We start from the raw sequence: 119,692 nt of genomic DNA, 5'->3' as shown, positions 1-119,692 counted from the left end.
CAGAGGCTTCACCTCCACCTCGTCACTAACAAACACAAAAAAATTTATGTTTAAATGGAATAAGCCGACAGTAATGAGAGAGGAAATATATTGCTCATCTTCGCGTTAGTAGATAGACAACCGAGGATTTAACACACACATTATTGTGGGATTAAAAACAGAGGGTTTAATCCAAAATCAATACTCTGACCCAGAGGTCTGTGGTATCTCAGCCCTTTAATACTTTGATAGCAATTATGAGAAATCATGTATTTTACTAGCTGTTTTCCAATGATTGAGAAATAAGTGAATATGCTTCAAGGGCTTGTCAATATCTGACTTATAGCCCCTTGTAGTTTACAGGGTAATCATATTATAAGCATATTCATAAGAGGTTAAATTATGCTCTTTATGTCTTAACATATTGTCAAATTACAGTGCACATGCTTATGTAAAACTAAGCACTCACACAGTTAAATGTAAAAGGATTTTGCAAATCATCATTTCCATATGTTCTTGCCCTGTAGGGCAGTAAGAGTGGAGTGAAAATGTGTTTGAACTATTGCCTGGATTATCTAAACGACGTGGCCCTTGAAGATAACTGAATCTGCCAATTTTCTGACTTTCTGAGTGAACAAGAATCGCCTCAAGACAATTTGCCAGTATGCAATGGATTATGGGGTAATAGTTGTGGAAGGCAAAAAAAAAGCCTATAGTGTGACACGCCTTGTTGGCAACGTTTATTCTACAAATGTGGGCTTTAAAAGAGTAGGACAATCCTATTGGTTTTTGGCAAATTATCTGTCAGAAGTGGTCACACACCCACCACCTCAGTTGTCCACATCTCAGAGGAAGTGGATTGGCCTAGAAAAGCTTCCCCGAGACTTACAGTAAGGAGAAATGTCAACAGGAGACGGAATCACAGCTGTTACCAGGTGGACACACAGAGGCAGGCTTATGTATGTAGGTCAATACAGATCGTGGATCAATGAAGAGTGACTGAACCTGTCCTCTTAGGTGAGCGCATCTGACACACCTGCTTCCTTGCTGGACACAGAGATGGCACTGTGTTTTTATCACAGAAACATGATCTCTGATCCATGATAGGTTTTTTTCCTTAATGGTACAAAAGGATAAACAGAAAGCCGCGTTGGCTGGCTTAATATTAATGGTAATAGTAAGATTTAAAATGCACTATTGTGATGTAATATAAGTCAAACTAAAGGGTTAAAAGAGGAAAGAAGAGCAGATGAATTAAAAATGCAATTTTTACCTGATGAAATTCAGTCAACAATTCTGCTGTCTAGATACTACTAGGACTAACAACATTCAGAAAAACATCAGGTTTCTTGCTGCTTTAATTGCTTAAGTCTGTAATTTCAGATACCATCATGAAATTATGCTGGCTACCAGTGGCTGCCTGAATTTAATGTATACGATGTTCGGAGGGGTGTCTCAGGAACTAAAAAGAAAGCCTCTCAAGACGGACAGGTGGGGGGGGCTATTGAATACAGCCATCTTGTTAGCATTACAAGAGAATAGCCTGACACAGAAAGTTGGATGCCTATGAAATAGGCAGTATGATCTGATCTGAATTTGACTGACCCATAGTGCCAATGGAAACCACTAATTAAAGATTATACTTTCATACTAGAACATAAGACATACTTCAGAATTAACATGTTTGCTTCTCCTCACCTGGACCATTGTATTAACTTTACTAATGTGCTTCCTATTATAATATTGACCCCGCCCTAGTGATATATACATGAAATTGGTGTTGCTTCAATCAGAACCAGAATTATGAGTTCTTGGAACAACTAAGGAATAACCTTGAAGTATTCTTGGAAATTAATTCAGAGGTGGTATTGCTTTATAAGCGGCGAATCCTCTTTCTCCCCTTAGAATCGGCTGAATACCCTGAGGTACCACTTACTGTCTTAGAAAGTGAAGAGGCTTTGAATTCAATGCAAAGAGCAAATTTGCTAAGCATTGATGGTCAGCCTCCAGAGTTCAGAGTTCCTAGAGTTTTCAGAGTTCTTAGAGTTGTCGGATGTTATCAGACCACTTCTCTTAAATTCTTTTAATTATACTCGAGAGACTGGAACCTTTTATCGCGACCCAAATGCATCACTTATAACAGTGTTGCTTAAAAAGCCTAGCCTCCTCTGAGATGTGGCAGTTACAGACCGATATCGCTCATCATGACAGAATAGAAGCTCTTTGCTAAAGTTTTAGTTAGATGACTGGAGCCATATGTTGGCAAGCTAATTCATCATGACCAACCAGGAGGGAAACTTGCATCAGACAATATCAGATGGCTTTTCACATCATACATGCATCTGAATCAGACACTCGCCTTGGAGCTGTGTTCATCTTGGATACACAAAAGGCCTTTGATAGAGTAGGTTCAGAATACCTGTGGTTGGTCTTGGATGAATTTGGATTTGGTTGAAACTCCATATCAATGCTTAAAACACTTTACACTTTAGTCCTCATGCAGTGTCCCGCATCAAGACGGCCCACTGTCTCTTTTGCTCTTTGCATTGTCACTGGAGCTGTTGACCCAGACAGTAAGACTAAATCTACACATCTCACTTATCACTCTATGTAGTAGTAGTGTAAGATACACAACACTAAATTTCCCTTTACGCAGACGACGTATTTCTCTACTTTACTAATATATCCAAGTATTTACCTCAAATATGACAAATTCAGTCATCTTCCTGGGTTTTCTTTGTCCCTGTACCTGCAACTGCAATCAGCAATCTGTGCCCATGGATTCACCTTCATCCTCTTATCCACTGAGCACTGCAGTTAACCCTCTACTGTATTTGTGGCAACCATTTAAAATGATGTAATTTCTAAAAATGCCAAAAGTCTGGGGGAGTCCTGAAGTTGTGACCTCAAGTTATAACCTTGAGGGACAGGGCATCAAACTTGTCCAAATCTAGGTCAACATATTTTGTCAAAAAACCCAGCACATCAGCTCACTCACTCTGTTTGTGCAGAATTTTTCTACTATATCTTATAGCAACTTCAAAATGACACTCACAGATAGTCCAAATATAACTAAGTGCAGCCAGGATTGGCACATGCTTTCATGCAATCTCTAGTTTAAGGAGGGTAAAAGTCTTGAAAATATATTGGAATTCCCATTTCCTAAACAGCACACCTTATTATTATTCAACGGTGAGCCCTAAGGAAAATCATACTTAACAGGTCTAGCTGCCATAAAACACTTGTGGTTTTCCCCTTAGCTTGAATGGTTGAATCACTTTAGGGATATTGCTATCATAGAGAGTTATCAAGATCATAAGCTATAATGCATAAAGCACAGGCATCGACTGTAGAGGCTTGGGATATCCTCATTGGTTCTCCTTCAAACCCACATTTTCTTGAACAGATATGATGTGATACTTTGATAGAATGTAAGAAGACCGACTCATACATTTCACTTTGTTATGTTTCTTTTTTAAATTTTTTGCAAGGCTATGGTGACATATATATCTTGTGCTAAATGCTGCTTTTATGTGCAAGAATACTTATTTACTGGCTGCTCATATACAATTATGATTCATTGCCCATTTATATGGTTTTGAAGGATGACATTTGGTTGAAGGACGACATCATATAGTGTGTGGTGAAGCCCTCAAAGAAAGGCCTCAAATGTCAACATTTAGAATGTGGAGCTATAATCTGACTCCAAACACATGAAAATATTGAATGTCACAGCAGACAATACCCCCCCCCCCACACACACACACACACACACTAGCATGTGAATCTGTCACACATTGTTCATACATGTTAAGGCATGCCACTCTGACCTGCTGATTGCATTTTCACACGGCCGGGTACTGGGGATGGCTGCATGAATATTCCCCCTGTTCCCACCCGCAAGCGTGATGGGATTATTAAAGCCTGCAAATGCACATACTCTCTTGTAACAATCTAAATCCCCCAGGCAGAAATGTTAACAATAGCCACTGTATGCATCCATTTAAGAAACAGGAAAAGTTTGATGAATAAGCCACAAAATTAAGAGATCATACTTTTATTCACCTCAGGTCTGCAGATGTTAATGCAGCAGCATAACATACAGCATTACCAACAGTATTACTGGAGCATGAAGCCTTTAATAAGCTTTACTCAAACATATATGTGACCAGCAGTTGCCGTAAGGTTGCAGAAATGTGCTTGTGACCAGAGCATTGCTGACGTAAAACCCTGCAATGACCCCTAACTCTACACTGGAGCTATTTACTGTAGTGACCTACAATAGAAGAGTGGGATTGCACTGGGACTCTGGGAGTGTCCATACACTGTAAAGTTGCTCTCTTTCTATCTTGCTCCTCTTTCTATCCTGTCATGATGACATCTTGCAGACACAGTGATGTAAAACAGCAGTTTAACAGACTAGATGTGTGTTATTTAAATCTCCAAGCATGAGTGCAGAACTATTATAAGCACACTTATTTTAAAGTGCACCACTGAACATCCGCTATGCAGTCGTATTTACTGAAGTTAAAGATTTGAATAATCCCCTCTTGTGACCTTCCAGCAATAGCAAGATTTATATTTCTACATTTGGCTAATTCTAGCACGACAGTATATAAAGTCTCTACTATTAAAAGTTTTTAGCTGAATTATGGCTGAGGCTTAGAAAAGTGACAAATCTGGAGTTTAGAGATGAGAAATAGGCAACAGTCCAGTCCTTACCATGTGGATTTTAGCAGTTCAAATTAATGAAAACAGTGCGACCTAAATACCTCCCTCTATTCAGGCCTGGGATGATGGCAAAGAATAGCTGCACAGAGCTGAGAGTAAAAATCTTAATGAAAAGTGATGGAATTGATCTTATGTCATCTTAAATGTGTAAGAATTTTTCCCAACATGCCTGTGAGTGCACCTACATGAACTGCATGCTCTCTGGCCTTAAATATTTGCAGTACATGTGGTGTTTGTATTATCTGTGTACACTGAAACTCTGATATGAATGAAATACCTACAGAGAGTTTGGCCACTGCAGCAGCGTTGCGACTGATTCTGTACATACTGCATGTAGATCAAGGGTGTGACTGGAGCGAGGCACACAGCACACAAGTCCATTATGACTCATGGAGGAGTTTTTGTAAGACAAAACAGGGTGTAATGTGTAGAATATATGACTTTGAACAGCTCCCCTGGCAGTAGCTATTTTAAAATGCAGCCTTAATTAGACTTAGGATAAAAAAAGCATCTGTTCAGCTTGATTTATAATCTCTAAAAAGTAGCCTATTATTGCCATGTTAGTTGAGCTCTTTATCTTGCTAAAATGTACCATGTTGAGCAGGCACAACAGCCCACAAAGTGTTTTTGCAATGCACCGCTGTCAGCATCTTTCCCCCTGAAGGCTGTGCACTAATAAAGAGAACAAGCAGGCAGGGTTTCTCCTCTGTTCTGATGCTCTGCCAGACGACTACACAGGAAGACAGCGAGAACTCAAGTGGCTGTAAAATACTATCATGGTGATACAATGGCGTGGCTGTGTTTGGCTTTCTCAGATTGGCAGCTAGAAACATGTGAATCTGAGAGATAGATGCAGGATTAATTGGGATGTTTTCATCTCTCTGAGGTTAATTGCAATGTGACTGGCTTTGTGAATGAAGAGGCCAGCCAACACTGTGCCTCCTCCTCCTCCTCCTCCTCCTCCTCCTCCAGGAGCAGCAGTGCCAAATTGGATGACCAGGTGCCAGTAGGAAAAAAAAAAAACGAGATTAGATATCAGATCAGCCAAGCACAGAAACAGACTCAACTATCTCTGATTTCCAACCCACAGATTTCCCTCATAGCTCCATCTCCCGCTTTGTGTCACACTGAACACAGGAAGAATCAAGGTTGGGTGCCAATCCGTCACCTCGCTCGCCGTGCGCCCTCCCTCCTCCTCCTCCTCCTCCTCCTTCCTCTGTGTAATACAAACCTCGTGATCGCCCATTCAGCGGTGCCTGCGTCTGCTGCTTTGGGGGAAAAATTATAAGCCGACGCGCCTAAGGGCAGGCAAGCCAAAAGTATCTGGGAGACAGACAGGTGTCGCGGAAGTAAAAGCTCGCAGAGGCGCATCCCCCCGCGTCTTTTTGTCATTATCTGGGATAACGAGAAAGAGACAGTAACTGGCGGTCATCCGGCACCCTCTGATCCCGTGTAAGTGATTCTCTACATCAACTCACTGCGAATAGGTGGATGTTAGTCTGTTGTGATGAAACACGAGCCTCGGTGTCAGGTGTTTGTGTGGTTTAGAGACACGGCGCATGCATGCATACCTTGATATGAAAATGCACGGTTCTGCGAAATATCCTTGATCACCACCTCAGCGCCGTGTGCTGCAAGCTGCCAGACTCACAATGAGCACAAAGCTGACAGTTGTCACCGCAGGATTTTACGCACACGTTATCACACAGGACTGAAATGAGTAGGTGATGGGTTTAAAAGAGGAAAGTGCGGCATTTTTGCGGGGTGTGTGGTGGATGTGATCAGGTGAATTTGTCTCACTGCTCGGCACAGTCCAGACCACTGAGGAGGAAAACTAAGGACAGGTGCATGAGGTGCAGAATATGACTCATCTTTTTGCACAGAGACACTCACACGTTTTGGTTTAATTAGCAGTCATTAAAAATAAAGTCATGCTATGTCTCAGAGCTATGGTTGCAGGAAAAAAAAAAACCCAAAGGAATGCAAGCTGACAATCCTTACTTGGCAGCCTCCTCTGAGTGCAGGTAGGTTTATTTCTGTTGACTGTCACCTGTTGACAACAACCTCAGGTCATTTCAGGAAGGTTTTTAGGGAGACACCAGCAATCCATTCACCCACATCCTGAGTGAAAGGAGAAACAGGGCCAGAGTTACAACCCATTCTTAGAGTTTGTGCCACAGTGATCCTCAACACTTTGTCACATGCACAATGACTCAGAGGAAGATTTAATTAGCATCTGTTTTAATTCAACACTCCAGGTCAAAATGTGCCTGTGTGTGTGTGTGTGTGTGTTTGCAGATCAGCTGTAGCGTTCTCACCTTGCCAGCCTCCTCTCTTGCTCTGCATAGAGTGGTAATTGGCCAGGTAGTGATGGAGGTGACACAGCAGGTAGATGTCAAACAGTGACAAATGATCAAGGGCTGTTCCTCATCCAGAGCCACTAGCGCAGATTTCAATGTTCCCACTGCCAAATGTGTCGGTACAGTTGTGCAAGTGAGAGTCAAAATATATGTCATAGTAAGCACATTAAAAAGCACACTGATGGGGTTTCTTTTGGCATTATCTAAGCTTTATTTAAGATGGCAATACTTTTATCCACATTATTGGCCTGAAAAAAGCAATAGTGGTTTTGGGGATTGGCGCATGGACAATTTGACTTGTCACAGTGTTAATTATATTGACGATGGTTTTGTTCTGTTAAAGCGTCCCAGTAAGCTGTGACAGTGAGCCAGCTTGTGCAATATCAGGAACCTGAAACCGAAGCAGCTAAATGGAATTCAGCTGTCATTGATTTTTATTAGTGACACCTGTGCTTTTCCCTCTGTGACATTTTAAAATATCTTCTGTTAAAAAAAGGATTATTGCCCAAACATCAGCAGTAGAAATGATAAAATATGTAATTGCAATTTTGAGTCACTTATATTACATTTTATAGTAAGGTCCTATATTCTTTTCAAGCTTCCTTGTGACATAATCTTAATTGCCTTTTCTCTCTGGGTGGTTTAATGCACTTCCCATGTGTTAAAAAAGGTGCATAACATCCATTCCACATCCACAGTATATCGTAAAGGTCACTGATGGAATACACTTTACTTTTTTCAAGCTGTTTTCTTCTGTAGTTTCCCCCCAATTCATTGCAACCATAGACACTTTGCCTCAGTAGTCGTGTGGAGGATTTTACCATATAAAAAGTGATGTCAGTGCACATCATCTATTGCACTTAATGCTGATATTTTACGAAGGCAATATCGGCCAACGCTGTGCATACTATGCAGATATTTTGAAGCATTTTCATCAACAGCCCTAATTAATTTGCAGATACTTAAGGCGTCTGTAGCCTCTTACACCACCTGCTCCCTTAAGGATGTTAAGTATGAAGGAGTTTGCTCGGTTGATTGGTGATCTCATAAATTCATGACTGCTGACAGGCCTGTTCACACTATGTGCTGTGCTCCTTGCTTTACAGCTGGTGGAGCAGGTGGATGAACAGAATTTTAAAGCTGACATGCAGTATGTGCTGAAACTAAAAGCAGATCTCCAGTCCTGTAGGCCACTGTTCTTGCTGCCTCTCTTCTCTCTCCTCTTGATGTCACCATGACAGATATTGGTCATATCCTGGGTTGCAAAAACACCTTGAACACCTATGTTTCTGCTGTCATGTCGATTTAGAGAGACAAACGACCAGAGGGACAAAGACAGGCCGTCACACAGAAAACAGGGCTTTGGTTTTAAAGGAGCGAGCTATTCCCACATTTTCAGCCTCCAGCACATGCTCCCCACCACACAAACTCTAATACTTTGAATAGCTGTAAATGCAGATCTGCAAAGTGAGTTCACTGTATTCACCTTCAGTCCAAATAGTCATTTCAGTGAAGTCGTTCTCAATCTCCTTCCCTCTGGCTGTGACGAAACGCTGATCCAATGGAGAATGTCTAAAACAAGCAGTTCATTTAGCGCTTGGCTGCACCTGCCCTTTTAGTGCTCCAACAGGGCCTTGTCCTCAGCTTGCCCATCCTCTGCTGACTCTCCGAGGTGATAGACGGCAGCAGAGCCAAGTCCTCTGCAGCGCCACGCAGGATGTGGTGGTTTCATTCTGTGTATTTGGGATGATTTAGTGTAAGTGTGTGCATACTTCCACTAAAGTTGATTGATGAGCATGGTACGTCCTGTGGGGGGAAAGGCAGGTTCCTGTTCATTTTCCTGAGAGATACATCAGTATGACCTATTTTCCCTCCTAAGTCATTCTCTGTCTCTCTTTCTCAGCACTGAGAGTGCCAGTCTGAATGTGTTGCACTTGTAAGCTGACAGTGTTACAGTGGTTCACTTCTATTGTAGTGCCAGTCAAAATGTGACAGTAGTGACCAAAGTTGTATTTTTATATTTTAAACAATTGTTGGGTGTGTTTGAGCTCAGGAAGCTACTTGTCAACAGACTGACTGCTCAAAGCTTACAACTGATAAAATAATGAGCAGTAAAAGAGCATTTTTCAGGAATCACTTATCATCTCATCAAGATTCCCAAAGAAAATTAAGATAATTTAAATAACACAATGCCCTGCATGCAGCTCTGATAATAAGATAATCTTAAACACTAGATCCTTGTAGAAAATAATGTATGAAGGTAAATGTTTGTATTGATTATAGCACTATGGGTTCTCAATACTGTGCTTTGCAAAAGACTTTACATGACATGTTTGTGTTGAGTTTACAGATGTAAAAACAATGTGTGCTAATTTGGATATGTCCATAGTAGTTCTCAACATTCTGTGCAAAGTGCACGTGTGCTGTTGCCTCAGCCTTGCATTCCTAAGAATTACGTCTATATTGGGCAATTCCACACACAAGACTTACGACCAATGTCAACAGTCAGTCCCAATGCAGGAAATAGTGTCCCCTATATATAAGGACGGTTGCAAAGTGATGGGATGGAGATTTATGTGGCAGGTGGCGTGTAGTGCATCTGTTTTGTTGTCTTATATAAACCATACCTTAGTCCTTGACAAACCAATCCTTCATCTTATGCCAGCGCTACGATCTTTCCCCAAACAACTATACTGTAGTTGTCGTGTGCAGATATTGCAGAAAGTGGGAATTAATCTTCTAATCTGTTGCTGACATTCTTGTCTGGTGAAACATGCACACCATCCAGGAAAACTGTACTGATCAGAGACTGTGGTCAACACTTTGTCTGGCCAAAACAACGTCACTGCTTCTGCGGCTGAGGTTAGGGCTGTTTGGGAATCATGCTCTTTGCAATGTAATTTCATCAAACTGTTGGTAGAAAAGACAGCCTGAAACAGTGAGAGGTAACAATGTACAGCTCACTTTTACACCATTTTACCAAGATGGCGTTTATGTTCCCACAACGTCTCTTCGCCGAGACGACTGAACAAAACCTCTGAGGCATTGAACCACTGAGACGGTCTCCAATCAGTGTCACTTAAGGAGGGTTTCTCTTTTGCAGTAGTGCACACTCTTTTCCACTGTGTACAGACTGATAGCTCATCTGTGTGTATTGTCGAGGGTGTGTTAGTGCCGCTGCAGTGTGGTGACACTGCTCTATAGAGGAAGCATGGATGTGACATATAATGTGAACATGTTTGTGTACATTGTGTGTGTCTCTTTGGAAATTGTCACAAGTGAAAATGGATTGGCTGTGTGTACAATTGCTGCCCCCAAGTATGTGCGTCACTAAAGCTTCAGAGGCAGACATTCACAGACATAAATGATGCTCCATCCCTGTCCTTGACACCACTCACTATAAAAAGAAGGCCTGAATAATTGCCATCGCTTGTGGCTCTACACTATTGGCTGTACAGTAATGGTGTATTAATGTCCTCTATACATTAGGACACTAACAGGTACTAAAGACAAATATGTTAGACCAGCCTGTGCAGAGCTAAGTGTTGTGCTCAGTGTTTATGCTAAGCTAAGCTAACAGCTGCTGGTTATTGCTTCGTATTTACTGTTTAGACGTCAGAGTGCTAGAAGGTTAACGTTGTCACCATGCTGTAGCATTAGGTTAGTTTTTAGTCAGGCAGGACAAATGTGAGCCAGGATCTATTTAGTTATTCTCTTAAGAGTTTCAGTGTAATTTAACATATTTGAGGTGATCGTCAGTACCAACAAGCTTCAAACTATCTCAGCAGCACCATCAGGATGGCGATGGAAGAGGGCTTTAGGTGCATCTTACTGTAAAGTAAATGGGTGTTTTTATGGCACTTGGAGCATGAGAGCGTGCTAGCAGCACAGGCTCAGGTAATAAGGTCCACTCCCTGTGTTATGAGGGATCTGTCAGAATGAGCAGACACAAGTGGCTGAGTGTGTATTTTAACATTTTGTGTCTGAAATGTGAACTTGTCAGAATGGCTGGGGCTGCGGCGGCTGAATGAGGAGCGTTTGTGAATGGCTTTGTGACAGTCTGTATTTACACTGAGAGATAGCAGATGTCTGAGAGACTAAGGCCTTTTTTTTTTTTTTCCACTGTAGCTGAGAATGTGACACAAGCTTTTTCTCACACTTAATGTGTGTGACTCTTTGTTTTTGCCCTTAAGGATTATATATTCCAACTGATACATATGACTCATGAGAACATCTGATGAAGATGTTGGTGAGGAAGGTATAAAATGATAACTTAAAAAACAATATTCCTCTTTGACCGAAGCGTTTCATCAAAAAGACAACCTTTTGAATGAATTGAGCCTCACAGTCACAAATGTTGTGTACAATATTGTTTTGTGCATTTAAAATCACAAGCTCAGTTTTGTTCTCTGCTTTTGAATTTTGACCAAGTTCGACAGCATTCTGTCTTGAGGAAGGTCCTGAGCTGAACTGCAAGAGTGAGTTATTTGCTGAGCGAGACGGGAGACGCTCTGTCGATGAAGCTATTGGCCCAATAATAGAACGGACATAATTGTCTGGCCCTCTGAGTCATCATTGCTCCTCTCCGCTGGCAGTGCTCTCCCATCTTGTTTAGACGCTGCAGTTAATGGAGCTTCTCCTTCTGTCTCTGCTACTCTTGTCTTCCTGTCACCCCCCACCCCCCCATGGGCCGCCCCCTCGATGTCGCCCCTCCGTCATCCTTTCTTCACTTCTTTGCTTATGTCTGTCTCACCCTACAAGTAAGAGATGTCTGAGGGGTTTTTAAGTAAGTTCAGCTGAGAACTTAGTCTAGCACACAAGATCTCACTAAAATGCTCTCTAGGTGAATATCTTATCACACAGAGAAAATAGATACAAATGAATGTTGACCTGTTAAGTAAAGGTACTGTGGTGCTGATTTATTTATTGTCGTGCTCTTGAATTGCATACCCACAAATGCACAGTTTAATGTCTTAACAAATATCTAGTTAGCTCAAATTCAAGTTTGCTGAACAGTAACCACAATCATTGTTTGCATTACAATAATCCGATATTGCCTAATTATTTTGTTTTTGTTTATATATATATATAATATGCCTGTATTTAATACAATCCTCAGTAAATCTGTGTGTATTTGGGAAATGGCCACAGTGTACCATACAAATATTATCAGGATGTTTCCAGTATTTTTGGGTTGGTTGGTTTGTTTAGTTTTGTTTCTTTGGTTTTTAGTTTTATTTCTTCCTTCCAGGGGCTTGTTAAGTTTCTACTTTGTGACGACCTGAAATATTAAAAGGAACATTTTTCCAGGCACTAAAATCTGGTTTGAAAACAAAACCTCATCCAATTTTCAGATGTTCAGAGATCAGAGTCCATTTTGCAGGCAGTCTGCTGGCGCCTCAGTATATTTTGCTCAAAAGCCATAAAAGCAAACATTGTGGCATTATTTGAATGGTGAGACTGAGACTTTTGGTGGATCTCTCTGTTGGATATGCGTTCTAACAGGTTTGCTGTTGTGAAAATGGGACTTGCATGAATATTTCTGTTGATGAAACATAAGACACATTGATGTTGAGTGTGCAAAATTTCTTTCAGTTCTGATGCCTTAAGCATCAAAAATATTAATGCTCAGTTTAGATGGACTGAATTGATTCCACAAATGCACAAACACTTTTTTAATTTCTCCACCTCTCTTTCCTCCTCCAGGGTTGTCCCAGCCTCGGCCCCCAGAGCAGCGGTGCCCGTGCCTCTCCTCCTCTTGGACCAGCAGCGGCGGCTCAGCGTGGCGAGGCCAGGAGCGATGGGTCGGAAGCTGGACCTGTCGGGCCTGACGGACGACGAGGCGGAGCATGTCTTGAAAGTCGTCCAGCGGGACATGAAGCTGCGAAAGAAGGAGGAGGAGAGGCTGAGGTGAGTCGGGATTCCCCTGCCAGCGCTTTTTCTAGAGTTTTTACACATTCGAGGGGACATTTACAGGGTGATTTAAGAGGAGAGATAAGGAGAGGTGACACTAGCCTGTGAGCAAGAATTACCAGATATGGTGGTATACAGCTGGCTCAGCTGCCAAAGACACTTACCATTTACTGGAAACATCTTGGGTCCAGTCTCCTTTGTACATGCTCATACATGCTCCTACTTTACAGTAATTTCACTACTTACTTAATCTAACAAAGCAAAAAAAGCCAATGTGTCTGAGATGCACTGCCATGTTAATTGATAATTTTAATTTATGTTAATTGCCATGTTTTCCAAAAGCCACCCTAGAATGCAATTGTTCAATTATAGCTTAGCAACGGTAACTAGGCAAGGCAGCTTTTCCATCATTTCCAGCAGTGCTATGAAGGCACAGCCAGAGGCTGTAAGGAGGAAGATGCTCGTCTTGTATTTTCTGCTGGTGGGCTGTCAGATCTGTGAGGGTCAGTCGGTCTGGGCCTCAAGGCTCTGCTCCAGTGTCACAGCCTCTTACTTAACATGCGACAAGTGTTGGCCCATTCCTCCTCCTCACCTCCCGTCCTTCACTCCCTCCCTCCCCTCCCTGACAGCCCGTAGTCAGAGGGGATTCAGTTCGGCTGTGACAGGCATCCATGGTGGGTTTGGCCATCAAATGTGGGTTGTATCAGTGTAGCTACCTTGTGTTGTTACAGCAGGACTACAGGGTAAAGCTTTAGTGTTAAAGCCCCAGTGTATCTAATGTCACAACAAAATCCAAAGTATGTTTTAAGTGCTGTGGTACCCTATAATTCTCTAAACACAAATATGCTCTTTGACTACCTACCAGGCCCCGGCATCAGCTATTTCGTTTTGTAGATTTCATATCTTTTTTTCAGATTTGAACAGTGACCCTCGTGGTTTTGTGCTCTTGAGTGAATACCACAAGTGATTAGGCTGCTTTACTTGGAGCACTAAACAACTTAGCTGTACTCTGAGGAGCACGGCATAGTTGCTTGACAAACCAGGAATCAGGCGTTGGTCTGTGCTGCTTGAAACTCAACTTATTTTTTCCAGAATCAGTTTCAAAGCAAAGATGGTGTATTCCCAAATTACTAGGCTGTAAAATGTTCTCCCGCCAAGCTGTCATGAATGATCAAAAAGAATTTGTGCCTCACAGGCTGGTATTTGTGGTGTTTACTGCAAAAAGATTAATGTTGATGAAGTGGCACGGCAGACATGTACTAGGCAACAGTTCTTCATAAAAGCAATCAGGCTCTGTGTTTGCAGCCTCATTCATTCGTTTTTACTTGTTAGATGTTTTTAGAGCAAAGTTTCCAAAGTGGATATTAGATGCAAACTGTCAAATTACCTTGTTTCAGCAGCTGAAACTGCTGATGTGTTACACCACATATGTCAAACTCAAGACATCCGGCCCACATGAAATTATCTCGCGGGTATATACAAGTATATACAATTATATAAGGCCCGCGAGATAATTTCATGTGACTATTAAGAACGGCCCGTCGGTAAACAGCACCCCACCTCCAATACTACAAATCCCACAATGCACTGAACAGCTGCTGCGCTAGTCAGCACCCGTGCAGCAGCCCATTTTGCCCGCGATTTAGACCGTGTTTTAAATTTTGGCCCTTTCTTTGATTGAGTTTGACACCCCTGTGTTACATGATCACATCTTACATACAGATTTCTTTCCTTTTGGCTTTTTTCTTAATTTGTGTTGTTTTATTTATTCCTATTAGAGTAAGATGTTTGTTTCTTCAGGAAGTACGCCCTTAAAACTCCCTCAGCATTAGCATTTTGTCACGCATCTCTGCTGTCTTTTGGAGCTTTATTCACAGTGATTGAAAAAGGCAGATCGTTTAAAGGTTCTCTATATGATATTTCAGCATTTCAGACCAATACAAATGTGTGTTTACTCCTTCCTTTGCCACTGCTGTGGGTTGGCGGCTGGGTTTTGTGGTTGTTCTTGTTTGTTCTGTACATGACTGCTGACTGACAACCTAGCTTAGCTTTTGTGCTACTTTGTTGGCTCAGTAGATTAGCTGAGTCTGTCACTGAGCAGCAGCTCTGACTAGTTTTTCAGCTTGGTTTCACTGTGCTACAGGCTCATTCACTGAACGCTTCACGAACTCGCATGTACTAACACGCACACGCGTCCGTCATGACGACCATCACAAAGGACAGAGAAGCTGGGATTTATGTTATGGGTCCCAGGTAGTGGACCGGGGTAACAAAATGGTTTATTCAGTGACCGGTTGGCCTGGAAAACAAGTGAATAGGGTTAGATAATAAGGCACGGACCGCTCGTATCTGTTCTGGATTCAATTCTCTATTTATCACAAAACAATCATAAAACAATTTACATTACATTAACTTAGAACCGAGTGGGGGAAGTAACTTGTATCAGGTAGTCGGGGCCAACATAAACTCGTATATTATGTTTCAATTCACATATCCGTTGATGCGTCCACAGACGCGTCCATTGTTCCGCTTTCCCGCCTTTGGCTAAGCTAACAGCTAACAGCTAACAGCGTCTGCAATTCCTCAGGGAAACAACTTATCGCCACAACCCCACATCCCGTCACAACGTTACATCGTCTTTACGAATAATGTCCACCCTTGCTGAACAACTGTATTTATGGTTTTCCCACAGTTTACTTACCTGGAAAACAAGTGAATAGGGTTAGATAATAAGACACGGACCGCTCGTATCTGTTCTGGATTCAATTCTGACGTCACAGGCGGAAACATCCCCTGCCGTCAAAACCCGGCAACAACACACAGCACACAGTTCCGCTCACCCTTTCTCTAATTACCTCCTTAATTAATTAAAAGACACACAAAACAACGCAAAGATTGTGGCATCTTTGAGTGTACCACATTTACAACATGCAGAGTGAATGTGATCTCACTGTCTGCTCTGGTTTCCATTACTCCACTGTGTCTTTACATAGCAAATAGATGTTCAATGCTATAGTAATGTTCTGGATGTCATATCGTTAACCTTTAACTAAGTATAAGTTTATAATAACAGATTTTCTTCAATATGTTACTTAAGGAAAAGTCAATTTAATAGCACCACAAGTATTTTCACCAAGCTCTACTTAATTACTCAAAATAAATACTCATTATACAGATTGACCCGTTTCAGAATGTCATATTATTATATATATTATGTACTGTTATATTAAAAGCTGCACTTGGTAGGGTTAAGGTTAGGGCTAACCCAAGAATTCCAGCTTCTCAGGTGTAAATGTTTTCTTAGTTAGACCTAAAAAGCCATTTCAAGGCATTACCTTGGATTTAATTGTTTAACAGGAAAAAAAGATATTTCAGCAACAGCCCTGTTTTCCACCACTGTTTATTAAGAAAAATAATACTTCAAATAATTTGTCAGTATTCATGCCATCCAGAATTAGACCAGAATCAGTAGATTATGTTTTGTTTATTTAATCTCTTCTTGTTGTAAAGAAGTGTACATCTGTTCCATCTCTAATTGTATAACCTCATTTAATTTCACTGTGTTCCTAGGGATCAGTGGACTTGTAAGCTCACTTGAATTTACAGGTGTAACAAGTGCTGCTCACTACATCATTTCGTCTAAAGAACAAGGACATGTCCTTGTCCCGTCATGTGGTCAGTCCCAGACTCCTGTGGCCTTACCTGTTGTTGAGTTGTTGTCTTGTGAGTGGCATTTTACAGTTTTTTCTCCGATATCTGTGCGCTTTTATTTATTACAATGCTGCTAAGAGAAAATAGCATTTCATACCTCAGTGTTGCCACAACCTGTCAGATTACAGAGAGAGAGGGAAAACCCATTTGCCTTTCATATTAAATGTAAAACAGTTTACACTATATGAACAGGAGTATGCAAGCTCACTTACAGCAGATGGTGGTTGAGTGTTTCAGCAGATAGCCTTCTCCCTGTGGGTTTTTCTCTTCCACGCATGGCTGACATTTGTTTTTCTTCGTTGAATTAAATCACTCCTGCAGAGTTGTAAATTACCCTGTTGAAGGATTCATGGGATGGTTTATAAGTCTGAGCTGGCACTTTAAATGCTCCATTTTAATCCCCCCCATACTGAAGAATAAGAAATGTTGAAACACTTAGCTGATATTACCTTCTGTCTCATAAATACTGAACTGTAATAAATATGTAAATAAATGATGTACACAGCTATAAGCCCAGTTTTCTATAAGACCACTGTTTTTTAGTTCACTAAAAGTTTTAATGTGCAGCTAGTTTATGAATTCTCTGCACTTTCATGGTTTTATTACTGCATTTTATTATTATGTTGTATAATATTATATTATATTATGAAGCTGTACAAGAAATAAACACAAAACAAGAACTTTTGATCTAAATCACTCTGTGAGAACATGACTGGATTAAGAAAATGCTGGTTTGCAGGCTTATGCTGATGACACACTACTATCACAAGTAGTCTGACTAATGTAAATGATTGCTTTGCTTTATTTATTATATTTGTACTACTTTAAAAGAATTCAGAGACATTGCTGCAGGTCTACAATTTATTATACTAAAATTCAATAGATTTGATTCTTGTCTGAATTTTCTCTCATGCATGGTGTTCGGTGACTTCAGGTGCAGTAAATTTCACTATAGGGTCACTCACATAATGGCACATAACTCACAAATATACACACAATGCATTTTGGCAAAAAACTAAACTAAAACTAAAAAAAAATGTGGTAACTATTTATCAGACAAATGATATAGTGACACCCCTGAGTAATTGCTGTTCATATTCACAATTGAGGCATCTCATTTCTGCTGCTATTTGATGTCCCCAGAGCTTGGCTTCATATGAAGGAAGACACCTGTGCTGTTCTTCCTTCTAAACCTGGAATAGTAACCTTTTTTACCTTGAGTTCATTGACTTTTACAGACTGAAGTGTGTGCTGTCTTCTTTCTCTGAATCGTTTCTCTTTTATCGTTTTCTTTTGTATATTTTTATATTTCCTGCTATTGGCTTTAACTGCGAAACATTGCATAACTTTACTTTTGCAGATGAATCTTTTGTAATTTCCACATGCACCCTGGTTGCTCTGCTGCTAGAGAGTGAGAGTGTGATTCTACCAATTAGAGAGGGTGAGTAGCTCGACCTCTGGCCTCCACTGTCTCAGTGGCTATCCAGCTGGAGAGGCTCATTATGGAGCAGCAGGAAACTCTGGGGAACACAGACGTGGGCCTACTTACCAAACACCACAAGCACTCCCAGGGGAGTCAGACTGGGAAATGATTATAGATAGAAACAGCTATCCACCACTGCCTTTAGGTGAGTGGTTAGAAGATGGCTTGAGTTTCAGTTATGGATAACGCTTACGTGTAATGTGCTCTCATTGTTAGGAAGGATCCACTTGATGCATGTCTTCTAAGTCCTTGTATGGATAGGCCAGTTCCTATACCTGTGCTCACTCCAAAACCCATTTCAGCTGCTGCTGTGAGAAGTGTATCCTTCCCGTAAAAAGGCTCTGCATTGCTTTGGCTTCTCTGTGAGTGTTGAATAAGGCAAAAATCATTTGGAACTGAAGGATGAGTCTCAATTATTTGTGAAGTTGTGGGCTAGTGCGCTTCACAGCCATTCTCTCCATAGTAATCTTTCTCTTTCTTTGTGCTCAATAACGCAGTCCCTTAACAGAGGGCGATATTTTGCATGAGCAGTTTTAAGTAGTCACTAAATAAGTGACTGATGAAGATGTGCGAGACTAAGCACTACAAGAAAATGGGAGTTGCCAGTTTACCGCCGGATCAGTTTGTTTGCAGTACAGATCATTAGTTCATTGGTCGAAGCAGCGAGAGCACAGCCAACTCTTGTGTTCAGCAGGATGGAATTATTGTTTTTGTCAATGGAGTCTGGTAGCTTTGAAGTGTGTGAAGAGATAGAGAACTGACATCAGTTCCCCATCGGAAGGACTGTCAGACAGCAATGTGAAGTGGTAAAAATATTCTAAATATAGTGTACAATGGAACTGATAATGCTGATAATATTTTTTTAGGTGGGCTCTTTTTAAGGTGGCTAAAATACCTTTTTCTGCTGCCCCTGTGCTGGTACTCCCCCGTTTTTCCAACCTGGGGGTGTGCCAACCTCAATTTATGGTAAGTAATATACTAACTATGGATATGTACCTCATACAACCACATTTCAAATAATCTGAACTATCCCTTTAATGATTGACGTTGTAGCCTTAATCAAACTCTCTTTACCAATGGGTTCAATATGTGTCATGCATCCAAAGGCTTTAGCTTTTTCTTTCATTTTTCTTTATGTTGTCTGTTGTTTTCTTTTTGCTCCGGTGAATGTGACAGACAGGGAGCAGGAGTCATACTGGGAGGTTGAAATCTTTTTGAAAGAAGGTGGCAGAGGATGTCACTCTGTCAGGGATGGAACTGACCTCTATTTCCTCCTGTATTTGTCCTCGTGGCTCTCTGTCTAGACACGACACACAATACAAACGCACATCCACACTCAGCTGTCCATAAAGAGCCAAGGCAGCTTCAAAAAGTGTATGATTTTTTAGCTGAAAGATTAAAGCCAGTCAGGTTCTGTTAGGCCCAAAATGGCTTGGTATTCATGACGATCGATAAATTGGTGTAATTGGATTGCAGAGCACAAGCAGTCAGAGGATATTGCCCTTCGTTGCAGGACAGTCCCTTTGGGCTGCAGTGCCATCTCCTCTATTAAAGCAGTGCTAAATGGGGACAGATCAACCTCCTGACATCGACTTTGATGCCTGAGGTCACGTCCTTTCACAGCGTCGGCTCAGATTTCAGTTTCTGCCCACATTTATTAAACACTCCTTCTCAAAATACACCAAGTAGACAGCTGTAGAATACTGAATAGACCATGCATTAACTTGTGTATTAGCTTGATGATGTTTTTCTTTAATGAAGCAGATTTCCCAGACTAGTGAACTGTTGACCTGAACTTGCCTCTGTTAAGAGAAAATCCTGAAATCGTGTAACTAGTCCAGCATGGCTTTGTGGGTTGTTGAATAGCCCCATTGTGTTAAATGGACGTATTATTCCTTTCTTCTCAGTGTCTAAGGTGTTTATTCTGTGCCATAATCCAGTGTTGGGTCCTATGTTAACATGTGACGTTCTTTCACATGAAGCAACACAAAGCTGCAAGGATGTAATGTGTAACTGCACATACACTGAAGGCTCTTAACAATAAAACAGCTTTATGTGGTTAATCTCCTCACCGCCCTCAATCTTTAGCATTAATGTATTTTTATGTAGCAGCCAGAAAAGCGGGTCTGGATGGAGTTAATTTCAGTCTGCCTCGTGTTGTCTTGGCTGGGGTTCTTTTTTGGTGCGGATTAGCTGTGTTACGTTATTGGTGTGGGTTATTTGTCTGAGTCATGTTGATGTGGATTGTTTTTGATGTGGAAGTGTGTGTACGTACTGATCTTGTCAGCACTGAGCGTGTATGTGTGTGTGTATGTTTGAGCACACTAGGCAGAAAGGACAAATCCCTCTGACCTTTTTTTTCTGTAGCCACATTGGCAGGTGTATTACCGTTATACTTTGGTGAGTCATCACATTTCACGCTCTGCCCAGGTAACATTTTTGATTGCTAGAGCACCCATTTATGCTCACAATGAGGGGTTTCAACCGTTTACAGCTGCTGGGCTTAATTCACATTATTTTTCTTTTTGTTTTGTTTTTTTAGACTTGTGTTTCATAAAAAGAGGGAAAAAAAACTTGAAGATAGTGTTTTACCTGAAAACCTTCCTTTACTCTTATGTGCATCACTATAGTAGTTTCAAAATGTAATCATAGCTGATCATGTTTGCTTGTTTTGGCCTGACTTATTCTGCAGTAGGCGCTTTGATAATGTCATCTTCTCTCATGAGACAGGGATAAGTGTTCTGGTGGACAGGAAGGCTAGGGGATTTATAAAGGTCAAAGTAAATAACCTGCAATAGGAAATATTTATTTCAAGTTGTTAACATGTTTTTAATAGAATATTGAATTGACGTTTCAAATGACAGAACCAGCCTCTCTTCTCCCCTTGCTGTTTTACAAAGAAGGTTTCAAACCATGTGGAAACAAACATGTAAGTTTCCTTGCTGACTTCTGATCAGCCTTGTTGTGCTTTAATTTGCTTTCATGTGTTCAGGGCCGTCGAGGTGATCTGTACGGATACCGCAGACTCTGTGATTTCTAATTAGTCTTTAATATGGCCCTGAGTAGACGATATTTAATATAATTAAACTTAATCAGCAGACAGAAATATAGCCCCCCCCCGACCACGGCAATTATACATGGGCATGCTTATGCATGCTGTGTTCAATCTCAGGTCCATTTATCTGAGGTGCAGCTGCTGTTTCATAATACTGTCCTTAAAGAGTCTGTAAAAATTAAAAAATAAAAATAAAAAATACACTTTTAAACATCTTTTATGCACGTTATGTATGTTCTTAATTAAAAGCATACTAATGTAATTAAAAGCACTAAAGTACTAAGTAGTTCTAAAAGTCTAACTATGCCTCATTAAATCTTTATTTCAGTAATGCAGAATTGTTTGTGGAAGCAAATTGAATTTCCATTTTATATATATATCAAATCCAACATATCAACATAAACTAGGCTGCATAATGTGTGTAACTGCATCATTCAAATCTAACAAATCTGGATAGCGCTCTTTTTTGTGGTGTCTTGGTTCACAGTCCTTAGCAGGAGTCTGTGCAGCCAAACCAGGCTCACCTCTCTCCATGTCTGTGTGTAAGATCTGTCAAGCAGGACCGTCGTACTTGTGCATTAAAAGGAGTTTGAAATTCCTCAAGAAAAGTGTGCATCTCTGAGGACATCAGCTGGTGTGTGCCTGTGCGTTAGCGGACTCTCCTGAGCAATAGTGCCCTAAACAGACGGTGGTTTACGCCGTCTGATGGAGGAAGATTCTGATTTCCCCCGAGTGTGACAAATCAGCAGGTGTGCAGCGCTGCCGTCCTCTGGAGCTGCTGAGCCCACTGGATCGGCTGATGAGATAGTGAAAAATAATCCACCCCGGCTACTCGTGGCACAGTCGCTTTCATAGTTCATACACCGCCTTCCAGCTGACTGAGTAGATGGGTTTCTCCTCAATAACCTTGCCTGCATGAATGTGTATATCTGTGTGTGTGTGTGTGTGAGCGTCTGCATGTGGCATTTTAGCCTTAGCTCACTGGGGGTCAAATGGAGGTGAACGGACCACTGTTCAGCGTTGTCTCCCTCCAGATAAACGTATATACATTTCCACCCAGATAGGAGTTATCTGTGGAGAGACTAAGACAGATTCAGAGCAGTCACCTGTGCTGCTGGTTTTGTATTTGTCCTGGTCGACCGTGATTACTCCTGCTGCTGGCCAAATGTCAAGTGCTGTTTTGAGTCGGAGGAAAATAGTTGGTTGCAACCGAAAGATGGTGTTATCTCACTCCCTGTCTCCCGAACCTATCTTCTATCGTCTCCCTTTGTGATTTTCTCACCTATTCTAACTCAACATCTGTTCTTTCCTCCCCATGTTCCATTCAGTGCTCCTGTCCTTCTAAATCCCTCTGTCTGTTTCTCTCTTCCTACCTCTGTAGCTCCTAATTAGCAGCAGCCATGTTGTGCTGAGATGGAGGGCACTGTTGGATGAGCTGCTCTCTGTCCAGAGCGAGTGAGTGATGCTTGGCCAGACAGCAGGGAGACTTTCCTTTGTTCGAATAATGGCCACACTTTTCCCAACCAGGCTCTTCATTATAGCCAGGCCAGGAGACACAGGACTCATTTACCCCTCAAAAAGCCAGTCATTCATCCTGTGAGCCTTATCTCCTGTCGGAGACTGAAGTGAATGAACTCTCGCCAGTGCTAATTACGAGGGTTCGCGCCGTTTGCAGGGCCGTTAGGCAGCAAGGAGTGCTCGGACACAGTGGGCCACCCACAGCTTCAGAGAGTCTTTGTGGAGGCTGAGACTGAGAGAAAGTGAAGGTTCCTTTGTGACATTGCAGTGTGTCTGAGAGGTGAAGGGGGAGACGGACAGTACACTCTGTACAAGGTGCAATCTGTATCATTACAGAAAATGAATCCTCTTCTTCTGCTTGTGTAATTGGTGCACTGTGGTGTTCTTAACCCCTCTATGTATTCAGGTAATGCTCTGTCCCCTTTCAGTATCATGAGTTTTTAGAGCTTCAATCAGCAGATTAATTTCATGTATTCTTCTCATCTTTTTTGTTCTTTTTTCTTCAGATATTGAGTAAAAAATGTCAATGAAAGCAATAATCCCATATGACGAATTAAATATATACACTACCTAATCAAAGTTAGTGCAGTTAGTTAGTGCGAGGATTTTTGAGCTGAAATGAATAACTTTTTTAAGCAGAAATTTCCAAACATTCCCTGCTTCTGTCTTCTCAACTGTGAGTATTTACTGCTTGTCTTTGTCATATATCATTGTAATCTGAACATCTTTATGTTTTGGACTGTTTGTCATACAGAACGATGTAAAGACGTCACGTTGGACTATTTTTTCCAACAATTTTTATAGACATTTTATAGAAGTGATTAATTCATGAAAATAAATGTTGCGCCCCCACAGGATTTATTTGTGAATGCATTTTATTTAATCTCAAGCTGCCTCTGTGAATATTAATGGATGCAAAGGAAGAACAATCAATTTGACCTTTTCAGCTAAATTAGCTTTGAAATATTTGCTTGTAAGTCTGTTGCAGATTTTAACAGATTAAGCGGCATTGTCCTTGCTAACAGGGCTGAGCATGCCTCAGTATGTGGACCAATTAGCCAGAAAATGCTTCATTCCCTGTGACTGCTTTAGAACTAAGCGACACATCAGCTGAGGGTTGTTGGCACATCGCATCACCGATGACGGAGCAGCAGAACGGTACATCATCTATTCTGCACACATGCAGGGTCGCACAAATACACACAAAATTAAATTAGCGCTGAGCTCCATCCACCCAGTTAGATGGGGATCTCCCTCTGCTCTGATATCTTTGACCCCAAACCTCAAGGGCTCTAATTTATGAGATGGACCTAATCAGGTAAAAACTCCATATGTGTATGAAAGAGAGACTCACTTGGAGGTTTGACTGTGGAGCTGATGGGGAGATGGATGGGAGTCGAGGGTGCGGCAGTGGGTTGTTTTGCCTCATGTTAAATACCTCTCTGGTCTATTTTGGACGGCCATTGATTCTCATTTTCTCCTCCACTGGACCTAGTATATTTGTGTGTATGCGTGTGTGTGTGTGTGTGTGTGTGTGTGTGTGTGTGTGTGTGTGTGTGTGTGTGTGTGTGTGTGTGTGTGTGTGTGTGTGTGTGTGTGTGTGTGTGTGTGTGTGTGTGTGTGTGTGTGTGTGTTTTGGGGGTTGGATCCCACTGTCTCTGTTTGAGGAAATGGGCAGAGCCTGATCAATATCTCCCTCAGGACTGTTTCTGTATTCCATCACTCAAAATAACACCGTGGACGACATACACTTTGACACTGTTTGGTCTCTGTTCTCTGCATCTCTTTGAATGTTTGACACCCCCCAGACCTTTTTCTGTCTGTTAACTCAGTATCTCTCCCTTGCACTTTCTCTCTTCCTCCTCCCATAAAAAAGAAAAATGCATCATCTCTTTGTTTCAGTCAGTATTGCCATGGCAGCACTGTATGTTAGTGTACAGTATACAGGTGGAGCTGACGGCTGTACATAGCTGATGTCTTATGTTAAAACCCAATACTAAGCAGCAACATAAAACACTCCCAATTAAAGCAAAGCCACTTTGTTTTCTACTCTTTTCTCACACTCATAAGGATCATGGACTATACTTAAATCACCCCTTAAAACAATTTGATGGCTTCATCCTGCTTTTATGTACACTTAAAGATTTTGATCCTGCCCACTTTAAATGCTGGTGCAGCTTCTCTTTATGGTTTCTTTTCCACAAAATGTAATTTCATGCCTCTTGTTATTCTGGTTTTATTATTCCTCTTTTCTTTTGCTTGTACTTATTTTTAGCTCCTTGTGTTTTACTGTTCCTTATGTTCCATCCTGTAAAGCACTTCATAAAAACTGCTTTCACGCAAGTGCCTTAAAATATTGTTCTTGAGATGATACTGCTATTGTTGGTGATAATTATTAGTCTAAATCATTTATATTTATTAACTGCAAAATAATGATCTTCCTTATAAATGTAATAGAAACCATCAAATTGCATCAGCCCCTATTAAGCACGTCTTCCCTCCAAAGAGCAAACTGTCTGTCGTCTCTGTTTGAGGGGGAATTATGGGTAATAACAGTGGCTTCTCAAAGTGTGATGTTTGATATTTTGACAAAATTTAGAAAACCTAATGAGTCTCTTGGTATTTGTTGATTCTTCAATAGTGTGTGTGTGTGTGTGTGTGTGTGTGTGTGTGTGTGTGTCTGTTCATGGTTGTGGGAGTGTAGATTAACTCGAGTTTGCTCTGAGCCTGGCTGAAACAGTCCCTGTGAAAACTAAACAACTCTCCCTACACTTCTCATGACCTTCGACCACAATCGGAGTAAATACAGAGAGGGACGTACCAGATCATTGCTACCAGTTTATCCAAATTAAAGATGTCTAAAGTAAAGTGTTAGTGTTAGGAACTTCACTAACCACTGTCTTGCCCTTTAATCAAAATAAAACCCCTTAAACATCAAGAAATGTTATCTCAAATATGCAGAAATCTCTGCATCTCTGGAGTTGTTCCGTAGTCCAAAACAATCAGTCGATACCTTTAATGACATTCAGTAAACTATAGATTCACCAGTGACGAACACCACACAGCATGCTCTTGGAATTAAACTGGCCAGACATGCATGCATGCTTTTTGCACGACTTGTAATCAGAACAGCCCAATAATGACAGCATAAAGTCGTCCAAAGAATCTCCATCACCACTATTAGACTTTGCTGCGGTCTGAGGTGAAAGGATCAGGCGCCGACCTTTATGGCAAAATGTGATAGGTTAAGACACCTGTCAGTCAATATCTGTCTTATTGATGGATATGTATTTTAATCATGCATTAGATATGTATTTATTGAATTTCATTCCATCTTTTCGAATAAATTTGGTGATTTAAATCTCATAAAATCAGTATGCATGCTTTACATCATCACTGTGATCCCTTTATGTTTGTTTGAGTACTATTCTTGAAATGAGACTGACTCACCCTCCATTGTTTCATCATTTGGGGGGTGCCACTTACCACCATTGTGGCCATCTTTTCATGTAAGGTGTGTTTCTCATTGGGACCACCTTTGGTAGAGCGACTGCTTTCAGGAGACACAGCGTGTGCTGCGGTTTGTTCGCCCTCCTCTGTTTAATGAATGCAGGACTGTGTGTTCCGAGTGTTCTGATTAAACTGTTGCTTTGGTAGTAAACCACTAAACTAAACACTCCACACTGATCCTCCTTCAATGGTGGATTTTTGGAGTCAACTGGGTTTTCAGTTGGGTTTCAGTTTTTTTTTCTTGATGCATGTGTATTGTACACTATTCCAGGTGTGGCACTTACATGTAGGTGGCAGTAACGTGCCAGGAAACACAGCAGTGTGCTAGGAAAGACAATGAAGAAGTGGTGGCTATGAAGTAAACATGGTTAATGATGCACAGTTAAAAACTGGCTGAGCAAATGTTTTATGAGGAAGGATTTTTAGACTTCAAGGATAAACACCATGCATTGTTTCTTCATGGCATACAGGAAAATGCAAATAATGTGACACTAAAAATCAGGATATCTTGACCAGCACAGAATTAATTTCTTTTTTTAATCCGTCTCTTGCAAGTACACCAACTTTACAGAAATCCAAAACAAAATCGCTGCAGTGCTCTTTAAGAGAAAACAGACATCTATTTGCTCCTATCTCTGCCTAAAATTCTAATGTCATGTATACACATGTAGCAATCCTGTCTGTTTGTCTGAAACTGTCACTGGAAGACAGGAGATAAACATGAAGTGTGTCTGTGTGTGGCAGGTGGATAAGAGGTAGAGAGAGAGAGAGAGAGAGAAAGAGGGGGAGAGGTAGAGAGAGGACGGACAGGAGAGAGGAGGGAAGACAAACTGTTCAAGGATGTTTTTCATCTGTCCTTGATGAGATACAGGAGATGCAGATGCTGCGAGCTCTGCCCCATTAGCCGAGGCTGCTGCTGGTTTGTTACAGCAGCTGCTCTGTGTTTTTGTGTGAAGGGAGAGGAAGAGCTCCTGATCGAATGTTTGCTTTATATGTGCGTCTGTGTTGGCACATGTGTGAATGTGTGTGGAGCGTCTTTGAAGGGCTCAGGTAGATATAAGGATTTATCTTTTGATCAGTTTTAAAATGAAGATGTATACTATGTATGCGCAGACTGGAGGCCTTTTCTTAAAGCACACTGCATCTGATGTAGCTGCTGCCGTTTTATCATACGTCGCTGCATATTGCTGGTGATTGATTGTGTTTGGGGGAGTCACACCTCCTGCAGTATAATTGATTGAGATTGTATTTTAGGGATGCAGCTCTAGTGACCTGAAACCCAGCTGAGAGACAAAGTGTCTGCTACCTTCCTCTGCAGTCATAAAACATCCCAATGCGTGTTCTCCTCTCAAGCAACACCTCCATTGTTTTTTTGTGGTAGAAATATCACAATCACAAGCCGTCATTCTAAAACTCAAACTGTGGCTGGGCTCCTTTTGTGATGACTCTGCTGCAGGTACACTGCGGCTCACTTTTACGTTTTGTCACCTGATCACTGTGTTATTTTTCCTCCCGCCGCTCTATGAGCAGCTTTCTCTCTCTCTCTTTCTGCCTCTTCCTCTCTCCATTCTTCTCTTTGATGATGGTGGTTTTGGCAGGCCTGTTAATACCTTCCCCTGACATATACTCCATTTCTTACAGGCTCAGTACCTTCTACTGAAGCCAGTCCAATATCCACGCTCTCCCCTCTGTAGTTTATGAAGGCCCTAGTAATGTGCAGCCATCGTAAACACTTAATTTTTGGGGTTGTACAGTATATCACGGCGTAGGTGGATTAAGCCTGGGCGCACTGCTCATCTGCTTGGTACACATTTCAGTTCAGCGCTGGACACCTGCCAGCTCTACATCTGCAATTACAGTCGTGGTCAAGTGAAGGAAAGCAGCGGCACAGTCGAGGACATCTGGAGACATGTGGAATACATATCCAGACTGCTCTTTGTCATTTAGGGAAACCCAACAGTCATCTTTAATTGCAATTAAATACATAGAAAGCCTGGGTTACATCCTGCTCACTATTTTTAGCAGGATTAGCCACTTTTTTTAAGATTAAGTAGAGAAGACAGATTGATAATCCAATTAAATATAAACATGTGATGGTTCTGTAATAGAACAGCACCACCTGTGTTTCTCATTCTGTGACTGTTTTGCAGGGTGCACAGGAGTCAAACTGACCCTGTCGATTGCCGGCGTTTTATTGGAGGCTGATTGTGCTTTATGACTGTGTTCTTCTGTATTGAGGGTTTTGCACAGCTGTGCTGCTCGGTTGCCAGGTTGTGAGATGCTAACCCAAATATGTTAATGGAGCTCTGCCACTGCTCTTCGAGGGGTTGCCAGGCGCGACCGCAAGCAGGATTGTGAAAATGAAATAGCAAAGAGTATGTTCTGTAAGTGGGCTTGTGCGCTTAAAAAAACATGTAATGGCATACTGTGCAGTCTACAAGTATTTAGATAATTTAGTTTTATCTCTGTACTGCAGGAATGGAAACAATGGCTCTGAGTGTGAAGTGCTGACTCTCTGTTAAGGGTGTTTACATCCAATGAACCATAAAGAAATAGTACATATACATCCTCAGGGTACAAAGCACGTGAGTCCTACTTTTCACCCAATATAGACGTCAGCATCCCCAAACACCCTTAAAGCTGAAAGTCAGCACTTTAAACTCATTGTTTCTTTTAAAATCCAGTGCGCTGGAGAACAGCCAAAACAATGAAACACACTGAAACACTGTCCAAATACTTACAGACTGTACTGCAGTGTGCTGCTCAGTCAAAGGTGGCCTGTTTATGTTCAATACAACTTTCACCCTCATCTTTTAAGTTTCCCTGTGTTAAGGAAAATTCTTCTAAACCATTAAAATGCACTCCCAGTCTCCAAACCGTCTCATCTGTGTGCAGTCTTGGAAAATTGACCTTCTCTGGTGGGCCCATAGGGAGCACTGTTGTCCATGTTGTCAGGACTGGGCTGGACCGTCTGCACACATGGCTGCACTTTGTGCGTCCCGCCGGCTGACCACAGGCCTTAGACCGGACTGAGTGACACACAACACTTCAGCCAGTCTCCTTTTTAAACCACAACCTCGAATCAGACATTTTTTTCTTTACCATATTCAGCCCTAATGCAGTCTAAGTCTGTCCTGCTTTGTTGCTAAGAAAGAAATTTGCTGTCAAAACTATATTCAAATGTTCAGCTTTAAAAAAAAAAAAAAAAAAAAAGTTATTATGCAGTATTTGTTTTTAGACCAATAGTTTTTGCTGATTGAGAATTCTGCATTTTCTTTGTGGCTTTTTTTCATCTCCTTGAGATGAGAAATCAGGGTTCAATTGAGGCCTTTATCATTTCCAAATAAGAGAACTGTCTATAGGTTATAGTATGTATAATCCATTAATTTTACTACTTAGTAGGTTGTGCATTGCTTTTAGTGCCCTCCTCTGGAGTCAGGTGTCATTGCACAGTTGAGTGTCCTTTGCTCTGTGTTTCTCATTTTGGCTTCATTAGCTTCATGTTTATTCATGTCTAAGGTTATTTTGTAATTATACTATTAAATTGGTAGGATGGTTATTATACTATCATTATCTGAAAATGAGAGATGTCTTATCGATGTCATATAGTTGGGAATTTCAACTGAGATGTCACCCTAAAAAAACTAAATATAACTCTGTGTTATAATGCTTGATAGCACTCATGTAAGGACATTTAAAGAGTCAAAGCAGAAGCTCCTGGTGGATATTGCCCCTGTGAAAACTAATCATTCCTCCCTACTTTAATTTCCGGAGGCATCCAGAGGATAGACAGATGCATACCCACACAGACAAACACACACACACACACACACACACACACACACACACACACACACACACACATCAAATAGGCTCAGATTTTCTTGTGGTTATTATGCGCAGCTTTTGATCCCACAAATTTGTATCTGCGCTTGTGTGTTTAATGCTTGTTGAAAGCAGACTACTGGCAGATTTGTAAATCAGAGAAGAGCTACATTTACTTGTTGGAAATATTGACTCAGAAATACTCATACAAGGCTAACACTAACACTTTAAAGCATTTCAGGCCTAATTCTGTGTGAAGACAAACTCGGGCAGACATCCAGTCGAACTTGACCACGTCTTAATGTGCGGCAAGCCGTCACGGTGCCGTCAGGCTGTTTGGATCGCACAAACACAGATAAGCAGTGAATCGTATCTTTGAGCAGCACTGGATGATCGTAATAATTAGCAGGCCGAAAGGAGACACTCATATAACATAGCTCCAGACGACAGCGTAGCTCGAAATAGCCAGTCATCGCCTGAGTACTTGAGCAGGCACAGCACACCGCAAGAAGAGTTGACAGGGGAAGAGAGCGGGAGGATGTGGGTGAGGAGGAGGGCAATAATTAGCTGAGCTTGTCATTCTAGTGATTAAACACTGATTTAGAAGCGTGCTCAGTGGGTGCGTGGAGTTAAATTGGCTGTAGTGCTGTTAGTGTGATGTGACATGCGAGGCCCGGGTCAGTGCACTGCAATGCAGCAGCACAGGAGAGCGGCTCCTTATCGGCTCCCTCCATGTAGGTCTCACTGGTGTTTGCTTATGGGCCAGAAATAACATGAACACACCAGATGTGTTTGCTCCTTTTGGTACCTGCTAGTTTGTGCACTGTTTTTATGAGGAGCAGTACTACCTTTATGATGAATTATTTTCATTAATGCTGCTGAAGGAGCTTGTTTTTCTGTGTTATCTTCAAAACTGAAGATGAATTTGCTGCACTGCCCTAATAAGTGTTAGACTTGAGACCTGTGGGCTAAATGCTCCAATAAGTAATGTGCCTTGATGGTTTCTGTTGACAGTAAGTAATATTGGCCCCATCAGCAGATACCTACCCTTGTCGGATATTAAAAACATAATGTTCATATTAATAACTACAGGCATATTATTTTACCTCCTTTGTTCTTTTCTCTCTACACTGTGTCCCTGAATTAATGTACAACTTTAAAACAAAAACCTTTATTCCTACGAAGCACAGCCGCATTGATGAATATTACATGAGAGCAATAAATCAACTGTTCCCCTTATTTTCTCTCACTTCGTGTTTAATTTCCCCCTAATTGTGAGAAAATTCTCTGTTTGTATTTCACACATTGTTTTCCCCAGACAAACTACAGTATTTGTGTTTAGTTTAGATTAATGTTGAAGCAAATATTACTTTGTTAAACTCAGACTTCCAGTGCATGCACAAACAAATACAGCAAAATGACCTTCTTCATGCTTCTCTTCTCTGTTATCTGTTAGGCTCATTATTGTGGGTGGCTCAGTATCACTAATTGAGGATTTGGCTATTTTACGAGAAACGCAGTGCATCCCGCCAGCCTGACCATTCACAATAAACACTACTTATGATTAATGACTGAAAACAAAAATGATATCCACAACAATGAATAGCAGACACAAGTGGGAGGCATTAGATTTAACACCATAGAGAAGGAGATGTTATCAGTTTGACCAGATTTAGTTACCAGTTAGATGTGAATAAACCTGTTAAAAGGTGCACTAATTGGTATATTTCTATTAAGACTCTAATGACTACATTTAATATGAAAGAGGTCGCTCGTAATGACAAATCGACAAAGAATAGCATCTAAATCTGCAGTTTCACTGAGCTCTGTGTAGCATTTTAGCATCTTTCAACTCATGATTTTTGTTTTACAGGCAGCTAGCAACTGTTTTGGTTCACTGTCCCTGCCCTAATCAGCGCTGTTTTCAAGCCAAAGCAGCTGAATATATAATAATGAAATATGGTAGCTTCTCAGCCACAAACAGCAGAGAGACAAAGTGTGGCATCTAGTAGCTAAAGAGCCAGATATTTCCCTCAGGAGTTGATGGTGACCAAAAACTGGGCATAGTGAATATTGTAATTTACTTTGCCAGGCAGCCACAAACATGATATCAGATGGAAGCTAATGTTGTTCTGTGTCTGCTGAATGTCTATATGGGCAACTATTTGGTAATTTCATATCATGACAATTGTTCTGCTGCCCCCAAGTGGTCAAAAGATCAATTCTTATGTAATATAATGTGAAGGTTAACTTTGAATTCCAGTCTCAGGCAGATCTTATGTTTCTCATAGTGTTTTCAGGCTATTTCAGTGACCGTTCTGGGACAAGCCTAAACTCGATGTGTTCTTTCTCAAAACTGAGAAGTTTCTTTTTAACCTTTCTTTTTAACCTAAAGATTAAAATCAATAAGGCATGAGGGTGAGGAGTCACGCCAACAGATTCATGAAAGAGCAGGTTTGACTATTTTGTACAAACACAGCTTTGGATGAACACAAGGTATCTGAAGATTTCCCCTGGAGACTGTTCTAAAGGAAAGACCAGGTCCAAAGGAAAGGTTGCCTGGAAAGGAAACTCTGCCTTTTGGTCTCCACTCAGCGGGTTTCTGACATCAATTGTGTCTTGCAGGCTGCAGTTAGTCACTGAAGTGGTGGATGCAGCAGTGACACTCTTTCTCCACTTGTAGTTATTGTAGGTGCTCTTTCACCTCTTTCTACTTTTAGACCTCTGGAAACCAGATGCAGATGTAGAACTTCTTTTTAAAACAGTGCTGCAATAAAATCATTTGGAGTATGATTTAGCTCTGGCAGAGCTTTGGGGTCTGTGCAGCAGAGTCCCTGTCATTATTTAATAAATTATGAATCATGGTCTTGTTTCTCGTTCGTGCCTACATGACATGAAGACTGAAGTTGTAATTTCATCGAGCCAGTTCCCAAGGTAACACTGAGCGAAGTTTCATTCTCCACCTGAAGGAAATCTCTCTGTATTGGCTCAGATTGCAGGTCTTCACTGTAATTTATGGCTCCACTTTGCATTAGCTGCACTTTATTATCCTAACGTGCTCTACGCCCTCTCTCTTCAGCCCGAGTCCAAGTTGGGTATATTTATGAAGTGATTTTAATAAGAAAAGTGGTTTACTGAACATTCAAGTGATTTAGTGAACAGTCAGGGGCACAACAAACGCTCTCAGACATGTGAAAAAAAACACAGTGTGGATGAGGACTTGATGCTAACTGCAGCACTGACTATTAAACGCTCCCATATATATGAGAATGAATTGCTTGCCCTATGCTTGTGCAAGAAGTACACACAATGTGATGTGCACACATTAAGTGCATAAAAAAGTTGTCCATCTACTCTAATAGACTCTTGTCAACCCAACATTTGTCTTCACTCTCTGCCCTTCCTCTTCACCTCCCTCCTCCTTTATCTCTCCTAGCACCTGTTGACATCTATGTTGTCCTCTGAAATATTATATTATATCATGTTTTATAGCTTCAGTTTGGGTTAGCCGAAGATACTTTATTGTTTTGTACTCGCTGGTAGCTGCAGTGGGACAAATTCTGTTTACTCTTGGGGCCCCACATATCCAGCCATACCTCTGTAGCTGCTTGCTTTATAGCAGCTATGTTATAACTTTTATTACTGCCTAGGAATATTGTAAGCTGCAGGACAGTATAGTGTTAGCGCTATGCTGATGCTTTGTCATAATGTCACAGAGGTGTGATATGTTCCTCGAGAAGTCCAGCATGAATATTGCAGATTCTGCACTTTTAAATATGCTTGCAAGTGTCTATATGAATGTGGAAGGAATAGTTCAACATTCTGGGAAATATGCTTATTCTCTGTCGTAAATAGAGTTACCATAGAAGATTGATACTGGTCCCTCTTATGTAATTATGTAATGTGCTTCAGTAATTATGAAACTACTGTACAGCCAGCAGCCAGCTAGCTTAGCTTGGCACTGAGACTAGAAACGGGGAGAGACAGACACTCTGTTCATAAGCAACAACATCCATATATATTGTTTGTTTAAAGAGGCACTACAATGATTTTACATGTCAAAATAAATGTACCAGTCAAGGAGAATAATAGTGATAAGAATCAATTGGCATTTCCATCTCACAATTACAGATTTTTACCTGCGTTACAAACTGGATATGTGAGGATTAAAAGATCTACATTTAGCAGGCAGAAAGAATCTAGTGTAAAACACTATTGTGTTGGATTTTGGTACTCGTAGAGCCAAAAGTGCAATTGTGTCAAACTCTGCTGCTTTGATTATAGCTATTCTTTCTTAAATCTGTCTCTCCCAAATTCAACAAGTCCTATGGTTGTGATATATGAAATATGATATGTAAAACTTAATTACTGAGCTTTAGAGATGCTGGTAAGGTTTTCTAAGCCTTCGGACAGAGCCACACTTGCTGTTTCACCCTCACTTCAGTCTTTGTTCGGCTAAGGTGGCTGCTGCTTCATGTTTAGCATGCAGACATGGTATTAATCTTCTCATCTTACTCTCAGCATGAAGTGAATAAGTGTTTATTTCCAAATGTCAAACTTTTCCTTAAATCTTTCCTTAATTAATCCAAAAAGACAATAGTTTTACAGTTTAGCAGTGTTCCTTGTTGGCTTTATAAGGAGACAGCGTAAATTTGGATCTCACAGTTTGGTGTAGAGGTGTGAGGGGTGTGAGGGCTCAGAGGTGACGGTAGAGAGGGTTACGAGGACTATTAGGCCTCTAGCTGTGTGTGAATCAAACTGTGTGGGACACAAGTGTAGCTACAGTAGCAGCAGGATGCAGCAGTGATTCAGAGAGTAATACAGCCCACCACTGTGTGGACTTTCAGGCCTACAGATCGTTTGTGTGTGGGACTGTGTGTGTGCATAAAAAAAAAAAAAACACAGCCTATGACAGGATGAAAGTGATTTGGAGAGATTGCAGATCGGAAATGAGGGAAAAACCTAAATACACTGTGGACCAGAATATAGCAGGGAGAAAATCTGAGTGTGTGTTTAGTGTGAAGGCTATACTCTTTAATTACTCTCACTTCATCTCCGACTCTAACTTATGCCACCTTGTCAGTCATTTCCTGTTGCTATAACGACGGTGTTACCTGCTAATGACATTGGCTTCATTTGCATTTGTTGAGAGATTTAGGATTAGGATTCATCAGCATGGTTGACACGTATGGCCGCATCACCTCAGTGACATGAAGAGCTGCTGTACTGTTATTGCATTACCTGTCCAAATGAAGACACCCCCCCATCACATGCACATACACCATAATTATCCCAAAGAATAGACGTACTATCCTCCAGATATTGGATATGGAATTTTACAGATGTCTCACATAGAAAATGTTGAGTGAAATTGAAATTTCTTGTCAACCTGAAATTACACTCGACATGCTCATACCCAGCAAGGTATCATTACGCAGCAGCTAAGCCTGTCTTAATATAGGGATTAATGTCTAGATAAGGATTTGTTCAGCTTTAAGCCGCAGTGCACTGATGCTCATCTCTGCATGTCATCCCAACTATGTGTGCACATTTCTCCTGATACACAAACATGTACATGTGCAGCTTTGTTTACACCGTGTGTTGGGGGAGGATATATGTGAATGTAGTTTATAAGCACTAAAAACAGTACTCGCTTATTAGAAATGCAGATGTGAATCCTGAAAGCCTGAAATGTATGTGATGCATTGGGGATCAAAATTGTTGGGCTATTTCTCCACACTGACTGGTAGCAGTCACCGTGAGTCCAGCTATGACTCATCCATGTGTGTTGTACACACACACACACACACACACACACACGTACACACAAACACAAGCTTTCCAAATGATAATCCGTTTTTGTCTCTGCTCTCTACCCACTTTCATCTGGAAATCCCTGTTTGTTTGCTCCGATCCACTGTTCCTCCCCCTCTGTTTACCCTCACTATCACTCCCCCCTGCCTCTCTGCGTCTACTCTCTTTCATCTCGAATTCACCCCACCGTCTTTCACTGTCTCCTGTAGATTGTCCCCTGTCATCGGAGTCTGTCATCCTGTCTCTTGCAGTGTGTTTGTGGCTCCAGGCAACAGTGTTGTCCTCTCATCGCCTGTCAACACATTGCTGCTTTAAGGACACAGGAGACCCCATCCCACCCCATACAGCGTGCTCAGACCACTGCAACAGAGTGGGATCTAAGTCCACCATTAAAGGAGCAGTTGGACATTTTTGAAAATGCCTACTATCTTTATTGCCAAGAGTTGAGAAGACTCTAGTCTCTACTCAACTATGTTGAGTGTAGTAGAAGTTTAAAGCCAGACTCAGGAGGTGATTCGCTTAGCTTTGGACAAAGGCAAGTTGGCTGTTTCTCCTTGTGTCCAGTCCATATTATGGATGTTTAGAGAACTGCATACAGCGTTGGAGGTGGGGCCGTTCCTATGAATGTTGCTCAGTGGTGCATGAACTGAAAAAAGTTCGTCTTTTTGTGTATAAAAGTACCCGGATCTTCCACATCTCAGGTCTGCTGGGCCAGCTTGCCTCACACTAAAGGGAATGGGAATAAAATGATTTAACCGCACAGCTCCTCTAGACCCAAATGTTATCTGACTGAATGGATCAAATTCTGATGGTGAAACGAGTCATTTTGTAGGGGTTGTGACTCTCGCGCTGATTTCCAGATGTCTCTTTCACAATGTAAGTTAATGGAAAAAAGTCTTATTGGGCCCATCATTTGATGGACACAGTGTGGCCACTATGTCAAATTGGCTTCAAAGCCTGACGCACTTTCTGGGGGCTTGGTCTATATGGTATGCTAAGCTAAGCTAATCGCCTTCTGTCGATAGCTTCATACTTAAAAGGAGAAACAAGAGAGTGGTATTGATGTTCTTATCTAACTCTAGGCAAGAAAGCAAATAATCCTGTTTCCCAAAATGTCTATCTATTTCTTCACCCATGAATTGTTAGGAGGATATCACATTTTAACAAGATAGGGTGCAGGAAAGAAGGCTCATTGATTTTTGCTTGCTAAGTAGTTGACTGCCTTTTAAATGACTGATAAGAGCTTGAATTATCCACAGTCATTCTCAAAGACACGCGTCCATTTTTGAGGCAATTTCTGGCATGATAAATCACAGCCTGATCTATTCACTGTATCTGAATCCATTTTGAACTTTCCCTTGGCAAAGGCCCATAATTCTCTCAGTCTGTGTCTATGCCAGCCAGGTTAATCCTCATTAACATCTACAAGCCACTCGAGGGAACAATTTGTCATGTGCATGTGTGGGGAGTGTGAGAGAACCACACTCTTACACACACTTTAAATCTACTGTAGTGTCTCGCGGTTTTTAATGAAGATTTATTTATCACAGCTCATAAGTTCACGCACAGGTTACATGTCCGAGCCACTTTAAAATAATGAGATAAAGCAGCAGCCATAGCTTTAATGACTGACTGTCATGTTTGATGGAAAAGAAAAAGGCAGCTGGAGCAACAAGGGTGTGGTATTTTTTAATTTCCAAAGATCTATGTCTAGATTAAAATGAATTTTATTTTGTTAATTCTTATTAAATATTTGTTTTTATGTATTCTTATGCCTCATGTCAGAGGAGGGCATTAGCTGCAGACTCTTTGTAACGAACGGGTGAGAGTGCCAGAACTTTCTGTCGATGTGGAAATGTCCCTCATTCCTCTGAGGAATAATTAAAAACTGCAACACACAACAGTTTTAATGAAGTTACACTTATTAAATGCAGCTTGTGGATGAATTGGCGTTCTGTTAGTTACTGCCTGTTTACAGCCTGTGTTGTCTTCTAAAGCTTCGCCCCTCAGAGGCTGGGTCATAATGAATGGAAAAAGGCTCCGTTGTCACTTTAGAAGGTCATCTTAAGACACAGCTGAATTATTAGAGGCGAGGATCGATACACAGTGTTTGAAGACGCTAACAGCTTTCTCTCTGTGTGATTTTTATTTATTTGTTTTCCTCACATTGCTGCCTGACATTTAGCTTTGTTAGTTGCATTTTTTCACATTATTGTGTTTAAAGCAGCTTTAGCTGATTTTTTTTAACCAATAGAGGGCAGAACGACACAAAATCAAACTCACAAAAACAGCTCAGATTTTTTACCAGAACATTAATAATGTTAAAAACTAATTAGTGCAACATGGCATCCCACTGGACTTGTGTTTCCGGCCACCTCATGTCTTCTGAAAATAAGACCTGGATCTTTAGCTTGTTAGATGCTTTTTTTTTTTTTTTGCTTTGCTAACGTTAGCCGGCAGTTTACATATACAGAACAATGTTAACTAGGCAACTTTCATTTAGCTTTTCTGAGCTTACTTGCTCAGATCATCATCATCACTTGCCTGGCTTTTGGGGACATTAGGACTGAACTATGAAGTGACAGTCTATATATGGGCTGATTAGAAAAGGCTAAAAGAATTGGGTGTCAGAGGATAAAGTGATGTTTTATATTTTTGTTTACATACTTCGTGTTCCTGTTGGTGTTAACATTCACCACCTCACTAAATCCACAGCTAAAAATAGTCCCCAACAAAAGCACAATTTACTCCTGTCTGACTGACTTTATGTAAAAACTACAGTGCCCAGTTGTTTTAGGGAAGCACTTTGCCTTTTTTTTTTTTTTTTTTTACAAATGGAAAGTAAGTATTTTAGATGAATAAATGGCCTTGCGACTGAGAGCTGCAGAAAGGTTTTGGTCTCTTCATGGGATTTGTTGACAATAATTGAAATATACCATTATCACCAGCCCTGTCCTGAGGACTCAGTTGGTTCTGCACCTCAGTTGACATTTTAATATTGAGACGGAGTCAATATTAAAATGTAAATATGCTAAGGCAGGATTGAATATTTTCTTCCAGCGATTAACACTTTGCCTTTGTTATGCTGTTTCATCATCTATAATAACTAAAAGCAAAACCCTATAATCTACACAGTAGCTTGTAGTTTGTAGCCCACTGGTTGCCTTATTCTCCCTTCTAAAGTCACCCCTGCTTTTACAACAGCAGTTTACTTTACATTTTATATTCACTTGGTCGTATTTCGCCCTCTTTGAAGGCCGCCCGATTCCTTGGCAATTTGAGATGGCTGACGGCGATCAGATGGGGAAATAAATGGCTGCCATAGAGGCTGTCTCTTCAGTTGAGAATTGGGTTTGTGAAGGTTGACACTCGCTGATGGTGAAGTAAACACACAGCGTGCCCTTGCATGCAGACTGCCTGCCAAGTCTCTGATCTGCCGATGTTGGATCTCAACTGAGTGTTCAAGAGACGTGCCATATCAGTGTGAATGGAGTGTGAGAGCGTGTGTGTGAGAGAAATTGCATAGTTGTCATTCTGGGAATGACATGAATGAGCATAATATGCAGTTGTGCTGCAACTGATATTACTGCTTGAATAACTGTTAAATTGTCTTAAATATTTCACTTTAAATGCTCAAAAATGCTGTAAAACTTAATAATCCAAGGGATTGTCAGATAAGGTAATGACATCCCATTATTGCATTAACAAGGAATTATTACTTCATAAAAATAAGTGGCTGACTTTTAACTTACAATTATATAATAATCAAAGTAATTTTGAAGGAATGTTATCTGACCAATTAAACTATATTACACATATAATATATAGTTGCTGTAAAAAAGTTTTTCTCATTCTCATCATATATAAGATATTTTACAGCACTTTTAAAAATGAAAACTGCTTTACTACCCGCTCCCTTATGCAAGTGCGTATGTGTATGTGCACTTTTCACCTTGTGTGCCACACTGTTCACCGGTAGTGCAAGTGTCACCTGCTTGTTTTTTGGCTTGCCGGCTGCTAGCTCTCATCAGCAGTCCTCTGAAACACACGCGCGCACACACACACACACACACACATACACACACACACACACATACACAGTCAGGGACACCTATATGTAGAACAAGCTGTCTCTCTGCTCTTTAAGGCCATATGCTACAGTGTGACCTATGAGTCAATGTCAAGGTACCAATGTGCTGGAATGGATGGAGTGTCAGGGCTGTGTCAGTCCTTGTCATCACCGTCTCTGAGGTTTGTTACTTCATTAAATTGAGTTATTGAAGAAATGACTGACCAGGGACAGATTCAGAGCTGCAGTTGAGTTCAAGACCTGCCGAGGCCAAGTCCAGATAGACCCATGACATATACTATCCAAAGTAAGTATAGCACTGTTACAAATAGATCTAAACCAGGTGGAATTGAAATGTAATAGATAGTAATATATTCATTTCAGTTAGATTATAACTCCTGCCTATTCTACAGACCCTCATTGCACATCATTGATGACTTGTGCTATAAACTGTCAGGCGTTTATGCCTCCGTAGCAGAATGACATAAGAAATGGCTTTCTGGCTGCTCCATCCTTTAATGGATGAGCCGTTTTTGCTTCCAGCTAAATGCAATGTCATTGTTATTCTATGTGGCTTGTATAGCTGCAGAGGGTGTGAGTACGTGCTCAGAGTATCTGTGCTATATGTGACGTGCATGCTGTATTCCATGAATGCATGTGTGTCTCTCAGTGTATCAGGCTGCATGCTTTTGCTGCAACTCTTCCCGGTGTGGCGACACTCTGAGGGTAAACAGTGAGTTAAAATGCAGTAATTGCTGGAGCAAAACACTTCTAAGTCCCCCTTCATGTCCTGGTCATTCAACCTCTGCCTCTGCTACACCTGTCCAGCTGTGATAAATCCCTCTCCCCGACTCAGTCTTTTTTTTTTTTCTCTCTCCCTCTCTCGTTCCCTCTAACTCAACTGCTACAAGAAACCGAAGGTGACCGAAGCAAGGACACTGTGATGTGATTCTCTCTCTGTAATGCCTTTTCACTTTGCAGCCACTCTCTCGTTCCTTCCCCAAACTCTCAGAAGCTCAACTTTTGTGATTATTTGCTGCAGAGTTTTTCATTTGCGCGTGAGCATGTTTTGGTTTGGTTGAACACGACTTCCTCTGTGTGCATTTTTTTTGTAACTGCCACGTAGAATGAAAAAAAAAAAAAACAACCTTTTATCGTCGAGAGTGCCTCAGGAAATAATAACCACTCTGGAAATTGATGCGTGTGGCTTGAAAGGATGAGACCACAGTGTGGCCCGGACTCCCTGTGGTGAAAGCTGTCCAGATATCATAAATAGAGTATTATGTGTGTGTGTTACGGCTGAAGTAATTGTGTTTATGGGTGGTTCTATTGGGTTATCCAAGGACGCTTGAACATCAGAGTTCACTGCAGCTCACGGCAGCCATCATCAGAAAGCTTTGTTACAAGATTAAAGCCATTTCAATAGAATGCAAAATGAGTATGTGTTGAGAAAATGTGAGTTTTTGAAAGAAGATTTTATTAAATGCCTGTACTCTATTTCAGACGCTTGCAGAAGTCGCTGTTACAATCTGATTTAGTTGTATTCTGATTTAAATTCAATCCACCAATGTATCAAAGATCTTCAACATCTGCCAATGTCCTCTATGTTACGAAGTGTATTAAAAAGCTGTGTATCAAAAATACAAGCTTCTTTTTCTGTGCGTATGCAGCGTGTGCCCTTGGCTCTGGTTCAACTGAGCCACTGAAACAGATCAAGGGACTGTTTTGGTTTATTTTCTCGCAGGTTGACAGATAGAAAAAGACATTTTCATTTTAGGTTTTGCATCTGTTTGTATTGCATACGTGAATGGTCTGCAGCAAGTTCACATTGTCTGATATGCACAGTTAGGCACAGCATGAGTGTCTCTTTCTTGTTGACTCTATTGATTTGCCACCTGCACTGTATTATCATAAAGCCAATATGCATGTCTGTCAGCTGAGGGAAGTGCATTAGGCTTGTTGGTTTGTTATCAACACTGATCCGTTAGCAAACAGGCTGCACGGACAATTGGTCATTATCATTTTAGCATTTTGTTTGTTCCTTTTTTAGCTTTTATCCATCTCTTAAATCTCTGTCACTTCATTGTGTCTTCTTTATAAATCACTAATTTGCAAGTGTATCATTGCTGGACTCACTGTTAAACACTACAAAATGCACTTAGCACCGATAAAATGTGCCTCCTCCCTGCTCTTTGTCATTAGCGGTCGCTCTAGTGCTTAAAATCAAAAGCGCTGTGCAGTTACAAAATCCCTGCTTTCTCAGGCCGCAATCAATAGCTTTTGTTCTACATTCAATACCATATTCTGCCTTCTCTTTCCCCCAAATCTCCTCTGACAAATGCTGAGCCCCCTGGACCCGAAAATGAGCCATGGTGGTGGGTGTCGCACAGCCATCAGTCATGCTGCAGCTGTGAGTGTGTGTGTGCGTATTTGATTCTGTCTATGTGGAGTCGACGTACCCTCCTTCTGCTGTTTCAAGAGTGTGTAACGGATTGATTTGGTGCATGTGTGTGTGCACCAGTGTGGGTGTGTGCTGTAATGTGACAAGTGTCAAATCTGTCATGGATCCACATAGACTGCACACACACACACACACACACACACACACACACACACACACTCTAAGGTACAGCAGGCGTGCTGTAGCTGTCAGTCAGGTTCCCTCATAGTCTAATAGGGATCTAGAGTCCCGGTCAGTACGAGAGCCCAGGGCCCCCATTATGTCAGAGCCGCAGCCAAACTCCCATCCTCTGTAATTGAATTGGCATCTCCCAAAAATAACTCCCTCCTCTCTTGTGCTTACTTTGGCCCTAATTATTCTTCTCTGTCTGTCTTATCCGTGCTCACTTCTCTTTATTTTTTTTTTTTCCCTGCATGCAGTTCTCCTCTCTCATCACAGGGGAATTCAGTGAACGATGCTCTTCTGTAGCTCCGTGTCTTTGTTGCCACAGAAATAGCCACTTGTTCCCTGGCGGCTATCCCAGGCCTCCTCTTGATATACAGCAGCACATCCTCTCACACCCGCTAATATGCACCACACAGCATATTGTGCAGTCGAAGTAGTGCAGTTGTACAGTTGCAGCTAATATTATCACAGAATAGTGCAAAAAGAGCACAGCCTGCTGCCGTAGGTTTTAGAAGGATTTTAAGCAACATATTGTTTTATTTTTAAAAGCTCACAGCTGCAGATGTAAAAATGAAGCTGTAATGTAAATGTCTTGAAGGTAGATAAGCTGTATGAAAAGTGGCTACATTTAAAGGAGCATCTGGTGAAGCACAGGTTTTACTATATCGCTGCCTTGCTCTACATGAGTGATTTATATGAAACATATTTGCAGCATATTGTAGACTGCCATTGTTCCCTTGTGGCAGCCCAACAACAGATTGAGTCTATCCATTCACTGCAAGCAGTTCAATCCGCCCTGATGGAGGCCCTGGTGTTGGATGTGTCCTCGTTCGGTGTGGTTGACACTTAAGCAGCATTCTTGGCACATTGGGTTGGATTTTCCTGCTTGAATGGAGATTATTCAGCAGGGGAAAGAACAATCCGTGCCTGTGGTTTGTAAGGGCTACAGCTGCTAATCTGAGATGTAGCTGGAGAGATGGGATGAAGGGATGAAAGGAGGGAGAAGTGGCAGCTTCAATAGAGTGTTTTGATGAAGTGAGTATGATTGAGGTATGGATTAAAGGAGATAAGACTGTTGGAAATTCTGAAAAATACACGTATACACTGAATGAATACTCTAAAAGCTTTTTTAGAATATTTTGACCTCAGCTCGTCTTTCAGTATTTGAAACTTTGCCATAAAATGTACCTTTGAGGTCCTATTTTTCTCCTCGTCTCTTGACACAGAGGAAATCTTGTGCACTGTTCCAGTTTTACTTTTCTGAAAACAGTTATGCTCATTGCAGAGGAGAGATGGTCAAAAAGAGTACACATTCCCCTCTTTGAATTTAATCTGTCAATACTGAGTAATTGCAGGGTAAAAGCAATAATACCAGAATGCAAAAATAAATTCCCTCACTTCTAAATTATCTCGGCACCTTGCTGAGTTTGCAGTAAACTGTCCCCGCATGTTATTTTCTCCCCCTCTTTATCTCTCCCTCATTTTCTCACATAGTTGCCATGTGGAAAGGCTGCTCTGATTGGAAACGTTATCAGCGGAGCACACATTTGGCTTGGATTGTTTCCCAAAGTGAGGACTCATTATTGGCGTGTTGGATAATCGTCGCCAGCCAAAGTTGATTCAGACTGAAGTCTCCCCATCACCCAGAGGCTTCGTTTTAGCTTGGGGTTCACAGAGGAGAGAGGAGAGGCGGGGTGTCGTTGGTGCTGATGTGTAGAGCTCAGTTGGTGATTTAGCCGTTGGAGTGATGGTAGCACAGGTTTAAAAGGCATCTAAAAGTCACAGAAGTCAGTTACAGAGGTATATATGGGGGAGAAAAGGCGTTAAAAAGAGGAGAGATCATAGAAGGGCAAGATGAAACAGGTGAACTTCAGGAATTGTCGCTGTGTGATTATGAGGCTGAAAAAAGACAGGAAAGACTAAATAGTGAGCTTGACATTATCCTAAACCACTTGGTAGTCTGATAATCTGCCTGGAAGCTGTGTGTAATTGATTCTCCTCCTGCATATAGCCCTTAATAACTGCTCTGACTTTGCTGTTAAGCTGCGGGTAAACTCAACATTAAAAATACATTTGGCCATGTCAATATTAACACTCCCACCATATGAATTTGCTCAAATAAAGTTAATACTCTATGTATGCACTTGCTGTAAGAGCTAAAAGTGAGTGCTGGTGCCAACTTTCTCAATTAAAATCAGATTATACTAATGTGGTCGATTTTAGCTGCAATAATGCTGTGAAAACCTCTGCAGATCTGATGCATCACCTGCTCGCTGCAAGCCTCCTCAGACAGATTAATTGGTTTAATACAGTGCTGCGAATGACACAGAAGACTGCAATTGCATTATATAATGTTGTTTAAGGGAACGGGAATCGATAACAATCGATAATCATCTAGCCATTTTGTCAATTCAGTCTCAGCTGAACCCGAGGCTCAGAAGCACCTCATTCATCTCTCTGTACATTTCCTGGGATGCATCATAGTATTTACATGGACTGTGCCTTAGTGTCCCTATAGGAACAGCGCCATCACTCACAGAACAGCCTACGTCCCTGTGTGTCTTTTATATATATGCATGTGTTCATCCATCCATGCTTTCGTGCCTGCATGTGTGTTTTTCTCCATAGTGTTTACTAACATGCTACTTAGCTCAACGGGCCGGAAAACCTGCAGGGTTGATGGGATGTATGCGAAGAGAAGGAGCAGGTCTTTGTGTGTTCTTGGTGATACTGCAAGAATGGGTCTCAGTGGGGGGAAAAAAACTCACCAGTGGGTTCAGGAGAGGGGCGTGGAGGTGTTTCCCATTTGTGGTATTAAGCTCAGGTATTATATATATTTCGTGTAATCATGTCACAGACATGCAGTCTGTCAGCATCAGCAGCAGGCCGTCACATGCAAGAGGGATGATGTTCTCTTCTGTCTGTGTGTGTGTGTGTGTGTGTGTAGGTTTATCAACTATCTTACTTCATTTCAGGTGAGTAGGAAGGGGAGAGGGAGGGAGAGCAACACCAGCAGCAGCATCACGTCGCCCCTGTTGTGGTCACCTTGAGCTTCCCGTGCACTACCCACAGAATGATAGGCAGGTGGGCTAAAAGAGAGAGAAAGCAATATTGTGCATGAAAATCATCCACCGTGCCTGCTTTTCACTGTGTGTTGAGGATGGGAGAGAGAGGGAGACGTGAGGAACAGAGAGAAAAGAGACCAAGTCTGTTTCCTCTTTATTCATGCAGTGAATGAATAAACCACACCAAGGCCACCGCAGAAAAATGAACATGATTAATAATGTATGCTGTATAAATTAGCCTCACTCCTCCACAAAATACAAAAAAAGTTTGAGCTCAGTATTTAAAACTAGGCTTTTATTACAGTCAAATATATAAATAATAATCTTTGAGGAGAGTTCAAAAGCGTGAGGACAGAGCTGATGGCGTGGCTGTAGACTCTTGTTAAGTTGTTGCAGTGTTTTACATTAGTGTGCGACTCACTAACTCCTCTACGCCTTAGTAATATATGATATAATATGCAGCGCTGATGTTCATTCATGACAGCCACCACACCTTGTGCTGTATCTTCCGATTAATTCGTTGTGTACTTTTATTCATTGTCTCTTTAATATGTAATGCCATCCTTGCTCTGTTTCCTTATCATTAGTTCTCTTGTACTTCGTAGAAATTCAAATTTTTTCCTCTTTCCCTTTGGTCACAGTGAGGAACATAAAAGTATAAAGGCCGTAGGATTCCTGTAATTAATTTACCAACTGCTGGAGGGATATTCTGTCTCTTTACTACCTTCTGCCTTTGAGGTTTTCGAGAAGTAAATTCTGCCTTTGCAGACATAACTGTGAGTTTTTTGCTGGTGAATGTATTTTTTGGGGTATTCTTTAATGATTAAGCTGTCATGGCACTGCTCTTTTGGTCAGGTGTCTCTGCCAAACTACATTTCTCATCTCATGGGGAGCATGTTTTCATTAAATTAAAGTTAATAAAAAGATGCTGATACTTGGTTGAAAATGACTTCTAGTCAATGCTGCTACAATAAAAGTAAGTTAAACTTAAGCACCCTGGGGGGAGTTAATGTCAGAGTCCTCTAGATGTCAACTAGGAGAGTTTGCGGGAAGATGACAGGCCGCAGGAATTATATGTCCTCATCATTCCAAGTCACTTAGTCCTTGATTTTACAGACGCTTGTCAGAGGAAATTACATTGTTGGCTGAATCTCAGCTTAAAAGTCTCCGCTGTTGTCAGAGATATACCTGCAGTGATTTTCTGGAGCTGACCAGAGCTGTAATTTATCAAACCTCTCATGGATGAGAGTGCTAACGTATTATTGCAGTGTACTTTGCAAGAGAACTAGGTGGACCTTTGGGGTTATGTTATCTTCCTAAGCTTGTGATTGAAATGTTTCAGGGCTGCCTGTTATAAGGTGGTCAGTGGATTTTTGCTTTGAAGTGATGAAAACATACAAATATATTCTCGCTGGTGAGAAGGATTGCCACCTCTCCACCTACAAGCAACATGATTTCATCTCAGCTCACCCTACCTGCACCCGAATCAATAGCTTGTTGAGAATCCCAACAGCTGAACACCAGAAACTGTCTGCAATGCAGTGGCAGACTGGCACATAGGTCATGGAATTCATGGTAGAGGAGAAAGACAGTTTAGAGCATCTACAGTGGCTCCCCCTGCTCTCGCTTGGAGCTGGAGCTCGAGTTGGATGAAGTGTGGAGCTCGGCTTCACCCAGTCGGGGTCCAAATGCAAATTTTGCGCTTCAATTGAGCCAAAATTTGCTCCCGTTCTCAGTGCTTTTTTTCACCCCGGAGCAGATAAGAATTCTACTGGCTCTAACGCACACAGGGTGTACAAATACAGAAATGAATGCATGCACATGTAACACACACTCGGAGGCACATACACACAACACAGTGTATTGATATGTCTCTGCAGGCAGTAAGAAAGGATCCCTATGTACAGACTTTAGCTGAGCTCACACACACACACACACACACACACACACACACACACACACACACACATGCAGATCTACATAGAAACAGGAAAGCAACATCTTCGCACTTGAAATTGCACTCTTTCAATTAAAAGCAACGTAAGCGCTTGGAAAGCTCTCGATCAATTCACAATCACCAAGTGCATTGGTACACTCAACATCAAACCTGCATCAATAAAGGCACACATGTACCCTCAACACACACACACACACACACACACACGTATCAGCCAGGTGTGCTCCCACATCTCTCCGCTCCGGGGCTGTGTGATTTACTGGTGAACAGTAAACGCTGGTGTTGTGGGTTTCCACTGCAGCAGGCAGATCAAAGCACAGAGCAGAGACTCTCTGGGATACTGTTTGCTGGTTTTCTCTGGGATCTTCTCCTCAGCTATGCTCACACTGGGTTGTCACTCACAACAACACATTAACTCCTTTTTTTTCTCCTTCTTAATTGTGTATGGCTCTACAAATGAATACATGCTCCTTCCATGCTGAAAAGTGCATGTGCACTATAAAAAACAACTTTAAAGGGATAGCTCAGATTATATGAAGTGGGGTTGTATTAGGTACTTATCCAGTCAGTCTAATACCTGCAGCAGATTGCGGTCAGCACGCCCCCAGTTTGGGGAAGCAGACAGGAGTCTTAGCACAGAGGCTAAGTAATGTACTACAAAAACAATCTTATTACCATATTACTTATAACCCACCAGACCCCATTGACAAAAACTCTAATTTTACCTTGCAGAAAAACAGGAGCTGCTAATCTACCGCTAGCTCAACCCTGTTAGGTTTGCTTTTGATATTACTGTGACTTGCTGTTTTAAATGCTTGGGTCTGAACCAACGATGGTGCTTCAGTAATCGAGGCAGCGGTAGACCAGTAGCACTAACTACATCCACAGCAATTCACTGCTCAGCGTCTGAGTGGGGACTCCCTTCTGCTTCTCCAAACTGTAACTAATACACCATGGATAAGTACCTCATAGAACCCCACTTCAAAAAGTCTGATATCTCTCTCTCTGGTGTTAAACAGGGTCTGACTTATTCCATTTTAGATTTTAACAGTCCCTCACCATTTGCTCAAAAAAGAATTTCCATTTTTTATTCATGGAGGTGCTCTCAAAGGCTATTTGTTGCATCATTATACCAAAAGCTATGCAGTATTGTGCCTTTAGAATTAAATGTTTAATTTGACGATGCTATTAAACTTACTTTATTGTTATTGTTATTCTGATGCTCACTACAGATGGAGCCAATTGTATCCCCAGGAAGTTTTTTTTTAACCATGACCATAATAAGTCTTCTGATTTCTGTTGTGACAGCCCTGTCTAGTCAGTGAAGAATATTCTTATGAATATCACTTTTTTGGTGATTTACAATAATTCACCCGATCATGAACCACATACATCATACTGGTGTTGTTTTAGCACTCATCCCCCTCTTAGAACATTAAATAAGAACACAAGTGACCAGAGGATTGATTGGTTTCAATAAATACCCAACAAATTAGTACACAGTTACATAATTGTGAACGTAACAGTGTTTACTTTACACCAAAGCTGATTTATGGCATTGCTTTCCTGCTGCGTGTTGGTCAGCAGTGTATCAGTTTTGAGAGGTATAACTCTTAAGCACAGCACCGAGCAGAGAACAGCTGCTGAGAGGGCGATACATCATTTTTGAAAATGGCAATTGTTTTATTTACTGGTGAGGCTGGACCTCGAAAATGCCATTATGTTGATTACAAATCTGATCGAAACATTAATTCAACCTCACCCGGAAACTGAAGGCCAAGCCTTGTCCGTTTGGCAGCTGAAAAAGAGAGTAAGGAGCAGGAGAAATGAGGGAACTCTGAAATAAACGTATGTTAATAGATCGCTGGCAGAAAGAGAGAGTGAGAGAGGAGAAGCAGGGCAGACTTTGATGGAAACTGAGAGATGAGAGAGAGCCGTGTTAATAGATCTTCAGCACAAATAATGTTTGCCAGTAGTGGCAGGCTGTCAGAAATACACTGCCTGCCATTAAATCCACCAACCATTCTGCTGGCCAGATTTTAAATTAGAAAATAAATTGGTATTCAGCCCTGTGCGCTCTGTTCCCCTTTTAAACCCACTGTACCCTCAACACATTTGCACAATCAATAGTTTTTAGTTCAAGAGTGGTTTCTTGACAAACTTTCAGCATTCAAAGAACTTTGTTGTTGTTCTTAAATGTATCCAGAGCTATAGCAATAGATCATGTTGACACTGATGCAAGGCTTGAGGAATTAATTGTCTAATAAACATAAGGCAGCACATCAGAGATGCCCACTACACTCATTGTACTGGGAACACGCAGATCTGTTGTTCATAGCTTTTATCGTATTTCACAATGACAATGAATGGCGATGGAGGTAAATGCAAAGCTGCAGAGGAGAGCAGGTTGGCTTTGATCTGTGTTCAGTCACAATTTATTCATCGTCCTTATTTTCCGTCTTTGTCCTCATTGTACATTAATGACGTCCCAATTGATTCCAGGCAGTTCAATCAGAATAAAACTTTAATTTTCCTCGTTTCAAGCCTGTGTTGTTAGATGCGTTCCAGGAGGACAAATATTGATTGGATGTGGATATTCTGGTCAAATGTAGCTTGTGGTTAAAAGTTGAGCTCAGCTGAAACAACTAGTCGATTAATCTGCAACTTTTGATTGTTAATTACTTGTTTCAGTAATGTTTCAAGACAAAAGGCCAAACACTTTTAGTTTAGAACAATTTCTTTAGGTTTTGGACTGTTGCTCAGACAAAACATGCAATTTGAATATTTCAAGGTTGGGCTCTGGGAGGATGTGACATTTTATTCACAAAATAATTCAGTGATCAATCCAGGAAATAATCAGCAGATTAATCGCTCACCATCGCTGACCAGTACCAAAAGGTTTTTCACAGAATTATAGTGTGTGTGATGAACAAGCTGTGTTTAAATGAATGGCTGACCTTGTTGTTTTGCCTTGACTTGAAGATGAAACTGTGAGAGTGTTTTGTTGTTAAATGAAATACAGTGAAATGAATCGCTTGTTAGGAAAAGTGCCATAAGCCAACATTCGTGTGTGTGTGTGTGTGTGTGTGTGTGTGTGTGTGCACACATGAGATTGTGTGTGGTCTGGTTTAGTTACCTCTAAGAATTGACTCCCGCTGCTCTTGTGAGGGAGCTTTTTATGGTCGCCCTAGTGGTGTTCAGTCATTTGTTGCTGTGGTTGTGGTTGTGCATGCAGTGGTTAAGCCCCATTGTAGTAATGGAAACCAGTACAATGTATAGGACCACAATTTGTGTATATTTGTATACTTTGTATGTGTGCGTGAGTTCTTTTCCCCCCTCTTGGACCTCCTCACACACATAAATATAAATATAAAACCGAAACATACAACTTGACCCATGCAGTGATCAGTCACACTATGTGCATAATGTCAAAATAAAACCATCTGAAAACAGACACTCATCAGTCATCATAATGCAACTTGCACAACTGCAGTGATTTCATTGATTTCCAGTCAAACGGTGCCAAACATAGTGAATCAAAACAAATGCCATGCATTACTACATTGTCTTCCCACCATATATAAATAATAGTTCAAAGTGTACACTGTAGCACCCTAAGACACTATATTCACCAGCATTCAACATCTCAGAGGGAAATATTGTACTTTTTTTTAATAATACTTGTTACTCCACTATGTTTCTCTGACGGCTTTAGTTACTTGTCAGATTACAATTTTTCATCGCCATCCTGTCCAGTGAAAACCATGTATCTGCAATTGTGGTGATTTTAAATGTGAATGTTTGTGAATGATTAAGGATGAAGTGTTTCTCTATGGATTGAGAAAATTCTTCTTCTTAAATGAGATATAAAGTATTTAAAAACACTGAGTTGGAAAAGGAGGTTGCACTTCAACAAAAGAATTCTCAGTGGAGTGCTAAACCCCAAATCCAGCGTGCATATTCCAAAACATATGAAAAAGGTAGCACAACTCAAATTTCCAAGTCGCAGAGGACAAAATACTCACATTTCACTTATTCATTTGGCTCACATCACAATCTATTAAAACCCTCTTGGATCAGCTGGAAAACGCATCATCATCGTTTTTCTGATGAAAAGTTGATGTGATACAGATACGTTGTTCTCCCAGGACAGTGATGCCACAACATCATAATATTATAGACCATGATGCATTGGTGTAGATTAAACTACCCAACAGTATATAAAGTAATTAAAATGAGCATACCCTTAAATATCTATAGCACTAAATGACACACACACATGAATCCAGAAAAATCTGATATAACAGAAAAACACTGACAGGGACCATTTTACCGCACTATGACTGCTTTTACTTATCATACTTAAAGTACATTTTGTACTTTAATACTTAAAGTAATACTTTGGTTTGAATGCAGGTCTTTTACTTGTGATGGAGTGTTTTAATTTTGCAGAATTAGTACTTTTACTACAGTAAAGGATCTGAATACTTCTTCCACAGCTGCTCAGATACCGTTAGCATTACCTTTGTTTGCCAGCTGATTTCAGCCTGGAAATGTGAAACCATGTTTCTGTGGAGGTGCAGGTGTTGCTGCAATATCACCACAAAGTCCATTTAATACCTGTGCCTGGACCTTTTGATCATATCACTTGGTCTTCATTGGCAGAATGAGTTTGCCAAGCTATCATGAAATTGTAGATGTTCCATTGCCATTTTTTTTTAACACTTAATGGACTTCCATATTGGCCTAAAAGCTGCAGGGTAAAGTTCACGCTTGACCAGTTGAGAAAGTGACCCTATTACAAGGTCCATGTACTAGCTTGGCTCAGCATTTAGTAGCATTCCTGCTGTCTTAATTCAAAGACACTTTCCCATTGTTTCAACATTATCTGTATCCATGTTGCCTCTGTCTATTATGCTCAGAGTAATGCTGAGAATTAGTAGCGTGACTATAAATACGTGTTAACATTACAAATCTCTGTAGGTCAAAAGGCCAGTCTGCTAATAAAGAGAGACCGTTATGTCTCATGAGTTAATTGTCCCACAGTGGCACCTGGATGACCCACATGTATCTACAGTCATGGCTGCTAGATGAGCACAGGTTTTCATGTCTCATTAACAGAGATGTGAGTTAATGCGAAGGGACGATAGGCATGACAAAATCCGTCCTTGTCCTTGGTTATATGTGTACATTCGGCCACTCATCTAATTAAACGGTGCGAGCTAGCCATCGTAACTGGGCTGTTCATTAAAGCACAGACAGAACCTGATCCTAATCAGCACTGAAGGAAATTATTGCCAAGCAACGGCTTCTTTGAGTTATTGAAATATAAATGTAAGCTGCATACAGTCTATTTGGCATTCTCTGTCTTGGGTGTGTTTGTATGTTTTGAGTGTTTGTACAGCTCAGGCAAGAAGAGTCTCCTTTCTGTTGCTTGCAGGTTTGTTTAGATGGTTTTAATTTGATTGGAGGCTTACATTTCCCAGCAGCTTTGACCTTGCGCGCAGAATATAAAACCTCCTTTTGATCATCATGGTATATACCGGCGTATGTCTGTATCTACAGTATGCATATGCCAAACCCTGCCCTTCAAACCTCCCCCCCTCCCCTCGCCCATTCTCACATGATATGACACTGTATATGAAATGGTTTGTTCATCTTGTTAATATGCTGCGTCTAATGATGCGTATGAAAAGCAATCAGTGAGGCAGCAGAGGATCTGCTTGAGGAGGAGTGTTAAAACTTAGGGAAGCAGGAGGTTGCGATGCCCCCGCTGGCTCCACAGACACACATACAGCACACATATTAAACACAGGAAATTCACAATATGCTGCATTCAGCACTCGTGTTTGCTGTACACTTAATTTTCCATGAATGACTTGTTGGGTTAATTGAGGTTGGTATGCCTACACATAGATAGATAGATCATGTATCATTGTGTTCAGACACATGTGGCTTGTTTTGTTTTTTTCTATATAGGTATAAAGGATATCTATCAGTATAGGCTCAGACCTGGCTGTGTGTATAGTGTATAGAGGAGGACTTTAAATAATTTACTCACTGCCCATTTGAGCTAGACCCACTTTCACACCTTCCCAGCAGCAATGGCTCGATCTCTACGTCTCAAGTCTCCATTCGCGCCTAATGACAACTGATGGCTGAAAGCGTAAACATGGATAAATGTGTTACTTAAGCTTCCCTCCTAGTTGTGTATTATTTTAAGTATAATTGACACAAGTGCAATATGCACTGATGATAAAAGTTTTATGATATAAATGCAAAACATTACATAATTTATTGGAGCCACTGCCAATGGTGCATTGCTCAGTCAGCACAAATCCTACAGAGGAAAAACCCATGTACATAATTTATGTGAACAGTTGAGCACAGGCCTCGGAGAGCAAAGCTGCTTTGCTGGTTAAAACATTGATTAACAACTTATATTATCCAGTCTGTCATGTTCAAATTATCAGTCACTGAATATCAAAACCCAGATAACTTAAATGTAACACTGTGCAGTACTGTAATGTGCAAAATATGTGTGAAATGCACAATCAGCTGTATGCAGCTGTCAGAATGTCAATGTCAGTTGTGGCTGTGAAAATTTGATTTTTAAATAAGCTTTGGTCAAGTATATCTTATAGTCTATAATCCTAATAGTTCATTAGTGTGGACAATTCTCTGAGGTGTCAAGATTAGTGAGGCTGTTCCTCCTCTTAACTGCTCCTTCATTGCTCTACTTTTAAAGTGTAATTTTTAGATTGAAGCCTAAAGAGCTCTCCAGCATGACTGTGAAGGTTTAGCATTATTGCTGATTTTCTCTCAGGCTAGTCTGTGTGTGTTGACTGCGAGATCTCCATCAAGGGACCTTTAACTTGGCACTGTTCAAACCAGTCCTTGTTCTTGCAGCGTGCCTCGATTAACGGAGATACAATGCCCTTTCATTTGAGGATGTAAGAAGACATGCGTGCAGTTGTTTTCCTCAGCTGTGTTATGACTGATGTGGGAAAACAAGGCATGACAGGTCCGCCCAAATTGAAATGTCAGCCATCATGTTAATACCACAGAATCAGTGTGAGATAGAGAGAGAGAGAGAGAAATGGGCAGCGAAGAACTGTTTTCACCAAACCTATGACCCCTTCTGCCCAGCCCCATTTTATTTTAATAACCCCCCTTTTAATTTTTCATTTACCACAGCATCTCCAATTATTCCGCATCGCCATCCTCCACCGTTTCCACGTTCCTCTCGACCAGACTCTCACCACCCTCTCGCTCTATTTCCCCCTCCCCCTCCTGTCCTCTCCGTCTCTCTCCCCCTCTCCCTCCCTCTCTCTCTCTCTCTCTCTCTCTCTCTCTCGCTCTCTGTTTCAGTGAGATGAAGCAGGAGCTGGCGGAGGAAGGCAGCAGATGCTCCATCCTCTCCAAGCAGCACCGCTTCAACGAGCACTGCTGTATCCGCTGCTGTGCGCCCTTCACCTTCCTGCTCAACCCCAAACGCCAGTGCCTGGACTGCCAGTACAACGTCTGCAAGACCTGCTGCACCTACAACAAGAGGGACAAAGCCTGGCTCTGCTCTGCATGCCAGAAGGGCAGGTTAGTGTTTTCACACAAATTCATCCTCCCTGGCGGCGGAGACGGGAGAGATTAGAGTAATGACAGAGGAATGAATGAGGACGAGAGATGCAAAAGAAGCTGTGAACTGGTAGATTGGAGGACACTGAAGTAGGAGGGGAAATTGGGGAGGAGAAAAAATGAATAGGGGGCATTTATGATGCGGGGGGGATAAGGGATTGAGAGAGGAAGAGTGTGTAGGGAATATGGGCACTGAAGGAGACAGATGTGAGGGGCAAAAGTGAATGAATGAGAGGGAACACAGGACTTTCATGGAGTCAGCGCTGCAAGGATGGGTGTTTTCTGGATTTTGTTTGATTTATGTTTTGGACATCCAGCTATTATATTAATTTCTAATGGGAAATAAATCTTTTCACCTTTGTTTTTCTGCCTTTTTAACATAGTAGTTGTTCAGCAAATAAGGTGGAAGATGGGGACATTAATATGCATGCTACTGAGAAGGGGGGTAGAAGAGGGAAGGAAATCGAGGGAAATGTGTGTGTGTGTGTGTGTGTGTGTGTGTGTGTGTATTTGTGTTGGGGTGAAAAGACAATATGTACACTGCTGCAAAAAGACATAGTAGCAGAAAGGAAGATGAATAATCATTCATGTATCAGTGATTGTCAAACATTTTTGCCATACACCTTCAATTTCTTTTGGGAAATCTTTTCTTGATCTTTTTTCATTTCCTTGGGCTTGTTTTGAGTCCCTTGTTCCACATCCTTGCTTACAAACTAGAATGTAACGGTTTTAGAGTAAAGAAGCAGAGAACGCACATTTATGATTTATAGAACAAGAGAAAGCGATCTGAAGAGCGCGGAGGCAAGGAGACGCACCACAGCTGGTTGTATTTGAATTTGCATGTGTGTTACGGAGCTGTGTGTGCCCATGTGTATGTGCCTGTTTAAGTTGTTTATGCGTGCATGTCTGTCCACAGCCTTGGGAGTTGTTCTAGTGGCCCAACTCACCACTGGATGAATATTAAGCTCCCTCTGTCTGGGCAGCAAGGGTGGGGTGTTGGTACTACTATAACGCTGGAGTGTGTGACTCACACTGTGGTGGATTCATAGCCAAATCAATTGTGAGCTTGAAATATTAGATATGCAAATACTCATGATACATGTGTGTGTGTGTGTGTGTGTGTGTGTGTATGTATGTATGTATGTATGTATATATATATATATATATATATATATATGGCTGTAATGTGTCTTCCTTAGGGTGTATATGTGGCACTGCCATTGCTTTTAGTCAGAATGTCATGTTTTCTGCGTGTGGTGTGATGTCTCCCTAGAAAATACAATATGATACTCTACAGGTCCTTGGGTGTGATTTAGTACATTTGTTGTGATATTTGGAGTGCAGCATCACAAGAAAGGCAGCGAAAAGACAGATGCAGGTGTGCTGGTGGTGCATTTAGGATTATCTGCCTGTTTGTGAGTGTTAAAGTGGGCGTAGATGGTGATTGCAGAGCACGACAAAGCTGTCCAAAATGCGTTGCCCCTCCACTAGGCTCTATTTCTTCCCCTCAATCCTCCAGCCCCGTCTCTTTCTGTCTTTCATTGATTTTTGCTGCACGGTGTATTGAGTTAGACCCGCTGCCCCGGGTCCTGGTGTATGAGACAGGAGGGTGGAGGAGTGGGAGCAGGAGCGACAGCCATGAGGAGGAGGAGGAGGAGGAGGAGAAGGGAAAGGGATGATGGCAGTCAAAAGAGGTGGCAAGGTTTGCATCGATCATCTCTTCTCTCACATTCTCCTTTCTCTCTATCGTTCTCTGCGTGCATCTCTGCCTGCGGCTCAGTAATGTTCTCATTAGGGCTTTAGACTGAGTCACAGATGGGCCTGATGTCACAACATTGCCATCTACCAGCTACATATAAATACAGCACTTTTCATTAGCGCATTAAAACGGCTTAAATCTGGTTTTAGCATGAATTACTCTCTCTCTCTGGGTGGAGATTTACAGCATGCACGAGCGTTGAGCTTGAGGCTAGAGGAGCTCCATACATTATTTTGGAAATAGCTATTAGGCTACTATATGTGTGGATGATTGCTCAAAAAAGGCATTGATTTCATGCTAAATGGGCTGTAACTGTTGGGAATCGCCACATTGAGAAGGGATGCCTTCTAAAAGAAGAGAATCTGTTTTGTTGTGGGGTAAATACATTGTTAATGATGTAATTTGTCCTTTTTTTTCGAGTCACTTACCTGTCATTTCCAATATTTTGAAGAGAGAATCCATCAAATGTAATGCGGCATCAGTCTAAGGCAAGCCGAACATCAGAAGCTCAACAGTATCTTCTACTGAATGTCAGCGTTTTTCTCTTTTTGAACCATTTCTGAGGGAATTCTGCTGAATCAAAATGCAAAATCAAATCACACGGGGACCAGACCGCCAAATGGTCTCAGTCACATGCACCGGCTGTCCATCAACATTCACAGTGGCGCGGCCATGCTGCTCACTAGTGCACTCCGTCTAGGAAAGCAGATTTGTAATCATCGCACACATGGGACACACTCAGAGGCTAAAGTCACCCATTCTCGCATAAGAATGTAATAAATGAATGTATCATCCAGACAGACGCATGCCTGCAAGCCAACACACATGTGAGCACTCATGTGATTATATGTCGGTTAATTACATTTACGAGCAGCTGTAGTAGAGATGGACAGTCATTGTTTGAATGTTCCAGCTTTTGTCAATTGACATGAGATTGCGTGTTGATGGCAGCTGGTGTACAAAAAAGACAAGTGAAAGTGAATCAGCAGCTTTGTCATAACACCTTCCTAACACACACACACGCCCATACACATTCACCAAACACAGCATTCCCTCTTGAGTGAGTGGGACAAGCATGACCATTTGCAGTCTGGCAGAATTAACAGCATCCTCAGCCCACGGTCCACAGGCAGTACACACATACACACACACACACACACACACACCTACCACGCACCAATGGTTCGATGAAAGAAGTCAAAACATTGTTAGTGGAAACTGAAAAGTAATTTTTTCTTATTTTGGCACCACACCCAAAGCAGTGGGGAGAATTCTAAAGCGGAGAGCAGGAGATGAAGAGAGATGAAGGTCAAGAGCGAAGGGAGGAGGGGGAGGGCAGGAGGATGAAAGGGACATTAAGAAAGGGAATGACAGAGGAGCAAAGTACTTGTCCCATTTATCCGACAGTGGAAATGACATTAAATTCTCCTTTTGTTTTGACTCTCACTTTTGATAGTTCCTCTTGCCATTTTTATTTCCCTGCTTCTCCCTGTCTATTCCTCTTGCTACCTTTTTACATTTTTGTCCTTTTATACCTTTGATACTCTTAACACTCCCTCTCTGACAAGCACATCGTCTCTTTAACTGATGAAGTTCACATTTACCACATTTGCATTTGAGCTACTGCACCTCTCTGTGGTTAATCTGCAGAAATTTGTGCCTCTCTATACATTCCTCAGACCACAGAATAATGTACCTATACATAAATTGTGTGTGTGTGTGTGTGTGTGTGTGTGTGTGTGTACAGAAATAGCAATACACTAAAGTGGCAAACTGTTTTTACCACTTTCATGCTTTCGTAATCTCATCCTAAAGCATGACTGCAAGGAGATTATGGCATCTGCCGCAGACCTATATTGTGCCATACTTATAGACAAATACACACACAAACAGCAGAGTCTTGCACACAAACACATGCACGTTGTATACCCTTGTGCACACACAAGCACACAACCTCTACTGGGCTTTTTCATTCAATTGAATTACACTTTTTGATATTAAATTCCTCCTTTAATCAGGGTGACTAAATTCTCCATGTGTGGAAGCGCATCATTGCACTGTGGATGAGCGTGAACAGTCTGTGAATACACTCGCAAACACAAACACGCTTCTCAATCCACATAAACACAGCACGTGCACACACACACTGCTGCAGTTATAGTGTGACATTAACAGTCTGTCGTTTTTTGTTTTTTTTTTAAATGTGAGGCTGAGCAAGCTCTGGCACTGTCATGGCGGTTTAACCATGTAGCTGACAGGCGGCTACACACACACACACACCCACACACACACATGCACACACATTTAATTATTTGGTTGGCTCTTTGTGATGGGGCTGCTTTCCTTAAAGGCCAAGCAGAAACTGATTGTCTTCGGGGCCTCAGGACACGAGTCAGCAGGCATGTACAAAAACACTAGTGGTTTAATACAGTAATAGGTTATTTAATATGCACACAAATGCACACGCTCACTTTTACAGATATTACATACATGTCACACCCATTTATTGTTAGTATAGCAGCTCACTTTCTCAGAGACTCTGAATATGTTTGTAAATGAATGGTCTTTTAGCATAACATCTGGATTCATGTGTCTCCAGACCAAAGCAGTATGTTCCGTAGGTGATAATCCAGGCACTGATCAGCATCATTCATGACCACAGAGACGCCCCACTTCTGGTCTGAACGTGTAAGTCCACCTTTTGTGGCTTGAAAATTAATCCTTTTAAATGAACAAAGTGAGTTTCAGCAGCTGTTGAGTGTTTCAGAACATTTAACATCTTGAGGCTTTTTCTTTCCCTTTTCACCCTCGTCTTCATTTGACTGATTAATGTCATAAATGTTTTATTGCTTGAATGAATCTACTTGTGGCTCTTTTAAACTTTGCTGTGCACAAAGTTTAATACTGAAATCCTTTGAGCCTTTAAGGAAATTAGATCCCATAACTCTTTAAAAGATTTTATCAAACAGGCTGACAAAGCCGTAATCATTTATGACGCACTACAACAGGTTGTGTTTAGTGTAACTCTATGTTTTGTAGTGTTTCTACCACATTTGCTTGTTAATACAAAGTAATGAGTGGCAAGAAATGAACCTAATAAGTTTTTCATTTCATTTCATGTCTCCAACCCTTCATGAATCATATTTTCCATTCGCCATTAAGACTTCCGTACAAAAGCAAGCTTTTATATATATTTCATGAACATGAATATTTATTTTAACATCTCAAAAAGAAAACAATAGAAGTCAGTTTGTGTTTAGAAAGACACCAGTGCAATAAACTCCATGAACACTCATGCTGCTGCCAGATATGCACCTACAGCTATTAGCAGCAGAGAGTCTCAGTGTGATCTTTTTCTGTCCTCCTTGCGGGGGTATTTATATCAGCGCGGGTGAGCAAGACTAGTCTTAGACAGGGAGGGTCTGCCTTACAGCACCGGGCTGCAGATGAAATGTGTAAACACCCTCACCGCCACCAGGGTCTCAGCTTTAATAAGGCATTTACATGACTGTGTCTGCTGCTTGTTTGCTTGGTATTATTGGCAGCTGGATGGATATATTAGGACTTATTTCCATCATCTTTCCAATAAAGATTCAAAACAGGAAGCTGCAAGCCTCGGTAGATGAGAAATGGAAGTCTTCCCTCACATTTGTCACACAGTAGCACTATCGATTTGCAGCGTGGAACGTTTAAATCACAAGACAACATTAATGGCAAAGAAAGTTGACGTGTGTAGACATATTTCTTGTTTCAGTCAAAGCTACCTACGTGTGAACGTGATCAGGATTTCCTGAGAACTATTTCATTCCAATCAGCACACAAAATTGACTGAATCGTGTGTCTGAACACTGCCATGCTTTTCATCAATTGAAATAAATTTGAAGAACATAGAGTGCAGCTGAACCAACTTGCAAACCCTTCTCCTCTATGAGCTGCAGGCACAGGAAGGACAGCCACTAATCACCCTCTCTTCTTCCATCTCCACCTCTTCACTCCCTCTTTCGCGGCCTTGCCTCGTGTCCAACCCAGCTGACACAGGAGCCACCAGACGATCGTAATTCTTGATGGTGATTTGCACCGCAGTCTGGCACGACAGCGCACACACACACACACACACACACAGCACACTGGTGACTTAGCTTTGATTTAAATCTATTTAAGCACCTTGGTCTCATTAATTGAAACGTAGCCCAAATCAGAGCCGGTGCCTGAATTTTACAAATGCAATTTGTGCAAGAGTTTCCGTTAAAACTAATTACTGCTGAGTTTTCCAGCCTTGAAGCAATCTCAGTGTGTGTGTGTGTGTGTGTGTGCGCAGTATCTTGTGTGTACGTGTGTGTATGCTGTGTTGTGTAGCTGTGTGCACTGCAAAAGTGTGCGTGGATGCCTGCATTGCAACCCATTGTGTGACCCCTTGTGTATAACGTGCACACACACATGTGCTGAGATAAACACACACACACACACACACACACACACACAAAGAACCTGGAATGATTGCGTTTACATGCGGACAAGTATCCTGTGATGAGCAGGTTTTTGGAGTGTCATGGTTATGTTATGCACATACACTACCCACAAAAAGTTAGGGATATTTGACTTTCAGGTGAAATATATGGAAAATGTAAAAAGTGAATGCTACAGTGATATTATATCATGAAAGCAGGGCATTTAAGTAGAAGCATGCACTGGTAATTTTATTCATCTTAAACAATTTATTGAAAGAAAATCTAACAACAGTGGAGGGTAGACCAGTGTCTCAATAAATTGGGATGTGGCCAAAGGACGTCCACTCCTCTCCTTTCTGTGACTCTTCCAGTCTCTCTGTATCACTGTTACAACCTCCTGATGACACTCTGTGACCCTCTAAGCTCAGTGAACACCTCCGTCTGACGACTTCCTGTTTGAAGCCTCCAGTGTTGAGGTGCTGCTGATCAATAGTTAGGTGTCGTCTTGGTCTCATGATGTCAGAATGTGAACAGCATGATGAGGAGGACTGTTTAAATACCAATTCTAACTGAAGCAGGAAATGTATTGGTCGATTCATAGATCAAACCTGTTGTGAATGTTGCTGTTAAGCTTCTTGTTAGAGAACAGCAACTTGTGCAAAAAGTACTGAAACACTGAACAGTTGGACATGTGCATTCAAAAGTTTAGAGAAGGTCACATTAAGTATATCACACATGTCAAACTCAAGGCCCGTGGGCCACATCCGGTCCGCGATACAATTATATACGGCCCGCGAGATAATTTCATGTGACTATTAAGAATGGCCCGACGGTAAACAGCACCCCCACCTCCAATACTACAAATCCCACAATGCACTGAACAGCTGCCGCGCTAGTCAGGACCCGTGCAGCAGCCCCTCCTCCTGCAGGTATAAAGACACACCGATCAGCGGATCAATGCATCGATCAGCGCTGTTATAGCGACACTTATGGCGTGTTTCCACTAGGACCTACTCAGCTCTACTCGGAGTAGGTACTAGTGGAAACACGCCATTAAGCTAGTCCCCCCAAAATAAATGGCTAAACGAAAAGTGGACTTTGAAAACAGAGACTTTCAAAGCAGGTGGGGGGCAGAGTTTTACCTGTTTGTCGATATCGGAGGTGAACCTGTGTGTCCTGTTTGTGGAGCTGATGTGGCTATAATTAAAGAATATAAATATAAGAAGACACTATGAGACAAAACATCAGGATAGTACAAAAAAGAAAAAAAAATTAAAATTCTATTTATTTTATTGAGGAAAAGTTGTTGAAGTTTGGCTGTTTAAATTCATATTTCTGGATAATATATATATATATTTTATATATATTATTATATTATATTATATACTTGTGGGTGTGTTAATTTCTGTCAGTTGTGTGAATACCGCTGTGTGTTATTTTGCATATATTGCTGAGTCATTAATACCTCTCTGAGTTCAGTGGTCGGTCTCCAGCTCCCAGGCCTCCTCTTTGTGTGTGTGTGTATGTGTGTGTGTGTGTGTGTGTGTGTGTGTGTGTGTGTGTGTGTGTGTGTGCGGGGGTGAGACTGAATCAGTTACACCTCTGATCTTAGCACCACTCCAGGTCCAGTTGTGAACTCAGTGACGGTGAAACAGCACAGTCTGCAGTTCCTGTGACTTGCACCTGCAGGTTTGTTCGTTTTTTCCCCGTCATTTCACATGTGAGGAAACAGGCTGCCATGCCGGAGCGTTCCACGTGGACAGGGGTCATTTGTCGCCCACGGTGCTTGTGCAGCAGGTGATTGGAAATCTCATGATACTTAAATCGGTTTATGCAGTAAGTTGGCTAGTGGATCAGAACAGAAGCTAAATTCCTTGTTGTTTTTATTGTGGGTTAGTGGGATTGGAGATAGAAACTGTTTGCGACAGAGTGGAGCTAGACGCAGGTAACACTTCCACTCTGCAGCTTGAAGTGGACTAACACCCAGTAATGCTGCTTAATACTGTAGATGTGTGTCTGTCCTTTTTGTTTTGCATGTAGGGGGTCAAAATCTCATTATGCTTTTAGCCTAATTCCTTTCTAGATGGAAGTTTAGAAGTTTACAGGTATTTCCTCACAAACTAATGAGTGCCTCCACACTGGCTGTGTCCACTTCTCATACACAGTCTTTGGTTTTGGCAGTCTGCTCATTTGCTGTCACCACAAATGGATCCATGGGAAAGAGATAACTAATGAAAGCAGGACCCCCTCATTTCTATAATGTAGGACAAGTGCAGCACTGAGCCAAGCAGTAGCTGTCAGTGACTCAGCAAGTGTTGAAATAACACGAATGAAAAGTTCCTTGTAGTGGGAATCAATGTTAACGATCACAAGCGAGATTACCTGATTTTGACTCTCTGAGTGGAAGCTAGTTAGCCTAGCATGATTAGATGCTTCCAGTATACAGAGTGATATACAAACATGATTGCTTCTTAAAAATCTAGAATATTGTAAAAGGATAGAATCAACATTTGTGGTGTTATACAAGACTCCAGCGTGCTCCAGTCAGTTAATGCACCACCGGAGTTAACCACGTGCCTCCTGGCGACGCTCACCCTCATATGTCAGTCAACTGCTGCCAATGTTTCCTCAAATATGTCCAAAAATGGCAAAGTCCCGAAAAATAGTTGCAGAATCATTACAGTTCATATTTCCTTAAGCAAAAAGTGATAAGAAGTCAAATGTAAGTTTGAATTTAATGCAGTAAAACAAGCCAAATGTATTCTCCACGAAGGTTTATACAGACTTTAGGGATTTATTTACTGCCACAGTTTGACCCAGCTGGTAAAGAACTTAAGTCGTTACATTTGAATCATGGCATGTAAGGTCATGACTTTTAATCCATCTGCAAACATTTACAAAGGAAATGTCTTGTAGCTCAGTAACAACTGCACACTGATTTCCTCAAACAGAATTTTTAATGCCTGTATTGAATCCCTATTCCCTCTGAACCCTCCCCTCCCCACGCTATTGGCTCTGGACTACAGGCGGCTGGTTCTGCAGATGTGATCTATCAAAAACAACTTCAGTGTGGGCGGCACCCCACAGCGCAGCCAGTCGTGCCTCACATCCTGGTAGACTGACAGGAGAGGATGTGAGCCCTGTGACTGACAGATGAAGTGGATCTCTGCTTTCTGATTAAGAATTGATCTTGATGTTTTTCACCAAACTTTAAGAGCAGCATTGCTCTTTGTCCGTTCTTCGTCTGTGTCTGGTAGAAGCCTCTCTTAGATGCTGGATGAACAGCCATCTTTCTTCCCCTCCTCTAACTTCACCCCTCACTTATTTTTTTTCACTCCTTTGCTCCTCATCCCTCCCTCAGGCAGATCGCTGTCTGATCTCCTGCCACAGTGAACTCTCTGCAGCATAAAAGAAATGAGATATTGGCACTGCAGGATTTTCATACTCATTGCACGTTTCTCGCCTGTCAAACCCAGGAGCTCCCTATATGAAAGTGAGATATTTGTAAAAGCGTAGCAATATGTTTTCCAATATCATTGTGTTTCCATTTATCCAAATACGTTTGAATTATTTCTAATCAAGCGTTACTGCTTGCGGTTGTTTAAGAGTTACATTGTTACACGCTGGAAGCTGATTCAATGCTGCCTTAAAAATGTGAGTTAACTGACTCAAACTTGATTTTGTTCATTATTAACTTGAATCAACAACAGTTTATTCACACTGTCACAGTCGCATTCGCTTTGCGGTAACATTTTCTCCTTATTCGATATAAATTAATTGAAATGGATAAAAACCTCAGTCATGATTAGCCGTGACTTAGCTTAATTAACTTAAGTAAGCTTAAGTAACTACAAATACTCATAGCCAAAGCTCGTAGTGATAAAGACAACAATCATTTGGAGCATATTTGATTGGCCATTACTCATAACTCAGCAGGTTGAGTGTGGTGATGGGGCCTGTGGCAGTCACAGTCATCAGATTCATTCATGTGGACTACCAGGTTAGTATTTATGGAGGCTGGACTGTGCTGCCAGAGTAATTATAGACTTTACAATCAATTTTGGCTGCATGTTTTAAAATTAAAGAGAGGCTTTTTGAATAAAGTATCGACCAGACAAAAACTGTGTGCATGAATGTAAAGATAAACACATAAGAGATGAAATAGATGGGAATATAGACATGCACACATTTAAAAGGCTTTGGGCAGAACAAAGAAATGAACAATAGTTTTTAATATACTTCACAGTTTAACATGGTGAGTAATTGATAACTAACAATTGAAAGTCAGATTGTTCCTGGCACACTCCAACCCTTACAGCATAAAATTACCATAAACATGACTGTGGGAGGTTTTTAGTTTTATGTACTTTTATTTCATCTAGCTTGATTTAAAGGAAAATGTTTCAGATGTCACTTTGTATTTTACACATTCTTTGAAAAGACCTCTGAAGGCTGGCTGGTATTCACCAGATGTCTTCAAAGCATGAGCACATGCATGCTGAAAAATATAACACCAACATCTCACACACTTGGACGTGGATTTAATGTTCTGGGAGATGGAGCCAATGCAAATGAATAACAATTAGCTGAATATGCTAATGTCGATCTCCCACTCTCCCTGTACTGCTGTAGTTCTGAGGGACTTCAGATGGTGTGTATGTATACACCCTTATTGCTCTCTCTCTCTCTGCTGCATATCGATGGTTGTGCATCGCTCCAGGCCTCTGTCTCATTGCACCCCCTCTCCCATTTTTCAGCACTTTAAATGAGGCTTAGCCGGTGCTTCGCTGCAGACGTGACTGCTCTGCGCTCACCTTGTTTAGTCATGATTTCCCACCTGAGTGAGGAGTGCTGTTTGATCTCATTTGTTTAAAATCATCTCATGTTATTAATTCTGCACCTTCTGGGCTTGTGGGACTAGCAGGTTGTTGCTGGTCGACTCCCTGTATACTGGTGTGCTCGCCCCTACAGTCAGCTCTGACAGTGCTGTTTGGAAAGTGCCTTACTCCTGCTATATTTGATTTATATATTTGATTGTGCTTGCTGGCATTTGTTGTGGATTTTTTAAGTTAATTAGTTAACTTGAATTAATTGGTATATTCATGAACCCTTCTGGAGCCATTTGTTTGGTGGAGTACATACGGAAATGTCACAAAAAGTCGAACATTTGCCATAATTTTACAATAATAAAAAAAGGGCCACAAAACTATCTTTGCTGTGGGCCTGTTTCTGCTGCAGAGGATGATGACAAGCAGAAAGTTACAGATTTATTTCTGCTTTAACTTCGGGCATGTCTGCACTAAAACAAGAATCACAAATATAGACAGTTCAGTGTTATTAAGCTGTTGGCAGTTGTAATACCACAGGACATCTTGCAGCAGGTAGAGGAGCCAAAACAACTGGAAAACAATAGGAATCTCTCCCTCTCTCCGTCTTTTTGGCTATTTGTTCAGAGCAGCAGCAGAGGAGTTCGGGTGATGCTGTCTGATTCAAACCGGATCAAAGCAGCCGTTCATATCTGGGCTGCCAACAGGAGAGATATCAAAGCGGCGAGCGTACACACACGCACACGTATCCAGTTGACACACACACACACACACAAACTGAGGCACAGTGTGTACATCCTTATTTAGAGCCCACAAGAGTTCAGATACACAAACATACACGCACACAAGTGTATGACTGCAAGTCTAACTGGGCCTTTTCACCCAGTCATAGCATGATTGGTAGTGATTGGGACAGACAACGGTCTTTATTTCCAATGCAGAGTGAGTTTTATGTGAGAAGTTTCACTGTTGCAACGCTTTGGGGTGTTTTATAAGCCCGTGTGGAATGGACTCATGTGTTTACATGACACAATAAATAGCATATCTAACTAACATTATTTGTGGATACATGCTGTTTGTGTCAAGCGTGTTTTCTCTCACCCAGAGGTGAGCTGTGGAAGCCCTGCAGCTTCTGTAGTGGCTGTAGATTCATGCATTTTGAATGAAGGTCTCTCCATATATCTTCCGGTCCTGCTCTCTCCCTCACTCTCACCCATATACTCGTACTGTCTGTCGCTCTCTCGTTGTGTATCTCTCTCTCTCTCTCTCTCTCTTCTCTCCTCTCTCAGATCATTTTTTTACGCCACCAAACAGCCGCAGGACGCACATCTCCACATTCTGTTTCTGTTTACTTCAACACTTTCCGAAGCGGGTACATCTTGGTTAAATGGGTTTCAGCAAACGCTTTTACCAGCGTGCGTGAGTGAGTGAGTGAGTGAGTGAGTGAGTGAGTGAGTGAGTGAGTGAGTGAGTGAGTGAGTGAGTGAGTGAGTGAGTTTGATATCCTCTGAACCTGCCCTCTTTCCTCAATCTGCTGTTGATGCACTGATGGTAAATATCACATTGCCTGCCTACCTGCAGAGGACACGCACTGACGTAATGGCTTCCACCTCAAATACCTGCAGGCAGATAAACACACATGTCGCTGTTGTCTACTAACGCACTGCTACACGCACACACACACACACACACACACACACCTTCTCTCAGACACGCACTGATGTAACACAACATGTAGAACAAAGTAACGGCTGCGAGAGGCATATTCAAAAATCAACAGATTCAGGAATCTGAGTACAAAGAGAGAATGAAACAAACACAAAGACAAACAAAGACACAAGGGGACAAACACGAAAGCGAAGGAACAAATGAGGCTGAGTGTAGGCTAAACACGTATTTGCGTAAGCTCGTCATGCACACTAATCCCTTTCCTCACCACCTCCACATGCCACAACACACACAGGATTTCGCCTTCATCCTGCAACGCTGTAGTTTTTACAGTGTAATGGTACTGTATGTAGGAGGCGACTTTCAGGCAGCAGTCTGATTCCTAATAGCAGTTCATTAGTTTGTCTCACCGCTGACAGTATTTACAGTGGGGCAAAAAACTATTTAGTCAGCCACCAATTGTGCAAGTTCTCCCACTTAAAAAGATGAGAGAGGCCATGTATCGTGAGATTTTGAGTGAAAACCTCCTTCCATCAGCAAGGACATTGAAGATGAAACGTGGCTGGGTCTTTCAGCATGACAATGATCCCAAACACACCGCCCGGGCAACGAAGGAGTGGCTTCATAAGAAGCATTTCAAGGTCCTGGAGTGGCCTAGCCAGATCCAGATCTCAACCCCATAGAAAATCTTTGGAGGGAGTTGAAAGTCCGTGTTGCCCAGCGACAGCCCCAAAACATCACTGCTCTAGAGGAGATCTGCATGGAGGAATGGGCCAAAATACCAGCAACAGTGTGTGAAAACCTTGTGAAGACTTACAGAAAACGTTTGACCTCTGTCATTGCCAACAAAGGGTATATAACAAAGTATTGAGATGAACTTTTGTTATTGACCAAATACTTATTTTCCACCATAATTTGCAAATAAATTCTTTAAAAATCAGACAATGTGATTTTCTGGATTTTTTTTTCTCATTTTGTCTCTCATGGTTGAGGTATACCTATGATGAAAATTACAGGCCTCTCTCATCTTTTTAAGTGGGAGAACTTGCACAATTGGTGGCTGACTAAATACTTTTTTGCCCCACTGTATGTCCTCCATGTTGCTGTGGGCTATATAGAGAACACAAGTTTCCTCCTTCAAGAATCATTAACTGCACCCAGCTTTTGCATTGCTCCCTGTGGGCTGTCACTTCAGTATGCCTCTCCTTACAATCAGCTTTCCAGCATTTACATTTATAGTTTATACATTATGCAATGTTTTCTTTCTTTAAAGAGTGCAGCAGTCACTGCCTGACAGCACGACTGTAGCTGTGCTGCATAAATAAACCCAAACCAGCAGAAAAGTAGTTTGATTATTCCTTTTTGTAACTTATCTAAAGGTGCCCTGTGGAGTTTTCTTGTATATGAACAAAAGTTATGTTTACATTCATCGTTATTCACTAGAACATATTGTGTACCCTCGAGGTCTGACAAATGTGTCGATTGCATTTTTGTCTTCCAGTATTGTTTACATCTATGTTTACCAGCTTACAGTGCTTTTGCTGGTGCATTGCACCATATCTTGGTATGTTAAAGTATCAAGCTTGCCTCAGGCGTGTGCATGAGACAAACACAATGGGAACCGACTTGTGGAAAAACTCGAAAGTCTACAGGGAACCTTTAATCTCCAATATGACTATAAACACACATAGCAAACACACATTTATGCTAATAAAATCAGCTATACGGCCTGTGAGAGAACAGACACGCTCTTCTACCTCCATTTATCACTTTTACCGCCTCCTCTTGTGTCTCAGGTGTCAAATATCACACAAACATTACGGCTCAGAAAGGCCCTAATGACTATTAGTGTAAGAGTCACCTGTCTGCCTGAGCAATTACTTTAACAGTTGTTTGAAAGAGTTTTATACTTTCAGTCAGCAACATCTCCAGATGCCTGCAGTGTAACTGCGTATCTGTCCGTCCAGAGGCGTCCCCAGTATCTTTAAGTATTGACTTCACCCTCAGATGGAGAGGATCACCTTGATGTCTGCACTGATCACACTCAGAGGTCACTGATAATCATCAAAACAATTTCTACTGAGAGGCAGAGAGAGAAGGTGTCTATATGCCCCTGCTGCCTTCCACCCTCCACTTCCCCTGTTTCATGACTTCAATTACTCGGTGTGACGGCATTAGTATGAATAATACAGTGGTCTCCTTGCCCTGGCCTGGAGTACGATTTATGCCTGTGTGTGCACACTGACATGAACGAGGGAGGGCAAAGGTTTTTATGAATGATCAAAGCCGAGCGGGAATAAGAGCAGCAGCAATGCACAGGCTGAAACAGCAGAGTGTTATACCCTGGTCATCCAAATGAGCTTTAATCACTGATCTCAAACATTCCCCTCAACGTGTAACCCCATGTGATCCTCTCTACTCAGCTGTCATTATTATCCAGCATTTCTAGGTTTGATAGAGTTTGCACCTTTTTCGTCTTGTCCTTTTGTTTTTGCCTCAGGCTCCTCTGACACTGCAGAGGGATGTTTTATCCTAATGAGGCTTACATGGGTAATTAAAAGGCGAGATAAAATGTGTCGTAGATTAAAAAATTGTAATCCAACCGCATGGTGAAATAGGCTAAAATGTGTCCACTCACACTTCTTTCCAGGAGGGGGTTATGATCAGTAAGTCACACAGGGTATAGTTGACTGTCACCGGGGCCATCGGTTGATGAATGGCTCTGTATTTCTTCTATATGACATCCATCTCCACATGCAATCTGTTATCCTCGCTCCTACTTCACACCCTCACCCTCCAGTACCACCTCTCTCAAATATACAGTCGTCTCATCTGATCTCTAGCCTGATTGTGCGGTAGCCATCTGTGCATGACGATACTGTAACAGTCTTACCACCATAGTTCACATCAAACATAAACATTTGAATATTTTAGATTTTTTTTTCCAGATTTGTACACTACACTATTAACTACCATAGAGCCCATTCAACAGAGGAATTTCATAGACGCACCTTTAGCGACCTCACAGTGGGAGGTAATCTGTCACGCTCTACTGTTTTAAGAAACTCTTTGTTTCTGTGATCCCTCTCTCCAACTAATTGGAAATAAAGACTGAGTGACATGAATGAAGTGATGAAAACATGACAAAAAACTGCAAAGAAGGGCAGATGTGAAAGGCAAGCCAGAAAGGCAAAGGCCAACAGTGGCTATTAATGATATTTCAGACCAAAGCAAAAGGCAGAGTGATATTTCTCCTCTTCTGTTGGTGAGCCGTTCCCCTCTCAATCCCTCCATCTGTCTCTGCCACCACAAAATCAGCGATGGCACAGAGAAAAACACCACGCTGTAAATGGGAAGGGACGGATGAGTAAGAGAGTAGAGATAAATGTGTATGTGCCCGTGTGTGTGTGTGTATGTGCTTGCATTTAGAGTGGGTTTGTGCACGTGCGTGTGCTTGCGTGTTTTGTTTGTGATCTGTGTGCCGAGCATCAATGATTCATCGTCATCCGTCTCCCACGCCCTGTCTGCCAGACTGAGTTGGGAGATCGCTGTTTGCTTCATACCAGCCTGTGTGTCATATGAGAGCTCACGGTACGGCCGCATTTGCCTGGAGTCCACTGAAACTGCCCCGCACCCTGCAAAAGGGACGTGGTGTCGCCAGTACGGGTATCTAAATACTGAGTGGAGTGACAATAAACTGCTAACATTCAGTTGTGATGCAGCAATTTGTAGGCTATTCTAGTGTAATTTACATAACAGGGTCATGGTACACCATGAGAATAATTACCCCTTCATTTTCAAACCCAGTATGCATCAATTTGCAGGTTGAATAATGATGAGTTCTGGCCTGTGAATTAACTGGATCCAGCACAGAACCGGGAAACATATTTTTGAATTTCCCAGTCACGTGAGCTTCAATTTAAGACTGATGAAATTGTGGCTGTGCTTTTATGCGCCTCGAATCAGTGAGAGATGCTGTGACAAGGACATGATCCCTCACTGGCTTCCCAACATGTGAGCACTATTGAAAAGGTGTAAATATATGGAATCAGATTTGTTTCAAAAGTTTCAAGCAAAACTTATTAAAAGTCAATCAAAATAAATGGATTTGAGAGAGAAAAAAATGAACTCAAGCAGTTTTGCTTGAAACTTTTGAAACAAATCTGATTCCATAGTAAATACCCCCCCCCAAAAAAAACCATTAGGCATCGTTGCAGTTTTTAAACTTTTTTAAACTTGTTTTACCAAAATCGTCACCGGGAGCAGGGTTACACAAAGACATCATGTCGTTGCCATCCATCATCCATCTCATCTGGTAGAGTGGGATTTACAGCGATCCTCAAATAACACCACCAGTGACTTTGTTGGTGTGTGAAGTTGCTGAGTAGCTGTCTCTCCTTGCCAAAAAGCCTGCTGTTGTGTGTTGGTGTTGTTAGTCATGGTGAGAATCTTTTAGGAAATACACAAACTGCAATCAAATCTACATTAAGTGCAGTTTTGACAGTTAATAAAAGTGTGTATAGTAATATCAGGTGTGGGAAAGTGGCTTTTTTTTAAGATGGTGTAATTAGCAAATAAACTGAAAACATGTTTTACTGTAAGACAGTTGATCTAAAGTGCTTTATGGCTCTTACAGATGACAACATAAGAAAGAAAGCACAAAGAAAACACAAAAACATAAAGTCAGGTGTGTCCCCCTTCCTTGAATCTAAATTTTGTATTGGACCTGTCAATCATTTTGGGACTGATAAGATGTTTATTCGTTCTGATTCGTGTTCTGACTCTTGATGGTTTGAGATTTTGTTTACATTTGGATCACAGACTGAATCATTAATGATTTCTGGGAATCAAATCGAACAAAAACAAACTGAACAGAAGCTCCATGCAAACTGAACAAAAACACGCAGCAAGAACCAGAAATGTGGAACTTTTGATCTTAAATACAAGAGCTCTGTTTGTGTGAGTCTTTTTGAACTACAGCAACTGTCCAGACAGTCGTTTCATTTCAGACATTTGAACAGGTGAAAACTCACTGTGAGAGGAAAGAACTTTGAAACGACAGAAGTTGATATGAGACAAAGACAGAGAGCGGATCATGACCTTCAAGCTGAATCTGAGTGAGTCTGGGGCTCCAACAAGTGGGCAAAGCAGCTGGAGGACTGTGAGACAGCAAATGAGGCTCTGGGCACCCAGGTGGAGGTGTTGAAGGCTCACCTCCAGGGTGCTGAACAGCACATTGCCGGTCAGGAGGCAGAGATCAGAGAGCTGGAGACGGAGAGAGCAGAGAACAAGTCTCTATGGAAGCAAGTAGAGCAGCTCACCAACGAGCTCCAGAGAGAGAGGAGCGAGAGACTGCAGCTGAGTGAACAGTTGCAGCAAAAGAAAAACGCACATCAACAAGTACTTGAGGCTAAGAAGAAGTCTCACACTGAAAGGGTGAAAGTGCATCAGGCACTGATTCAGGGACTGAGGGACGACCAGGATGCCCTCTGTCACGAGTTGGAGAGCCTCGAAATAAGACTGGAGGAACTGGCCTCAACCAACCTCAAGCTGACCACCAAACTCAAGACTGAGGAAGAGGTCGGTCAGGCCCTCCAGGGAGAAATTACCCAGCTGAAGGAAGAGCTGAAGGAGCGGGAGGAGGCGTTCTCCACTGTTTTACAAGCCTTCGATCTCGTTCCAGAGCCCGAAGTACCTGAGGAGAAACTCCCAGAGACATAAAAGCGACGTTCCGGCTGGAAAAGAATCCACCACTTCCTCGTTTGAGGAAGAAGAGCCAGGAGAGTCGGGAGAATAAGTCCACATCCATCTGAGACCGGCTGGGTTCTTTCTGCGTGACGTCCTCTTATTCCTCCATTTTGTCAGCATGGGTCTCCTCCGAGTGCTTTAGTTTCCTACCACAGTCTAAAGCCCCCACGCAATTGCCAATGAATAAAAAAGGCAATGAAAGCATTTCAAAATAAAAGTTCTCTTTGTACAGCCATATTTTGTAGAAGTTGTTTAGTGGTATTACGCACAGGACTGAATGATCAACGTATAAGGACTTGGAAGATTGTGTGTGGTCTATTCTGGCTTTATTGTTTTAAAAGAAAGAAAGACAGAAGACAAAACTTGAGAAAAATGAAGCAAGCCATCATCTCTGCTCATTAAGTTGTATTTAACATCCCTTGTCTCCAAGTTGCAGTTGCAGTGCTTCTCTCTCTCCTCTGACTTTTTTGTGGGTACAGTTTGCTCGGTCTTTTGCATGGATTTCTTAGGAGAACTTGATATAGTGGACCCACATGGGATTCCATTCATTAGCGAAGACTTTTTCCAGTTTATGCATTCGTGGCCCATTAGTGTTTTTTTTCAACACACATTTATTAAATGGCACAAAACGAATAATAATGCTAGCAAAGACTTTTGCTAGCCTTTAAAGATGTACTTGAATGAACTGGTTGGTTAAATAAGATACAGCAACATGCAGTCTGCACTTCCCATCTGTCTGCGCCATACAGCACAGCATAAGGGTAATCTTTCAATCACACAGTTCTATGCTTCACTTACTTTCTGTTGAATTCAACTATACACTTACATACTTACAGAGGAAATTGCATTTAATTTGCAGCTTTTCTCTAGTTATTCAAAATAATAATATGCTTTCTTTGAATTTGTATTTGCGAACACAACATAATTTGCAAAGGGGGAAAAGGAGAGAGGGAAACATTTGACATGTGGTGAGACCTAGAATGAAGACAAAGACTGGAGTTGTGAGAAGAGCGTGCTGTTTTAGCAGTGATTTTTGTTTCTTGGTTGCTGCTGTGTGACTAACTTGATGGGAACTGCTCCCAGGATGAGGGCAGCCAGAGGCTTGTTTGGGAAGCAGGCCACTCATTGGTTTCCTAATTGGTGGGAGTGCAGTGAAATGGCCATCTTTATTGGCCTGTTTTTTGGCTGCCTCTCCTCCAATGAAATGCACTTAAGAGAGTGGAGGACGTGGCCCTGAGGTCACAGAGTAACAGGGATAATTCTAATAAGAAAATACTTACAGACACTAACACAATGCTCGCAGACAAAACACATACTTAAGTGTATTAGGAATTTTGTTGGGCCTATTTAAATGTCAGAGAAAACAGGGGTCTCCTTATGGCAGTGCTATTTATAATGACTTTGTAAGATGAAGCCAAACACACTGGCTTTAGATTTGGTGATCAGATTTGTGGATATGGACTTTAAAGCCATGTGTGTTTTACTGAGAGACTGAGACTGTGGTTGGATTTCAGGCACAAAGCACTTCAGTGTTTTAGTGAGTGACAGACAACAATCTGCACTTAAAAACATTACAAATACTCAGCTTTAATCTGATTTATCTTCTGATTTACTGTGTGCAGCCTCCCTGGTGTATAGCAATAAAGCTGTGCTTATGTTATAAATGACACTGGTGCATTAATGGGAAAGCCAAGGACGTGTGTGCTATCTTCAGCACAAACGCAACCTAAAACCCTTTCTAATCTGGTGAGTGTTTTTCCTTTGTGCTCAGGCAGCGAGCACTTTACAGATTTTTTCATCATGCAAATAGAAAATGCATCGAACTTTTACTTTTTCATTCAAATCGGCCTTCCTGTAGTCACAGTGTAGGTTGTTATAGAGGCGCCTGCCACAAGTGACAAACCTTGATTTCTGGAGCTGTTCTGTAACCTTCTGTGAAACACTTCGCCTATGCTGTGTTCCTCTGCTCGAAAAACCTCTTTCAGAGCTTTCTGGCTTATGAGGCACACACACACACTCACACACACACACACACACAGATCTCAAAAGAGCAACTGCAGCCAAAGACGGTCTCCCTGCTCCCTCCATTGAAGATCACTTCACATGGATTACATAGACTGGTGTTCTGCTTTGAAAAGGGACTTCTAAAAATAGTTCCCATGAAATAAAATGCCCCCATATGGCTGGGCTCCATGATGCCAATCAAAGCAATGACCTTTTTTCTTAAAATGCCCTTTGTGTCAGTCTTTCCCGCTTTGTCTGTATGTCCATCCCTGTTCTCCTCTGCCCTCTCTTTCCCCTGTGTTGCTCCTCTCTAACAGGTGACAGCAGTAGATGTAATTCAGCGTTGTCAGGTTGGTTTTCACTGCTCCCTAACAAGCTGACACTTCACTACATTGGGCTCTGGCAGCTTCAGTACGCTATTCCCCCATTGTCCTGTTTGTCCTTTTCTCATTCACTTGTGTACAGTGTACAATGAGGTTTGAGTCAGGTTAATGATCTATACCCAACGCCTTCCTCTCTCATTATCCACTTCTTACATTTGATGCAGTGAACCTGTACACTGCAGACATTATCATCGGTCTGAGCTTACAAAGACGCAGGGCTGTTTCTACAGGACACACGGTGGTATATTGACACATTGTCAGTTGAGATGACTGATCCTCTGATTACAGGACCATTGCAATAAACACTTTGCCACTCTTAAGTACCCCTAATACCCTGTATATGGTGCAATAAAAAATAATATTTTTTTAAAAAGCTATCTTGTGCACTCGTTGTGTAATCTGTAAAATCCTGTTATTTCAGTGGATTTTCATTTCCTGGCTGAGGTGTTTGATGACAGGAGGATAAAGCCAAGCCTCCCACTCCAACAGTGACCTAAAAAGAACCTACAAAAAGCCTGTGATGCCACCTTATTGAGATTTAATTACCATCATGGGCTTTGTAGTTCTCTCACAAGACATTCAACAAATGAATTTTGTTGACAGACATTTGCCGCTTTCAGCCTCTAATCATAGTGGCTTTTCATGATTTTGGCTCCACAATTGCTCTGATAAAGGCTGCAGGGAGCTGCAGTTTTCATTATCCACACAGTGCAGACAGATGGAGAAGGACTTGAGAGGTGGGAAGTGTAACCGCAGTATATTCTGCCACTAGATTTCCCACAATGCTGGGCTGCTGCAGAGCTCTGCCTCTCCGCATGCTCCCCTTAAAATCCCATGCAGTGATCTGGCTGTGAAGAAGCAGGGAGGCTGAGAGCAGATTATCTCAATTTCCCATATGCTCTATACAGTGGAGCCACAAGGAAATGTTTGCATGCGTACTGCAGTCGGTGAAAACCTGTCTGTGCAGCTTTGTCACTTCATTGGAAGATTGTTGTAGAGTGTTTCAAAGTGAGTTATCCTAAAATGACCCACCTGTGCGGCATCTGGCCAGCTGCTATAGGAGTGAAATTGTGGTCCATGCTCTAATCTAATTGTCTCTAATGTATTGTACTGCTGTATGAATGCTGTTTGAAGTGAGTTATCCCCCCAAATAGTGATTATATTCTGTTCCATGCAGAGTGACAGTAAAACACAAATTATGGTATCTGGAAATTCAGACCACAGGCAGGTGGACACCAATGAGACAAACCATGAATTGTGTCCAAATAATTACTGAATTAGATTACTTTCATCTGCAGGATTTTAAACACATTATTGATTAGTCATTACAAACTGATAGTAAGCATTAAACAGGATGCTTATCTGACGATAGTACAAAATGATTCACAAAATAAACTGAGATGAGGTGGGGTTCTTTAAAAGTGTCCCTATAGTAAGATGATAATAGACTATTGTATTGCAGTGCAACGATAAAAGGTGCAGTTTTGATACTCTTATTATGTTCAGTTTCTGATCTACAGTGGAGAAAGTGATCTATTGCTGTATCAGGATACCAGTATATCAGGTGTCAAATGTTTGTTTAAAAGAGAATATGGTATTGAAGAATTATTATTAGATGTCTCTAATGGAGAACAATTGATTATGTTGCTTTTGTGTGTGTTTTAAAATCTTCGTGAGGGTCAATATCTAATCCTACTTTTCATTAAATGACAGAGAATCAGTACTGGCAGTGTATAATTTAGGTCTGACAGTCTAACTCCTAAAAATCAGGACTACTGCTTTGAGAAACCAGACAGTGTTAACAGTTTATATTTCACTTTTGTCCCTATATCCATGCTCTGTCTGAGAGCACTTTGTCCCAATATAACTCATTTCCAGTTGTCCATACCGTGCCACAGGCTCTCCAAGCTGCCGACACATTCATCTGTAACACCATGGACGGTGATGGTGTGAAGCTGCGTGATAAAGAGGAAAAGAGAAACAGAGGAGAAGACAGAGACAGAGAGAGGGAGAGTAAAGTTGACAGCTAAAGAAAGGGCTAGTAGGAAGGAGAGATGGCAGAGTAAATAGCCTGACTTTAGACTTTTTAAAGATGTAGGTAAGTAAAGTGAATAGCGCAGAATACCCTGTCGTGAACCTGCAGTAGTCATCTAGGCTAAATGCTGCAGTATACCAGAAACACAATCAAAACTGTGCAAATTTAAGCTGCTGTGGAACAATTTCTGCATGCAAATGCGTCTTCAGTCATAGGGGTCTGTTCATTTAATGACCCTCTGCTCTGCATGGGAGAGCCTAACAACCGCTGGTCTCTCTATAAAATAAAACAGAAACTCAGTGTTTTCTATACACCTCTCTCAACATAAGGGACCTTGTTTCAAATTAATTGGACTTCTTAATGAGCAGCATGCAATGTGGTTTGTATGCAGCCTGGCCATTTTGTAAGTATTGGAACATATAAAGTGTGGCTGTGTGTGTGTGTGTGTGTGTGTGTGTGTGTGTGTGTGTGTGTGCAGGAACACAAATACACATATTTAGAAAGAGACAGAAAAAAGAGACAGAAATGTGAAAGATTGTGATAATGATAGAGGAGACAAGAGAAGAGAAAGACATCTCTAGCCACATTATTGTGCAGGATGAGCTCTTTTTATATCCCTCTTCCTGCCTATCTGAATGTCAATCACAGGGGCACATGCAGGTGATCAAGATTCCAGTTGCTTCCTGGAAAGGTTATGTACAGAACCACTGCTGTGAGAGAGTTGTTTTCGTGTCTGCTGCAAACCAGATGCTGTTTTAAATCTTACCGACAGGGTAGTACAGCTGTGGGCAGGTTTGCTGAAAATCTCACTGGCTTTTTAGCAGTTGACCCATGACCTTGTCCTTGTCCTTCGGTCTGTTCTGCCAACACTGAATACATTTCAAAAGAGAGTTTTTAGTGCTAGCAACAAAGACGGTATAGCTCAGGGAAAATCACTGCAATGAATATGCAAAACAATGCCTCAAACGTGCAGACATTGTTACAAACAGCACATGAGAACCTAGATCCCTTGAAGCATACTCTAAACATTTAAAAATATATTAAGTCGTCAGTATAATTAGTAAAAACACATCCAAGTGTTACGCTGGTAAAGATATCTTTATGCATATTCACGTACACTATCTTTATAATAACATTTATATTATAGAAAGTAAATGGTCCTTCCACTTGCATAAATCAGATCCGATATGCACAAATACACAACCCCAGTAGTGCTTAATACTTATTTGGAGTTAGATTTTCTCTTTGTCCACAGAACAGAAATTAATCAGTCTTAATATCCTTCCCCGGCTGCACCCTACATTTGTTTTTGAAAAAGTCCATCTTCAGCTGAGGACATATTTCAGTTGCAGTTTCCATATTTGTAAAATAATGATTAGGGAAAACCAAATTTCACTCTCCATATACCCTGCACCCTGCTATCATTAAGCAAGACACTGAACCGTCATTGCTCTGTTGACCTTTGGTCTCTGTGTGGTAGAGGACAAGGGTAAAGGTACATTTTTTTTACATGGATTCAAGTGTTGTCAAACACAATGCTGATTAATATTCCTTTAGTATTGTTTTATATTTCCTTTGGACAGTTGAATAATTTATGCAAGGGTTGCCATCTATCCATGCAGGGAGTGAATTTTGACCAGTTGGCAGAGTAATTAGATGAAGCAAAGGATTCCTGTAGGAACAGTAGCACATCATTTGCATAGAGACCAATTTTGTACCGTCTGGTGTATTCTTGGCGTTTTCTTGATTGAGTGGTGTGAGCTGATTGACTTCCTTTTATGATACTTTTATGAAGTACTTGAAGTACTCCAATATATACATACTGTATGTCCTGATAATATAACAGATATTGACATAAGGTCAGTTTTTCATTGCTTTCTTGTTCCCTCATAAAAATGGATTGTCCATGTGTGAAGAAAAGGCTTATTCCTGGTGCACTAGGATAAAGTTGATGTAAAGAAAGCAAGACTGTACTGAATACAATAACTCCCTCAGCTTTTTACTCATTAAGACCTCACAACTCGCCTCAACTTTCAACTTCCCAAACATCGGGTGCTTTGATCTAACCCTGGAGCTGAGAACAATCTAATTTTTCGTCTTATTTTCCTCTATTAACAAGAACAGTCACTCTGCAAGTCTTCAGAAGAGACTAGAGTCTATTTGATGTTCTGTTAAAGTGAACCCCCACCCTTTTCTCTTCTCCCTTTGCTCCCATCCCTACAGCAGCCTCAATAGAAGCTGAACCAATTCATTAGAAGGCTCAGAAAGTCAATTATGGTAATGGTTCCCTTTGCCAGGGGAAGTGGAAACTCAGCAAAGCCAGATACTTTATATTGCACTTCTTCTACATGTTCTTCTATATATTTTATTTAGACCTCATTTAGATGTGCAAATCAATCTTCTGAAGTATAGAGGGCAAAAGGGCTGGAGAGAGGAGGGGATGGGAGCCATTGGTTCCAAAGCTTCTTCGCAGTCAAGTAAAGACAAAGTGATGATAGAGGAAGGGTAGACCCAGTGTCAGGAGACCATCCACAGGAATCCCTCTTACTTATTCATGCAGCAGCCGAGCATCGGGGAATCTCCCAGCCTCATTATGAAATGTGTATTTGTAGAAGCTCACACAGCGGTGCAGCTCTTGCTTGAAAGCCTCTGCTTATCCACTCCACTCTCCTCCCTTCTTCTTCACTTTTTTAGATCAGATCACTCTAGGGAAGCAATGTCATGCTTCATTCATCGAGACGCCTCTCCCATTGTCCTAAATCCCTCTCTCTCCTCTCTGAAATGGAAAGCTTGGTTAATTTCAACAAGTTTGTGTAGCTGGCATCAAAGGGAGCAGATGCCTGAGCTGAAGTTTGCATTAACTTATCTGTTTTTGTGCCAATTTGGATGACAGGCAGAGGAATGAAAGCATGTATGCATGCAAATTAAGACACACTTCAATAATTATTTGGGGCACATTTATTCTGCTGTTAAAATGGTGCTAAAATTCTGCTGTTATGTATACTGTAAAGACTATAAATAGGTGCTTTAGTGAAACATTCACTAAACCCCTCCTCCAAAAACGTTTTGTTCAACCATTGCTTAGGCACGGCAGGCCTGTCAAGCTTTGGATTTCTCTAAAGCAGCGTGCTTTAGGATGTTATAAGAGCAATGCCCTTTATTTGAAGAGTTTGGAAGGTGGTGTCGTTTACAGTTACAGGCTAAACATGTGAAGGCTACTTTTATGTATCTGTATCTGAAATCAGGGACCCATCATTTCAAAAATTGCCAAGAATTTCGAGAGGCAAATCTGCCACTGTATATAAGCTTTATGAAACCAGGGGTTTAACAGTCAGTAGTTTTTTAATCTTCTCTTTGAGGATGTGACCATGCATGCTACTCAGGCATACAGCTTAATTTGAAAGTGAACTGAGATATCACTCTGATAATATCTCCACCATATTCAACCCTCACCTGTTCATCAGTATTTTTTTTCATTTTAAAGGTCGCTCCCTGTGGCTCCAGCTCACTTCACAATACAGAGAACTTATTTCTATTTCTGCCTCATATGATGCCACCTCGATGCTTCTCTTCCAGATTCATTTTAGTGCCGCCGTCCTCGGGCCCAGAGGGAGATAAAGGGGCCGTGCCTCTCACTGGAGTTGGCAGCCACCATTAGACAGACTAGGTTGACCCATGGCATGAAATTAAGGAGCTGAGGCCCATTGAGCGGCCAGGCTGATAGGGGCAGGGGACAATAAATCCACTGAGAAAGAGGGAGGGCGGATAAGGAAGAGGGGGTGGGATGGATGTAACAGCCCATGCAGCCTCAGGGGCACTCTGGATCCCTTTATTAGCATGGCTATTTTCACCCTCTTCATTGAGCAGAAGCATCAGCACGCACACACACACACACACACACACAATAAAACACTCTGTCATCTCGTCTGAATGTACTCTCACTTTCTCCCTCTCTCTTTCATAATCAGAGAGATGGACATATGCAGCATGTCTTTAAGTGTGTAGAGCGTGTGTGTCCCTGTGACACCATAAAAGACTTATTTAACCTTTGCTGGACATGCACAAAATGTTTGTGGTCATGTGGCCACCCACAGATATTGTAGAGGGACAGGTTTGGCTTACAGAGGTCACTGAAATTATACCCACGCTAAAGTCATAGCTCCCTCAAAGGATTAGGCTGGCTGTATTTTATATTAAAAACGATTCCTGTAAGATGACTGAAACAAACAGTATCCATTTCTTCCAGCCCCAAGTCCATACATTCCTAAGGCCTATGGCACAGATGAAAAAACTATATGATGCTTTGGCAACACACACACACTTTGGTACATTTTGGTATTTTTCATGGTATCTGTTGACTATAAGAAAGATAAAAAAAAATGTAGAATATCATCTTGTCCTTTAGACACAGGTGTTGCCGTTATTCTGTAAGAAGTCAGTGACTCACAAAAGTCCACTCATTTTGTTATTGATACACTAATATAGTAGGTGTCAGAAGCTAAGCACAAAATGTTCATTCAGAGAGAGGTTACACACACTGTACACACTCCTACCACTCAGTAGCTGCACTTCTAAATACAGCGTGCGCTTGTGTGTTTTTTTTTCTCCTTGAACAGTAAATCTGTCTTTGTGTGTTGAGTGTGTTTGGCCTCACTAATGTGGCAGTGACAGTGGCATGAGAAAGCAAAAGGAGAGCAGGAGGGACTGCAAGATTAAACACAAAGCTGGCAGAGTTTCATGCAATCCGGCGCAACCCTAGCGCAAAGGAGCGCTTTTCTGAGGGCTTTTCATAACGCTCTCTGTAATGAATTACTTCTTATGTAATTAGTTGGCATTCATGCACCAACCGGCCGCGCACTGTGAAATGAGGAAAAGCCTGGAAAAAGGTGTGACGTCACATCTGGAAACTGCAGTCATACGCATATCAATGAACAGCAACAGATCCTGCATGATATTCCTGCAAACAAATACTATTCATACCTTTAATACGGCATCCAGAGAGAGAGAGAGAGAGAGAGAGAGACTTGAATCTCCTTAAAAAGCCAATTATTGGCTTCAAATCAAAGAACAGCACTTTTAATACATCATAACAGTCTGACAGCAAACACACACCTATTAAATTTGCACTATAACACAAAACCGCAGTTCTGCCTGACTGATTCTGTCTGATTTTTATTGGATTTTATCCCCAAGAAAGGCTTCAGTCTTTCTTGAAATAATTGAAAATATCTATAGAGCTTTGTTATTTTAATAATTAAAAGATGCTCAACCAGATTTTAATGGATGTGTTGGCTTGAGCTCAAAGTTATTATCCTTATGTAATTATACTCAAATCTAATTCCTGCCAGTTTCTTTGCCATCTGTTCTTTATGACTTAATATCATGTTTTCTGTCTTTCCTCCCTCCTCCCTTCCTTCTTTCTTCTTTGTCTGCAGGATTTTAAGGACACAGTCTCTTGAATGGTATTACAACAATGTGAAGAGTCGCTTCAAGAGGTTCGGCAGCGCCAAGGTTTTGAAGACTTTGTACAGGAAACACATTATCGAGAGAGGAGCGCTCTCTGATCTCCCAGGTAACTTCATCCTTCTCGCATATATTTCGTCAGCCATGTGCGGTCTTTGTCAAATTGCCATTCTCTTGCTATTTATTTTTATCTCCTGCATCATTTTGATTGCAGAGCAGCCTTCTGTCTCTGCGCAATGCTGTGTCATGTTGTGATTAAAGCAATTTCACTGATTTGGCCAGAGACGTAATACAACTCCAAATTCATTTGATATGCAAGGCTATGGTCGGACATTAAGAGGAAACACAAGCAAGCTCACTTGATTGCTCATTAGCTTTCTTTGTTAAATGATCACTCACTGTGTTTCCCAGATTTTTGTTCAGATTTTGGCATGTAGAAACAAAGATTTTTCCACAGACAAATACACACATACACACATCTTCAGGGTTAAGTTAAGGATGGGCGATTGTTACATGGAGATATTTGTATTTTCCCTTTTCTTTACATTTAATTTCAATTTGATTTGATCACAACATTTGAGGAAACTGCTTTCCTCTATGCCTGCAGTTTAATTCGGAAAGTACTACTGTTGCTGGTCAGTCCGTGGATGTGATGTGAACTTCTGTGTGTGAGAAAGGCAGTGCTGCTGCCTGTGTGAGATTGTGCCAGTACTGATGGTGACAGACTGCTGGTGAGCTGCCCCGCAGGACTCGTCCTGCCAGTTAATCCCTGCGGTGGCTCAAGCCACTTTCCGACCTCAGTGAATTGTTCCAGTGCAGGACAGCAGCAGGGGCAGCTTTTACCCAGCCTCCCAGATAACAATATTTTGACCCAGCTGCAACATGATCGGCCTGCCTCTGTGGCTGACTCCAAGGCATTATTTCCAACCCTGGTCCATGGGATTAAATGGATGAAGAGAGCACAGAGGGGATAAATCAGGTCAGACTTGAGGAAGAGGCTGAGATGAGGGCATGTTTAGGAATGCTGCACACGGTGACCACAACTGGAGTTTATTTTTGCCTGCAGTGTCTAAAGTGATATAAACAAAATTAATACCATCGTAAGCATAAGAAGCTGTGTCTGCCTCTAAGCAGCCCACACAATAGAGGGATACAGCTAGCTGGCAATGCTTGTAAAGTTTATGTCTGTTATTACTGTGACATTAGTTCATTTCCTTTTTGCAGACAGCACGTCTAGCCATCATAAAGCCGGCATGTCTATCTGCATGGGCTAAAATAGCTAGATTTGGCTCCATGGGAATCTAAAAATATGTTGGTCAGAAAGAAGCTTAGTAGGCCTAGTTAGCCTAATAACATGGTATGTCAGCGCAGTTCAGTCCAGATATTTACTGTCCAACAACAGGAAAGGATTTTTGCGGCAGAAAAACATGGTGGTCGCACATACAGTACAGAAAAAAAAAGAAAGCTTTACGTAATAACAGTAAAAATAAGAACAAGGATAAAAGCTAAGCCTTGAAGTGACTCTGATGCTTTAGTTGTTTTTATAGCTGCACTCTGCACATCAGTCGTGGTCTGCAGTGCAAGGAAGCCAAAACCTAAAGGGATGAAATAGAGTAATTGATCAATTTCCCACTGATGGACATTTTTGACATTTCACAGTTCGTTTGCCTCAGTTAAATAACGTTCTAATAAGTAGGAAGCTTTCCCAGGACAGGCATGTGTTTCATCTGCAGTGTATGAGTAGACTCTCCTTCTAAACCTCAAGTTTTCTGATTTCCTCTCCACTTTTTTCCACCTAATCATCCATCCTGCTGCCCCCACATCACCCCACTCAATCTAGCTCTCTACTTTCCTCTCTCCTCTCCTCTCCTGTCCTCTCCTCTCCTCTCTTCTCCTCTCCTCTCCTCTCCTCTCCTCTCCTCTCTTACATCATGTGGGTTGGAGATGGAAGGATTATGTGACTCAGCTGCCGGTCTCCAAGCTCACATGAGCCCAACAGATTATACCGCTTCCAATTCTCAAATACTCGCATCGCCGCTCCCACTAACTGGTTAGCTGACTTGCCATATGATTATGGATATACTGTGATGTGTGTGCGTGTGCAGACCCTGTGGGCTGCTTGTGTGTGTCTCGATATTAAAGCTTCGGTCAGATATTGTTGGCTCACGCCGGGGAACCTGAGATTTATTGGCTGCCAAAGATTTTTTTTCATTTTGTGTGCATGCACATGAAAATATCTTGTTATTTTCATCCTTCACCCACCCCCTTTGTGTTTTATATAGCAGATTGAATCAAAGGGGATTAACGTTAATTTTAAAAAGCCAAAGCTAGACCTGTCAAAAACATGATTGGATTTTAATTTATATGAAAGAAAAAAAAGCCTCTTTTGCAGCAAATAATGGGATATGTCAAGTGTTTAAACAAGTCTATAACAGGAACAGATTATCAGCATGTATATCAAGACGTCTGTGCTTTCAGTTGAATAGAATATAATGAGATTTAGTTCAGCAAGTAAATCAGCAGTAGATTGGAGAAAAATTCAATTAGATAAAGATGTTGCTCATTAACAAACTGATGTTACGCCATCTCGCTCGGTCTACTTTGTTCCGAGAACAGGAGCTTTTGTTATGTAGCCCAGAAACTCTTAATAGTGGTGTCCCCTCCTCATGCATACAGGAACGCAGCCACAGGAATGTAAAACAATCTCGTAAACCGACCATATGTGAACTATGGGCTGCCTCTATACGTGTGCTAGTAAAGAATTTTTTTTTTTAATTTATCACCAAGGGGCCTATGCTTGAAAAAAATCAATTCTGTGCAAGTGTGAAATGGCAGCTAACATGACAGACGGTGAGAGAGATGTGACTGTTTTACATCTATCATGTCCCCAGAGAGAATATGTGACCTTCAAACCAACAGGAAGAGAAGAGGGAACAAGCGGTTTGTACTTTTGTGTCCATCATCTCTGGTGGAGGGGAGTAATGCTCCTGTGTGACCTGTAACAAATACCAGCCTCTGTGTATATGCGCAGGAGAGAGTGAGAGTGTTGCTCTGCATGATAGATGTGGCCCCTGGAGAGTTTTGACATTAAACATGGATGAAGTGTTGGTCTTCACGTACTGTAATGATGAAATACCAGAGAAGAAACACCCAGTGTTTTCCAACTACTAAGAAATTAGTAATTAATGCCTTGAAACCAGTAGCTTGTAACATTAAATCAAACAATTAAATGTGCACAACAGTTGGGTTTACTCTTATATTCAGCCTGAGGCTACATGTCAACAAACTGACATTATAAGATATGACAGAAAACAGTGGAGCCACACCATAGTGGTGTGGTAAAAGGTTAAAGAGAGAAAAACAAATCACATAATACGTTTTTTAAAAACTGAACTGAATGGAGGGAACAATGACCGGAATAAGTGTGTAAACACACAGTCTTGGGATTAAGTGAGATTAATAGATTTAAGACTAAAGAGTAAAAAATAAATTCAGTTTGTAAGGGAAGTACCAAAAAAAAAACATACGCCTTCATTCCAAGAGTCAGATGAGGAGCTTGATGGCACTCTCATGTCTGTAGGCTAAATATGAAGCTACAGCCAGCAGTTGGTTAGCTTAGCTTAGCATAAAGACTGGAAATGGGGGAAGCTTGACTCTGTTCACTTTTAAAGCTCAGTAATAAACATGTTATATCTTGTTTAATCTTTACAAAAAGTGTAAAATACACACCTCATGGTTTTAAAGTTTTTCTTTCCCTCTGTTTCCAGTCTTTATGCTAAGCTAAGCTAACCAGCTGCTGGCACAGCTTCATATTTACTCCACAGACGTGTTAACAATCTTTTCACCCAACTCTGAGTGAGATGAGAAGTGAGCAAATATATTTCCCTCTCTAAAGAGTACATATTCAAAAACAGACAAGTTTATTTGAGTGAGTCCAAACAGACATCTCTGGTGCATGACGTATTTTTTATCTCACTGGCACTGTAATTTTCTGCTGTGGCTGTGTGTCTCTCTAAAGTAAATGCGCTGGGTATTATGTTTGTTTCCACCGTGATAAATCGGTATAAGCTCACTGGCTAATACTTGTAATTTTTCAAACGGCTCAGCTATTTGTTAAATATCTCCATCACAGGGTAATTTTAATGCATCACTCCCCACTTCTCCAGTCTAGTTTTAGGTATAGCATCATAAAATTCCCCATGAAATGCAATGTGATGAGGCTGTTATGAAGTATCAGAAGCACTTTTATTTTTTTACACTTAAATCTCATTCATTTCAAACTGGGGATTACTGTTGTCCCACTTTTCTCCCACCTTTTGTATTTGCTGTCACTTCGCTCCAAATGTCTGTGGGAGGCTGCTCATCTATCCAGTAAGATGAAGTTGACTCGAGAAATGTGCAAACATATCATCACCTTCAAACATGCTATTCCCTCTGGGGAGAAAAATTGTGAGAGAGAAAGAGAGAGAGAGAGGGGAAGAGAGGGGAAGAGAGAGAGAGGGAAATCAGTGCAGTGTTTTGAAGCTTTCTTTGGCTGCAGCCGCCTTTTTAGAACGATAACAAAGGAAGAGACGATGTCCTTGCGTGTGTGTATGTGTGTGTGTTTCTTTGCTCTATATGCATTAATACTGCTAGACAGAGACACAACCACACCTGATAACATCAAAGAAAGCAATGGTGCACTTTATAACAATTACTGTATATTTTTATTAGCAAAAAAAACAGAAAATACTCTTCCACCAATACATTTTTCTTCACCATATGTGCCTGCGGAGGGTTTTTATGCTCTTCGGGTTTGTTTTATGCGTGTGTGTGTGTATGTGTGTGTGTTTGTGTGTCTGGCTGGCTGCATATGCTAGGCCAGAGCTGCACTTAATTAAAAGATGAAATAAGTCATTGGACAAATAACTGGAGAGAAACACACGGACTGCAACAGTTTCTGTCAAAGTTTCTGGCGGATTATTTTTCACTCCAGAGAAGAAAAAAAAAAGTGTTGATGTTGTGGGTGATTGTTGTTGGTATAATTATATTTTGATGGTAATCAAAAGACTTCCTCACCATCATAGTTTTCCTGACTGTCACTATTATTGTATGTTTATGAGCTCTAGTTTCAAAGTCTGAGTTGCTAAAGATCTTTCCATTCATCGGCTGTATTGTTGGAAAATCAAACCCAAAAGATTCAGAATGAACAAATAGAAACTGTTAACAGAAAGTGTAGCCTGGCAACAGGGATGATTGTTCAGAGTTAATTTAGGTTTGCTCTCCACTGATTGCCTTAGAATCTGCAGTGTTTCCGAAATGTGTTCACTCTTTGGCCCAATTCCTTATTTTGTGTCGTTATGCTGAACAAATACAACCACTTTGTGTGGACCGACCAAGGTCAGATAATGAAACTCCTATTCATTTCTATATTTCTGGCCGTGGGGATGTTTTCTTTTTTAGCTTAATGAAGACAAATGCTTTCATGAAACTAGGACCAGCACTGTTTCATAACTGTGGTCAAGAAAGTAGGATAGGAAGTGAGGAGTTTGGATGAGAATTACTCTTGTCAACTAGGGTGAGCATTGTGCACTATGCTGCTGATCCATTCCTGTCCAATGAGTGGTTACTTAGCCAAAAACTGTCTCAACCGTCAACACTCAGCTACAGTGTAGTAGGTTAGATGTGGCTAGTCTAGTGAGTCACCGCCAGCAAAACATGAACAGAGACATTGGGCCTCCTCTGCCAAAACAGCGAAGCTGAATGAAGTAACCAAACATGAGGCCTTTCAAAACGTTTTCAGCAGCACCTTAAAAGATAAATCAACTGTAGGGTGGCTCAAAAACGCACAGGCGTGTAGTGACTTTTTGGGTGATTTGTTTTGCCTGTGTTCTTTGAGCTGAAAGCTTGGTGACTCAGAGTACAGTGTTGTGTCTGTAGGGATTGGAGGGCAGAATGTTAAACAGGAGCCCAGAGCCACTGCTGTCGAAAAGCAAACAACTACGGGGCTCGGACCGCGCTGGTGTCAAGAATGCAACTGACTCTATTTGTGTGGAGCTCACTTCCATGTGCACATGTCAGCTTGCCTGCACATGAGGAATGATGGAGATGTCCTGGAAACTGGGACTCTGTTTAGTTAGTATTTATAATCGTTTCTGAATCCTTTTAGCATCTCCATCTGACCTGATTTTTAGGGATGGGTTTTTTTTTGTTTTTTTTTCCTTTTTGGGCAATTGGGGCACGATTCTGTAATAGAGAATGCATTAGAAATTGAAAATAGTAATTTTACAACATACTAACAATAGTGTTGTTTTTAATCGCTATATATCTTACACCCCACACTTCAGAATCAGCAGACAATGGTGCCATTTCAGCCAGTCCAACACTGATCTTTCAATTGCTGACGTTTTTGTAAAGCTGTTGTTTTCTGTTCCGTGCAGTGGTCTGTGTGGGATTGACATTTTCTTCTACTGTTGGCTCCATGTTGAACATTATCTATCACTCCCAGCTGCGTTCGGGGGTCATTTTCTGCAGCCTTGTTCTTTCCCGGGTTCATACATTAGAGGGATGAGTCGGCACAGTGGCCTGCAGGTGATGGTAGTTACATTATGAAAATGTGAAAATTAAATACCAAAAGCTTTTGCTAATTACTGGAGACATTGTGCTCCTTCATTTCGCATTCCACCTCCATCATTTGAACTTTAAAGGCCATGTTAGCCCTGGGACCAATTAATTTCTGCACACACAGACACACACACACGTGATTGCTTCTGATTACTTCTGTCCCACAACACCCTCCTGGTTTGTTTTTATGACAGATTGAAATTACATATGCCTCATCTCCACTAACTGAAAGTAAAACTCTTATCTCTCAAGTAACAGAGACGAATGAAGTTGGTGTGGGTTTGTTTACTTCCTCTACCTCCCAGCCCGTCGTGATGCAAGCAGACATCCTGTCAGTTGAGCCGTTGTTCTGAGACTGTGTGTGCTGCCAGATGCTGCATTGTAATTGAAAGGAAACCGTCTGGACTCTCCTCCCTCCTCCTGCTGCTGCTGCTGGCACTTCAGGAACGATAGCTCTAAGTGGAGCTTTACTGGTCCATTTATTTATACACTCTGTTTTTTGTTGTTGTTGTTCCCTCTGTCTCTCCATATATTTGTAGTCGTCTTCATGACGCTCAGTCAATTTGCAGAAAGTTTTAGCCAAAACAAATGCATCAAGTGGTCCCATCTAATCATATTACAGTAGGCGTAATTAATAACTACGCGTACATTGATCTTGAATGATCATGAAGGGAGGGGTATGTTAGAGCTCTGAGATATATGCACTTATATATATGGTTGAAACAACTATAGAGAGACACAAAACATCCACAGAGATGCACAAAATTAATATAAAATGACTACAATGCAAGATGCAGTGCTGTCGTTTGTGGTATTTTTCACCTCTTTGTGTGTGTCTTGCCCTTTTGTGGGAAAGATGGGTCCTTTTACATGTCTGTGTCCAAAGGCCCCTTGTCTCATTATCTGTCCGTGGTTGAAGGCTATTTATAGTTCAGAATAGCAGCTGTTATTCATTTATGACTATTGATAATGCACAGTTTGTTATTGCCAAGAAGCAGGGCTTTAAATTTGAGTCTTATTGACAAGTTTTACAAATGTGCCTTTTAATCTGTGCCTCAGCCTGGCCTCCTCATTTCTAAACCTGCCCCCTGATTACAGATGTTTCCACAAATATAACTGGAGAGTTTAATTTATTGATCAAAAGCTTAAATCTCTGTCAAAGTAAGGAAGATAACTTCCTGTTGCATTGAACATTGAACTGAGACGACCACTCCTACTGATAACATAAGTTGATCCGAGACAAAGACAGAGAGCGGACCATGACCTTCAAGCTGAATCTGAGTCAGTCTGGGGCTCCAACAAGTGGGCAAAGCAGCTGGAGGACTGTGAGACAGCAAATGAGGCTCTGGGCACCCAGGTGGAGGTGTTGAAGGCTCACCTCCAGGGTGCTGAACAGCACATTGCCGGTCAGGAGGCAGAGATCGGAGAGCTGGAGACGGAGAGAGCAGACAACAAGTCTCTATGGAAGCAAGTAGAGCAGCTCACCAACGAGCTCCAGAGAGAGAGGAGCGAGAGACTGCAGCTGAGTGAACAGTTGCAGCAAAAAAAAGACGCACATCTCTGGGATCCTCACGTCCACGTCGGTTTTCTCCCACACTCCAAAGAGATGAAACTGAATGAAACGTGTGTGGGTTTGTTTACTTTCCACTACCTCTCCAGTTATGTTGGGTTTTATATGCTTTACAGCCATGGAGCCATTGTGCTAGTTTATCTTCTCTTTGGTGACACTTAAATCTATAGTTACTCTTCAGTCACTCCCACTTTACTGTATAGTACACTATATTTATCCATTTTATTTGTCTGAATTTTGCACTATATATTTCTCTCTAATTCCTCCCCAAATGAGTGACAAAGTCCATTGCATATGAATAGTACTTATATATATATATATATATATATATATATATATATATATATATATATATATATATATATATATATATATATATATATATATATATATATGAATTTGTTCAGAAAGGTAATGTAGTCCCACTTTATTTCTCACACACACACACACACACACACACACACACACATGCACACTGACAGTGTCTGCAATGTCAGCAGCTGCAGACACCCTTGCAGATGCAGGCCACTGCTGTCATCCCTGTGGTTACCATGGTAATATCGAGTGATTTCCTCCTCCACTTCCCTGAGTGGTGGGTATAGCAAGTGGTGAGGAACAAAGTCGAGACGATGGTCATGGAGTGAGAATACAGAAGTTGGACACACAGCCGAATGCACTGGACTGAGACACTGACACACACACAAAGTGACCTTTCATCACCTCTTTAATGCAGAAGTGCCGGTCAGGGCCAACTAATGACAAAGGAATCACTCTGTTGTGTCACTAGTATGACTCATAAGTGAAAAGTAGGCGTAAATGGAAAGAACGATAAACAAAACAATAGTGTGGTGTCTCCCTTGGTGTTCACTGTCATCTTTAAATACGCTGTAAAGCCCAGTGAGATGCATCGTTTAATCATGTTAAAGGAGTAGTGTGAAATATTACATCTGACCAGTGCTAAAGCTGCTACAATCAATATTTTCTATTAGCAAAGGATCAAATGACAATGTGAAATTTTGCTCGTTCACCTGACTCGTCTCAGTTGTACGGAGCTTTATTACACCTTTCAGTACATTTAGTTGGTTCAATATCACCCTTCCCACCAACCTAATTTACAGACAAACAGCTCTTATAAACCCACTGTGTGCTACTCTGCCCAGCAGCAAACATCGGACAGACAAAGTTAGCAACTAGCTGGTGAACATGGAAGCATTTAGCAAGTAAAAAGCCAGATATTCCCCTCAGGCTCAGTGTGTATATGCACAAGTGTTTGCTAACAAATTTACCACAACAACTTTGTTAGATGATAACCAGTGTTTTGTTTACAGGTTGTTGCACTACACCCAAGTGGTCAAAAATTAGCGCACAACAAGACCTCCAGATCAAATGACAAAATACACTGTTTGTCCATCCTCCTCTCTCCCCCTTTGTCTGATCTTTCCGTTTGTCTGTGCTTTCTTAAACAAAAAGGTTGATAAAAACGGTTTATCTTTATCATGATGTGACAATGCCATGGTTAAGGTTTGGTTAGGTTTAGAGACAAAAACTATGTAGGTTAAAAGAAAGCTTTGTTAAGGTTACAAAAACATTGTGGTTTTGGATAAAATGACTACTGAGTGTTAAGGGACCTTCGTCGTCATTGTTTACAATCATACACTCATGGTTAAGATTTGGTAATGATCGTGGCCGTGCTAACAAAAACAGTAAATACACTACTTGGGTAAATGTACTGAGTAAGCTCTGACCACTGCATCTGACAAACTAATGAGTGAGCAAATCAAATGATGTTAAGTTCCAGTCGACAGCAACGCACACAGTTACATTCTCTTTCTTTTCCACGATAAGCAGCCACAATATGCAGGACGGTTTCCTGCAGGCTGCACCCGTAAACACCCACATGACTGACAGGTGACAGCAAGACTGGTTTGGATATCTCAGAGATAGCAAAGTTATGCTGACAGGCTGTTGTGACAGAGGTGGACGCTGGTATGTAAACAGCGCTGAGCTGGTGTGGGATGAATTATCATCATACTCAGTGTATCTGTGTATCAGCTTCCCTGTGTGTGTGTGTGTGCTTCTTGCGAGGTGGCTCACTTTCACTGACAGCAGTCCTTTTGTGTCTACATTGTCCTTAGCTGCTGCAGGTAATTTCCTCACCTACTGTCTCCTTCCACACTGCCAGAAACTATAATACAGCTCTAACCAAGCGAGAACAGTACAGCTCTGCTGAACACCGCTTCAGTCAGAGTGTAACAACTCTGGGAGTGAGGGACAGGTGGAGCGTGTAATGGTTTGGGGACTTGTTACACCGTGCTGCGACTGGGAGGACTGGGCCTGTAAATGGAGATACACGGGGCAAAGTGGAGCTAGACACACACACACACACACACACGTACCTTTTTGGTGAAGCTATTGTTAAGGCAGATGTTGCCTGTAGTTCAATGTGTAGAAAGGCATCAAACATTGTTTTTTGTGGTTGAGTTACAGCACGTCACCGCATGTCACAGTGAAGTAATGTAAGGGCTTGTGATTTCTGGCTTACAGGCTCTGCACTGAAACGTCGCAGTGTTCTGACAAACAGCAGTTCACCTTGCAGTAAAGCTGAAATAGTATAACATATCTGACAGCTAGCTGCGTTACTGCTGCTGTCAAGGGAAAAAAGAAGAAAATGCCAGCTTTGATTTTGATTTATTTTGATGTCTTCTGTTTGCCTGGCGTCATACTTTCATGTGTTGGGCTCGTTAAAGCCCATTTGAAATTACTTTATTAGGTTTATTGCTGTTTTTTGTATTGGTATTTTTGAAAGGGGTACACTTGTGGGAGACACCAAGTCTGCATCCAGTGGCCAAACTTTGGTGTGGAAGAGTGATGGCTGTGCATGCCGCTGTATTCCTGGCGGTGTTGCAGTTTGCTGTGGCAGAGATCGGTGAGTGGCTCTGGCTCCTTGAAGCCGGGCTCGCACCAAACCACCGCGAGCATTTGACTGTCTCTGTGCATTCAGCCAGAAACTGCAGCCTGTCCAACAGGAGCAGCGACAGGACACTGTTGACTAGATTAATGTTGGGGGCGAGGTGACTGGCCAAGGATGGGAGTCATGGAGTTTGGTCGTGCGTGTGTTTTGTCAGCAGCAGCCGACTTTGGAACCAGGCGTGGGTTTGGGAGAGGAGGTTTGGGTGTGGTTTTGTCCTGGCTCCGGTTTGTGGATGGAAATAAGCTGAAGTGAGGACCAGAGGTGGAACTGGAGCCAGGGTGCTCTTGTGTTTTGACTGGAGCTGCGTTTGAGAATGGGCATGGGCTGTGGTCAAGGGATGCGATGGAAATGTACCTGGCGTGCGGTCAGTCAAAGGACTCCCTCATTCCAGTAGCATCATGTTCCACCTCGGTGTTCTGGCAAATCCCACACTGTCTGACAGTTTGTTTTCTTAATAAGCTGCATGTCCTCTTCATCTCTACAGCTGGATTAATGAGCAGGCCACAATAAACGGGAACCAGTGGAGAGATGTCTAACGCAAGTTAATAGGCCACGAAGGGAATATGTGGTTTTAAAGGCTGGGATTTTGTAGCCACTACGACTTCTCTGGGCTCTCAAAGCTCTTTAGGTAGATCTGTCTAAGAACTATAATCACAAAGTTTCCATTTTGGCTCACAAAAATGTCCCTTTGCTGTAACTCTAGAGTTAACTTACACAAATGTAGCACAATCTCACAAGAGTCTTGGCCTGAATGAGCTATGAAGAAAACATGCAAACAACACACTAGATGGTGATGTTCATGTGCACTGAGAACATGCCCATGATAAGTGCAAGCGTGTGATTTGTTTGAAAGGCAGAGGGAATCATAGGATTAATTGTCATTTTACTTCAACTGTCATGTGTTTTCTCTTAGCATACAATAGGGAAAGGCACCAATCAGAAGAAACAAAACAATAGAATTGACAAGATGGCAGCATGGAGTTGGGAATAGGGCTGACAAGAGTACAAAAAGGGGTTTAGTGGCATTGTGCACATTGTAACCTACTTTTAATGTGGCAAAAGCATGGAAGAATATGCAGCTACACTATTATATGGTATGATATGAGCGGGATATTTGCATTTCTGTGACAGGCGTCATTTCAAAGGCTTTTATCTGAATTTGTCTTTCTCTCCCCCTTTTAGAAAGCAGCGTTCACGAGGGAAGCACCGGCAACGACAACGATGGCAGCGTCTGTGGCAGTGACTCTGCCTTCTACAAACAGAGTGAAGGTGAGAGACGTGGGGACGAGCGGGCAGCGTTTTGTGGCAGTGCAGATGGATAATTTCAGCCACAATTAGAATCAACATGATCTTTCCCACTCTGCAATTCCTTCCTGTCCTGCTGCGTCTGCCATGTTGATTTTTTTTTTTTTCACCGTGTGTGTTCCTTTTTCCATTTTCTTAAAAGGTTGAGCTTTTATGTTTATTGCTCATTAATTGCTGCCGTAATAATTGAAGACCATTCGACAAAATGTGTGGGGAGAAATCACATCAGTGCTACACAACACTAAAGAGGCAGTCATTAAACTGCACACGCGTTAAGATTCACATGCACACACACATAAATCTATGCACGAAATCAATGATATGTCGTCTCACATACAAACACACAGACATGCAGAGATAAAATTATAGCCTCCTACACACCCCAGACAACACATTTAGGCAATTTACCATACACACACACACAAACACCTTCATACACCAAGAAATACATGAACAACAACCAAACAGCCCCCGTCTAATGATAAGGTTAATTTGATTTGTTTGCCAGTAATTATGAGTTGTTTATGCAATGATCAAGATCTGCCATTTAGATAGTGCCATCTCTTGAGAAGAACACAAACAAACACCGTGTGCGTGAGTGCGTGTGGGCTCTGTGTGTTCAAATGGACAGTTTAAACAATGCTGCATTGTTTCTGCTGTGCACTTTGGGAGTTATAGAGTTTTACTCTTCTTTTGTTGTTTGTATTATTATTGTATTTACAGAATGAAAAACATCTAAATATCTAGAGGAAAATCCAAATGCATCAATTCAAATGTGTGATGCAAAACAATGTTTTTTTTCTTCTTTAATGTCCAATTAATCGTCTCTTGATTCCCCCCCCAGGTTGGGAACCATTGTATTAGAGTTGGATTTAAAGGGAGGGATGGGACTGAGTGCTAGGCTGGGGATGAAGGGTTTTACATAGGTTGTTACTCAGGTGTGATATCATGTGTGTGATGTCAGGACACAGTATGGCAGAGACGCTCACAGTCGCCCTGCGTGTTGCTGAGGAGGCTATAGAGGAGGCCATCGCTAAGGCGGAGGAGTTCAGTGACAGCTTGGTGAGGCTTTGCTGCGGTCCTCTTCTCCCTTTCTCTCTCTCTGTCTCTCTCTCTCTCTCTGTATTGCTCTTTTCCATTTGCTCTTCTATTCCCCTCATTTCTATCCCCGCTTCCTCTGTCATGGCCTCTTACTCCTCTCCTCTCCTCTCCTCCTGCCTCCCTCTCAGTCTCAGTATCAGAGGGATGCAGTCATGGTTTTTGGCTAAGACGCCTGCACAGACCCTCTCCTGGTAATTCCCAGTCGCTTTGAACACTATATATATGTGTGTGTGTGCGTGTGTGTGCGCGTGCGTGTGTGTGTGTGTGCAGGAGAAGCAGAATGAGGCTCGGTATCTGAGGGACCACAAAGAGGAGCTCATAGAGGAACTTGCCACAACCATTGTACAAAAAGTAGGTTTTATTTTTGTATGTTTACTTTCCCTGTGCGGTTGACATCATTCACATGTAAATGCACAGCAGAAAATGAAAATGTTACTCCTCATGCAAGGTCCCATGTCTGTCAGTTTGACTGACGTACCGTTATGATGCTTAACAACAGCATTTCAACTGATATTACACTGTGGTAGAGACATGGTACAGGAACGCGGAAAATTAAAGTTCTTTTCCCCTCTTGAAATTGGGATTACAGCAGCATTTGAGAAAAGGGCAGAAAGTCTTTGAATACGATATTTTAGTTGGAATTAGGACTCAAGCGACAACCCCTTTCATTTTAATCATATCTTGTAATTTGCATACTCATAGTGAGTGGAGACAAAGTTTGCAGTTGTTTGATTGCCTTTCAGTTTTAATTAACATTTGTTGGCTGTCAAGTCTTTGAAGGTGAAATAAAAAATGTGTCTTTTATCTCCGCTTTGAGGATGTCAGCGCATAATATTACATGGAAATTCAAGTGGAGACTTGATTATTGGCTTTAAAGTTTCATTATAACAAATTATTCCTGCCTAAGTGTAAATGCTGTTACGGCAATGCGTTTTTATTTTCCAATTTGCAATTATTATCATAATTTATTATTTAAATAAAGTTCTCTGTGTGCTTTAATACCTCGCAGCTCTCTCATTTGTCTCTCTCTGTCGTTTCTCTTTTCACTCTCTCCTCCTCCCTCCTCCCTCTCTGTGCCTCTCAGATCATCCAGAGGAGGAAGCGTTCAGAGATGCAGACAGAGTATGACTCTGTCTGGCCTCAGCCTCAGTCCCTGATCCAGCCCAGTGAGCTCCCCTCTCCGTCTCAGCCTCAATCTTCCTCACAAGGACCACAGGACCCCCTCAAGACCTCCTACTCCCTCTGGGTCAGTCTCTGCACTCCACTTAAACTGTTCAAAAAGCCAACCATATCCAGCAAAGTCAAAACAGAACTGTCTTGCAGGGTGTCGGGTGAAACTGCTGAGTCTTGATTTCCTCCTCTATTGTGTTTGAAGAAGGGTGGTTTGGTTTTCCAAAGTACAAGCTGTACATTTCTCACTTTGTTTCACAACACATATAGTGTAATTCTCCTGTCTGTGTGTTGGTGTGTGTTCCTCTGGGCGGACCAGCCACTGTCTCTCTGTGTGTTTAAAAAAACACAGGAATGTTGTTTTTGGCAGAAAATCACCACAACCTTTTAGCCGGAGCGGTTACTCCTGTGGTGACGATGTCGCCCTGTTTAGCACACAGTGTATCTTTCTTTGCCCGATATCCTCTGTGGATGCTGAAGCAGTTGTATTCAAAGGCGCTGGTGAGGAGGCCAACTCACTTGGAATTTTGCACAGTTAGCCCTTGTATAAAAAGATAAATATCCACAGGATTAAGTTGTTCTCCAAAGTTCAGCATGATGTGTATTTTAATGCTGACCTGGATCCATATAAACAACATAAAAACATGAATGAAACCCATTTAGAGGATTGCTTGGCAGATACTTGGTACTCTTTGAGTTTTATCTGCAGTGTGCTTCACCATTTTCCTCAGGATAAAGAGAAAATAGACCACCAAGCAACAAAATATAATAGCCAGTAGCTTTTTTTCCTCCCTTTCAAGTCTTTTACCCGTAAAAAGGTATTAGAGGTACTGCAAATGTGATTTGAACCAAGTGTGTGAACTGACTCGGATTTATATCTGAGTGGGCCAGGTGAAAATCCCAAGACAACAGTTGTTTCACTAAATGTTCCAGGTTTGAGAAAAGTCTACACAACATGGTGAAAACACCCAGGTGACACAAACACATAGAGATGTATGGTACACACAGAAAGACACACACACAAATCAGCAATGCACACACACCTGGCAGTGGTTTGCACTTGTAGTCAGCAGGGACTTGTGGAGATTTGTCATCGTCCCGTGTGTGAGTGAAGCATCAAAGCTGCCCTCCCCGGGCCTTACCGTTCTGTTTCCTGCTGTTTCACTCAGCGAAGATCAAAGTCGTGTAAAATACGAGGGGATCCTCCTCAAATACTCGGCCCGCCATGGGACAGGCTCTGTTTATTAGCTCTCTGCAAACACTATCGCACATGCAAATGCACACTCACATCTGTACTACCTTAACACTGACCCTTAGGGCAGCCTTAGTGGTGCATCCCACCCATTATAAGAGCTGATTTCTTTTCTCTGATTGTTCTTCTGTGGAAGCCTTACTAGAACATGCACGTATCTCCATCTGTGCTTTCACTTGGATGTTCAACATCAAGAGTTTACAATAAGATTTTAGTGTGAGTTTGTGAACCTGAATGATGTTTTAATTTCTCCTTATATTGCCACCTTCATTCTCAGTGCAGCAGCCTTTAAATCTAAACCCCAGCAAACAACCAATTTTAATTGCACATCCACAAACATTGACTGTTAAATGTTTAATTAGAGTGTGTAAACTAATCAGAAAAGTTCATCCCAAACCTAAATTAGTCCTTTGTCAATGAAAGGGCTTTAAAATGTGTCCTAACTTTGGAGATATTTTTCTTATCTTTCTTTCATTATAACATTTCACATTCACACATACACGTAGAGAGTCTACTTAGTCATTTAGTTGTTTTCTAGCTCCACCTGCTGATGAGAATCTTGACTCACAGCCGCAGTTGTTCAGACAGGAAACAGATGAGCCAGATGGACCAAGTTCTCCATTAGATTATGTTATAACAATATGAGGATGTCATATGTGACTGGCCTCTGTCCAAGCAGCAATAATCTGTCTGTGGCCCAAAATGAAAAAGAAGGTGATGTTCAACTTTAAATCTCCACAGATGTCAAACATCTAGGTCTCAAGCCTGCATGTGTTTTAATGTGTGTGTTTGCAGCGCTCACGGTCAGCGTTCTCCCTCACCAGCGACGACTCCCCAGACAAGGGTCCAGAGGAGGAGGGCGGCGGGGCGGGCGGTGGCCTGCAAGAGTACGCTTCTCTGAAGAGGGAGGGCAAGGCCACGTCTCTCCCCAGCTGGAAGAGCGTGGACCGTCTGGACAACTCCAGTAAATATATTCTCCTCCTGACCTCAGTTCTATGCAGATCCAATTATGTAACAGTAGGGTAAAATATGGGAAGGCAGCACCACCATGTCCTTTTTAAATGTATACAACTAGCTTAGTCGTCATGCATAGTGCTTTGTAATGTAATTGAATTTACTGGCACAAATATTAAGGCAACATTCTGACTCCTTTATTACTTTTTTGAGATAATAGAAATGTGATTTATGATTTGTAACTGTTTTCATAGTTTATCCAAGTCATACCAGCCTTATTACTTTAAAGTAGTATTTCACCCAAACACTCACTCATAGTTTAAAAAGTGACAATAAAAAGTTTGTTGTTTCCAAATGAATGGAGAATAATGGCCGTGGTCAGTGATCATCATTTTAAATGGATTTTTACTGTTATAAAAGTAATGTTGACAAGTTAATTTTGCACTCTTAAAGCACTGCTCTATAAGAAATGACTAAATTTGGTCTAATCGGTCCCACAGCCTATCCAAAAAATACTGTTACATATATGTTATATGTTACATATATTCTTATGTTCTTCCAGGTGCATCCTCAGTGCTGCAGAGCCCTGACGGTAACTGGATCGCCCTGCACAGCTCACAGCTGTCACGTCCCAGCCTGCTAACCAAGAGGAAGAGCCTGGTGTTCAGCGTGCTGGAAAAGGAGTCCGGCGTCGTCTCGGCTTACGACGAGATGGGATCCGACTCTGAGGAGAACGACGAGGGCGGCTGGAGCGCAGCGCTGCGACAGTTCCGACGCAAACTGTCCGATGAGACTTACTACACAGACTCGCAGCACGACCCGGAGTGGACGTACACCCAGCACCTTCCCATTACCTCACCGTCCTCGGGCCAGTACACCAACACAGAGACTCTCAACTCAGACTCAGAGGCCTCATCAGTGCTGTCCGCATGTCCCCGCAAACCACCTCACAACCTGCTGAGGAAGAAAGGCCCGCCGGACACACACCTGCACCCTCATCACCAGCCGCTGCACCACCAACACCTCCACCAGAACTTCTCCCCTTATCCACTCCACTCAGAGGCACTGGATGTGAACTTTAATCCCAAGGTGCTTTGTCTTTGCATCATAGTTTTGGGTCATTTTATACTGCAAAGCCTGGTGTAAATATAATGTTTCACATTATTAGATGGGATTAATTTAGGTGGAAAAGCTGACATATTCTGTGTGTCATTATCTAGCAGTTTGGACATGGAAAAACAGTATCTTCACATAAAAATGTAAAAAGAATGTGAAAATACAATTGTGTAAAAATAATCCATTACGAGTAAAAATCAAAATCCTTCTCAAGTAAAAAGCACAGAAGCAAAATTATTTCCGGTATCACAATAAAAGTACTCCTGTAAGTGATATAATATTAAAAACAAAATTCTTTTACACGCATTTGTTTTAATTTAACTTTTCTGTCAAATTTTTCCTGTTTTTGTGAAATACTGGATAATTTGTCCTCTTAATTTAGTCAAATCATCTGAGAGGATTTTAAAGGAAATCTCTTTTTGGTACAAATACTAACATCTCATAGACATCTGAAAAATGACAACATTGCTTTTTTGAGAGGGATCACAAACCAAAAAGGTTGCAAATGAGTTATCATGCTGTTTGTATTTAAGATTTTATCCTGAAAAGTAACCAGGATCTATAACTGTGAGATAAATGTAATTGTGGAGTGAAAAGTACAATATTACCCTCTGAATTAGAAGTATAAAGTCACATTAATAAATACTCAAGTAACTTCAAGCACCTCAGAACTGTGCTTGAGTAAATGTACTTTATTTATTTATTTATTTTTATTTGTTCTTAGGTGATGGGAGACAGCAGCGAGGCTGAGGAGAGGCAGAGTGACCCGGTCAGAAGATCGCGCAGACGCAGGAAAAGCAAGAGAGAGTCAACGGAGCAGAGCAGGCCCAGTGGTCAGAGCAGCACACAGTCCATCTACCCGTTAGTACAGGTAAAATATCACACCTGAACTTAAACTGCTTTTAGTAGCAAGTATTTAGGGCCCGAGCACCAAGCGGTGCGAGGACCCTATTGAAATGCGAGGATGCAAGAAAATGTCAGGGGGGCAAGAAAATATCAGGGGCCCAAGCACCAAGAGGTGTGAGGTCCCCATGGGGGTCGAGCACCAAGGGGTTGAAAACATAATTGAAATACAAGGAACTATTCTTCTTCTTCTCCTCCTCCTTCTTTTCCCAAATGAATTGCAAATTTGGGGGCCTAAACATGCACAAAAACTCACGAAACTTTGCAGAAAAATCAGTCGTGGTGAAAAATTACGTATTTTAAAGGTCTTGCAAATGGCTCTGTAGCGCCACCAAAACTCAGCCCTGGAACTGCGTTTTATGTAAGTGTACGAAATTTGCCATTTTTGGTGATTTACAGGGGACGTAAATGAACAAACTAGTCCGAGGGGGTTGAAGCAATCAATCTCAAACTTGGTCAGCTGGTAGAAAAAACGCTGAAAAGTTATTAAAGGTCTCTACAAAACTTTAACGGTTTGGGTGTGGCAAGCTGTCAAACTTCAGTGTCTCACCATGAAACAGGAAGTTGTTCATAATTACACTGTACATGATCCAATCAGCACCAAACTTCACATGTCTGATGAGAGTCCCGCCCTGAAGACGTCTACATGTCAATATTCATTCACAGTCATAGCGCCACCTGGTGTCGACAGGAAATGCTATGTTTTACACTATGATGGCTCAAGACCAGCCACTTGATCAGATCCACTTCAAATTTGGTCAGGAAAGCCTCAAGACGTTGATGTTGGTCTGTAGTGAAAACTGTGAGTCTCCATCAAAAGCTGTTGCTGTGACGACGCGGCAAATTTCGCTAATAAATTTTCCTTCGCTATGAGCATTAAAAGTGTTATAACTCCACTGTACAAGGTCCTATCTTAACCAAATTTATACCGTTTGATGACTGTCCGGCTCTGAAGACATGTACATGCCAATTTTGAATTATAGTCATAGCGCCACCTAGTGGCAAGAGGAAGTGCATGTTTTAATCTCGGAAGTCTCTCTCTCAGCAGGTTAATCACAGCCATCTCAATCATTCCCAAGACATGGATGATAAAAAGTTATGAAGCTCTTGACATTTTGTCAGACGCTGTTACCATGGCAATGCTGGTCACCATGGAACAGGAAATTGCTGTAACTTCAGTGTACATTATCCAATCTGTTTCAAACTTGTCCCGGCCTGAAGACATCTACCTGCCAATTAGTGACCACAGTCATTGCGCCACCTGGTGGCAACAGGAAGTAACACGTCTATGGCAATGATCATTTGATTTGCATGAAATTTTCACAGTGTAGTCAACACTTCATATGCTGGAATATAGGACGTGATTAGTGCATGTTCTCTAGCGCCACATAGGGGACACAGGAAGTGACGTGTAACTCCTTCATGCACTGTCCAAAATACATGAAAATTCTGAGCCGCGTGGAAGGGTTGGAGTCCGGCAACAGGACGAAGCAGCCGCACACTCCGACGTGCACGAAGGTGCGAGGGCCCTCCAACACTGCTTGCAGCTTTAATTTCTAATTGATTTTTTATACTAAGTGACTTCAAATTCCCACCATGCCAGTGAGAAATAAAGTGGTTGTATTGTTTTTCCCAGTAGGAGGCAGCAAATTACAATTCATTGTTCGCTCTATGTTAAATGATATGAGGGGATTGCATTTGTTCTTTCTGGTAGACATTTTATAGTCATTGTTACTTTCTTTATGTGTATTTGTATCCCTTTCTGTACTGGCTCAAGGAGAACAGTGGTTTCCTACTCAACGCCCTCCTGAAGAGGGGTCTAAGCGAGGAGCAGCCAGTATCTGACACTGTGCCAACGGCCACAGCTGCTCCAGACGCCTTCAGATCAGAAGCCATGACACCCGAGCCAGAGGACTTGGACACCGTGGCCCCAAATTCAGCAGCCCCCAGCCCTCCACAGCCCCACTCTCTGGTTCCAGGTTCCCACCACTTGCCCAGCAGCTCGGGGCCCGGAGACCCTCTGGAAGAGCAGCTACGATCCAGACTCAGCCAGCTGGTCAGCCGTGCCAACAGCAAAGACAGCAGCTCATCCGAGGAGGAGTGCACAAAGCGGCCTGCGGACAAACAGACGGATAAAGAAAGTGACAGACAGAGAGAGAAGACGAGGCCAAAAGACACAGAAAGAGAAAGGCAGAGGGCGAGTGACAGATTAAGAGAGCGGGCCAGCAGTAAGGAGAGAGAGAAAGCAAGTGAAGCAGTGGGACAAGTGAATGGACAAGAGATGAAAAGAAGTGAGAGGCTAATGAAGAGTCCTTCAGTGAGAGAGGAAGGCAGAGTGAGGGAGAGGAGGCTTGAGAGAGGAGCGGAAAGCTTGGAGGAGAGAGCCGACGACCAGGAGCAAAAGAGAGGAGAGAAAAGACAGAGTAAGAGACAGCATAAAAGAGATGTGGAGAAGGGAGCAGGACAGAAAGGAGGAGCACGGAGGAGTGGATCCAGCGCAAGCTCGCCTGCTGTTACACCTTCTTCCCAGGAGGGGGTGCTGTCAGACAACCAGGTAAAGAGATCAGAGGAAAGTACAGCAGATGTGTATCCACCGCTCGCCTTCTGCTTTTGTTGCTGCCCTGCTATGGAAACACTGTCTGTCTGTCTGTCTGTCTCTCTGTCTGCCTTTTAATATACATCTTTTTTCTTTCTTTTATGTTTTACCTTCAATAACTCTTCCTCCTCTCACCTTCCTCTTTTATCCATGTATTTATGTGACAATGGCTGATGTCCTTCTCTGTCCCTCATCCTGTGTTTTCCCTCTGTCTCTGTGCTTCCCTTCTTCGACTTTTCTTGGCTGGTCTTGTGTATTCCTTTGTGCCTGTGTGTGTGTGTGTGTGTGTGTGACTGTGTCAGGAGGGACAGAATGACTCGGAGCAACAGCAGAGGCTTCAGTTGCTCTCCTCTCTCTTACAGCAGGTGAGATATCGACCAGAAAGCAAAGGAATCCCGCTATGTGTTGTGCAGGATGCCACGCTTGAGGGCATACAACTAATTAAACTTCATCTTACCATGAACACACTCAGTACACACACGCACATGACATGCTTTGAAACATAATGCATTTACTTCTCATGTAAATGCGCAGGCATGTTGATGGCTGGATACATGTGTGATTAGGTTGAATGTCACTTTTGCTGGTGGTGTATTTTGTCTTGTTTCTGCAGGAAATGAAGTTTCTGTCTTTGCAGTGCAGATAAAGTGGCATGCAGAAGCAAAAAAGTTTGCAGCTGTCTCAACGTCACTGGTAGCACTTTTGCTCTCCCTCAAAATAGATTCTCCTGTTTCGCAGTGGCTTTCAAGAAAGATACTGGAAGACATTAATCACAGAAGCAAATTTCATATTTTTGCTTAATAAAAACATCAAAAGGTCAGAATGCAACACAGCCACAGGCCTGGTTGTGTTTTGCACAAGAAGCAAGTTCCAACCAAAACACAGAAAATGTACAGTGACAAGAGACGACCACATATCACATAACAAAGAAAAATAAAAATAAAACATTCCCTTAAAAAGGAAATTCAGCAACTCAACTTCAATAATTTATGTTCAATTATAATTTATGTTCATTTTATGTTCAAAATACACATGATGATGATAGACAAATTGCATCCTGTTATATTGCATCAGTCTGAGTCATGAGTCATGTACCAGTATAAAGGTGCATAGTAATTTAAAAATTGGCGTGTTTATACTAGCAATGTGACAAAATGAACTCTAAAGAAACGTGTCAGAATGCATTACACATCTGCTTAATTTAGTTTGAGTGTGCTGATGACTTACACAGCTATCCAGCAATGCACCGCACAAAGGAAGTAAAGCAGCTTTTTGCTTAATTCCTTGTAAATTACAACTGACGGCAACATTCCTGGTACGTTATGTTCTGCTGGGGCACATATTGCATTACTTCCTTTGAAAATGGTAAAGGTGGTAGAAATGATTTCTCACATACTACCTTCAAAAGCATACATGATATGAAAACATGTATGTAGCACATAGTGAATACTGTTAGGTATGATGTATAAAGAGATTGGGACAGATATCCAAAAGTGAGAAATTGCACACATTTGATAAACTAGATGTTAAACATACGCTCTGTTAGTTCAAAAGCAGTGTTCCACTGTTGATATTTTCACATTGCAAATCCAATTAAATTTATGAACACATGAATAAGTCAAAACCAGGACTAGTCGATATGCATGTAAAATACACACACACAAACACAGGCACACATGCATGTGGGTCGATGTTGGTCATTAGCCAGACTCGTTATTAGGGCTGAGTAATGCCTGTCTTTTACAATGCGTATGACTAATGTGCTTCTGTGCTCTATTTCTGTCTGTCTCCAATTGAAACTCACCAGGACGGCTCAGTAAACATGTGACAATGACGTGTTATTTGTGGCTTTTTAGTCTTTATTTTACATTTGCATTTTTCAAGAAGTATATAAAATTTCACTTGTACTAAATTTGAATAAAAAGGAAAAAGCATACACACATGTACATACTGTAAATGCTGGCTAAATTATCTAATCATCCAAAAGATCAGAAAAATGAGGGCTAATGTACGTGAAGATGGGTGAAGTAGGACAGTGTGTAGTGTTTTCTCTTTTTATGTTAAATAATGACAATAACGATATGCTATCTGGCCATATTAACATTAACAACCCCACTTATATCCCTGCGACAGATAGTCAACGTCAGTAGCGTGAGTGAGGTGTGTGTGTGTGTGTGTTTGATCTGCCTGGTTCTCTGGGGGTGAGCGTCAGACTCTCAGCAAACATCCATTTTCTCCATCGACCAGCCCCAAGTCAATATTTCATACCGTCCATCTATAGCTTCTCAGTCTTTTTAAGATCACTGAATGGTTTTCTGCCTCTCTTGTCTACCCAACATTGTATCCTGTCGTGTCCAAATCATTGCCCATCACCTCTTTGTTGTCCTTACCTGCCTCTCATGTCACCACCTAAAACTCTGAGAGACAGATCAATATGCCTCCAATCCCACTGATCAAAGCTTCAGCTAGTGATGAATTCCTTATTGAATTACATCTGTCTCTCTTCACTCTCTTTCTAGGTTTCCTTTTCTTGCCCAGTGTTTTTTTTCTTTACCAGGCATCTTCACCATTGAATTATTATTTGTCCCAGACAGCTTGGACACAAGCTTTGGTTTGAATGAACGAGCTGATCCGGTTTATCGAGATACTAACTGAACTGGACAGTTAAAACAGATTTTTACACCAGCATGTCCTGTAATGGGCACACAATCTTGGATTTAAGCTTGAATTTTAAATCAGTCCCTGTTTTAAAATTTATAGCCAATTAAAGTCCTGATTCCTCAGCTGCATATAATTGCTTTCATGCAGCTCCCTTTTTGAGATGGTTTAGGGTTAAATATTCTGTTCACGGCAGCAGCTTTTAACTGATCTAAGCTTCAAAAATAGATGATTAATCACTCCTCTGCCTTCATCTTGAAACCTTGTCTTCGCCTCCTTTCCTCCTCCTCCTTTCCTCCTCCTCCTTCCTCACTCCTGCTTTTCTCAGTTTCAGTTCTTTCTTCTGCAACTTCGGATTTACACACAACAACTGATTTGGCAGCAGAGAAAGAGTATGAGAGTATAAATATATGTATATGTATCATCTGGACAATGTTCCTTCATAGGCCCTTGCAGATGGCAAAGAGATGCCTATAAAGACACCATCCTTTTAGGCTAAGCCATATTTAGTGTCTTTCACCCCCTTCTTTTTTAAATGGTGATTTGAACATGTTTTGTCCCCACCCCACTCCAATATAGACTTGCATTATTTATTATTCGTTCTCAACATCTCTTTAAACTTTTTCCAGTTCATCACTGAACCAAGTTTTTGTGGCTTTTGTGGAGTTATTTTATTCAATATTCAGTGTTTTTTGCATCTTTAAGTTGTTCACATTAGGTCTTTAAAGATGGTTAATTTAGATTACTGACTTCTGTACTGTGTGTGTGTGTGTGTGTGTGTGTGTGTTGTTCAAATGAAGCAGAAGTACTCGGCGGCCTCTCTCTGCAGCATCACCACAGAGGTGCTGAAGGTATTGAACGCTACAGAGGAGCTGATCGGTGAGGCAGGAGGTGAGGGCTTCACCCCATCTGACTCCATGAATCCCTCTCCGATCTCCAGCACCTCCGAGACCCGCAGGCTGGACCAGAGGCTGACCAAGATGGAGGAGAATGTAAGTTAAAGGACGACTTGGCCTAATAGCTTTACCAATGTGTGGATTTCCACCCAATAAGAAAGGGCTGTGAAGATGCTATCTTTTTGGGAACTTAATATGTAGCTGTTCCTCTCTGCACAGGTGTACCTGGCCGCTGGTGCTGTCTACGGGCTCGAGGGGGCGCTGGGCGACCTGGAGCAGTGTGCCCGCAGTATTAGCAGTGATACCACAGACACAGAACTGGCCTTCCTGGAGGACCAGGTGGCCACAGCAGCCGCACAGGTTCAGCAGTCTGAACTGCAGGTACTGGAGGACTTTTTCCCTCCAAAAACAGCCCCCAAATCCCAGATTTTTCACCCAGCTCAATGATACAGTTGATTTTTTTAACATAAATATGAACTGTGAGTAGTGAAATTTGGGGTTTTGGGGACGATATTGGGATGTGCGGAAATGTGGCAATGTTGCTAGCAATATCGGATGTGAGAATGGCAAATAGCTTAAAAGGCTTGTAGATTGTTCAAGCAATGATGTAACACATTTTGACCCAACTGAATTAGTAGTGCATAGTATTGGATTGTGTTTTTAAATGTCTGTGTCTCCTTTTCAGATATCAAACATTGAGGCCAGGATATCAGCTTTGAAAACAGCTGGGTTGAATGTGACTGTCTGCAATCGCTTCTGCAAGATCAAGCCAAAGGCCAAGGTAACTCACTGCCCTTCAAACACCTTACAGCACTCGCACACGGCCACATAAGGTGACTGACCTGATGCTAAAAGTGAGAACACAAAGCAACCTCAAAGCAGGATGATTTGTTAATTTTTCTAGTGTATAATAAGACATGTCTAATACCAATACTCTGATCACAGCCCCAAACCCTGGACACATCACGCCATCAAAGGAGGAAGCTCCCAGCCCCTCCACTGAAAGGTAACGAATAAATTTGCTTTGCTTAATTCAGAAAAAACTAGAAGTCACACAAGGAAAAATTTGTATATATATTGAAAAATTGAAGCAGTTAAAGAAAAATATAGTTTTAACTGTGACAAATCCACATCTCTGTTCAAATAAGCATACGTTTTTCCATAAAGTAAGCACATATTTTGATCCAAAGTGTTGAGTGCTGTGATGTTGGACCTGCTGCCCATCCCTCAACTTATCAGTCATCAATAGGTTAAGCAACAGTAATGTGAGTCTGGCAACCTGTGCTGACTTATTCAGTATATGTCATGAATCCGTACTCTCTTAACACTGCTTAACAGCCTTGTATACACATATTCAGTGCGTGTGTGTGAAACAGACAGCTAGAGATGGGGAGTGAGACACGGAGGAGGGGACACTTTTATTCACCTTTAGTTAACATCACACATGTTGCGCTTTGTCCTGAAAGAAGAGACTGGCTGCTGAATGGATGTAAAAGTGAATACATCTGCTAGAAAGGGACTAAGTAACTAAAAAGCTCCATTAGATGTAAAGCTACCAAATGGAAACAAGCACAGTACAGGAGGATGAGGTTGTTTTATCAACCAACAAGAAGTCGGTTTCTTTTCATGTCTGTGAATGGCCTTTTTTTCATTTTTGTTTTTTTTTTCTTCACCAAAATCCACACAATAGCTCTGATTCAGGGTGGCTTTTTCAGCACAGCTCCAGCCAGACAGCAGGCAGGACAATGGGTGAAAATCAGTGACCAAGAAATGTAATCATATCATTGAGTCCTGCTTAGAGTGTCCTTTTATCAGTCTACCACATGCTCTAAATCTACGGCTGGTGAGACACATTTAGACATCCGTCAGCTGCCATCTAAATCATGATATTTTCTCTTTTTCTGGAGAAGCTTTTTGCAGGGGATTTTTGCAGATACTCTGCATTATATGTTTTTTGTTTTTTTTGCATTTCAGAAAAGTTGGAGCCAGAGCAGCAGGTGAAAATGTTTCGGCCATAGTGACAGTCAGCAGCACAATGAGTCCCTCAGGGCCATGTCAGAGCCCCAGGATCGGGGGGCCCCTCTCATCCAGTGCCTTGACCCAGTGTCCAGCTCCAGGCCAAGCAGGGGCCAACACCTGCCCTGTGTGACCCACCAAGCACTCAGCCCCTAGCCCTCAGCCAGGCACGGTACCGCGTCAGTCGGACACCTTGTAGAAGACATGACTGGCTCTTTCCTCTTTTCCACTCAATCCTCCATTTCTGTCCTCCTTCACCACGCACATAACATCAAGCAAGGATGACTCGACAGTCGGTGTCACTGCCTTAAACATCTGCAAACACTCCTCATGACCCAGCTGAAAAAGAATATCTGTACAGACAAAAATAAGTCTCATTTCCTTTTTCTATCTGTTTGCAAGAGTATTGTGATTTACTGTACAATGAAGACGTGGAAAAATCATGTGAAACTTTCTGTGATTCAGTGTCCCCAAAAGAGGCTGAGCCGTGTTTTATACTGCATCTTCTTTCTCACCAAATGAAATGTCATAAGGAAACTTCAGAGCTTTTTTTGGGTGATTGTGCCGTTTTCACACACACACACACACACACACACACACACACACACAAAGCTATCAGATGGTAATCCTCATTTGGGGAATGATTGTAACACCTTTGACATTAGCGTTTAAGTAAAGTATCAGGGCCAAAACGTTTTTTCCTTCCTGCCACTAAAATTGTTGGATGACAATAATAGCAAAGCACACTGAGAAATCAGTCGATCAGTTCTTTGTAAACAGCCTGAAAAAAATAGCTAAAGAAATAGTTTTACATTTTGGGAAATATTCACTTTTTTGCCCAGGGTTACAGAACAAGATTGATCCCAATCTTATGTCTGTGCAGTAAATATGTAGACTGTTAGCGTAGCTTAGCTTAACGACTAGAAAACGGCTAGCCTGGCTCTGTTGAAAAAGGCAAAAAAATTAGTCGAGCAGCACCGCTAAAGCTCACTGTCTTATATGTTATATTTTGTTTGTTTAAAACATACAAAAACGTTGATCTTGTTACCTTCAGACAGAGTCAGTCTAGTTTAACTATTATTTCAGCTTTAAGCTAATCTAAGCTAGCCGACTGTTGGTGGTAGTGTCACGGTAGTGTCACAGATGCAAGAGTGGCATCAATTTTCTCATCGAACTCTCAGCAAGAAAGTGAAAATTGTCCTCTGATTCCTTGAATTAATGCCAACTGTAATGATTAACTGGAGAGGTGCTCTCCCGTGTTACTGCTCACTACACACACACACACACACACACACACACTCACTCACTGCAGCCTTAAGGTGGACGCTGTGGGATAAGGTGTGACTAATGTCTGAATGTCAGACGAACTCAGCTCAACATAAATCTCCATAAGTTCAGGTTTCCCTCATGCAGTATTCATCAACCCAAAGTCATTTTCTTCCTCTCTGTCACTTTCTTCGTTTACTTTCAAACGTTGTGGCCTTTTGTTTGAACGAAAAAAAAAAGTATTTTCATGTTTCCCCTTCACTGGGTCATGTCCGAACTTTTGTGTTGCATTCAGAAAATCTTGTAAAGATTTTTACATAATGAAGTTTGGCGAGCTATATATACAAATGCCATTTAACCATGATTTTGTTACGAGCAATTTATTTTTGTACTTACTGAACGTTTTTATGCAATACCACTGAAATAAGTACTATTGCAAATTGAAGGCTTTATTCTCTCCTCAAAGGAGCCCTCCTCCGTCAGTCCTATCAGACTCTGTCATGTGCGGTGACTCAAAGTGCTTTCAGTGTATGCCTTCATTTACCATTTGATATTCTGCCAGTTATGACGATGGTAAATGAAACAAAAACACGGGTGACAACAGGCATTTTTGGAGCGGCTAGTACGATTCATACTGTATTTGTACTCCTTAAACACTCGATTTGAGAATACTGCCTGTCATTTTTGGGTTGTTTTTAATTACTCTGTGACCACCTGCATTAGTCAGAATCTCAGTTAGCCATGCATACAGTGTCTGCCCTTTCTACAGCTTAAGAGCAGAGCTGGATTTCCTGATGGAGTGCTTGAACTAAAAGGTGTGATGATCTTCTGTATGAATGCTCTGCCCCTTCTATTAGTGACCTTTTCATCCCAGCCTTTCACATCTCTGGTTTTGCACATTGATCCTATACTTCTGTCAATCTTGTTCTCAAGAGGTGTCGATGTATAAAAGCATGTTTCTGGTTTTATCAAAATTGATGTAAAATTCCCGTGAGAAGCACAGCCACAAGGGTCCAATCATCAGTGTCCTGTATTTTTCTAATGTAAAAAATATATTATCTCATCACAGAATTTGTTAATATATATACAGTATATGTGTGTGTGAAAAGATGGATATGATATAGAATAATGTGTGTATTGCCCAATCATAGCTGACCAGTCTTTCAGTGTTTTGTGCAGGAGGCTGTGTATAACTGTCATGACTTGTAGGGCTGGATTCACACAGGAAGTCTAATTTGCTACAGTGACTGTGTCCCAGATACTCAGACATGATGATATTCACACAGAGCTAAAAACAAATCTTACTTTTGTTCCTGTTTAAATCCAGTGTGAATGACTACAATGAGGTTCACTGTGCACAGCTCCCCAGGCGGGCCATTCACTTTTATGTGCAATCGTTCGTTGCAATCCATATGACATGTTGGGGAAAATATTAACAAGCAAAAAATACAGATTCTCTATGTGCCACAGTACTCTGAGGAAAAAAATGTATTATGAAATGAATAAAATTTGCAAACTTAAAGTTTTTCCTTTTGAATGTTTGTGCATCAGCAAACACGGGAAGGCTACAGGTAAAGTGAACAGATATAATCACAACCTCATGGTTTATTAATCAATATAGAATGCATTTTTATGTACAGATACATTTGGAGAGTGATTTCATCAAGGATCCTATCAACCAAGGCCTCGTAACAGACACCAGAGAGAAATACAGTTAAGAGCTAGAGCAAAAGAGTAAATAATCGCAATCAAGTTAAAAAATGAAGACACTCTGAGTTTATGGATGAAGGGAGGGGGACACGCTGTCATGGTAACCAATCCCTGTCCTCCCCTTCCAGCACATCCCCGAGGTTCTCCTTGTTTCTGAGGCTGTTGAGCAGCAGCCCCAATGTCATGACGACGGGCTGCATCCCCCGGCTGCCCAGAGCCTCCACGCTGCTGTGCCTCTTCCCAAAGCGCCCGATGGGTCTCACCCCACGGCCCACGTACCAGAATGGGTCTATCTCTGGACCTGGACACCAAACGAGTACAACAGTGACAGTAATTATTATAACACTCATTCCAGAAAACTCAGATTTTCTTAATGTTATTCTAGGTGCTTTTTAATTTTTCAGTGTTGATTTGGCTCTTGTCTACATACACTGCTGACTAGGTGGACATAAATGATTTTCTACACTGATTTGATGCATTCAGGAACTATATGGAGAAATTATGTTTGTCAATATTGAATCTTACACTTGTTTATATAAATGAGATTAGGAGATATGATGAAGTAACACTGACTTTTAGAACAGCACTGTTATATTTTCTTAATTAGTAGGATTATAAAGTAAACTAGTAAAGCAATAAAACACTCACTCTTCACCCTCTGTGCCATGTAAAGTAAATAATACAAAATAGGTTAATAAAGACATTTAAATGTAGCCAAAAAGTAACAATACAAATGAATACAGCAATTATCGTGCTGTTTTTGTATGGTAAATTGTGACAAAATAATACAAATAGTATATTACCTGATCAAATAGTGTACCACAGATTAGTGGATGAGGATATTTCTCATTTTGAGCTAAATAAAAGGTGTTCTCTCTTTAAAATAAAGTACTAAATGACCCCTTGAGATTCAGAGCTTTTTCAAACTACATATAGACAACATACTTTATTTCTAGAGGTAAAATATCACAGCAAACAGTATTAATGTGAACGAAAGTTTCGCAATGAATTACAAAAAGAAAACAGAGAAGAAGAACTCACCACTACATACAAATAGACCATAAACATACTGTGGGAAAATGCTCCTGTCTGTCTGTCCTCTTAACGTTCAGCCTCTTAAATCTCCCTAAACTAACTCAACAAAGGCTGCAGGCTATAGATATAATCAAAAAAGTAGAATAAACCAAGTCTTACTTCTGTTGTCGACATTGTGCACAATGTGGAAGTCGTGCTCCACCGTGGTGCTGTGAGCGCGGCTGAAGCTGGAGGAGAGGAGGAGGAGCAGTGCCAGAGCTGCAGGCAGCCAGCGGCTCGTCAGGACGCAGAGCCGGACATCAGCCGCTCTCCCAGGCAGCATGCTGTGAGTCACTCAAGGCACTAAAGAGGACGGAGGGACGCTGGTCACTAAAGTATCTCACTGTTTAGAGATCATAAATTAAGATGAATAATATCTTATAAGTCAGGTAAGATCATTATGAATTCACTTTTCTAGGAAAAACTGCACTTCCCAGCAGGAACATGGTCGAGCATTATTTACAAGGGCTGACAAATAGCCTACAATGAAACATTTTTAAGTCAGTTAAATGTCATGACTGATCAACAGAAACTCTCACAGGAATATTATGATATACACTGGGGATACTAGTACACTATATACACTAATACATAGTGTATTTAAAAACACACTATGATGACCATTATAAACTGTCACTATAGGTCCCTAAGCATTGTTATAGAAATATCATTCTAATCTATTGTAATGATTCAACCCATTAGAATATTTAAAACTACTGCAGCTGGAGCATCTATCATAAAAAACACTACCTAAACACATAACCTTACTTGATCAAATGCAGTAAATTTGGAAATAAAAAACCTATGATGTGAACCCCAAACGGCAGCTCCTTACCCTGAACTTTGGTAACAGGCTGAGGTCAGTTGGTGGAGGTCTGGAGTCGTTATTGCTGAGCAGGTGTGCTCCACCTTATATATCCATGCTGTTCATGTGTTCTTTGGGTGATGAATCAAGAACGTCAGTCACACATAGTGATACCAGACTGCAGGGCACCTCCCCTCCCCTCCCCTCTCATCCTCCCATTCTCCCATCCTCCCACTCTTTAAACTCCCCCATCCCTTTGAGAAAGACGGCTTGGTTTTAGAGTTTTCCTGATGTCTGTCACGCAGCAGAGCCGTCCATCAAGAAGTCAATGACATGCAGACAACTTTAAATTAGTGAACGGTGGGAGACCCACCACCTCAAGTAGGCCTGTCTGAACTGTGGTGGGCGTTTTTTTGATGAGCCTTTCATCAATCAGCTTGATTACAAGGGACAAGGCAGGACACAGTCAGCTACTGCAAAAACCTTAGTGGGTTTCTGAACGGACTGTCTTGTCACCGGAAACTAGGCTTTTGGAACTATTTGGACCTATTCAAAGTTCACATGGCACATTTAAGATACAAAAACAATCCCTAGTACTGAAATACCAGATTAGAGCTTTAGTGTCGCGGCTGGAAAGATAATATTTCACAGTATGTCGAGTACTTGCCAGCACTGCATGTCCTGAGAGGTGACAGTGATGAATCACAAGTGAGAGGCCAAGGTGAGGAGAACTTCACTCACTCTAATGCTGTCAAGTGTAAAGTCACCCTGGGGCCTAAAGCAATGTGTGTAAAGGTCACAATACTGTGTGACTGTGCTGCTCAAAAGGTGAGTGTGAAGCTTACCGTAAGATGACATAAAGCTAGGAGTTATATAAACGTATTTCTTGTCTCCCATCTAAATGGGCTTTTTGTGACTCATTGAAGGAATCCGTACTTATTCAAATGTGACAGACTGGCGACCAGTCCAGGGTATACCCCGCCTCTTCCCCAGGGCCAGCTGGGATTGACTCCAGCCCCCCTCCTCAAGACCAAGACCCTTAAGGATAAACAGTATAGATAATGGATGGATGGATGGATAGTTGTGATACCTTTGAAAAATCAAGTCAATGAATTGTGCAGTAGATGCAGAGTTAATTCGTTAATCAACAGAAAAGCAATAGTTCTGATAATCGATTAGTCATTTAAATCTTCTAAAAACAAACATTCACTGGTTATTTTTACATTTCATAGAGCAGTTGGCAGTTGAGAAAATAATTATCAGATTAATCTATAATGAAAATGAATAGTTGCTATTATAGCAATAGTAATAATATACAGAGTGTATAAATGTAAACATTTGTACTGTACATATTGAAGAAGTTAAGGGAAATTACTGATACAAAAAGTTTTGAACTTAGTCCAGTCGAATGCAGCTGTGAACAGCCTACGGTGACTGTAATGTAAGCCTTGTAATCGCACAAAGTCAAAGTATGTCCACTAAAAATGTTAGTCTTTGCCATTGATAGACTCAAATTGTTGATGACTATGTCTAACAACACTACAGAAATAGATCCCTACAGAGATAGACCTGTAAGATCCTTTTTGTTTAACCAGAGAGAGCTGTTATATTGCAATTTTGGTTTCTGCTCAATATGTATTTTAAGTGAGTGAATTTTACAATCCTGCAGAAATAAACTTTTCCTTGTTTATTTTCACCTAAATTGTAAAAAAAAAAATAATAATAATAATAATATCTGGATAATACCATTGTCCTGAAAAGCATGTGCCATAAAAGGGTGTATGTGCATGTACACAGCTGCACCCTATGGCACCACTTCAGTTCTCCTCCACACATTAGAGCAGCCGTAATTTTGTCAGCGACTGAGATCAGATGGTGTGATGCAGACACAAATTCTGCCTGTGGGAGAGTATGTGGCTGCAATAATGAGGAGATAACTACCTGAGGATGTGTAATCACACCGACACATGGACAAATCCTTAACTAATGAAGCTAATTTGATTTATTAGGAAGCCCTTATTTGAAAACACTGTGTGTGATTTGTTGCAGCCACGGGCAGGTAGGTGTGGAAGATTTGGCGCCGAAAACACATTCAAAAACAGTTCAGTAATCCCCGATTGTGGGTAAAAAATACCATTTTTATGCAGATGGTCCTTGGGCCTGGAATCATCACTGCTTTAAAATCACTTTTAAAAAATACCCCTGCATAGGTCAGCTTTGTCCACATCCCCCCCACACACATTTTAAAGATTTGATCTTTTGTGTCCCTGTCTGGTTCCTCCTCTTCAAACTATACTATCACTGTCTCATCAGCACCTCATTGAATGGCTTCATCTCGCCTGAGTCATCTGTGAATGGGGGCACAGAGGATAAAGACACCTGTCAGACTTCATGCATCGTAACACTTGGTGAATAACATTTGTGAGGTCTCCTGACAGAACAAGCATGAATCATGTCCTATGTATCTTTAAAGAGCAGTTCAGCTACCCGCCAGGACTTGCAGGCCTTAAGAAGGTTTGGGAGGAAGATTTGGGGGGGGGGATAACCGAAGATATATCAAGGGAGATACAGACCAGACTAATTATGTACAAAATCATTCATAGATGTTATTGGACCCCATGTAAGATGGCCAAATTAAAACTGCGGGACTCAGATTTATGTTGGAGATGCCATAGGAGTAAAGGCACACTCTTACACATGTTTTACGATTGTCAATGGACCCAGAATTTATGGAAGAATGTAATAGGATTTGTCAACAAAGTACTGGGTGCAAAATTGGTGCAAAACCCTGCACTTTGTATATTAGGAATAGGTGTGAGGGGGGAAGGACTAACAACCCAGCAGACCCTGTGGTGTAGGCTGGCCCTCTCCACGGGGTGCAGAATCGTACTTAGACACTGGAAAACTGATAATACCGTACCTTTTAGTGAGTGGTTGGGAGAAATGACTAAAATAGCCAGTTATGAACAGTCAATCTTTAAAATTAATAATAGACTAAATATATTTCAGAGGACATGGGGCCCCTTCATGGATGAAATATTACACAAAAGAATAGGCTGAACGGATGGTAATGTGTATTACTCTCATGATGATATATTGGACTTGTATCTTGGCAACATAAAGGATGGTTATTATATAGTGATGTGTGACACCTACACTACTGTCAATGTTTTATTGTCTTGGCCTATGCCTCTTATATTCTTCTCTTGGAAAGATGTATTATATAATTATTTATCCTGTGTAACACAATAGATTCATTCATTTTTGCATAACCCCCCCTTTTTTTTATTATTTTAATGTGTGTGTATGTATATATATATATTTGTTTCATGGTTCTCAGACTGTTTAAGTTCTGTTGTGGAAAAAATGGAAAAACTAATAAAAAGTGAGTTACAAAAAAAAGAGCAGTTCAGCAGAGGAATTTCATTCATGAAAATGACAACTTGATCTTACTATCTCTTACTATCTACTATAGAGTTCCAAGGGGACATTTCTTTGATATTGTTGGACACGAGCACCCTGAGGAATGTAGTATTGATTGAGAAAACCCTGCTTGCAGAACGATTAATGGCTTGAGTATATTTTGTTAATTGCCTCGTAATTCGTGACCTACAGGGTGTGTGGGCTGGGACGTTTGCTGACCATGTTGGTGGACCCTCATTCTTAAAAAAGCTTCATTGCGTGGTCAGTGGTCAGCAGGGACATTTCTTTGAAGGTGTTTTGTTTTTACCAGTTCTTGAAATGTCTCAGTAGTTACAAGGATAGGAAAGGGTTTAGTCTGAGGTTTCAACCAGGAGTAGTAGACTTTTACACAAAGAGAGAATGCTGTCAAAATATATGGAGACATACTGTATATTGAGTTGATAAAAATGTTTATTATGGACAATAAACTACTTGTTTTGTGAAAAAAAAAATTAAATAGAACACATATATAGAGACCCAGTGGCCTTATGGATAAGGCATCAGCCTCCGGAGCTGGGGATTGTGGATAGAGTCCCACCTGGGTTGTGAGATTCTTGCAATTACTGCTGATATTTATAAAGTTTCAGTAACCTTGGAGTTGTCCTTGAACTGAGAAGGTGAGATTATCTCACAAAGTAGACTATAGTGCAGTAGGCCCTTTTCAGAGATTTTAACACATACA

General features: G+C 41.4%; 2 protein-coding genes across 2 annotated transcripts; one reads left to right on the top strand and one right to left on the bottom strand.

Moving 5' to 3' along the window:
- Positions 1 to 12,855: 12,855 nt before the first annotated feature.
- Positions 12,856 to 110,695, top strand: myripb (myosin VIIA and Rab interacting protein b). Its single transcript, XM_070853246.1, has 17 exons — positions 12,856 to 12,980; positions 54,988 to 55,209; positions 83,555 to 83,691; positions 95,909 to 95,995; positions 96,996 to 97,093; positions 97,403 to 97,483; positions 98,217 to 98,378; positions 100,350 to 100,518; positions 101,071 to 101,597; positions 102,349 to 102,495; positions 104,305 to 105,081; positions 105,426 to 105,488; positions 108,582 to 108,773; positions 108,897 to 109,058; positions 109,363 to 109,458; positions 109,623 to 109,683; positions 110,652 to 110,695. Exons 1-17 carry the CDS (start codon positions 12,871 to 12,873, stop codon positions 110,693 to 110,695), a joined length of 3,135 nt encoding a protein of 1,044 aa, XP_070709347.1. The 5' UTR covers positions 12,856 to 12,870.
- A 2,898-nt stretch (positions 110,696 to 113,593) lies between these two features.
- prlh2 (prolactin releasing hormone 2) lies at positions 113,594 to 115,695 on the bottom strand. Its single transcript, XM_070852744.1, has 3 exons — positions 115,579 to 115,695; positions 114,864 to 115,046; positions 113,594 to 113,970 (listed from the first exon to the last, which is right to left on the bottom strand). Exons 2-3 carry the CDS (start codon positions 115,024 to 115,026, stop codon positions 113,765 to 113,767), a joined length of 369 nt encoding a protein of 122 aa, XP_070708845.1. The 5' UTR covers positions 115,027 to 115,046; positions 115,579 to 115,695; the 3' UTR covers positions 113,594 to 113,764.
- Positions 115,696 to 119,692: the final 3,997 nt, after the last annotated feature.

The sequence above is a fragment of the Pempheris klunzingeri genome, chromosome 21 (genome assembly GCF_042242105.1).
Source record: "Pempheris klunzingeri isolate RE-2024b chromosome 21, fPemKlu1.hap1, whole genome shotgun sequence".
Classification (NCBI taxonomy): Eukaryota; Metazoa; Chordata; class Actinopteri; order Acropomatiformes; family Pempheridae; genus Pempheris; species Pempheris klunzingeri.
The sequence above is the reverse complement of the archived record's forward strand: the minus strand, read 5'-3'. Positions and strand labels throughout refer to the sequence as shown.

Coding starts and splice junctions, on each gene's coding strand:
- myripb (XM_070853246.1), top strand. CDS start 12,871: ATGGGTCGGAAGCTGGACCTGTCGGGCCTGACGGACGACGAGGCGGAG. Junction 109,059..109,362: donor TTCAGCAGTCTGAACTGCAG/GTACTGGAGGAC, acceptor TCTCCTTTTCAG/ATATCAAACATTGAGGCCAG. Junction 109,684..110,651: donor CCCAGCCCCTCCACTGAAAG/GTAACGAATAAA, acceptor TTTGCATTTCAG/AAAAGTTGGAGCCAGAGCAG.
- prlh2 (XM_070852744.1), bottom strand. CDS start 115,026: ATGCTGCCTGGGAGAGCGGCTGATGTCCGGCTCTGCGTCCTGACGAGC. Junction 113,971..114,863: donor GCACAATGTCGACAACAGAA/GTAAGACTTGGT, acceptor TTTGGTGTCCAG/GTCCAGAGATAGACCCATTC.